The sequence below is a fragment of the Podarcis bocagei genome (assembly GCF_964188305.1).
Source record: "Podarcis bocagei genome assembly, chromosome: W".
In the NCBI taxonomy this organism is placed as follows: domain Eukaryota; kingdom Metazoa; phylum Chordata; class Lepidosauria; order Squamata; family Lacertidae; genus Podarcis; species Podarcis bocagei.
In genome coordinates, this window is record NC_138131.1 from 16,988,098 (window position 1) to 17,132,276 (window position 144,179).

Consider the following 144,179-nt stretch of genomic DNA (forward strand, 5'->3'; position numbering starts at 1 on the left):
AAGAACTAACCGGGTTGACGAGGAATGACGAGTACGCACAAACTAAAATCAGGGAGATACGAGACGCAGAAGAAAATCAGGGGGGTTTTGAGGAAAAGGAGGGGACGCTGTACTATAAGGGAGCATTGTACATACCAGAAGGGGACCTGAGGAGAAGAGTACTCAAACAACTACATGATAACCCCACGGCGGGACATTTTGGTCAACACAAAACCATGTTGCTTGTCACCGGGCAGTTCTGGTGGCCAAGAGTGAGGGAAGATGTGAGAGAATACGTAAGGGGGTGCGAGCGCTGCCAGAGGGCTAAAGGGGAGAGGGCAGCACCCGCGGGGTTACTGGAGCCCTTACCCACCCCGGAAAGGCCATGGGAGGTGGTATCCATAGATTTTATGACCGATTTACCCAAGTCCAGAGGGAAAACAGCAGTCATGGTGGTAGTGGACTTGATGACCAAAATGTGCCATTTTATTGCTTGCTCGCATGCAATGACAGCAGAGGAGACAGCTAGGCTGTTTATAGATCACGTTTTCAGGTTGCATGGCGCCCCCTTGAGGGTTTTGTCCGACAGAAGCAGACAATTTACTTCCAGATTCTGGAAGAAGCTCATGAGCCTGCTGGACATCGAAGTGAGCTTCTCGACGGCCAGACACCCGGAGACCAACGGACAAGCAGAAAGAGCTAATAGCGTACTTCAGCAGTACCTACGCTGCTACGTCAACGAAAGGGGGAACGATTGGGTGGAAAAGCTAGCGCTGGCCGAATTTGCATACAATAACGCTGAACATATGTCCACGGGGATGAGTCCCTTCATGGCCAATTACGGGTGTCACCCCAGGGCCTTCCCAGGGGAGGGGGAGGGGAGGTGGAGTGTGCCGGCGGCCAAACAATTTGTGGAAGAAATGGAAGCTTTACACCAACAACTTAAGGCTAACCTGGAGAGGGCTAAGGAAGTATACAAGAGGCAGGCAGACAAGCACCGAAGAGAAGGGGAGACTATAAGGGTTGGAGATCAGGTGTGGTTGTCAACCCAAGGGTTACCATTCAAAGGGGGGTGTAAGAAATTACAGCCGAGACGAGTGGGACCCTTTGAAGTAACCCAACAGGTAAATCCGGTGACCTTTAGACTAAAATTGCCCACCAACATGAAGCTACACCCGGTGTTCCACGGGTCCTTGCTCTCACCGTACCGGGAAGGGTGGGAATTGCAGGAGGGAGAAAGAGAAATCCCCAGGCATCCACGGGTGGAGGAAAGGGAACTCAGTGGTCACGCAGCAGAAATTCTCAATTCAAGGTGGAGAGGGAGAAGGGTGGAAAATTTGGTGGCCTGGGAAGGGGAACCAGAGTCGGAAAACACTTGGGTTACTGCGGAAGAGATCAAGGATGAGTATCTGCAGGAGGAGTTTCATAGCAGGTTCCCAAGGAAGCCCAAACCCCTGGGAAGGTTCTGGGGAGAGCAATTTGGCACCACGGATGATGAAGAAGAGTTTGAGGGGTGGCCAGCCTCAGAAGAGGAGGAAAGAGGGGAAGCCAAAGGTGAGTAATCCGACTGGGGAGATTGGGCAGCGGAAAGAGATAGCAACAGATGGGGAGCGGTGTTTGAATCTTCTGAGGAAGGGGATAGCTCCTTCCCGAGGTTTCCCGCGTCGCCGTCCGAGGAACGGAAGGGGGAGGGGCAGGGCCCTGGGAGGGAGGTGGATGTCAGGGAACTGCCATCAGAGGCAAGAGGAGAGGTAAGACGCTCCAATGATGCAGGGGAGGGAACTAGCAAGGAGAGAGAGAGAGCTTCCTCTGGGGAAGGAAATCCAGGGGACACCAGGGAGGAAGGAAAGGTGGAGAGTACTGCGGAGAGGAGGCTCCGAGACTCTTCCAGTGAAATCAGCGGAGAGAGCACTGGACCTCCGCTTGGCACGCCCACGCTGCGCAGAAGGCTTCCGCGCAGAGAATCTAGGAGGAGACTGGGCGTCAAAGAATTTCTATGTTGGAAGAAATTTAGGAGACGCCCACTCACGGATTCTGCCAGTGACTAAGACAGTCGTGTTTCAAGGGCTGTCAAACCAGGGAAAGTTTTAGCTATACGACTAGCTTGGAGCAGTTTGCAGTTTACGCACAAGCAACCCCAATTCCCATTACAATGACTATGAGTTGGGCCCAACTTATTCAGGGACAGCCCCATGGAGGCCATGCTTTCCACGAAGTCCTGAGCGGCCCCTTGTAAGGTTGTGTCGGCGTGGATGTTAAAATCCCCTAGGACAACCAAACTAGGTGTCTCCAGGAGAACATCCGCCATGACCTGAAGCAGCTCGGACAGGGAATCCTTGGTGCAGCGGGGAGGTCGGTACACCAAAAGGAATCCTGTACTGCCCCTATTGCCCAACTTCCAGAACATGCACTCAGAAAACTGGGTCTTCCCAGTAGGACGCCTGATGCAAGCTAATGACTTCCTAAAAATCACTGCAACCTCCCCTCCCCGCCCACATGACCTGGGTTGCTGTGCGTAAGAGAAACCTGGTGGGCAAGCAGCGGCAAGGACAGGCCCATCTGCTTCCTCCAACCAGGTCTCTGTCACACATGCCAGGTCAAATCCTCCATCAACAATCAGGTCGTGGATGGCAGTGGTTTTATTCATAATTGACCTGGCATTACACAGCAACACCTTCAGGTCATGTGGGTTTCCCCTGTTGATTCCAGTATCCATCCGGTCAAGGCCAGACCCGGAGGCAGGGATAGTCCTCAAACAACGACTAAACCTGCCTCCTCGGTAATGACATGGTCTGGTCTTAGCGTAACTCCTCCTCCTGCCCATGATCACCGAGATCAGATGTCCCAGTGCTTCCCCCCCTGTGGAACTTGTCCCAGCCATCGTGTTGGCTGGGGCCCCACTCCCAGGCAGCCCTGATCCTGCCCCTTAAAAACAAAACACAAACTATACAGAACCAATAAAACAACAAAAAACTAAAACAGAACAATTATACTAAAATTAATCCACAATCAAATATCCATCCCACCCACCCAGACCCAACAAAGGAAAAAAGGGAAAAAAGAAATACAAATTTAAATTGCCACCGACTGCTTGAGGACATTTTAAAACACATTAACCACTTGGAACAGGGAAGAAATCGCAGAACACTTCCCACACTTCCCCAAAAGTTTGTTCCAAATAAGGGCCTGGGCCACACCCCCTGGGCCAGTTGGAAAAGGCCCTGGAAGGGAGCAGGCCCTGCAGTCCTTCCCACAGCCGATGGTCTGTACCCATCAATGACCATTGGCTGGTCCAATCTCCTACCCCGTCTTCACTGGAGGGGGGCTTCCAATTCCTCTCGCCTCAATTATGCGGTGAGTAAAATTAACAGGGCCATGCACAACACCATGCGCCAAATTGGTGGGTTCTCTATCCCACATCCCACCATCACATCAGATAGAGCAGTGTTTCCCAACCGGTGTTCCGCAGCACACTAGTGTGCTGCCAGACGTTGCCTGCTGTGCCGTGGGAGAGAGGCGGGGCGGAGGCGGCGAGGAGAGGCTGCCCAGCGCGGGGCTCTCGCCGTCTGCCTGCCTGGCTGCCTGCGTGGCGCTGACATCACGGGGCTGTAACGTGCCCCACATAGGCACGCTTAGACCCTGGCTAGGAAGCGCCTTTGCCCTTGCCTTTTGCTCTCCTTACTTCCAGAAAGCTGGGCTGATCGCCCGCTCCTCTCGGCGGCGGGAAGTGGTGCTGCTGGGAGCTCCGGGAGGCGGCGGAGGGGGTGCCGTGGGCCGGGAAGCCCCTCTCCGTCGGGGCCGGCAGGCGGCTGCCGCTGCTGCTGCGGGTGCTGTACAGCCTGGTGCTGGCGATGCCTTCGGAGCCGCCGCCTCCGCTGCTGCGCGGGAACTCCTTGAGCGAGCGGCTCAGCTGCTTGCCTTTGCTGCGGAAAACCTCGCGCTTGTAGGTGCCGCTGGCTTGCGGCGTCGGCGCCGCGCTCTTGGGCAGCGGCTGCAGCGTGCGCTCCGGCCTGCCGGGCTCGTTGGTGAAGTGGACGGGCCTCAGGAAGCAGATGTCGATGCTGGACTCGGACGAGGCCGGCGAGCACGCTTCGAAGGCGGGCAGGTTCCGCAGCGGCTCCACCTCCTCGTAAGGGTCGCCCTGGTACTCGAAGCCCTCGTAGTCCGGCGCGAAGCCGGAGCTGTCCTGCAGGAGGTCCGCCGCCGAGGCCCGCCGACGGGGCCGCTTGGGGTTGCCGTCGGGGCTCGTCGAAGGAGGCGCGCTGCTGCCGCCGTACTCCAGGTCCGGGAGGGCGTGCAGGGAGGCGGCCAGAGCTTTCAGGTCGTGCTCGCTGAGCTGAGAGGGCGCCAGGTCGTGCTCGGGCCGCCGCCCGTCCGTTTCCCACTCGCAAGGGGAAGCGCCTTGCAGGCCGTTGAGGCCTTGCTGGGGGCTCGCTTTCATGTGGGACCTCGAGTGCCTTGGAAGGGAGACCAATCAGTGTCGGATTTAGGTATAAGCTAAACAGGCTATAGCTTACCATTACCTTCTATGCTGTTAATATTTTTTTTATTTTTTTTTTACATAGGTAAAAAGTGACCTTTCCCCATCTGGCATGGTGGTGTGCCTCGAGATTTTTTTCATGAAACAAGTGTTCCTTTGCCCAAAAAAGGTTGGGAAACACTGAGATAGAGTTGACCTATTCCGGGTGGACGGGGTGCACCTGTCCCCACTGGGCAATGACTTCTGGCTCCACGACTTGCGACGAGCCCTTGGGGGCTGGATAGATTGCGGGGTTTGATTGGTCCTCAGTTGTGGGACTTGGCGGCGAGGCCCCTTAGGGCCTCGAGTGGTGGTTCTAGGCCTTGGCAAGGTAGCCTTTAGTCTAACATCAAGTTGGGGGGATGCATTCATGCTCCCTCCCCATGCGGCGGCGCTTGCAGGGCCCGTTAAAGGGCAAAACTGGGAGTCCCTGGCCCTAGAGTGGCAGCATGTAGGTCAAACTCCCTGGACGAGGTCAGTGGCAGGGCATGCTGTGTAAGTTTGCGCTTTGCAGTCCCCTCTCACTGGGCCTCAACTGCCTGCATATTCTCAGCCAGGCGGGCTGAGAGGGTTACCTGCCAAGGCATGTGCCAAGTTTCCCACTTCTGAAGTTCAATAAAGTTGTGGCCAATTTGAACCCATACTCTGGTCTCTTGTGTTATCATTTGGGGAAAGGGGTAGGCACCACAGACAGGGTTTAGTGTGTGTGCCCGCAATACTCTGCTAAGCTTTGCATCAGGCGAAAGCACTTCAAAAGTTCACAGGCTTCAAAGTTTTAACACACTGTTGATTCATGTTAAGCTTGGGGGTCTAAAAAGACCCCTAGATGGTTCTCACATGTACTACTTGCAAGCCAGGTGTCCCTCGTGTTATATTGGTGCAATTGGTTATTCCTGCCTAAGCGCAGAACTTTACATTTGTCCCTATAGATTTTTTTGGGTTAATTTTGGCCCAGTTCTCCAATATGTTAAGGTCATATTGAATTCTGATTCTTTCTTCTGCAGCATTAGCTACCCCTCCGAGTTTTTGGTGTCATCTGCAAATAGGTGTCATCTGCAATACCTTCAGCCAAGTTGTTTATAAAGATGAATGAATGAATCTTTATTTGTGTCAGCCATTGGCCATAGCAATAAAACAACAATACAATATACAAAGAATACAAATTAAAAGTCAATTATATAAAATACATTTTAGGGTTTTGAATCAATAGCCAAATAGTGGATCTTATTCTGATTGCCCCAGCTAAAAACCTTGCAACCTTTGCTGTCACCTGCTCATCTTGATTTGCCAAGAGAAAGGACAGTGTGGCCGTGGCTGGGCGACCCAGAATGGACAATAAAAGAGGGGCAATAACCTTATTCTTCAAGTCTTTATAAAGAGTGCAAGCCAGAAGGGCATGCGCCACCGATTCGGTATTGCCATCTCCACAGGGACATAAGCTTTTTTCATGTGGAATCTGTTGGAATCGTCCCTCGAGTACAACCAAGGGCAATACATTCAATCTTGCAAGAGTAAAAGCGCGTCTATATTTTAGAATTGCTAGGTTATGCAGATAGGGTGCCAGAGAGTCGAAATGGGAAGGTGGATCCCCTCAATACCTTCATCCAAGTTGTTTATAAAGATGTTAAACGACAATGGACCCAGGACAGAAACCTGTGGCACCCTACTTGTCACTGGTCACCGTAAGGATTGCATCAAGCAATCCTCCCTGTGGAGAGCACTCTGCAGACTAGGGCTGTGAGATAAATTGCCATACCGTTGAAATGACATTGTGGTAAGTCTTTCAACTAGGCCAGGCATGTCCAACTCCCAAGAGACTGTGATCTACTCCCAGTATAAACAAACTGTCAGTGATCTTGCCACTTTTTGGGTGGAGAACCAAGCTGTTGAGCTTTTTTTAAAGGGGAAATGCCAGAAAAAAATCACTCACCAATAAAACCGCCACTAACAAACACAGGAAGAGCAAAATCTGATGTCAAATGGCCACCCACTTGACCACCTGCCTGTCGATCTCGGTCCACCAGCTGGACATGTCTGAACTAGAAATTATACTGGTGAACAAAAGGAGGAGACTGACAGCTTCCGGGGGGGGGGGGGCAGTTTAGCTAAACTGATACTTTGCAGATACTATCATCTCTCCTGCTTTGTTTGCTCTCTCACTCCTCCCCCCCTCACATCCTGATAATGATGATGATAACCCCTCACACAAACCAGCAAACTCTTTCAGCTTAACTGATATGATTCTTGCTACTTTCCTTGGCAAGAAGGCAGGCACCCTTTGTTGTCCCTCCCCTTGCTGAAAAATAAGGACATAAGTCCTAGGCTGTAACCAATAATCCCTTGCAAGCACACAAACCAACACAGGCCTAACTTCCTGTTCTCTCTCCAAAAACTCAGACAATCCAGGAGCAACCCCCCATGGCTAGGCAATCAAAAATCCAGCACAAAGCAAACAAAGAACTAAACAAAGAACTGGAAAACACTTCCATCTTTTTTCCCTTGCACCCACCCCCACTGGTGAAAAAAAAGGGAGGATGTATTTTTATTTTCTGGTGGTGTTTACATTGTTGGTTCCCACTAAATAGCTTTCCTCCATATTAAAAAGGAAGGGTTTTTTTATTTATTTAAATGAGACTATTTCTTTGCTTGCTTGCTTGCTCTCCCTCCCTCCCTTTGATAAAAAGGGAGAGTCTGCTGGGATGGGTTTTTTTTTTGGGGGGGGAGGGCTTCTGTGTCAGGGGGAAATAGAGGGGAGAAGATTTAACTGGCTGCCTTCTGCTGAAATGGGAGGTTGGGTACTGCGTGAGAATGATGAGGAGGGTGTTTATCGGTAAGCAGTGCAGGCAAATGTGTGTCTACTCACAAGCAAGCCACACTGAATTCAATGGGGCTTACTCCCAGCAAAGTCGAAGTACATTTAGTTGAACTCAGTGGGGCTTATGCATGCACAGATTCCACTTAGACCTCTGAGTGGGGAAGCAGATGCAACTTGACTAGTAAATCACTTGATCTATTCTTAAATTAGTTGAAAATATATTAAATATATTATATGGAAATTTATTTAATATTTTAATTAAATCTACTACTTCCTTACATTTTAAAGCCCTCCACCACCACGGGAAGGCACAGCAAAGACTGTCGTCACCCCTGGGAAGCACAGTGCACCCTCCACCACTGTGGTGAGGCCCTCCCCCACCGTGGGAATGCCTGGCAAGACCCTCCACTGCCAGGGATAGGCGAGGTGAGGCCCTCCACCACTGCAGGAAGGCATGGTGGGACCTTCTGTCACCACGGGGAGGCATGGTGGGGCCTTCTTCCTCTACAGAGATTCCTGGTGATGCCCTCCACTGTCGCAGATTGGTGCACAAGGCCCTCTGCCACCGCAGGGATGCTCGTGAGGCCCTCTTCTGCCATGGAGATGCCTGGCAAGACACTCTGCTGCTGCAAGGAAGTGTGATGGGGCACTCAGCTGCCGCGGATATATATTGTGATATATCAAGATATTGTGATGTTTAGCTGGTGATATATTGTGATCTTGAAAAGCAGATATCGCCCAGCCCTACTGCAGACAGGGAGCCACCACTGAAAAGGTCCCATTCTCCTGCTTGTAAAAGTAAAATAATTATAATAACTTTAATTATCCCTGAGCAGAGTGCCCCGTTCAAACAAACAGGAGCGCCTGAGCACCTCTGCTGCTTTAGTCTTTAAGAGAGGGGAGACACAAGATGTGATGGGAACACAGAGAATTATCTAGTACAATCTCCTGCAATCCAGGAACCACAGCAAAATAATCCCTGAGTTCACAGCGAAAGTGCATCACCTTCTGAGGGAGACTGTTCCACTGTCAATTGGCTCTTACCCCTACAAAATTCTTCTGAAAGTTTAGTTTGAATCACCTTTCTTGCCATTTAAATAAATTGAAACACAGACTCATAGAATTGTTAGCTTTCCATACTGCGCTCTGTAGATTTTCTTCATGAGCGGATTTTCTCTTTTTTCTGTGCATGCAGAAGAAGCACCAATACTAAGTTCATAGTTATGTCTTATGTGTCTTTGAATCGTAGAATTGTAGAGTTGAAAGGAAGCATGAAGCCCAACCCCCTGCAATGCAAAAAAATCACAGCTAAAGAACCTCTAACAGGTGGCTGTCCAACGTCTGTTTAAAAACCTCCAAGGAAGGAGAGTTCACCACCTTCCGAGGGAGAACGTTCCACTCGAAAGACGGCGACCGTAGAGAGGCGTCCAGGCAAGGCAGCAGTAGCAGCGCGCCACCTCCTTGGCCGAGAGCTGCCCGGAGCTGTCCTTTCAGCACCACTGCGGGTACCTCCGTAAGCAGAGCTCATGCACCAGTCGCCGCCCCGGCTCAATTCCGCAAGGTATTCTCAGAAGAAGGTGAGCAACGGGGACAGTGGCAGACCTTGTGACCTCAAATTTTAGCGGCGCAAATTCGGCCGCTATCCCCACCTCCAATTCTACATAATATTTGTACAATTGACTGGTGCACCAAACCGGTCGCGTTCCCCTAAATCCGCCTCTGGCGGAGTGTGGGGAGAGTAAGCGAACGAGCAATGAGCAAGCTGCGCCCCACCCTGCGCCAGGCTCCCGCGCCGCTGCGCGGCCGGCCGGGAAAGAAGCCAGCGAAGGCGGAGTGGTCGATTGGGAGCGAGTTGGCCGACCAGTCCCCGCATAGGCTTAGCGGAGATGGGGAGGTGGTGGTGGAGGAGAGCCGAGCGGTGACAGACGAAGATGAAGAAGAGGACTGCTGCCAGGTGGCTGGCTAGGGGATGCCGACGCCCCGGTGCCGGCCATGGTAAAGGGTTTCCCGGCGGTGGCAACACAGCATCATGCACTGCTCGGTGGGAGCCCATAGCAGCAGCAGCCAAGCGGCAGCAGCAGCAGGGAGAGGCTGGGGGCACCATCGGGGCGGGGACCGGCGGTGGACAGGGGGCGCCGCTGCCGCGCGTCTCCTTGTGTCCAAAGATGCTTCTGCCGCCGCCGCCGCCCGTCGTCGCCGAGCCACCATGCTGCGGAGGAGGAGGAGGCCGGTGACATTGCCGGGAGGGGGCGCGAAGAGGAGTCAGGAGGAGGAGAAGGAGCCCCTCCCTCGCCCCCCCCTCCAAAAATATGACCGGCGGCGCCGCCTTACAGAGCCGTCGCCCCCGTGCCTCCTCCAGCCCGCCCGACAAGCCTTGCGCCGACTCTGAGCGGGCCCAGAAATGGCGCCTGTTGCTGGCCTTGTTCCTTTTCTTCACCGTCCTTCTTTCTGACAGCCTCTGGCTCTGCGCCGTCGCCGCTGGGGCCCAGCTCGGAGCCCAATATAGGAGCGTCTCCTGGCCAGAAGTCGCGGTGATGGGCAGCGACGATGGTCAGGCCCCGACGGCTCGGCCCTGTCTGGACTTGAGTTCGGCCTGCAGCCCACGGCACCTCCTGCAAGGACCGCCCGGGGTCGCCTTCCCGGCAGCGCGTGTGGAGGCCTCACCGTCGCAGCTGGCCTTTCTGGAGCGGCACTTCCGGGTCCTGCGGCTCCAGTTCTGCGAGGCCTACACCGTCTGGGACCTGCTGCTGGGCATGGACGACCCGGAGAGCCTGGACTGCAGTCTCCGCAGCCTGCTGGCTGACGTGGCGGCGGGCGGAGCGCGGCGCGGGGAGGCCTGCAGCGGCTGCCTCGAGGCCTACCAGAGGCTGGACCAACACGCTCAGGAAAAATACTATGAGTTCGAAGAGCTGCTGGAGAAGTACCTGCAGGCTAAGGACTACTCTGTGTGCTCCTGCCTAAGGGACTGTAAGGTATGGTTATTATCACTATCACTATTACTACTATTAATTGCCATTATATCCCACCTTTCTTCCAAGGAGCTCAATGTGGTGTACATACTTCTCATTTAATTCTTAGTCCTTTAATTCAATGTGGTGTACATACTTCTTATTTAATTCTTAGTCCTCTTAGGTAGGCTAGGCTGAGAGGGTGTATGACTGACCATCCAAGGTTACAAGCAGTGAGCTTCATGGCCAAGTGGGGATTCAAATCCAGGTCTTCTTAGTCTGCCACTCTTAACCATTACACTACACAAGTGACTTGTTTTCCCTCCTGTTTGCTTGCTCACACCTGCACACCTTGCTCATTTAGAGTACCACGTGGTACTCATTTGGAGTAAACTGCTCTGTAACATAGCTGAAATCTAGGTATAGAATCATAGAACTGTAAAGTTGCAAGTGTCACCTAGTCCAGTCCTCTGCAATGCAGGTGGAAGGACAGCAGGAAAATTGGTTTTATAAAAGGAGGGAAAGCAGAGGACAGCCTCATATCTCCCCACCCTGAACAGTCAATGAATTGTTGGGCAGGGTGGGTGGGGAGTTGCCATGGAGCCTATGATGGAGAAAGGCTACTAGCCACGATGGCTATGCTCTGCCTCCACAGTTGGATGAAGTGATGCTTCTGCATACTAGTTGCTGGAAACTAGCTCTCAAAGTTCACTTGTCCTCTGGAGCACATTGTTACACTATGGAACTTACTCCCACAGGAGGCAATGATGGCCACCAACTTGGATGGCTTTAAAAGCGGATTAGACAAATTCATGGAAGAGAGGGCTGTGGACCATTGGCCTGATTCTGCAACCTGTTGGATGAGGTGTGTGACTCATAATCAGAAGAGCCCTGCTGGATCACTCCTCTTTTAAATTTCCTATTATAGGTTTCAAAATTCTGTTACTTACAAAAATGATGCCTGTTGCGCTCGTATCATGTAGCTTGGCGGGAATTTGTCTACTTCATGAGGTCTAGGAACCTGCTAAATTTCAAACCAACCTGATAAAAACTGAGATAAGTACAGCAAGTTGGAAAGTGCTCCCCTTTGTCTTTGTTGGAAGATTCAAACAGTGTTAGGAACTCAGATATTTATTTATTTATTTCCAATTTTTTAAAATTCATTTTATAACACAAATGAACAAAACAAACAGGAAAACAAACAATACAAACAATACAGATTCTTGTCTTATCCTTATTTTTTCTAAACATCATAATTTCTAACCATTTTTTTATCACACTTGCTTTAACCATAAAAATCTTCACATTTTATCACTTGCAAATAATACTATTTTAAAATACACTATGTTCTACTTCTAACCCTACAGCCTAAATCCACTTCCAAAGCTATTCTAAGATTTAAATATTAACATGTTTTTTTCAAATATTCCTTAAACTTCTTCCAATCTTCTTCCACTGTCTCCTCTCTCTGGTCTCGGAGTCTCCCAGTCAGTTTGGCAAGTTCCATATAGTCCATCATCTTCATCTGCCATTCTTCTATAGTTGGTAAGTCTTGTTTCTTCCAATTCTTCGCTAGCAATATTCTCGCAGCTGTTGTGGCATACAGAAAAAAAATAACATCCTTTTTTGGGATTTCACCCCCCACTATACCAAGTAAAAAGTCTTCTGGTTTTTTAATAAATGTGTTTTTCAACACTTTCTTCAGTTCATTATAAATCCTTTCCCAGAAGTCTTTTACCTTGGGGCGTGTCCACCACATGTGGTAAAAGGTTCCTTCTTTTTCTTTACATTTCCAGCATTTATTATGATGAGTATGATACATTTTGCCTAACTTCACTGGTGTTAAATACCATCTATACATCATTTTCATCAAATTTTTCTCTTAATACATTACAAGCTGTAAATTTAATTCCTCTTTTCCACAATTTCTCCCAATCCACCATCATGATATTGTGCCCCACATCCCTGGCCCATTCAATCATTACAGATTTCACTTGTTCATCTTTCATATGCCATTCCAGCAACAAATTGTACATCTTAGATAGGTTTTTTGTTTTTATATCTAATAATTCCATTTCCAGTTTGGATTTCTCTGCTTGAAAACCAATTTACTTATCCATTTTAAAGACTTCACTTATCTGGATGTACTGGAACCAATCATCTAATTTATCTTTTCAATCTTTCATAGGATTTTACTCTAAATTGGTCCCCTACTTCCATCAGAATATCATTATATTTCAACCACATATCTTTCATATTCAACCTTTTATGGGTCTTAGCTTTCAATGGTGATATCCACCTGGGTGTTTTCCTTTTTAGCAAATCCCTATATTTTATCCAAACATTGTACAAAGATTTTCTAATTATATGATTTTTAAATCCTTTGTGAGTTTTTATCTTCTCATACCATAAATATGCATGCCAACCAAATACATTATCAAAACCTGCCAAGTCCAAAACGTCTGTATCTTCCAGTAAAAACCATTCTTTCAGCCAGCAAAAGGCTGCAGCTTCAAAATAAATCCTTAAATCTGGCAGGGAGAAACGCCCTCTCTCTTTCACATCTGTTAATAATTTAAACTTGATTCTGGGTTTTCCCCTCTGCCAGATAAATTTAGATAATACCTTTTGCCATTCCTTAAAACAATTCAACTTAAAAATGATAGGAAGTACTTAGAACAAAAATAACAACTTAGGCAATACATTCATCTTTATCGCAGAAATTCGGCCCAACAAAGATAATTTCAACCTTGTCCATATATCCAAATCTCTTTTGATATCTTTCCATAACTTTTCGTAGTTGTCTTTGTACAAATTCAGTTTTTTTGCAGTCATACTTACACCCAGATATTTCACCTTTTTCACAAACTTCAGCCCTGTGGTTTCCTCTAAATTAAGTTTTTCATGTATTGTTAATTTTTTCCCTAAAACTTTGGTTTTATTCTTATTCAATTTGAAACCTGCAACTTGTCCGAACTCTTGAATCATCTTCAGTGCTTTAATTGCACTGATCTCGGGGTCCTGTAAAGTCAATACCAAATCACCAGCAAAGGCTTTTAACTTACATTGTTTAGTTCCAACTACTATACTTTAACTTCCTCATCTTTCCTTATCATATTCAGCAGCACCTCTAGGGCAGAAATAAAAAGCAGTGGGGAGAGTGGGCACCCTTGCCTGGTTCTCTTCTCAGAAACTCAGATATTTAAGCTACTCGCCAAATGACTCCTTAATCCTGAGTTATTGGTACAACAACGGAATGTCTAGTCTCTGTTTTTATTTTATTTTTTGCAAGATTTGTTGTTGTTTAGTTGTTGAGTTGTGTCCGACTCTTCGTGACCGCATGGACCAGAGCACGTCAGGCACTCCTGTCTTCCACTGCCTCCCGCAGTTTGGTCAAACTCATGTTTGTAGCCTCGAGAACACTATCCAACCATCTCGTCCTCTGTCGTCCCCTTCTCCTTGTGCCCTCCATCTTTCCCAACATCAGGGTCTTTTCCAGGGAGTCTTCTCTTCTCATGAGGTGGCCAAAGTATTGGAGCCTCAGCCTCACGATCTGTCCTTCCAGTGAGCACTCAGGGCTGATTTCCTTCAGAATGGATAGGTTTGATCTTCTTGCAGTCTATGGGACTCTCCTCCAGCACCATAATCCAAAAGCATCAATTCTTTAGCGATCAGCCTTCTTTATGGTCCAGCTCTCACTTCCATACATCACTACTGGGAAAACCATAGCTTTAAATATACGGACCTTTGTTGGCAAGGTGATGTCTCTGCTTTTTAAGATGCTGTCTAGGTTTGTCATTGCTTTTCTCCCAAGAAGCAGGCGTCTTTTAATTTGTGACTGCTGTTACCATCTGCAGTGATCACGGAGCCCAAGAAAGTAAAATCTCTCACTACCTCCATTTCTTCCCCTTCTATTTGCCAGGTGGTGATGGGCCCAGTGACCATGATCTTCGTTTTTTTGATGTTGAGCTTCAGACCATATTTTGCGCTCTCCTCTTTCACCCTCATTAAAAGGTTCTTTAATTGCTCCTCACTTTCTGCCATCAGGGTTGTGTCATCTGCATATCTGAGGTTGTTGATATTTCTTCCGGCGATCTTAATTCCGGCTTGGGATTCATCCAGCCCAGCCTTTCGTGTGATGAATTCTGCATATAAGTTAAATAAGCAGGGAGACAATATACAGCCTTGTTGTACTCCTTTCCCAATTTTGAACCAATCCGTTGTTCCATATCCAGTTCTAACTGTAGCTTCTTGTCCCAAATAGAGATTTCTCAGGAGACAGATGAGGTGATCAGGCACTCCCATTTCTTTAAGAACTTGCCATACTTTGCTGTGGTAAACAGTCAAAGGCTTTTGCATAGTCAATGAAGCAGAAGTAGATGTCTTTCTGGAACTCTCTAGCTTTCTCCATAATCCAGCGCATGTTTGCAATTTGGTCTCTGGTTCCTCTGCCCCTTCGAAATCCAGCTTGCACTTCTGGGAGTTCTCAGTCCACATACTGCTTAAGCCTTCCTTGTAGAATTTTAAGCATAACCTTGCTAGCATGTGAAATGGGTGCAATTGTGCGGTAGTTGGAGCATTCTTTGGCACTGCCCTTCTTTGGGATTGGGATGTAGACTGATCTTCTCCAATCCTCTGGCCACTGCTGAGTTTTCCAAATTTGCTGGCATATTGAGTGTAGCACCTTAACAGCATCATCTTTTAAAATTTTAAATAGTTCAGTTGGAATATCATCACTTCCACTGGCCTTGTTATTTGCAGTGCTTTCTAAGGCCCTTTTGACTTCACTCTCCAGGATGTCTGGCTCAAGGTCAGCAACCACACTACCTGGGGTGTATGAGACATCTGTATGTTTCTGGTATAATTCCTCTGTGTATTTTTGCCACCTCTTCTTGATGTCTTCTGCTTCTGTTAGGTCCTTACCACTTTTGTTCTTTATTATGGTAATCTTTGTACGAAATGTTCCTTTCATATCTCCAATTTTCTTGAACAGATCTCTGGTTTTCCCAATTCTATTGTTTTCCTCTATTTCTTTGCACTGCTTGTTTAAGAAGGCCTTCTTGTCTCTCCTTGCTATTTTTTGGAAATCTGCATTCAATTTCCCGTATCTTTCACTATCTCCCTCGTATTTGCTTGCCTTCTCTCCCCCGCTATTGTAAGGCCTCGTTGTACAGCCACTTTGCTTTCTTGCATTTCCTTTTCATTGGGATGGTTTTTGTTGCTGCCTTCTGTATAATGTTACGAGCCTCCATCCATAGTTCTTCAGGCACTCTGTCCACCAAATCTAAATCCTTAAACCTGTTCCTCACTTCCACTGTGTATTCATAAGCGATTTGATTTAGATTGTATCTTACCGGCCCAGTAGTTTTTCCTACTTTCTTCAGTTTAAGCTTGAATTTTGCTATAAGAAGCTGATGATCTGAGCCACAGTCAGCTCCGGGTCTTGTTTTTGCTGACTGTATAGAGCTTCTCTATCTTTGGCTGCAGAGAATATAATCAATCTGATTTCGAAGCTGCCCATCTGGTGATGTCCATGTGTAGAGTCGTCTTTTGTGTTGTTGGAAAAGCGTGTTTGTGATGACCAGCTTGTTCTCTTGGCAGAACTCTATTAGCCTTTGCCCTGCTTCGTTTTGAACTCCAGGGCCAAACTTGCCAGTTGTTCCTTTTATCTCTTGATTCCCTACTTTAGCATTCCAATCCCCTATAATGAGAAGAACATCCTCCTTTGGTGTCAATTCTATAAGGTGTTGTAAGTCTTCATAGAATTGGTCAATTTCGGTTTCTTCAGCACCAGTAGTTGGTGCATAAACTTGGATTACTGTGATGTTAAAAGGTCTGCCTTGGATTCGTATCAAGATCATTCTATCATTTTTGAGATTGCATCCCAGTACAGCTTTCGCCACTCTTTTGTTGACTATGAGGGCCACTCCATTTCTTTTACGGGATTCTTGCCCACAGTAGTAGATATGATGGTCATCTGAACTGAATTCGCCCATTCCCATCCATTTTAGTTCACTGATGCCCAGGATGTCAATATTTAATCTTGCCATCTCATTTTTGACCACATCCAACTTACCAAGGTTCATCGTTCTTACATTCCAGGTTCCTATGCAATATTTTTCTTTACAGCATTGGACTTTCCTTTCGCTTCCAGGCATATCCACAACTGAGTGACCTTTCAGCTTTGGCCCAGCCGCTTCATCAGCTCTGAATCTACTTGTACTTGTCCTCCGCTCTTCCTCAGTAGCATGTTGGACACCTTCCGACCTGAGGGGCTCATCTTCCAACGTCATAAGTTTTATATGCCTGTTGTCTTTGTGGAGTTTTCTTGGGAGGGATACTGGAATGGCTTGCCGGTTCCTGCTCCAGGTGGACCACGTTTGGTCAAAACTCTCCACTATGACCTGTCCATCTTGGGTGGCCCTGCACGGCATAGCTCATAGCTTCTCTGAGTTATTCAAGCCCCTTCGCCACGGCAAGGCAGTGATCCATGAAGGGGTTTGCAAGATTACAAAGCCAAAAGAAGTGTATATTGTCACAATTTACAATTCAGTCACACATTTTACCAATTACAGTAACCTTTTTTAAAAAATGAACTAATACACAATTCACATCAGTGACACATTTTTAATATCACATTTTAAATAGTAATTGTTAATTGGACACCAAAAACATAAATGGGGCTCAGCCTTAGCAATAGCGGCCATCATAAGCATTGTTATAGACTAGGGGGACCCCCTAAACCTTAGAAATTAATAAATGCTAGAATTTTGATTATTTGGGATGTGAAGGGAGAAATATAAGCTGCAGAGGAATTCCTGGGCTAGCTTATGCAAAAAGACCTGACTAAGCTAGGGCCATGAATGAACAATAAAGGGTCATTGAGGGACATTAGCAATGTAAAAGAACTATCCTTCCTCCTTGCCCTGAGGTGTGAACAGAGAATGGGTTTGGAAGGTTGCCGGGTAACTGGGTGTGAGGTGACAGGAAAACAGAGGTTTGCCTTTCTCTTTCTTTTTTTATGGCTGTTTTGCTGAATTAGGAAGCCTCTCATGACCGCTTTACTCGCGTCCCACACAGTATCCAAACTAGTTTCTTTATGTAAGTTCCAGTCAAAATATTCCTTTACTGTCTCTTTCGCTTTCTCTACTATTTTTGGGTTCTCAAACAATGTATCATTCATCCTGCATCTAAAAGAGGATTGATCTTTACCTTTTAATTCCAAATAGATTGGAATCTATTTGGAAAACAGAGGTTTGAGCAAGGGTTGCTGGGAGGAGGAAGGTCTTGTTGATATTGCAGAGTCCTGTGCACAACGGAATGACGAACAGTACGTGCCACATGCTTTATGTTGCTTTATTTTCAGTTCAATGTAGAGAAATTACAAACATGCATCTTGCTTCTGCTGGAGCAGAGAAGCAACCGTCCTTCTCATCGGAATAACGAACACCGAGAGAACGTGAAAAAACAGGAAACCAGTGTACGTCACATCCAGCTTCCCATTCCCGTGGGAAAACCCAACAGTGCTCTGACTGTGGAATGTAAACATTGTCTTGTGACAAGCACTTTGCTGCACAGTGAAGAGAGCAGAAACTAACATCCTCCCCCTTTCCGTGAACATCACTGGGCAGCGTGTTCGTACAATATCAGTACAAACCCAACTTCTGTACATAGGTACAGTGTTGATCCCTTGATACAATCTTGGACAATACATCAGCAGGAATTTCATTACCTGGCATATAGGACACCGTTACGAGTCCCTTCTGAATATGTTCCCTAGCATGTTGCAATTTCAATTGCAAGTGCTTCGTGCTTTGCTTACAACCTTCCGAATTTAGCAAAGCTAAACATGCTTTGTTGTCCTGGTAAACCTGGATTGGACATTTGACAGGAATCTTCATATCTTTGCACAATTGTACTAACCATTCACAATCCTTAAGTGAATAAGACAGTGCATTCAGTTCAGCTTCACAAGTACTTAAGCTAATTGTTGTTTGCTTCTTGCATGACCAATCAAATAGACCCTGATTGTACATGTAGCAAACTCCAGACGTACTTTTCCTGTCTGTAGTGTCACTTCCAAAACGTGCATCTGCAAAAATCTCAAGACCACCAGACTTCTGATTGTTAAATCTCAGTCTGTAATGCATAGTGCCTTTCAAGTAGCGTGCTATGCGTTTCAGAGCTTTCCAATCCTTAACAGTAGGATTGTTGACTTGTCTGCTTAGCAAATTACAGCTAACAGCAATGTCAGGTCTTGAACATCTGGCAATGAAGTTTAGCTTGCCTAGCACACTTCTGTACAGTGTAGTGTCAGAAAATGCTTCTTCAGTGTCTTCTACCTGATAACCTGTTGTCATCGGTGTGTCTACAGGGTTAGCATCCATCAGGTTCAGTTTGCTTAACACATCAGCAATTTTCCGTGACTGGTGTACTAGAATGTTACCACTTTGATCTTTCTCTATTTCCAGAGATAGGTAGTTGTTTACCTCACCAAGATCTTTCATGTCAAAGTGCTCTTTCAGTTGAGCTAGGGCGTTATTATACATTGTGACATCTTTCCAAAAGAATAAAATATCATCAACATAAAACAAACAATACAGCTTCTTTTGCCCCTCCTCTTTGACAAATACACATGGATCAGCTTTCCCTTGCTGAAAACCTAGAGAAAACAATGCTTCAGTGAGTTTTGTGTGCCAACACCGTGCACTTTGTTTGAGACCATAAAGGGACTTCTTCAGAGCACAAACAAATCCCTGTTTTACCTGTACGCCATCAGGTGGAAGCATATAAAGTGATTCACCTAGAGATCCGTACAAAAACGCTGTATTCACATCGTGGTGACTAATGTGTAGATTCTCCTCTGCAGCTAGCTTGAGCATAAGCCTAATGCTCTCATATCTCACCGTGGGTGAGTAGGTCTCGTGATAGTCTTCACCTGGTACTTGTGCAAAACCTCTGGCTACCAATCTGGCTTTGTGTCTGACTATCTTGCCATTCTGATCAGTCTTCGCTTTGAAGACCCATTTGCTTCCAAGCAGTTTCATTCCTGGAACTACTGGAACTAGCTCCCAAGTTTTGTTCTTTTCTAAGGAATCAAGCTCAGCCTTCATGGCATTTAACCATGGCTCAGCTTCCTTAGAATCCAAATCCTGGATTTCTTGGAAACTTGAAGGTTCAAATACCTTCTTGGAGCTTTTAACAGCTGCTACTGCTGTCTTAGCAAATTCATCAGCAAATCTCTTCGGAGGTCTGCCTTTTGTGGCTCTTTGTGACCTGCGAATCAGCCTTTGGTCTTCAACACTCTCCTCTTCTTTCTTAGGAGAAAAGTGACCTATTGTGAACAATGGTTCTTCCAATTCCTGATCAGAGCTTTCAGAGGGTCGCATAGAGGCTTTCACACTCTTGAAATCCTCTGAAGTCATAGAATCATAGAATCATAGAATCATAGAATCATAGAGTTGGAAGAGACCACAAGGGCCATCGAGTCCAACCCCCTGCCAAGCAGGAAACACCATCAGAGCACTCTTGACATATGGTTGTCAAGCCTCTGCTTAAAGACCTCCAAAGAAGGAGACTCCACCACACTCCTTGGCAGCAAATTCCACTGTCGAACAGCTCTTACTGTCAGGAAGTTCTTCCTAATGTTTAGGTGGAATCTTCTTTCTTGTAGTTTGGATCCATTGCTCCGTGTCCGCTTCTCCGGAGCAGCAGAAAACAACCTTTCTCCCTCCTCTATGTGACATCCTTTTATATATTTGAACATGGCTATCATATCACCCCTTAACCTCCTCTTCTCCAGGCTAAACATGCCCAGCTCCCTTAGCCGTTCCTCATAAGGCATCGTTTCCAGGCCTTTGACCATTTTGGTTGCCCTCCTCTGGACACGTTCCAGTTTGTCAGTGTCCTTCTTGAATTGTGGTGTCCAGAACTGGACACAGTACTCCAGGTGAGGTCTGACCAGAGCAGAATACAGTGGCACTATTACTTCCCTTGATCTAGATGCTATACTCCTATTGATGCAGCCCAGAATTGCATTGGCTTTTTTAGCTGCCGCGTCACACTGTTGGCTCATGTCAAGTTTGTGGTCAACCAAGACTCCTAGATCCTTTTCACATGTACTGCTCTCAAGCCAGGTGTCACCCATCTTGTATTTGTGCCTCTCATTTTTTTTGCCCAAGTGCAATACTTTACATTTCTCCCTGTTAAAATTCATCTTGTTTGTTTTGGCCCAGTTCTCTAATCTGTCAAGGTCGTTTTGAAGTGTGATCCTGTCCTCTGGGGTGTTAGCCACCCCTCCCAGTTTGGTGTCATCTGCAAATTTGATCAGGATGCCCTTGAGTCCATCATCCAAGTCGTTGATAAAGATGTTGAATAAGACCGGGCCCAAGACAGAACCCTGTGGCACCCCACTAGTCACTCTTCTCCAGGATGAAGAGGAACCATTGATGAGCACCCTTTGGGTTCGGTCAGTCAGCCAGTTACAAATCCACTGAGTGGTAGCATAGTCAAGACCGCATTTTACCAGCTTCTTTACAAGAATATCATGGGGCACCTTGTCAAATGCCTTGCTGAAATCAAGGTAGGCTACATCCACTGCGTTCCCTTCATCTACCAGGCTTGTAATTCTGTCAAAAAACGAGATCAGGTTAGTCTGACATGACTTATTTTTCAGAAATCCATGCTGACTATTGGTGATCACAGCATTCCTTTCTAGGTGCTCACAGACTGTTTGCTTAATGATCTGCTCCAGAATCTTCCCTGGTATTGATGTCAGACTGACTGGGCGGTAATTATTTGGGTCCTCTCTTTTCCCCTTTTTGAAAATAGGGACAACATTTGCCCTCCTCCAGTCTGCCGGGACTTCGCCTGTTCTCCAGGAATTCTCAAAGATGACTGCCAGTGGTTCTGAGATCACATCTGCCAGTTCTTTTAATACTCTTGGATGCAGTTCATCTGGCCCTGGAGACTTGAATACATCTAAACTAGCCAAATATTCTTGTACTATCTCCTTAGTTATTCTGGGCTGTGTTTCCTTTGCTGAATCATTTGCTCCAAATTCTTCAGGTCGGGCATTGTTTTCTTTATCGGAGAAGACTGAGGCAAAGAAGGCATTGAGTAGTTCAGCCCTTTCTGTGTCCCCTGTTTGCATTTCACCATCTTCTCCTCTGAGTGACCCCATTGTTTCTTTGTTCTTCCTTTTGCTACGAACATACCCATAAAAGCCTTTTTTGTTGCTTTTAACCTCTCTGGCAAGCCTGAGTTCATTCTGTGCTTTAGCTTTTCTGACTTTGTGTCTACACGTGCTGGCTATTTGTTTGAATTCCTCTTTGGTGGTTTCCCCCCTTTTCCATTTCAGTTTCAGACTCAGAATCAGAACCTTCATCAGTGGGTGTGGGTTGTTGTTGCTTATCCTCAGTCTCATCACTGTCATCAGGATAACATTGGAAAATTCCCACGTTCTCCCCCCACTTGGCATTGTACTCAACACTTCTTGTGAGCTTAATTGTCTTAGAGTCAGTCATCATTATTCTGTAAGAACCTTTCTGATAACCTAGAAAGATACCATGCAATCCACGTTTGCCTAATTTGGAGCTTTGTGGTGAGTGGATCCACATGTCAGAACCAAATATTCTCATGTGTTTGATGTATGGTTTCTTGCCAAACATCTTCTCATACGGGGTACAACCAATCGCTGAAGATAACCTGCGATTGTAACTGTAAAGAAAACACGAGAGAGCTTCGGCCCAATAACTCTCTGGAAGATTGGCATCATGCAGCAAGGTTTTTAACCCTTGAAGCAATGTTTGATTTGCCCTTTCGCAAAGCCCATTCTGCCATGGCGAGCGAGGACTGGACAAATCGTGTTGAATCCCTTTCTCAGTCAGAAAAGCTTCAAACTGCTGAGAAGTGAATTCTCCCCCGCGATCTGTGAAAAGAATCTTTATCTTCTTACCATGCACATTTTCCAACCAAGCACAGAATTCCTTGAACCTTGGAAAAGCCTCTGATTTCTGCTTGAGATTGTACACATAAATATACCTGGAAAATGCATCAATGAGAACCATGAAGAACCTATTGCCACCCAAAGAGGGCGATAGTGGACCAACCAAATCAGCATGAACAATCTGGTATGGTTCTGTAGCTTGCCTACTAGACACCTTACCTTTCGCAGCCATTTTCACCTTGTTTGCTGCGCATGCTTTGCACTTCATGTGGTACCTGCAGGGTTTAATAGTCATACCTTCAACCAAGGTAGGCATCTTAGATACTGCCTCAAAATGCAAATGACCAAATTTCCTGTGAAAATCATGAATACATCCTGCATGCAAACTTTTGTTAGAACCTGCAATGCAACAAGTATCATTCTGCACAACATCATCATAATACAAAACAAACAAACGATCAACACACTCAGCATGCAAAACATAATCGTCTTTCTTTGTGATGGTGCATTTCTTGTTCTTGAAGGAAACGTCAATGTTGCGTTCATTCAGTTGCATCACACTTAGAAGATTGTGTGTGGCATCTGGAACATACAGTACATCATGTATCTCTAAGTCCAAACTGTGAAGAACAACAGTTCCATAGCCTTGACTGGGAATCGTGTGATCATCCGCCTGGTGAATCGCACCTTCCTGCGGTGTAAAAGACACGAACAGTCTCTTATCGTTGCACATGTGGTGGGTAGCTGCTGAATCAACGACGAAGAAAGATCTAGACGTCTTCTGGACCTTTGCAACCTTTGGAGTGAAGCGTGAGACCATTGCCTTGTGCTGCGTTGTCCTGGACACCGGACCTTTGCCTTTGCTTTGGCCTTTTCCACGCGATGAACTTCCGCTGCGCTGCTCTGTCTTGGCCCTGGGATATTTGCATTCCCTCTTCATATGGCCTAGACGTCCACACGAGTAGCATTTCACTGCCTTCAAAGCTTTTGCGCCCTCTGGTGGTTCCACTGCACTCTGGGATGACGTCTGTGAAGACTCCCCCTTACCCATGCAGCTAGCACCCCGGCGATCTGCTTCATTCTGGATCACGGCAGTAACATAGGCTACTGTGAGCTGAGCAGTTGGTTGAACAGCAATCTGAGTGGCAACGGACTCCCAACTTGGTCCCAAAGAATGTAGTATCATGAAGGAATACACAGCCTCTGGAAAGTTGAGTCCTCTCTGTTGCAGCTCGTGTCTCAGATTCTGCATCTCCATGAGGTGTTTACGCACATCTCCACCCTCAGCAAGAGCCATACCATGCAGCTTGGCATAGTAGTACATTGAGGAACCAGCTTCTGTCCTCAAGTGAGCTTGTCTTAAAGTGTCCCAAATTTCTCTGGCTGTGGTCTTTCCACGCAACAGACAGAGCTCTTCTGGGGATACTATCAACGTAAGTGTTCCCCGTGCTTTTGAATCCTTAGCATTCCATTCAGCTGTAATTGGAGCTGGGGGGTTGTCTGTAATAACATTAAACAGACCTTCTTTCCGCAGAATTGCCTCTGCATAAAGTACCCACTCTGTGTAATTTTTCTTATTGAGCTTAGGAATCCCAAAAGCATCAACCAGCTTTGCATCAGCCATCATTGCTGCTTTATTCCAGCTGCGTCACAGTGCTGCAGCTTCTTCCAAAAGCACTTTTAAAAAGTACTTTCGCTTTCCCCAGCCATTGCCTTAAAGCCTTTATCGCGGCAAAACGGCTTTAAAAGTACAAAGTCCAGCCATAAAGCCATAAACTAGAAACTGGCAGGCTTCCAGGCTGCTCTGGGCAGCATGAGCACATACCTTCATCAATCAAACTTGACGCGCAGAGCAGATAACGCGATCCGTTCCTCTGTACCTCTGCCGGCATTCCTCAGTTTGATTTACGTCTTTCTGGGCCCGGAACCAAAATGTTGATATTGCAGAGTCCTGTGCACAACGGAATGACGAACAGTACGTGCCACATGCTTTATGTTGCTTTATTTTCAGTTCAATGTAGAGAAATTACAAACATGCATCTTGCTTCTGCTGGAGCAGAGAAGCAACCGTCCTTCTCATCGGAATAACGAACACCGAGAGAACGTGAAAAAACAGGAAACCAGTGTACGTCACATCCAGCTTCCCATTCCCGTGGGAAAACCCAACAGTGCTCTGACTGTGGAATGTAAACATTGTCTTGTGACAAGCACTTTGCTGCACAGTGAAGAGAGCAGAAACTAACAGGTCTGGGATCCATCTTTGGACAGGCTGACTACAGAGCTGACTTGGAGAGATGCTTTTGACTCTAGGGCTGCACTGCTGTGGGGAACAAGCCCTTCTTGAAATGACCATGCTGTAAAATCTCACTACTCTTCCAAACATATGATCATCATCATTTCTTCATACTGCCACATCATTTCTTATTTAGAGTCCAGTTGACATCCTTCACTTGCTGTTAAACCATTCTTCCAGCTGGCCCTTTTTTCCATCTTACAAACAGCACCTCTGTTACATCTTATAAATAAGTAATCCATTTCACGTTTGTAGTCCTTCATATACATTGTTGTTCTGGACCTGGTGTGCTGGGAGAGTTCATTACTATCTTCCATTGTTCAGTTTTTTGAAGTGTTTATTTGGATGGTACAAGGTCACATTCCATTCCTCCCGCTGTTTACCAACTAGCGTACGAGCTGCGGCCATAAACAACTCACAGAATGCATATCCAAACTCCACCATTAAAATTCTGCTTCTGAGTTCTTCCTCAGCACACAGTTAAAAACAATATATTTTCTCAAATTCAACCTCTTTGCCAGATCTGTTCGGCCGCAGTTAATTCTTTTTTCATTGCACCAACAGCAAACAGGGGACACAGAAAGGGCTGAACTCCTCAATGCCTTCTTTGCCTCAGTCTTCTCCGATAAGGAAAACAATACCCGACCTGAAGAATTTGGAGCAAATGATTCAGCAAAGGAAACACAGCCCAGAATAACTAAGGAGATAGTACAAGAATACTTGGCCAGTTTAGATGTATTCAAGTCTCCGGGGCCAGATGAACTGCATCCAAGAGTATTAAAAGAACTGGCAGATGTGATCTCAGAACCACTGGCAGTCATCTTTGAGAATTCCTGGAGAACAGGCGAAGTCCCGGCAGACTGGAGGAGGGCAAATGTTGTCCCTATTTTCAAAAAGGGGAAAAGAGAGGACCCAAATAATTACCGCCCAGTCAGTCTGACATCAATAGCAGGGAAGATTCTGGAGCAGATCATTAAGCAAACAGTCTGTGAGCACCTAGAAAGGAATGCTGTGATCACCAATAGTCAGCATGGATTTCTGAAAAATAAGTCATGTCAGACTAACCTGATCTCGTTTTTTGACAGAATTACAAGCCTGGTAGATGAAGGGAACGCAGTGGATGTAGCCTACCTTGATTTCAGCAAGGCATTTGACAAGGTGCCCCATGATATTCTTGTAAAGAAGCTGGTAAAATGCGGTCTTGACTATGCTACCACTCAGTGGATTTGTAACTGGCTGACTGACCGAACCCAAAGGGTGCTCATCAATGGTTCCTCTTCATCCTGGAGAAGAGTGACTAGTGGGGTGCCACAGGGTTCTGTCTTGGGCCCGGTCTTATTCAACATCTTTATCAACGACTTGGATGATGGACTCAAGGGCATCCTGATCAAATTTGCAGATGACACCAAACTGGGAGGGGTGGCTAACACCCCAGAGGACAGGATCACACTTCAAAACGACCTTGACAGATTAGAGAACTGGGCAAAAATAAACAAGATGAATTTTAACAGGGAGAAATGTAAAGTATTGCACTTGGGCAAAAAAAATGAGAGGCACAAATACAAGATGGGTGACACCTGGCTTGAGAGCAGTACATGTGAAAAGGATCTAGGAGTCTTGGTTGACCACAAACTTGACATGAGCCAACAGTGTGACGCGGCAGCTAAAAAAGCCAATGCAATTCTGGGCTGCATCAATAGGAGTATAGCATCTAGATCAAGGGAAGTAATAGTGCCACTGTATTCTGCTCTGGTCAGACCACACCTGGAGTACTGTGTCCAGTTCTGGGCACCACAATTCAAGAAGGACACTGACAAACTGGAACGTGTCCAGAGGAGGGCAACCAAAATGGTCAAAGGCCTGGAAACGATGCCTTATGAGGAACGGCTAAGGGAGCTGGGCATGTTTAGCCTGGAGAAGAGGAGGTTAAGGGGTGATATGATAGCCATGTTCAAATATATAAAAGGATGTCACATAGAGGAGGGAGAAAGGTTGTTTTCTGCTGCTCCAGAGAAGCGGACACGGAGCAATGGATCCAAACTACAAGAAAGAAGATTCCACCTAAACATTAGGAAGAACTTCCTGACAGTAAGAGCTGTTCGACAGTGGAATTTGCTGCCAAGGGGTGTGGTGGAGTCTCCTACTTTGGAGGTCTTTAAGCAGAGGCTTGACAACCATATGTCAGGAGTGCTCTGATGGTGTTTCCTGCTTGGCAGGGGGTTGGACTCGATGGCCCTTGTGGTCTCTTCCAACTCTATGATTCTATGATTCTATGATTCTATGATCCTAGTCCAGTCCAGGAATAATTTTCAATAAAGTCCATTCAGCCTCGGTCAAGGAGGGAGGGCATAGTAAAACTTTGTTAAATTCCTTGTTGAGCATAAATCAAAACCCTCCTCCCTCTTCTGAAGTAACAAACAGAATAACATAGCAGCGGCCACACACGTCTCTTACATTTTGCAGGGGAGGACAAGAAGAAAGGAGACCATTTGAAAACCATTTGAAAGCACAAAGCACCATGTCGTCCCCCTTCCTTTCCCAGCTGTTGTAAGGATTTTCTCTTTTTTATATAATATTTTTTAATGGTTTTTACATATATTTCCATACATATCATAGTATACGAAAGTAAATAAAACATTTGGCTCCCCAAGCCTGTGACTCCCCCCCTTCCCGATTGATAGCTTTCAAACCTATTCTCTGGATACTGCATTTTCCTATATTTCTTATTACTATTAAATCATAATCTTGTGTAAATACTAAATTAACTATAATGAATAGTAACTGATAGTTTTAACCTTACAAAACTTCTTGTAACCCTACTAGCGATGTTAATTGTTTACAATTGTCTTTCAAGTATAACAAAAAATTGTTCCAGTCTTTCAGAAAAGTCTGATCCTGCTGGTTCTGGATTTTTCCCGTCAGTTTTCCCAATTCGGCATAGTCCAATAATTTCATCTGCCACTCTTCTTTCGTTGGTAAATCTTCTTGTTTCCATCTTTGGACTAGTAACATTCTCGCTGCAGTTGTTGGATATAGAAACAAAGTTTTATCCTGTTTATGTATTTCTCTACCTACTATACCTAGCAAGAAGGCTTCTGTTTTTTTGTAAACGTATATTTCAACATTTTAAAAAGTTTATTATATATCATTTCCCTGAAGACCTTCACTTCCTTACAAACTCACCACATACTGTATGGTAAGTGGTACCTTCTTTTTCTTTACATTTCCAAAATCTATTATTTGTTCAATACATTTTTGCTAATTTCACTGGTGTTAAATACCATCTTTAAATCATTTTCATTATACAGTGATACCTCAGGTTAAGTACTTAATTCGTTCCGGAGGTCGGTACTTAACCTGAAATTGTTCTTAACCTGAAGCACCACTTTTGCTAATGGGGCCTCCTGCTGCCGCTGCGCCGGCGGAGTACGATTTCTGTTCTCATCCTGAAGCAAAGTTCTTAACCTGAAGCACTATTTCTGGGTTAGCGGAGTCTGTTACCTGAAGCGTATGTAACCTGAAGCGTATGTAACCTGAGGTACCACTGTATTTTCTTTAAGCGAACTGCATGTGGTAAAAATAAAAAAATTCCTTCCAGTAGCACCTTAAAGACCAACTAAGTTAGTTCTTGGTATGAGCTTTCGTGTGCATGCACACTTCTTCAGATACACTGAAACAGAAGTTGCCAGATCCTTCTATATAGTGAGAAGGTGGGGAGGGGTATTACTCAGAATTTTTCTTTTTATCTTATTTAAATACTTCATTTATTTGACGGTAATGTAACCAATCATTTACGAACTCTTTTATTTCCTTTCTTTTTTTGACAATAATTTTTATTAGTTTTCAATTACAATAATCCAATGGTAGCCTCATTAACAGTGTCAAATTATAATAAAATTACTAATCCCAATCATTCAAATGCCAAATTATATAATTTAGGCGGCCTCCTGTATGCTAGAATTGATGCTTTGATGCGTTACTTTGTTTCTGCGCTTCAAAATTTTATTCATCTCAAGTACATTCCAGTCAAAATAGTTACCATATTTTTCGCCCTATAGGACGCACTTTTTCCCCTCCAAAAATGAAGGGGAAATGTGTGTGCGTCTTATGGGGCGAATGCAGGCTTTTGCTGAAGCCTGGAGAGCGAGAGGGGTCGGTGCGCACCGACCCCTCTTGCTCTCCAGGCTTCAGGAGAGCCCCGTCGCCAGCCCCGCAAACTCGGGGGACAGCGGGAGACTTTCCCGCTGCCCCCCGACTTGGCTAGAAGGCTGGCGGGGGGAAAAGCCTGCTCCTCCCCGTCGCCAGCCCCGCAAACTCGGGGGACAGCGGGAGAGGCGCAGCACGCCTTTCCCGCTGCCCCCCGACTTGGCTAGAAGGCTGGCGGGGGGAGAAGCCTGCTCCTCCCCGTCGCCAGCCCCGCAAACTCAGGGGACATCGGGAGAGGCGCAGCGCGCCTTTCCCGCTGCCCCCCGACTTGTTTAGAAGGCTGGCGGGGGGAGAAGCCTGCTCCTCCCCGTCGCCAGCCCCGCAAACTCAGGGGACAGCGGGAGAGGCGCAGCGCGCCTTTCCCGCTGCCCCCCGACTTGGCTAGAAGGCTGGCGGGGGGAGAAGCCTGCTCCTCCCCGTCGCCAGCCCCGCAAACTCGGGGGACAGCGGGAGAGGCGCAGCGCGCCTTTCTCGCTGCCCCCCGACTTGGCTAGAAGGCTGGCGGGGGGAGAAGCCTGCTCCTCCCCCTCGCCAGCCCCGCAAACTCGGGGGACAGCGGGAGAGGCGCAGCGCGCCTTTCCCGCTGCCCCCCGACTTGTCTAGAAGGCTGGCGGGGGGAGAAGCCTGCTCCTCCCCGTCGCCAGCCCCGCAAACTCGGGGGACAGCGGGAGAGGCCACCCTGCTATTCCCGACCTGATCTGGAGGCTGGCGGGGGGAGAAGCAAGCCTGCTTCTCCCCCCTCCAGCCCCACAAGCTCGCGGGATAGCGGGGCAAGCTGTCCCTGAAGGCAGAAGAGGGAGACGGAGCGCTCCGTCTCCCTCTTCTAGCTTGGGGATGGCTGCGCAAACCTGGGGGGGAAATAAATGTTTTTTCCTTGATTTCCCCCCCCAAAAAACTAGGTGCGTCCTATGGGCCGGTGCGTCCTATAGGGCGAAAAATACGGTATCCCTTATACAACTGCAATATTAATGACAACCATTTATCTTGACACATTAAATGATTTATAAACCCAAAGGTGAAGCATTCCTTATTCTTCCTGTGTGTGACAATTATTCTGTCTGGGGTGTTCCTTCCTGTCCTTGTAAAATGTTATGTCTGTCTATTCCCAGCCGTTGCTGCTCTCCATCATGACTTGGGTGGAGCTAATATCCCATTATTGTTTCAGAAGTTCTTCATTGCTCCGTCCCATTCATTGTTTTACAACTTCAACAGCAGTTGCAAAAATCACACTGTTCCAATAGATATCCTGTTTGCACCATTGTTTTTTCTCAGCTTGGGAAGGAGAGTGATTAAACACACTTCAAATAGCTCAGTAATAAACCTTCCTTGGCAAGCATGCAGATTCCTTTCATCCCCCCGTTCAGCCGATATATTTCCAATTAAGTTAAATTCCAAGTCATTTTAGTATTATTCAATTCAGTCCACTAATGATAGAGAACAGAGAAGAGTCAGCTCTAAGTTTCCCTTTTGCAAAATAGAGCTTTCCTCCCTCTTTCCTCCCCCCACAATTTTTACACACACAGTTCCATTTGGTGTTATTTTCCATAGCTACTATCCAGCTTCACCTATACATATATACATAATTTAAACTAACATTTCAAGGAGAGTTACCAAATTATAACTCTAGAGAAATATATATATATATCAAAAAGCTGTAGGCTCCCCCCCCCCCATATTTAACACCGAATGAAGTCTTTCAAGTTCAAACCTTAACAGCCTTGCCTCCACCACAAAATGGCTGTCCGTGGTGGTGGCAACTCCACCTGCTGCAAACCACACACCTCACACAAAGCACACATGCAAAGCCAGTTCGTTGCCCCACTGGAGCCCCTTTCTGCTTCTCAGTCGGCAGGGCAGGCAGCAGAAGCTATTATTCTGGAGGCTTGTTCTCCCTCCAGCTCTTCACAAATACAATTGCAGCTGCTGCAGCTGCAGCTCCTCGTCTCCTTTCCCCTCTCCTTTTCTTTTTTTCCCCAGTTTGTCCTGTCCTGTTTGTGGCTGGAGCAATCAAGCAGCTGCCACTGCCTGCCCTTGGGTCATATCTTTACAGTCAGAGAAAAGGAGCAAATTGGTTAGTTTACTCTCTCCCCCTTTAAGGAAAGGTCCCCCCTTTAAAAATTTCACCTCACTTTACCCTAACCCTATACTGGTCCTTAGTATCTGCATTTCTGTAAAAAAGCCAAACCTGGCTAGGCGAGGTAACAAAAAAGGAGAAATGCTGGTGAAGTTTACTGTTTATGATTAATTCAGTGGCAGTAAAATAGCAAGACTGAGGTGACCATTCTAATACCATTTCCCTAGGAATGGGCCTTCCCGCCTTTGCCTTCTCAAAACCAGACAGGCTCCCAAAGCCACCCCTCCTTCGGAAAGCAGTGCCAGGGCTCCCTTAGCATCCAGGAGCTGTAGCACCGGCTAGCTTCCTCAAAACCAGGCAGGCTTTGGGAAGAGGTGGCAAAGGTGTTTGCACAGAAGGGGCCCAGAGCAAGGCTTGGATGGCTTAAGGTGGTTCTGGGGATTGTGCAACAACCCATATGTATCTCTTTCCTTATCTAGGCATGCTAACCCATGAAGAAGAGAGAGTGTGAGTTACCCCATTGCATCATATGTTAGACTTGGGGTAGCGCAGTAGGTGGTTATCTTTCTTTGTACAGATCAGCACTTTATTTATTAACTGTAGATTACAATTTTTTTTAAAGCTAATGATTTTGGCAGAACTGAAATACTATTTACATTTATTTTTTATTTATTTAGTTGTACTGTATTTCTATTGTAAATAACAACCCCTATTTGCATAAAATAGAAAATATACATTTAAATTATCATTAAGAAGCCAGAAGGTAAAATCAAATAGAACTAAAAGTATCAAAATATTAATAATCAGCTGTTAAAACATACATATTTAAGAAACACATATTAAATACATTGAGGCCTGCATAGCAGGGGGTTGGACTAGATGACCCTTAGGGTTTCTTCCTACCAAAATGCAAAACTGCACATGCCCCATGTATTTGAAGAGAGAGGAGAGCTTTATGGCAGAGTTCTGCCTTGCATGCAGAAGGTCCCAGGTAGGTTTGATTCATGGCACCATATTGGTCTCCTTTTTGTGCTATTTTAAAGTTTGTGACAAACACTGGAGCATTGCAACTTCCTATGCTCTTGTGTTCACATCCATTAAACCAGTGTTTCCCAACCTTTTTTGGGCAAAGGCACACTTGTTTCATGAAAAAAATATCGAGGCACACCACCATGCCAGATGGGGAAAGGTCACTTTTTACCTATGTAAAAAAAAAATAAAAAAAAAATAGTAACAGCATAGAAGGTAATGGTAAGCTATAGCCTGTTTAGCTTATACCTAAATCCGACACTGATTGGTCTCCCTTCCAAGGCACTCGAGGTCCCACATGAAAGCGAGCCCCCAGCAAGGCCTCGACGGCCTGCAAGGCGCTTCCCCTTGCGAGTGGGAAACGGACGGGCGGCGGCCCGAGCACGACCTGGCGCCCTCTCAGCTCAGCGAGCACGACCTGAAAGCTCTGGCCGCCTCCCTGCACGCCCTCCCGGACCTGGAGTACGGCGGCAGCAGCGCGCCTCCTTCGACGGGCCCCGACGGCAACCCCGAGCGGCCCCGTCGGCGGGCCTCGGCGGCGGACCTCCTGCAGGACAGCTCCGGCTTCGCGCCGGACTACGAGGGCTTCGAGTACCGGGGCGACCCTTACGAGGAGGTGGAGCCGCTGTGGAACCTGCCCGCCTTCGAAGCGTGCTCGCCGGCCTCGTCCGAGTCCAGCATCGACATCTGCTTCCTGAGGCCCGTCCACTTCACCAACGAGCCCGGCAGGACGGAGCGCACGCTGCAGCCGCTGCCCAAGAGCGCGGCGCTGACGCCGCAAGCCAGCGGCACCTACAAGCGTGAGGTTTTCCGCAGCAAAGGCAAGCAGCTGAGCCGCTCGCTCAAGGAGTTCCCGCGCAGCAGCGGAGGCGGCGGCTCTGAAGGCATCGCCAGCACCAGGCTGTACAGCACCCGCAGCAGCAGCGGCAGCCGCCTGCCGGCCCCGACGGAGAGGGGCTTCCCGGCCCACGGCACCCCCTCCGCCGCCTCCCGGAGCTCCCAGCAGCACCACTTCCCACCGCCGAGAGGAGCGGGCGATCAGCCCAGCTTTCTGGAAGTAAGGAGAGCAAAAGGCAAGGGCAAAGGCGCTTCCTAGCCAGGGTCTAAGCGTGCCTATGTGGGGCACGTTACAGCCCCGTGATGTCAGCGCCACGCAGGCAGCCAGGCAGGCAGACGGCGAGAGCCCCGCACTGGGCGGCCTCTCCTCGCCGCCGCCGCCCCGCCTCTCTCCCACGGCACAGCAGGCAACGTCTGGCGGCACACTAGTGTGCCGCGGAACACCGGTTGGGAAACACTGCATTAAACATCTATACTGGAACCAGCATCTCATTCACAAAATTGATGTTCTATATCTTGCTTGAACTCCAAAGAGCTCAGGGTGGCCTCTGTAGTTTCCCCCTGTCCTGTTATCCTTCCAACAACCCTGTGAAGTAGGTTCGTCTGAGAGTGAGTGAGTGAGTGGCCCAAGATCTCTTTGGAAGCTCTATGGTTGAGTGAGAATTTGGTTTCTGGTTTCCCTGATTGCTGCAGAACTGCAGTTCTTTGTGCATTTCAGGGGGCTGAACTAGATGACCGCTAGAGCCCCTTCCAGCTGTACAGTTCTATGATTCTACATTTTCTGGGTCTCTAAAAGACTGGCCATTGTAGGGGATGTTACAATGTGGAAAGAGGGGTGCTCTTTTTTTAAAGCAAAAATCTTAAAAGGAGGTATGCAGAGCCACCCAACCAAGACATCAGAGGGATGAAAGATATTAAGATGTGTAGTCTTCTCACTCTATTGAATAATAGAAGATAGTCATGTTTCTTTTGAAATGTATTGTACATATCATTGATGAGAAAACATTGCAGGGAATTGTTTCGATCATGTGAAAACATACAGCAGTTTCTCCACCTGTGTTTGTTTATTACAGATAGCTATCATGGTGGTTGTGTAATGGTTAGATAGTGTGTTGGACTAGGATAGTGTGTGTAATGGTTAGATAGTGTGTTGGACTTAAATTATCATTAAGAAGCCAGAAGGTAAAATCAAATAGAACTAAAAGTATCAAAATATTAATAATCAGCTGTTAAAACATACATATTTAAGAAACACATATTAAATACATTGAGGCCTGCATAGCAGGGGGTTGGACTAGATGACCCTTAGGGTTTCTTCCTACCAAAATGCAAAACTGCACATGCCCCATGTATTTGAAGAGAGAGGAGAGCTTTATGGCAGAGTTCTGCCTTGCATGCAGAAGGTCCCAGGTAGGTTTGATTCATGGCACCATATTGGTCTCCTTTTTGTGCTATTTTAAAGTTTGTGACAAACACTGGAGCATTGCAACTTCCTATGCTCTTGTGTTCACATCCATTAAACCAGTGTTTCCCAACCTTTTTTGGGCAAAGGCACACTTGTTTCATGAAAAAAATATCGAGGCACACCACCATGCCAGATGGGGAAAGGTCACTTTTTACCTATGTAAAAAAAAAATAAAAAAAAAATAGTAACAGCATAGAAGGTAATGGTAAGCTATAGCCTGTTTAGCTTATACCTAAATCCGACACTGATTGGTCTCCCTTCCAAGGCACTCGAGGTCCCACATGAAAGCGAGCCCCCAGCAAGGCCTCGACGGCCTGCAAGGCGCTTCCCCTTGCGAGTGGGAAACGGACGGGCGGCGGCCCGAGCACGACCTGGCGCCCTCTCAGCTCAGCGAGCACGACCTGAAAGCTCTGGCCGCCTCCCTGCACGCCCTCCCGGACCTGGAGTACGGCGGCAGCAGCGCGCCTCCTTCGACGGGCCCCGACGGCAACCCCGAGCGGCCCCGTCGGCGGGCCTCGGCGGCGGACCTCCTGCAGGACAGCTCCGGCTTCGCGCCGGACTACGAGGGCTTCGAGTACCGGGGCGACCCTTACGAGGAGGTGGAGCCGCTGTGGAACCTGCCCGCCTTCGAAGCGTGCTCGCCGGCCTCGTCCGAGTCCAGCATCGACATCTGCTTCCTGAGGCCCGTCCACTTCACCAACGAGCCCGGCAGGACGGAGCGCACGCTGCAGCCGCTGCCCAAGAGCGCGGCGCTGACGCCGCAAGCCAGCGGCACCTACAAGCGTGAGGTTTTCCGCAGCAAAGGCAAGCAGCTGAGCCGCTCGCTCAAGGAGTTCCCGCGCAGCAGCGGAGGCGGCGGCTCTGAAGGCATCGCCAGCACCAGGCTGTACAGCACCCGCAGCAGCAGCGGCAGCCGCCTGCCGGCCCCGACGGAGAGGGGCTTCCCGGCCCACGGCACCCCCTCCGCCGCCTCCCGGAGCTCCCAGCAGCACCACTTCCCACCGCCGAGAGGAGCGGGCGATCAGCCCAGCTTTCTGGAAGTAAGGAGAGCAAAAGGCAAGGGCAAAGGCGCTTCCTAGCCAGGGTCTAAGCGTGCCTATGTGGGGCACGTTACAGCCCCGTGATGTCAGCGCCACGCAGGCAGCCAGGCAGGCAGACGGCGAGAGCCCCGCACTGGGCGGCCTCTCCTCGCCGCCGCCGCCCCGCCTCTCTCCCACGGCACAGCAGGCAACGTCTGGCGGCACACTAGTGTGCCGCGGAACACCGGTTGGGAAACACTGCATTAAACATCTATACTGGAACCAGCATCTCATTCACAAAATTGATGTTCTATATCTTGCTTGAACTCCAAAGAGCTCAGGGTGGCCTCTGTAGTTTCCCCCTGTCCTGTTATCCTTCCAACAACCCTGTGAAGTAGGTTCGTCTGAGAGTGAGTGAGTGAGTGGCCCAAGATCTCTTTGGAAGCTCTATGGTTGAGTGAGAATTTGGTTTCTGGTTTCCCTGATTGCTGCAGAACTGCAGTTCTTTGTGCATTTCAGGGGGCTGAACTAGATGACCGCTAGAGCCCCTTCCAGCTGTACAGTTCTATGATTCTACATTTTCTGGGTCTCTAAAAGACTGGCCATTGTAGGGGATGTTACAATGTGGAAAGAGGGGTGCTCTTTTTTTAAAGCAAAAATCTTAAAAGGAGGTATGCAGAGCCACCCAACCAAGACATCAGAGGGATGAAAGATATTAAGATGTGTAGTCTTCTCACTCTATTGAATAATAGAAGATAGTCATGTTTCTTTTGAAATGTATTGTACATATCATTGATGAGAAAACATTGCAGGGAATTGTTTCGATCATGTGAAAACATACAGCAGTTTCTCCACCTGTGTTTGTTTATTACAGATAGCTATCATGGTGGTTGTGTAATGGTTAGATAGTGTGTTGGACTAGGACCTGGGAAAGCAGGGTTCAAATCCCCACTCAGACATGAAGCTCACTGGGTGACCTTGGGGCCAGTCACCATCTCTTAGCCTAACCTACCTCACAGGGTTGTTGTGAGGATGAAATGGGGAGGAGGACATGGGTGTAGCCAAGGAGGGGGGTGAGCCGGGGAGCAGCTGCCCCAAAATCAATAAAAATACTTAACTAACTGAGGTTTTGCCCTCCCCCCCACAACATACCGTATTTTTCGCTCCATAGGATGCACTTTTTCCCTCCTAAAAAGTAAGGGGAAATGTCTGTGCATCTTATGGAGCGAATGTGTGGTCCCTGGAGCCAAATCGCTGTTGCCCTGCGCTCCTGGGGTGCTCTTTGGGGGTGGGGGGAGGAGTCACGGTGCTCTACCGGCAGCCTCCGCTTTCCCCTGAAGCCCCGGCAACGTTTGCAAGCAGCGGGAAGGCTGTGCACCTTTGCCCCGCGCTGGGTGGGGGTGGGGAGCAGCAAATTGCTGCCTCTCAGTGCCTCCTAATTCAACTGCAAAGGCTTGATTGCCTAACTGGATTCTGATCTCCATTTGAAGTTTAAAAATATTAAGTTTGGGGATTTCTTCAAGTAGCAGTTTTGCGGAAATAGTCATAAATACATGCAAAGCATCTCCACAAACCAGTAACAGTGAGCTCAGCTAAAATGGAGCAGTCATCTGGCTCAAGAACAGTTTAAACTGCACAACTATAACCAGACATCCTGTGTGTTTGTGTGTGGACCATGTTCCTAGCAGCTAATCTTTATTGCTGAAAAGAGGCACTGATATTCCAATCCAAATCTATAATTCATTATACAAATTATTACAAGTTCAGTCCACCTATACCAAACCAAAAACATTGTGTTCTCTTGTTATTGAATGGAAGCTATTTATCTGCCCTCTTTTCCTCCTCTGTTCTTTGCTCAGTCACTCCATTTTGAATCTTCCTTTCAAAACAACCATGCCTGTTTTGAGAAAACTTCACAAATTTAGGAACTGGAGCGCAATCATTTGATCTCTTTGCTGTTCCTCCATACTCCAAGCACTTCTCATTTGCACAGCCCTGGTTTCTCTCCCTGACTATTAATATTCTTGATTAATAACAGTAAAATGCTCAAATTTTAGTTTTTGTGACTGCTGCCAATACTGACTTCCCAGTGATAATGAAAACAGCTACATTATAATGGAATGTCTGTCCTTTTCCCATTCTCTTCATTATATACCGTGGCTCGCTTTAAAGCAGCAAAGTGGACAGGAGCCACCCACTTTGTTGTTTTAAATAGTTTAGTACAACATTTGAGTCAGAATTCCCCCCCCCTTGTTTTTCTGCTCTAATAACCTGGTGCGTCTTTTGGTCAGGTGCGTCCTATGAAGCGAAAAATACGGTAAATCATTGCTATTCCCATTGAGGAGGAGAACCTTTAAGCATATGTTGGATGGCTAGCTGCCATGGATGCTTTAGTTGAGATTCCTGCATTGCAGAGGGTTGGAGTAGATGACCCTTGGGGGTCCTCTCCAATGCTATGATTCTATGTATGCAACCTTGAGATCCCTGGAAGATAAAAGTGATATATAAATGTAATAAATAAAAAAAAATGGTGCAACGCTCTGTCACAAGAGACTAGGGCCCTGTGGGACTTGACATCTTTCCGCAGGGCCTGCAAGACAGAGCTGTTCCGCCTGGCCTTTGGTTTGAACTCATTCTGACCCTTATGTTTCCCTCCCCATATGGTCTTGATCTATCGGCTACTTTTAAAATGAGGCTGCATTTAAAATTGCATTTTAACCTGTATTTTAAATTGCCCCCCCTCAAATTATGTTTTTACTGTAATTTTATTGGTGTTAGCCGCACTGAGCCCGGCTCTGGCCGGGGAGGGCAGAGTATAAATAATTTATTATTATTATTATTATTACAGAGGGACTAAAGTGCTTGGGGAAGGGAAATTTCATCTTTTGAACCACAAATCATTTGGAAGGATACAGTCAGACAGCCTACCTGGGTGGGGTGGGTCAGAGCCTGAAGGAGGGGAGCTGCTGAGGACCATATGGGCCTGTTTACAACAACCACATGTGACAGAGCCTGCCAGCCAGTGTGCATAGCACCCTCAGCCTCAGCCCTTCCCTAGTTGCCTCCCAAGCCTATGGTAGCCTACTTAGCAGACATTTTCATGTACTTGAACACTCTCAACACAAGCCTTCAAGGTAGTGATTTTACATTGAAGATAAGACTCAGGCAGTGATTTAAAAATTATGCTTCTGGCAAGCTGAGTAGAAGGTGGTAGCCTCACTAACATCTCAACACTGGAGAATTTTCTGGAGGCCATTGACAAAGCTTTGATACCAGAAGTAAAACATTACATCACTGAGCACCTGTGTGATTTAGCGACTAGCTTCAGAGATTACATCCCTGCAACAAATCCTGAAAACTCATGTATAAGGAATCCTTTTGAATGTGGTGATGTACAACTAACAACTATCTGCGGAAGAGCAAGATGCGCTTGTTGACGTGACTTGTGATGGTTCATTGAAATCATTTTTCAAAGAATGTAGACTGTACCAATTCTGGTTGAAGGGTTTTGCTGATTATAAGTTAGGTAAAAAGCTTTGAAACATGTAGTTCCTTTGTTTTCCACATATATTTGTGAACAAATGTTTTCAACATCTTGTTATATCAACATCTTGCCCAGAGTGGTTGGGAAAACCCAGCCAGACAGGTGGGGTGTGTATGTATATATACATGTTGTTGCTGCTGCTGCTGTTGTTAGTAGTATTACTAATGAGGTTTAGTAGCTGCTAGACATATCATAATTTGCTCATTTGTAGTATACATTAATTTACTTCAATTTGTCTCCACTGCAACTAAATCTTTATTTTTGCATGTTAATATCACAAAATTTATGGTCTGCTTTTTTAGTACATATATGTAAAATCCTTTGCTTATTAGTGTTGGCTATTTGCAGTTTAGTTGTGCTGCAGAGAGCTTGCTGGGGAGACCATGCATTAAGAAGGGACTCAAAAGTAACTTAAACAAGGTTTTAATAACAAAAACAAAAACTCCTTATACACTAAATACACCAACAACAAACCAGACCCAACCACCAACCCATCCCCCGGGGTAATGGGAGAGCTAGGTGCTGCTCCTTATATACTATACCCAATTGCTGACACAACTTGATTAACACAACTCAGCAGCACCTGCTATGTTTCACAGCTGTAAGACTGGGTCTTGTTATTTGCCCTGGCCCTGGCCCTTAAAGACATACACAACTTGTGAACCAATAATGAACCTTCACATTTTAAAGTGACCATTCAACATTTAGGGGCTACCCCACATTTTCTTCAAAAAATTGTTTTGTACAGCTAACTACCATAGAGTTATCAAAATTTTTGAAAGTAGGGGGTGGCTTGGCTTTTGAAAAATAGTGGTTGTCCTCCTAGCAAGTAGTTGTCTTGGCTAGTAGCAACCACTAGGCAAGGGGAAAGACATTGCTTATTAGGGATGCAGCACATAGTGGATCGAAGACTGACAACCTATTGAGTGAAGTGTTAAGGAAAATTCTGGGTGCGAGGATGCTCTGCAGCCCAGCTCATCAGGGTGCAAGCCCCCGTGGGTCTATGTGGTCAGCAAAGAAGGAAGTACCAGCCAAGTAATGGAGCAAATCAGCAGTCAGTAGACCTCAATCTTTATTGTTGCGCAGGTTCCCACTGAGGAGATTTCACCCCTCCCATACCCAAGAATCTCCTGACCATCTCCTGATGATCTCTGCTGACTCTCCACAGAGAAGAGGAGGCGTGTCCTGCCTATTTAATTATTCTGCCCAGCAACATATCTGTGTGTGTGAGAGAGAGTCAGTCAGTCAGTGTATCGGAGAGTGAGAGAGTGTTAGAGATCCTAGAGATTAGATTGCTGCTAAGAGCAGCTGCAGACTCTCAGTGTAGCATTGCTTTATGCTCAGAATATTTAGCTCTGTATATAGTTTTGTACCATAGTTGTAGTTATAGAATAAAAGGAAGATATTTTACAGAGCTGCTCTCCGAGTGGTTTATACTCTGCAAGACTCTGCAAAACTCTGCTGCGCAACGACTGAATTATTGAGACAGTGAATCCGGTGCTCTCAGCTCTAAGCTGTGAGTCCACAGCACTGTGACCTGTTCCTGCGGAAAGGAGGTCTCTGGCGGTGCTACCCAGCTCGCCCAGCCCAGTCGGGGTTGAGGTACATGAGTCCAGTTGGCGCACTGGCTCTAGGGCGATGCTGACATCGGTTATGGGCCCAGTCGTTGTTCCAGTCGTCTGACCTGACGTTGTTCCAGTCATCCCAGGCGTCCCAGTCGTCCCAGTCCCAGTCGCCAGAGGTTTCTGTTGCTGATTGCCGGACGGTGGAACGGACGCTGCATGCTGGACTGATTTGCGGTGCCCAGAAGCAGAGCTGTTTTGGAGCAGAGTGTTCAAGCTGCCGCTGTTGCTGTTGCTGCTGCTTGATTTATGGAGGTATGTTGCTGACTGCCAAAGGAAGAAGATAGCATCCCTGTTTGCCTGTTAATTGCGCTCTGAGTGGGAGAGAGAGTGGCTGAAGGAGTCAAGGCTTTATCTGTGTTGCACGAGGGAAGTGTCTTGCTCTAAGTAATAGCAGACATGGCCTGTGCACATTCTGGCCAGATGGCTCTGTCCTTTACCCTCCTGACGCCTGAAACTTATGGAGTTTGGCAAGTAAAGATGAAAGCGCTTTTACAGAGGGAAAAGCTATTTCACACGATAGAAGATGACCCTCCAGATAAGGATGATGATGATTGGGCTGAATGGCATGCTGCAGATATGAAAGCCCGAGGGACAATTATTTTGAGTGTTTCAGACCACTTGCTGGTGAACTTAGAGGGTCAAGAGACTGCACAAGCTGTTTGGCATAAGTTGAGAGACATGCATCTGAGGCAGAATGCTGGTTCCAGTGTGATTTTCTTTAAGAAGCTGTGCAGGCTGCAGTTGGAGAAAGGTGGTGATTTGCCTAGCCATCTATCTCAATTAAAGCGTCTCAGACAGGACCTTGTTCAGCGAGACCTGGCTATTTCAGAGGCTGTGTTTGCAATGCTGATGATCAATAGCCTAGATGAGTCTTATGATGGAGTGGCTGCCCAGATTTCTACGATGCCTTCTGACCGGCTAACAGAAGATTATGTGTCTAGTGTACTTCTGAATGAGTGGGATCGCAGACAGGCTGTTAAAGAAAGCCGGGAAAACTGTGCTGTTAAAAATCTGCTTGAAAATGTGCCTGAGTCTTCAGCAGGGGAAAGTGAAAGTGAAACTGCTGCTGTTAAAGCTTTGAAATTGAAGCGGTGCTTTTCGTGTGGAGCACAAGGCCATTTGAGTTTCCAGTGCAAGAAGTCTTCAAAGAAGAAAGGAAACTTCAGAAGCAGAGGGGGAGGAGGAAGAAATCCCCAAGCACCTGCTAGTTCAAAGGCCTTGATCTCTCGCTGTTCCAGTCAACGTGGGCGGAGTTTCTTCGTGGTCGACTCTGGCTGTTCAAACCACGTGGCCAAAGATAAGAATCTCTTTGTTCAGCTTGAGAAGCAAGAGAAAGAAATTCATCAAGCAGATGGGACAGTTCTCACGAGTGTGGCTCAAGGAACTGTGTTCTTAAAGAGCCTGAATGCAACTATTAAGAATGTCCTGTATGCACCTGATATTCAGGACAATTTGTTGAGTGTTTCCCAGCTTGATCGTCAAGGGTTTAAGGTGGTGTTTGCTAAATCTCGCTGTGAAATTCTTAGAGATGGCAAGCTCATTCTGTATGCAAAATGTGTAAATGGATTGTACCAATTGCCTTTTGTTTCAGGTACAGGCACTGCAGAAGCAACTGAGAAAGAGTGTTGCAATTTGTCTGTAGATAAGAATGAGAAGTTGCATGACCAATGTATTCATTATTATCACCGCATTTATGCTCATCTGAATTTCCAGGCTGTGGCAAAAATGCCTGATATGGTTCAGGGTATGAGGTTGAAAGAATGTCCCTACCATATGAAATGTGTTTCTTGTGCTGAGAGTAAGGCAAGGCAAGCTCCCAAAGGTACAGAGTCTGGGAGAGAGGCCAAGAAACCATATGAAGTCATTCATGCGGACTTAGTGGGGCCCCTAGCGCTCTCTAGAGGCAATTCAAGGTTTTTCATGGTTCTGATAGACTCCTATTCAAAATATGTTTGGGTCTATGTGCTGCAGAAAAAGTCTGAAGCCTTTACCAAGTTTCGTCAATTTTGTAAATGGCTCAGAAATGTACATAAGGAGAATGTACGTTTTCTTTTCACAGACAGGGGTGGAGAGTTTTGTTCAGAAGAGTTTGAGAGTTTTCTTTCTGAACAGGGCATTGAGCATAGGACCGCCATGCCCAGATCACCCTGGCAGAATGGTTTATGTGAGAGAGTGAACCAAACCCTGCAGCAAGGAATCAGAACGCTGTTACATGATTCGGGGCTACCCAATCCCTTTTGGGCCGAAGCTCTTTCGTTTTTCTGTCACGTGTATAACAGGAGGTACCAGTCTAGTGTAAATTGCACCCCATATGAGATGCTTCACGGAAGAAAGCCATGTGTAAAGCATTTTAAAATTTTTGGTTCGGAGGTTTGGGTGCAGACCTCGCAAGGTGACAAACTGAGCAAGCGTGGAGAACATGGTATTTTCCTAGGATATGAGAAAGGGTCTTATCGTGTTCTGATCACAGACACGAAAACCATAAGGCTGACCAGGAGTATTGATGACAATCCACAATGGGACAGGGTTGGTGTTTTTCAGTATCATCCCATTTGTGATGATGGTGCAAAAGGGGCAAAGAAAGTTAAGAGAGAGGCAAGTGTTGTTGGTGGTGATAACTCTGATGCCAATGTAGTTCCAGATGGTGGCACAGATTGTCAGAGCTCAAAAGCCTCAGGTGAGTCTGACGCTGACTCAGACTTAGCAGCTTCATATACTTTAGCTCCCCATTCTCCTAAAGAGGAGGAAGCACCAGAACAAGAGAATCAGAGAGTTTTGCGCAGATCCCAGAGAACAACCAAGGGTGTACCACCGAAAAGGTTTTCTGAAGAGTTGGAGTTTTTAAACCTAGCATGAAGTGTGCTGAGAGTAGTAGCACAAAACGCTTTATTTATTTCCTTACCTGATATTTGAAGGAAAGCGTGTATTTGAGTTCTGAAAATGGTTTGTTCAAATCTGCCTAATTAGAAATGTCAATTTGCATTTGAGAGGAAGAAATGTGTATGAAGATTTTTCCAGAAGCTGCTTATTCAGTGGTATTGTAAAAGTGTTTTATATGCCGGGAAAAGAGATACCTGCAAATATGTTAACCAAGGTTGTAAGCAGAGAACAACTTTCGGAGTATGTGTGTAAATTGCAGTTATGTTAAAGATTCTTGAAATGGTCGGATGAAATGGGGGAGGATGAGGAGATTTCACCCCTCCCATACCCAAGATTCTCCTGACCATCTCCTGATGATCTCTGCAGACTCTCCACAGAGAAGAGGAGGCGTGTCCTGCCTATTTAATTATTCTGCCCAGCAACATATCTGTGTGTGTGAGAGAGAGTCAGTCAGTCAGTGTATCGGAGAGTGAGAGAGTGTTAGAGATCCTAGAGATTAGATTGCTGCTAAGAGCAGCTGCAGACTCTCAGTGTAGCATTGCTTTATGCTCAGAATATTTAGCTCTGTATATAGTTTTGTACCATAGTTGTAGTTATAGAATAAAAGGAAGATATTTTACAGAGCTGCTCTCCGAGTGGTTTATACTCTGCAAGACTCTGCAAAACTCTGCTGCGCAACGACTGAATTATTGAGACAGTGAATCCGGTGCTCTCAGCTCTAAGCTGTGAGTCCACAGCACTGTGACCTGTTCCTGCGGAAAGGAGGTCTCTGGCGGTGCTACCCAGCTCGCCCAGCCCAGTCGGGGTTGAGGTACATGAGTCCAGTTGGCGCACTGGCTCTAGGGCGATGCTGACACCCACACACACAGGGTAAGAACCTACCTTCCCTTCCCATAATACCTTTCCAGAAGCATCATCAATACATCATTGATACATTACCAACATGTCACAGGGAGGGAGGGGATATTGTTGTGGGATGTGAAACACAAGAGCAGTCAAGTACAGCATCCTAGAGTGGACATAAAAGGGGGTGTCTGGACCAGCCAGCCAGAACTTCCTGTTTCTCCTAGGCTGGGACAGACTTCCTCTGCATGCGACTAGAGGTGGGCATGACCTCACCTGCCCAGGTAACAAAAGAGCAGGACTGGTCAGCCATCTCTCTCTCTCTCTGACCACATTTGTCGAAGAAGCAACATCTGCTTAGCCTAAGATGCTCTCTTGGCTTGTAGCCAAGAGAGGACAAAGAAGCTGTCTCCTTATGGGATAGTTTCCAGGTGTATATTACTTTTGTAACTTAAGTCTGCCTTCTGGGATCCATTTGTGAACAGAATGTATGAGTAAACTCTTTTTATACTTTTATAGAAGATTGTGTCGTGTCTATCTTTTTATGAGGGACTAAAGGAGAAATTACCAACGAAACTTATTGTAGAGGCTTTAGTGAGCCTGAGCAAATGCATCCGCTGTGCAAGTTTTAAAAAAAGGGAATGTTACTCTGCTAACTTGTAGAACTTGTTAACACAAGTTGGAAAGGATATAATCAAACAATATATCCTCTCCTGCATCCCTAAACATTCCCACAATTGTGAGGTTGCATGAGTTCCTCAACTTGCCTGTTACCAGATTCAGTTCCAGACACCTCTTAAGTACCCATCACCCATAGAACAATAAAGCTATCTATACATATCCTTGCCCTTTGGGGCTTCTTGAGGATGGGCCTTGTGAACACCTGGTTGTCCATTGTTACTCTCTTTGTTACTGTTCATTGTTACAATGGACAGTGGATGTCCATTGTTACTCTCTTTCCACCTCCCTGGGGAGGGTGTTGTATATGTGCCTCGGGGATTATGGTGGGAGGGGGCATCCAGGTTGTGTTTGTGACCTCGCGCTTGGAGGATTATAGAGGAAAGTGATGTCCAAGTCCGCCATTCTCGTAGGAGTAAAATGCTGTTGGAATGGGGAGAATCGGTTATGGCATTGATTTTATATAGTTTTCCAAAGGTTAGCACTCTTCCAGTCAGCGCTGTCAAGTCCAAAAGGATACATTTTTGACACTTCTTGTTACAATGTAACACTTTAAGGCAATTGAAACTAGGATGCATACATTTGATAGACTTGCCCCATTATGCACAGCAGGAGGGTGTTCAGTCAACCCTGCAAAGACTGAGCAGGCCTGTTGGTTACCTACTTTGCACAATTGAGGTCACTGTTTGATAATACCCGATTGGCTAGCTGTCAAATTTTAAAGCTCCCTATTGGTTCATTCATAAAACAGTAATATTCTCTCTTCATTTATACACATGGAGTTTGTATTTCAACGGTTGATTCTTGTAAACATACAATTTTATTGCTATGGTGTAGTGTAGTGCTTATGCGACTGTGAGCGAAGGTAGTTGGCTTATCATCCCTGGTTTTGAGGAGGAAGGGGAAAACTGTTTCCGTGTAGTGGCCCCCACCTTCATTTCCGTAACAGAAGAAAGCCTTTATTTTTCGCTCTATAGGACGTATTTTTCGCTCTATAGGACGCACCCGGCCATAGGATGCACCTTGTTTTAGAGAGGGAGAATAAGGGGGGGAAAATCCCCCCTCTCTGCTCAGCGCCCCTTCAGCGAAGCGGCAGGAGAAACGGAGAGCGCTGTCCTTTTTCCTGTGACAATTCGGACTTTATTTTTTTTTTTTTTAATAATTTTTATTGCATCTTTTTCCAAATTACAGATAAAACAGAAAAAAGAAAGAACATAGAAGGTAAAAAGAAAGAAAAAAGAGAGAATCACAACCATTTCAACAACTTATTTCAGATTTCTATCGGACTTCCCCACATCTCCCACATAATGCATTCTTGACAATAAAGTTATCAGCAAGTTATAACCTTGTTTCATGTGTTTCTTTGTACTTTCAATTGCAGTTTAAGTTTAAATCTCTTGTTTTCCAATTACTCTAAGAATATAACATATTATCATTTTTACCCATTTAAACTTTGATTCTTTCATAAATATTATCCAATTTCATATATAATCCACTTTCGTTGCTGGGGCTAACATTCCAAGTCATACGGCATCTTAAGATTCATATAACTTATAATACTTTTGCAAATAGTCCTTAAATTTTTTCCAATCCTCCTCCATTGCTTCTTCTCCCAAATCTCGGATCCTTGCAGTCATCTCAGCTAGTTCCATGTAGTTCATCAATTGCGTCTGCCAGTCCTCCAGTGTGGGCAAATCTTGAGTCTTCCAATGCTTGGCAATAAGAATTCTTGCTGCTGTAGTAGCATACATAAAAAAAGTTCTATCCTTCTTTAGCACCTTCTGGCCGACAATGCCCAGAAGAAAGGCCTCCGGTTTCTTGGGGAAGGTGTATTTAAACACCTTTTTTAACTCGTTATAGATCATTTCCCAGAAGGCCTTCAATCTTGGACAAGTCCACCAAAGGTGAAAGAATGTCCCCTCAGCTTCCTTACACTTCCAACATTTATTATCGGACAAATGGTATATCTTAGCCAGCTTGACCGGGGTCATGTACCACCTGTATACCATTTTCATAATATTTTCTTTCAGAGCATTACATGCAGTAAACTTCATACCGGTGGTCCATAACCTCTCCCAATCTTCAGACATGATATTATAACCAATGTCCTGAACCCATTTTATCATAGCTGATTTAACTGTCTCATCCTGAGTGTTCCATTTAAGCAGCAAGTTATACATTCTCGATAGTAACTTGGTCTTTGGTTCTAACAACTCTGTCTCAAGTTTCGATTTTTCCACCTGGAATCCTGTTTTTTTGTCTAGCTTAAAGACCTCATTAATTTGGGCATATTGTAACCAATCTTGCACCTTACCTTTTAGTTTTTCAAAGCTCTGCAACCTCCAATTACCTCCAATGTTTTCTATTATTTCCCAATACTTCGGCCAGCAGGCCTCCATATTGGGTTTTTTCCGAGCCTTGGCCTCTATTGGTGATATCCACCTCGGAGTTTTGCTTTCCAATAAGTCTTTGTATTTTTTCCAGACCATAAATATTGCTTTTCTGACAATATGGTTTTTAAACATTCCATATGTTTTTGCCTTGTCATACCACAAATATGCATGCCAACCTAACGAGTTATTAAAGCCTTCCAGATCTAGGACATCAGTGTTTTCTAACAGAATCCAATCTTTCATCCAGCAGAAGGCCGCAGCTTCATAATATAACCTTAAGTCCGGCAGGGCAAACCCCCCTCTCTCCTTTGCATCAGTTAGTATTTTAAACTTTATTCGGGGCTTTTTGCCCTGCCAGACAAATTTAGAGATATCCTTCTGCCACTTTCCAAAACAATCCACTCTGTCCACAATCTGCAAGGCTTGAAACAAAAACAACATTTTTGGCAAAACGTTCATTTTTATAGCTGCAATTCGGCCTAACAAGGATAGTTTCAATCTTGACCAAATTTCTAGATCTTTTTTCACTTCTGACCAACATTTCTCATAATTATCTTTAAATAAATTCAAGTTCTTGGAAGAAAGATTGACCCCCAGGTATTTCACTTTTTTAACAATATTTAGTTCTGTTTCCTTCTGAAACCCCTCTGTTTCAGTAGCTGTCAAGTTTTTCCCTAACACCTTAGTTTTTTGTTTGTTCAGCTTAAAACCCGCCACCCGACCAAATTTCTGAATCAATTCCAAAACTCTTTTTGTACTAGATTCTGGCTCCTGTAATGTTAAGACCAAGTCATCTGCAAATGCTTTCAGTTTATATTGTTTCGCTCCGATCCGTATTCCTTGTACCTGCCGATCCTTCCTTATCATGTTCAGCAAAACCTCCAGGACTGAAATAAACAGTAAAGGGGAAAGGGGGCACCCCTGACGTGTTCCTTTTTCAATATGGAGTTCTTCTGTCACCACATTGTTCACTATCAACTTAGCTTTTTGTTCTGAATAGATTGCTTCTATTCCATTCTCAAACCCCCTTCCCACTCCCATCCCTTCCAGGTTTTTCTTCATAAATTTCCAAGAAATGTTGTCAAAGGCCTTCTCCGCATCAATAAAAATTAACACTGCTTTAGTGTTAATATTTGTTTGTAAAAGTTCCAGAATATCGATAATATTCCTAGTGTTATCAAACAAATGTCTACCTGGGAGAAAGCCAGCTTGGTCCTCATGGATTACTTCGTTTAATACTTTTTTGAATCTATTAGCCAAAATATCTGCAAATATTTTGTAATCCACGTTTAGGAGTGAGATGGGACGGTAGTTCTTAAGTTGAGTCTTTTCAGTTTCCACTTTAGGTATCAGTGTGATGAATGCTTCTTTCCACGTATCTGGTGCCCTCCCTCCCCCCATAATCTGGTTGCAAACCTCCATTAACGGTTGTATCAAGTAGTCTTTTAACATCCTGTAGTACTTGGAGGTAAGTCCATCCGGGCCTGGAGATTTGCCTAGCTGCATATTCTGAATGGCATCCTCGATTTCCTGTTGTGTTATTTTACAATTCAAGATTGATCTCTTCTCCAAAGATAGTTCTGGTAGGCCATTGTCTTTCAAGAATTGTTCTATCTCGGCTACTTCCTCGGACCCTTGTGTATACAGTTTTTTAAAATATTTCTGGAAACACTTTCTAATTTCTCCCGGTTTCTGAATATTTTTCCCTTCAACTTCTAGATTGGTAACATAATTTAATTTTTGTCTCTTTTTCAACTGCCAAGCTAGCAGTTTCCCACATTTATTCGCAGATTCAAAAGATCTTTGTTTCATTTGTTTGATTTTCCATTCCACTTCTTGGTTGATCAATTTCGTATATTGTGACTGGTGGAATTTAATTTCTCTTAGAATCTCTTTTGATTTTGGATTCAGTCTTAATTTTTTCTCTCCATCTCTTATCTTCTCTAATATCTTGTCCTTTTTCCCATTCCAGAGTTTTTTCTTAATCGTATTCTGTTGTATCAGAAACCCTCTCATGACAGCTTTACTTGCGTCCCAGATTATTCTTTTTTCCACCGAGGTATTCAAGTTAATTTCGAAATAGTCCTTTAAAGCTTTTTGGGCCTTCTTTACGATCTCTTGATCTCTTAGCAGGTTGTCATTCATTTTCCATCTGAAGGAATCGGCAGTAGTAAATCTCATTTCCATTTTCAGAGCGTTGTGGTCGGAGCAAGTCTTTGGGCAGATTTCTACTCTTGTAGTCTTAGGTGCCAGCCCTCTAGTTGTCCAAATTTGGTCGATTCTTGTCCATGACAGGTGGGCCTCAGAAAAGAAGGTTCCTTCTTTGCCTAGGGGGTTTCTCATCCTCCATAAATCAATCAAATCCATATTGTCGGTTAGTTCGAAGAAAGTTTTTGGTAGTCTTCCATCCTTGGTCAGGTTCTGGTTGTGTGACTTATCCATATAGGTAGAGACGACCCCATTCATGTCTCCCATCATAATAATATTAGAATAGTCCAGATAGTCCAGTAATGTCTCATGTAGCTTCTTGTAAAATTCTGATTTCCCCTCGTTTGGTGCGTAGATTCCTAATATCAAAACTTTTTCTCCTTGGATTTGTATTTCAATTGCCAGGATTCTTCCTTGTTCATCTTTAAACAAAAATTTTGGTGATAAATTCTCCTTTGCGTAGATCACCACACCTCTCTTTTTAACTCTGTCTGATGAAATAAATTCTTGGCCTAGTCTTTTGTTTATTAACACCTTCCTATGGAGCCTGGTCACGTGGGTTTCTTGCAGACAGATTATGTCCAAATGTTCTTTCTTCAAAATATGAAAAATCCTTTTACGTTTTTCCGGGGAATTTGCGCCATTAATGTTCCAACTATACAGCTGTAGAGACATCCTGTATCAATCTGTTGTTGCTCTTTATGGGGCGTCTTCTTTTTTATCCAAATCCGAGGGTGCTGGCTCTTTTCCAGACTCTGGTGGAGGCCAAAAGGCTACTACTCCTTTCTGCAGGTCTTCTCCGTGATCGTGTAGAAACTTCTGGCTGTCCTCTTTCGTTTTGATTTTAATCTTCTTTCCTTTGTAGTTGAATGATAGGCCTTGTGGAAACTCCCACCTGTAAGGTATTCCGTTGCCTCTCAGAAGTCCAGCTAAGTCAGTGTAGTTAGATCTGAGATCCAGTAGTTGTTTAGGGATATCCTTGTAGATTTGTGCTCTTCTGTCCTGGATCTCAAGTGCTTTATTGAAATGTAGGTCAAGAAGTTTGTCTCTCTCCTGCTTGGTCCTTAAAATGATCAAGCAATCTCTAGGCCTGTCTTTCCTGGCAACTCTTCCCAGTCTGAATGCAGTTGTTATTTTAAAATCTGTATCTTCCTTTATACCCCAGAATTTAGAGAATTCTGCTGTCAAAAAACCAGTCAAATCCTCTTTCTCAATCTCTGGGATAGAGCGTAATCTTAAATTGTTTTCCCTGTTTCTCAGTTCCACCATAGACAGGTAGGCCTGCTGGTCGCTGATATGTTTATGTAGCGGCCTTACCTCTCCTTTCAGTTCATCCACTTTCTGAATTGCTTGACCTGCTTTTTCATTCGCAGCCTCGGCCAATTTCCGATTTTCAGATATAACGTCTTTTAAGTTCCCAATGTCTTGAGAATGCTTAGCCACCTGTTCAGAAAGTTTAGTAATTGAAGATGTGGCTAAGTCAATTTTTGCTGTTTGGTCATCAACCTTTTTATTCAAAATTGCAAATTGTTGTAGCATTTCCTCTAAAAGAGTGCCAGATCCCCCTGCTGCCATGTCCTCAGTTGTTGGCTGTTCAGCTTCCTTAGATGGAGCTGTTGTTAAGGGTACAGCTCCCTGTAAAACAGCAGGGACTGAAGATCTGCGAGCCTGAGAAGTCAGAGTTGTTTGTACAAATTGGCCTTTCCCTGCTTTCGACGCAGCTCTTGTTTTTGGTGGGCCACTCATTCCACACCTGTCTTTGGATTCAAGGTCAAGCTGTCAAATGTTCCATGGGAAAGACAGGCCTCAAAGTAGATAACCAAACCACAGAGAGTCAAAACAAAGTTGGTTCTCAGGAATTTGTAAATCCCAAACTCCACTAGAGGGAGTATTGTTGCAGTTCAGGAAAGAAGAAACAAAGTTTCAGTCGCCATTAAAGTTCCTGCAGTTGAATAAATTAACAATAGTCCTTAAAGAAAACTTTTTTCCAGTGGCAGAGCCCTTTCAATATTGCCACAATAGTCTATCTGAAGGTGCAAGATACAGTTATTTAATTGTATCCTCCAATGATGCCTCTATGTATCCATTTCGACTTTGTATATGTATCCGCAAAACAGCCTTTTCCCCCCTGCAAGCCCGGGACTGGGGGTTTTAAAGTTTTTAAGTCCACTAAAGGAGAAGGTCTCCGAGTAAAATCAACACAATAGTAGAGAAAAAAAAGAAGGCTTGCCTTTCCCTTCAGTTGCTAGCTCCACCAGACGCATGATACTTCCCGTTTTAAAATCCCTTTCTATTGCTTCCAGCTTGTCAGTTCCTTTGCCTTTGATCACTAAGCACTACCGGGAGACGGACTTCCTTTTTCTCGTCTCCCGCTTTCAGCCAAATTTTCAATTTACAGTCCCGAATTAATACTCTTCTTACTCACGAGTAGATGATTTAGAGTCCAATACTTAAGGAAGAAAGGTCGGCGCTCATCAGCAACAGCCGCGCGGCTTCACTCCCGCAGAAAGAGCGATGAATCCACAGCACCGCTTCCCCTCCGCGCTTCCGGAGCCCCTTACGGGGTCCCTTCTTCGTTTTGGGGGTCGCTCTGGGTGCCCGCCGGATCCCACGGCCACGAGCTCGCTCTGCTCGTGGTTTATCTTAATGGGTCGTCGCTTTGCCGCAGCGAACGACCCTTTCCTGCGGAGCCCCTCTTCGCAGCGCAAAGAGGACCGCCATTACTTGTTTCGCGCCGCCTCGACAATTCGGACTTTAAACAACAACCCGTGAGTAGGACAATTGAAACTTTGGACTAAAATTATATTTTTGAATTTGACCCGAGACGGGAAGGTGCAAACAGGAAGTCCATCTCCCGTTCTTTGTATAAAGATTAAAGCAAAGATTTTACAAGTTAAAAGCCGGATAAATTGAAAACTTGAAATTTCCTGCATCTTTACTATCAAACCCCCCTAGACAGCAGGAGGAAAGGGGGGGGGGATTTGACTTTCTAATCCTGCAGCAAGTGAGTTAAGAAAATAAGTCTCCATCGTCCCTAACATGACAGGAAAGAAACTGTCGGTGAAGTTTACAATTTGAACTTGGAAAAGGGAAAAGGGAAAAAACAAAACAATTCCAGCACTGCTTTCTGCCTGTTTGCTTTATATTGAAAGGAAACAAAATAACGGAAAATCGAAAGTAATTCTTTTCCCCCCCTTGTTGGATACATTTTAAAAATGGATGCTAAAAAGTAACTACACCCCCTAGAGGAAGTCTACCAGTGTGTGTCAACTTACAAAGAGAACATAGTAACTGGGAAAATCAGACCGTGGGACCAGCTCCCCGACCTTGACAGAAATGATTAGAGAGGAAGTTTTATCTGCCCTGGACAAAATATTTGATGGGCTGCGACAGCTGGATGAGAAAGTGTCTCTGATGAACCAAAAGTTGGACTATATAACAGCGGCAGTCAGCAAAGAGGTGCCAATGGGAGATGCAGTTACAGAAACTGCACAACAATCTATTCGGGAAATTGGTTCAACAGAGCAAGTGCAAGGGCAGAGAAAGGTGGAAGAGATTGTGAATGTACCTCAAAAGACACAGAGAATTCAAGTCCTACATGACCAAAAGCTGCAACACTGGGAGGTTGAATTTGGAGGACACTGGCTAAATTTTGGATTTAAGGAAATTACCATCTCTGGTGGGACTGTGAAACAAGTGGAAGATTTTTTCTGGAACAACTACTCTTTGGATTACAAATTAAATATTGGGGAGTGCAACACTGGGGAATGGGATAACTGGACAAAAGGAAACGAAGAATATTACTGTACGGAATTCCCTGATGATTGGCTCCCCAAAGAGAAGGAGAAGAAAATGAGAAAGAACCCAACAAGGAATAAGGATGTATGCAACCATAAGCAGAAACAAGAAAACTTGCAGAGGGGGCTTGGAAGTGACTTGAGAGCTTTAGACATTAGAACACCTGACTGATGGACTTCTGGGTTAGCGCGATCGGCTAATGGCGGATTCCCTCCGAGCTCCGGAGGGAATCGGCTCCGTGGAAGACGGGTCCTGCCGCGGCGGCAACGCGGGGACCCTCAGAAACCACAGGCGCGGGAGCCTGTGGACCTGGTGACTCGGCAGGCACCATTTGCGCCCTCCCCGACCCACGAAGAAGCCTTTTTAAAGGCTTCGGAGCGGGTGACGGAGAGTGGCGTGGTGCTGTGAGTAGACCGCTTCTTCTACGGAGTGAAGCCGCGAGCCATGGCCGGAGAGCGCTGACTTCTTCCTTTGAACATTTGGACTGCAAAAGTAACAACCCGTGAGTAGTATGGAAATTGGACTTAAAAATTCTATTTTTAAATTCGGCACGACCGGGGGATGCGTTAAAAGGAAGTCCGCCCCCCGTCTTGTAGACAACTTAAAGCAAGAATTGGATAACTAAGGTCGAAAGACCATCTTTCTCTTTGTGAGACAAAAGTTTTTAATTCCACGATTTGGCACTATAAGTATTCTGCTGGAGGATAAAATCTGATTTTAAGGAGCTGATGTGCAACCCCCCGGGATCTGGGAGCGATCCGTGAGAGAGCCTGTTGAGGAGATATAAAGACTTTGACAGCTGTCAAACGAGCTGTCAAAGTTAGAAAAATCTGCTTTTTGTTACTTCTGCTGGTTATTTTTGATACATTTGACTTTAGGTCGCTTGAAAATAAAGAAAAAATAAAAACAAAGTAACCAGACTGTTGGAGAAAGAACACTAAGTAACAAGAACCCCTCTAGAGGGGGTTCTGAGACATTACAATGGCTGCAGATGGAAAATTACAGGCTGAGCTGGATAGAATGTTCTTTCTCTTGGGAAAATTACAAGATCAGAGTGAAGCTCTGGCCACAGATGTTATGACCTTGAATTCTGAAGTAAATAATCTTGTTGATGGTGCCAAGGACTTGACGCAAGAAAATCTTGCAGATGAACAAGAAGAGATACGGGCAGATTTAGAGGAGTGGGAAGGAGGAGCTGAAACGTTGCAGGTGAAAAAAGACAACCAGAGGCCAGAAAAAATGGATTACAAAGGAAACAAGACCTTGATGATGAAAATTTGGCTTGAACTTGAGAATGAAAATTGGAGAGATCCCCCCATGGGGAGATCGGAAGACCTATGGATTACAAATTTGATCAAGGTGAAAGTTGGAGCTTTTGGGACTTTTGGGACTTTTGGACTTAAAAGGAATAAGAAATGATTTGGGCTCCACTTTTGAATACGGAGGTCTGGTTGGAAGAAACGTAGATCCCATTGGGACAGAGCTTCTCCGTGATTCGATGTTTACTATAAAGGACTACCAACAAAACCGGCAGAGAGGGACTGAAAGAGATTTAAGGGCCTCGGACGTGAGGGATCCGGGCTGAGAGCTGATGGATTGATGGACATTCTTTGGGGATCGAAACCGGGAAAGGGGGGGCGAGAGTTTTGGAATCCAAAGGGTCTATAATTATATGTTGTTTTTTGGTTATTTTGTTTTGTAAATATTATAAAAATTGGGAAATTTGTGGAAAGGAAATTGGGCCGACCTTAGAAAAGTATGCAAAGGGTGGGCATTTTGGTTTAATTGAGGTGTATAAGTTAAATTTGGTTAATTAAGAAGAAATAAGTAAAATATTAATAAGGTAAAAGTTGGAGATAAGAACTTGCTGAGTTAATCATTGGAGTTGGGATGCAGGAAGGGGAGGTGTGGGGAAGTCAGGGAACGTGGTTAACAAATTAGGGATTTGAAATTATATGTGTTTGTTTCTGTGTTTGTATGTCTGTGTTCTGTATTGTTTGTGTTTGTGTAAATTGTGAAAACCCAATAATTTATTTATTTTTTAAAAAAGAACACCTGACTGATGAGGTTTTAATGACATAAGGACTGACATCACCCGGAACCAGGAAAAAGGACGTTGGATAAACTTAGAATGAGAAATGTTCTCTGTAATTAAACTATATTCATGGAATTAGTGTAATACTAAGGAAATATTAAGAGATGTGGGAAAGGAAGTAATGGGCTTTTGCAGAAAGGTTAAATATGGTTAAAATTTTAGAATTTTTAGAGATCTGAGGATAAGATAAAATCAATGGAATTAATGTAAAAAAAAGGTCAGTCAGCAGTCGATCATGTCTTAGTTTTATACCACCTTGCCCGGAAATATTCCGCCCCAAATAGAGGCCAACTTTGTGCGGCCTTTATTGATTTAAAGGCCGCTTTTGACAGCATCCCCAGAGGACTACTTTGGGGGAAATTAGCACGATGGGGAATAGACAAAAGACTTCTGTGGCTAATAACTAAACTGCATGACGGATCGGCCGCTAGGGTAAGAATCACTCCGGCAGGCGACCTCTCAAATCCAGTAACCATCAATAGAGGTGTTCGTCAAGGATGTATCCTTGCTCCGACCCTTTTTAATCTATTTATAAGCGATATGAGGGCGCCTCTTATAGATTCTCAAGAGACGATCCACGCCCCCCGTCTTGCCCAATATCGTTGCCCCCTTCTACTCTACGCAGACGATGCAGTGATCCTATCTTTTTCAAGAGTTGGCCTTAGGAGGGCCTTAAATTTTTTTGATGCTTACTGCAAATCAAATTTTCTTACAATCAATCATGCAAAGTCCAAAGTCCTAATTTTCACCAAGAGTCGAAAAACCTATAATTGGAGAATAGACGGGAAAGCCATAGACCAAGTTTTTAAATTTCAATACTTGGGAGTCCTTCTCCAACACAACATGGGCTGGAAGGTCCATCTTGCATATGTATTAAATAGAGCTAAAGCCCTTTCATTTGGGCTACTGCGTTTTTTCTTTTCAGATGGGGCTTTCCATATTCCATCAGTGTTAAAAGTTTTCAAGGCAAAGGTGATTGCAACAATAGCATATGCAATCCCAATATGGGGGTCCTTTGTTAATCTAACCCAATTGGAGGTAATCCAAAACCAACTGCTAAGAAGGTTGCTAAAACTACCCAGGTGTGTAGGCAATACAGCTATACGACTCGAACTAAATGTGACATCTCTAGAAACCACACTATGGAAATGCATCCTCTGTTACTGGTTGGCAATATGGCATAAACTCCCAAATCTCCACCTGATACAGTGTCTCTGGAGAGATGACTTCCCTAGCCCTTGGGCAAAAATAATACATGGGAAACTTGTGTCCTTAGGACTATCCCCATCTGAACTACTAAAATTGGATTTAATTTCTGCCAAGAGAATTATAACTCACAGATTAGAGGAGATCGATTTACAATTTAATATTGCGACAGGTGGTGGCACCTGTTCGCCGATAAACCTTGGCTTAACACCACCAACAAAACTCCCATCTTATTTAACTACCTTATCTGTGGTGATGCACAGGTATGCCTTTATAAAGGCTAGATTCAATGTTTTCCCATCAAATGTGTTGGGTAACAGACTCTCCAACGGACAGATCTCACTCCTCTGTGACTGTAAAAGTGGATCTATAGAATCGTTATATCATATAATCTTCTGTTGTCCATTACATTTGGCTTCACGGTCTAAGTTTCTGGTCCCATATTTATCGAGAATTGCTGACAGACCTCAGGAAGCCCAAATAATATACTTATTAAACGACGAAGACTCAAGTAGATCCCTTGCAGTCGCTAGATACCTGATTAATGTTTTATTTCATAAGAGGAGAAATGGATCACTGTATGACTCTGACAGCTTAGCCAAACTTAAGAACCACCAATAAGTGCCTGAACTAAGACACATATCCCCGAGGGATTTGAATTACGGTTGACATAGAGGGAGCTTATTGTATATAGTGTTTACTTAATTGTAGTAAAATTGGTTTTATATGGGTGTTTTAACTTGGAACTGTTTAAATTGTTTGTTTATGGATAAATCTTGATGTATTGTTTTAGATATGGGCCAATGGCCGTAATAAATCAAATCAATCAATCAATCAATGTAAAAAAGGAGTGGCTGAGTAATAAGGTGAAATAAGAATTTGCAAGAATGGTTTGATTATAAATGAAAATATGAAGTAATATTATATGAGGATATATAACTAAGGGTAAGATAAGAGGGCACGAATTTGCTGAATAAATTTATAAAGAGGGAGGTGAGAGGAAGTCAGGAAAATAAGTAAGAGAATGGTAGAAATTAAAAGGAGGGATTTTTATCTGTATTTTTTCCCCTTCTTTTTTGGTTCCTGCTTCTATGTGGAATTTGGTTTTGGGGTTTTTTTGGTGTTTATTTTTTCACCGTTTGTTGTTATGTTATGTTTTCTTTTTTGTTGATGTTTTTTGTAACCTTTTTTCTTGTAAAACTTAATAAAATATTATTATAAAAAAAAGAAAAATTAAAAAAAGAGAGAGAAACGGAGCCCCTTCCATTTCTCCTCCCGCTTCGCTGAAGGGGCGCTGTGCAGCTCTCCCTTTCTGCTGAAGCCAGGAGAGTCTTGCTCTCCCAGCTTCAGCAAAAGGAACCCGAAGCCTCCAGAGCACAGCAGGACCTCCCGCTGCGCTCCGGAGGCTTCAGGTGGCTATCCCTTGTATAAATTGTATAGATGGTATAAATGGTTTGCTGTGTTGTGATGTTAACATAGGGAATGGTGGAAAGGTTGGAGAGACATGTGATGCTATGTCTAATAACCATTTTTTCATGCAGGGTGTATGCATGGATCTTCCAGATTGCTGATGTCTGACATGAAGATGATCAGGTGTACCAAAGATGTTCAGGACAAAGCAAAAGGGGAAGGCAATATGGGTATCTTACAGAAGCACCCTATTGGCGATGATGAATCTGAAACAGATTCAGTATCAGATGAAGGTTCTGATAGGGACAGTGCCAAGGAACCAACGGATGGGTCTGACATGTGGGTGGAGACGTCACAAGACAGGAAGCATAGATTCTTCCTGGGGTATGGAAAAGGCTTGTACAAATGCCTGATACCAAGGTGAGTTCCACTGACACAGCTGGTACAGATTTGGCTGTAGCTAGTAGCTTGATGCAGGTCTTGGAACCCGAAGTCTTGAAAGGGGTACAAGGTTTGTCCTCAAAGGACGGGAAACCATGTCCAGAGGCTGTAAGGGTAGACGCTATTTCCTCAGAGAGGAACAGAGCTAGAGCTCTAGTCCCATGGAAGGAGGGTAACCAAATGTGCTAGATGTTAAGGCCCAAGGCTAGTCCAGTTGCAGGTAGTTCCAAGGGTGGAACGGGTGATACAGGGGTATACTATGTGTATGACATCTGTATGTTTGTTGCAGTTACACTGATGACTACAACACGGTACTGTACACAAATCGGGGGAGGATGTTAGGATTCATTCCCCGTCTTGCAGTCATGGGATTGTTTTTATCACACGACAGTGTATGTTTTCATTCCACATTGTGGGAAGTGATGGAGACAGGATGTTTTTATTACTGTGTTTCCGTGATGTAGGATTTTTGTCCTTTTGTTCTTTCTCTTTGCTGTCTGATGCTGAAGAGGCAGGAGCTGAGTCAAGTGTGTATATGTAAATAAATGTAGTATAGCTAAAAGCTGCACTGCTGAGTCTGTCACACTAACTGCTAACACTTTTGAATCTCCCGAACAGCCGACCAGGAGGGAGAGAACATGCCAGTTGGGCATGTGTCTCTGTCAGACCCCTACTCATGTGTAGGACCTCCTGACAGCGGTCACCTTTTGGCTCCCCCAGCCACAGGCGAGACAATAGTGCAGTTCTCCTTGATCCACTTCAGAACAGCTGGCTCAGCATACAGGTTATAATAATAACAATAATTTATTATTTATATCCCACCCATCTGGCTGGGTTTCCCCAGCCACTCTGGGCAGCACCCAATCGAATATTAAAAACACAATACAGCATTGAACATAAAAAACTTCCCAAGACTTCCGGAGGCAGCGCGAACGGCAATGGCGGTCTCCTTCGCGCTGTGAAGGGGAAGCTCTGCAGAAACGGGTCGTCCGCTACGGCGAAGCGGAGACCCAAGTCGGAAACCCACAGGCAGCAAAAGCCTGTGGTCGTGGGACTCGGCGGGCACCAGAAGCGCCCCCCGAAACGAAGAAGGGACCTCGTAAGGGGCTCCGGAACGTGGAAGGGCTGGCGCGGTGCTGTGAGTCGATCGCTCTTTCTGTGGAGTGAAGCCGCATAGCTGCTGTCGGTGAGCGCTGACCTTTTTTCCTGGGAACATTTGACCAGAAAAGCAACAACCCGTGAGTAAGAGGGACTGAATGATTTTGGGACTAAATTAACTTAAAATGCGGCCAAAGCGGGAGACGCAACCAGGAAGTCCGTCTCCCGGCTCTGCTTTAAGATTTTAAGCAAAGACTTTGATCTGTCTGGTGCCTTTGAAGCGGTGCCTAAAGGAACTAATCCGTGCATAACTTGAACTGACTTTGCTGATATCAGTGGATTTAACTCTTCTAGTTGTGGACTTTGTTTTTACCTCTTCCTTTGGATTTACAAATTTATTAAGGAACCCAGGCAGTCGGACTGCCAGACTGTTAGAACTGTCAGATTGTGGACTTTGTTATTCTGGACTGTTACATTTGAGTGCTACCTGAACTGTTACATTGAAATACTGTTTCTGGCACTTTTTGAGACATTGTTCTACTTTAAAGGCTAACTCTGCTAACTATAAGACACCTGAAGGTCTTTTGGAATTTTGAGGCTGTTTTGACATTGTTTTAAATGTTTTGAAGCTTTGAAACAACTTGAGAAAAAAAACTTTTTATGAACAACAAATTTGCTGTTTCCCTCAAGATACGTTTGAACTCCCCCTAGAGGATTTTGGATTTACAACCGTCTGGGACTTGTTTTCTCTTCTCTCCTCCCTTTTTGTTTACTCTCTGGGCTTGTGGATTCCCATGGGAATCATATACAGTTTGACCTTGGCACGTAGACAGAAGTGGAATGAGCGGCACTGGGAAAACAAGATCAGCCAAAGCTAAAGCTAAACAAACGACTTTAACCTCACAGCTGCGCAGATCATCTGTTCCTGCTATTTTGGTGACACAAGAGGAAGAAACTGAGCAGACCAGGCCGGAAGGTATGGCTGCAGGAGGATCTCCCTCAGTATTGGACAAAATTTTTGAAAAGTTGGAAGGTTTGAGTAAACAAGTGGCTGAGCAATCATCTAAAATTGACCAAAACACAGCCAGTGTAAACAAACTGACCCAACAAGTTGCTCTGAATGCAATAGTGAAATTATTTGAAGCCACCACAGAAAATCGTAAATTGGCTGAGGAAGCTAATCAGAAAGTTGAAGTCTTAAAGGAGGAGGTAAAACCTATGCGCAAGCAGATTGGTGACCAGCAGGCCTATCTGTCTATGATAGAACTACGAAGCAGGGAAAACAACTTGAGATTGAGGTCAATCTTAGAACTTGAACAAGGGGACTTAATCGAGTACTTGACAAAAGAATTTACAAAATTTTGGCCTTTGGAAGAAGACAAGGACTTTAAAATTGTGAGTGCTTTTAGACTTGGAAAAGTAGCGAGGAAAGACAGGCCCAGAGACTGTTTGATTGCTTTGAGAACAAAGGAGGAAAGAGATAAGATACTGAGTGCACATTTCCAAAAGTCACTTGAAATTCAAGATTTGAGAGTGGAAATTTACAAAGACATCCCGAAACAATTACTGGAACTCAGATCCAGCTACACAGAGTTGGTGAAACTGCTGAGGAGCAATTCAATCGTCTTTAGGTGGGAATTTCCTCAAGGATTATCTTTTACATTCAGAGGGAAGAAAGTGAAAATCAAAACAGCTGAGGATAAAGAAAAGTTTTTGAGTGACTACGGAGAAGACCTTCAGAAAGGGATCGTGGGAGCTCCAGGGTCTGGGCCATTGCCTGTACCTTTGGATCCTGAAGAACAGAAGAAAGACACACCACCATCAAAGGGATAACAGATTTGTCCAGGATGTCTCTGCAGCTCTTAAACTGGAATATTAATGGCTGCAATTCCCCGGAAAAAAGGAGAAGGATATTCCATTTATTAAAGAAAGAACAATTGGACATTATTTGCTTACAGGAAACACATGTGACTAGGCTCCATAGAAAAGTGCTAATCAACAAGAGACTAGGCCAAGAATTTATTTCATCGGATCGAGTGAAGAGAGGAGTGGTGATATACGCAAAAGAGAGCCTGTCACCAAAATTCCTTTTTAAAGATGAGCAAGGAAGAATTTTGGCAATTGAAATACAAACACAAGGGGAAAAGTTTTTGATATTGGGAATTTATGCACCAAATGAGGGGAAATCGGAATTTTACAAGAAGCTGCATGAGACAATGCTGGACTATCTGGACTATAGCAACATCATTATGATGGGCGACATGAATGGGGTGGTGTCTACAAACATGTACAAAGCGCAAAGCCAAAGTGTGACAAAAGAGGGCAGACTACCAAAAACCTTCTTTGAATTAACTAACAATGTGGACTTGATTGACATTTGGAGGACAAAGAACCCCCTGGGAAGAGAGGGGACATTCTTTTCTGAAGCCCAACTGACATGGACAAGAATCAACCAAATATGGATAACTAGAGGACTGGCACCTAAGACTAGAAAAGTGGAAATCTGCCCAAAAACCTGCTCCGACCATAACGCAGTGAAGATGGAAATGAGACTAACTCCAACCGGCTCCTTCAGATGGAAGATGAATGACACCTTGCTAAGAGACCAGGAGATTATTAAGAAGGCCCAAAAGACCTTAAGAGACTATTTTGAAATAAATTTGAACACTACAGTGGAAAAAAGAGTAATCTGGGATGCAAGCACAGCGGTTATGAGGGGGTTTCTGATACAACAGAATACGATAAAGAAAAGAGCACAGAATGAGAAAAAAGATAAGATCTTGGAGAAAATAAAGGAAGGTGAGAAAAAGCTAAGATTGAAACCAAAGTCACAGGAGATACTGAGAGAAATCAAACTTTACCAAGCACAATATTCTAAATTGATAAATCAGGAAGTTGAGTGGAAAATTAAATTAATGAAACAAAAGACTTTCGAATCGGCAAACAAATGTGGGAAACTGCTAGCCTGGCAGTTGAAAAAGAGACAAAAATTGAACACAGTCACTAATTTAGAGATTGAAGGGAGAAATATCCAGAACCCTGTGGAGATTAGGAAATGCTTCCAGAGATATTTCAAACAACTTTACACCCAAGGGCCGCAGAAAGAGACTGAGATAGATCAATTTCTAAGAAGCAATGGACTACCAAAATTATCTCAAGAAAATAGGACAATACTGAATTACAAAATAACACAACAAGAAATTGAAGGTGCCATTCAGAATATGCAATTGGGCAAATCTCCAGGGCCAGATGGGCTTACCTCCAAGTACTATAAGATATTGAAAGATCATTTGACACAACCATTAATGGAGGCTTGCAATGAGATTATGGAGGGGAAGAAGGCACCGGAATCGTGGAAAGAAGCTTTCATCACATTGATACCTAAATCGGAAACTGAAAAGACACAACTTAAAAACTACCGTCCCATCTCTCTCCTAAATGTGGATTACAAAATTTTTGCAGACATTTTAGCAAATAGGTTAAAAAGAGTGTTAAATGAAGTGATTCACAAAGATCAGGCAGGCTTTCTCCCTGGTAGGCATTTGTTTGACAACACAAGGAATATAATTGATATTTTGGAACTTTTGCAAATGAACACTAATACAAAAGCAGTATTGATCTTTATAGATGCGGAGAAGGCCTTTGATAACATCTCATGGAAATTTATGAAGGAAAACCTTGAAGGGATGGGAGTGGGACGGGGGGTTGAAAATGGTATAGATGCAATTTATTCAGAACAAAAAGCTAAATTGATAGTTAATAATGTGGTGACAGAAGAGTTTAGGATTGAGAAAGGAACACGACAAGGTTGCCCTATTTCCCCATTGTTATTTATTTCGGTCCTGGAGGTGCTCTTGAACATGATCAGAGGGGACCGGTTGGTTGAAGGAATACAGGTCGGAGCCAAACAGTATAAACTTAAAGCTTTCACAGATGACTTGGTCTTGACATTACAGGAGCCAGAATCTAGTACGAAAAGGATGTTAGAACTGATTCAAGAGTTTGGTCGGGTGGCGGGATTTAAATTAAACAAGCAGAAAACTAAGGTTTTGGAAAAAAAACTTGACAACTTCAGAAATAGAAAGGTTTCAGAAAGAGACAGGCCTAAATGTGGTTTAAAAAAGTGAAATACCTAGGGGTAAATATGACAGCTAAAAATCTGAATTTATTTAAGGATAATTATGAAAAGTGTTGGTCAGAAATTAAAAAGGACCTAGAAAGTTGGTCAAGATTGAAGCTTTCCTTGTTGGGTCGAATTGCTGCTATAAAGATGAATGTATTGCCAAAAATGCTGTTTCTGTTTCAGACCTTACAGATTGTGGATAAGGTGGAGTGTTTCAGGAGGTGGCAGAGAGATATTTCTAAATTTGTCTGGCAGGGCAAAAAGCCCAGAATAAAATTTAAAATATTAACCGATGCTAAGGAAAGAGGGGGGTTTGCCCTGCCAGACTTAAAGTTGTATTATGAATCAGCAGCTTTCTGCTGGTTGAAAGATTGGCTACTTCTTGAGAACACTGATATCTTGGATTTGGAAGGGTTCAACAATGTATTTGGATGACATGCATATTTGTGGTACGACAAGGTAAAGGCTCACAGAGCTTTCAAGAACCATATTGTCAGGAAGGCAGTGTTTAATGTTTGGATAAAATATAAAGATTTATTAGAAAATAAGACCCCAAGGTGGCTGTCACCAATGGAAGCTAAGGCTCAGAAAAGACTCAATATGGAGGCCAAATGGCCGAAATATTGGGAAATACTAGAAAAAGATGGAGACACTTGGAGATTGCAGAGTTTTGAGAAACTAAAAGATAAAGTGCGAGATTGGCTACACTATGCTCAGATCAGGGAGGCTTTCAATTTGGACAAAAAAACAGGTTTCCAAGTGGAAAAATCGAAATTAGAAACAGAACTGTTAGAACCTAAAACTAAGGTACTTTCAAGAATGTATAACTTGCTGTTAAAATGGAACACACAGGATGAAACGGTTAAATCAGCTATGATAAAATGGGCGCAGGACATTGGCTACAACATTATGTTTGCTGACTGGGAACGATTGTGGACCACCGGTGTTAAATTTACGGCATGTAATGCCTTGAAAGAAAATATTATGAAAATGATATACAGGTGGTACATGACCCCAGTCAAGCTTGCAAAAATATACCATTTGCCAGACAATAAGTGTTGGAAATGTAAAGAAACTGAAGGAACATTCTTTCACCTTTGGTGGACGTGCCCAAGGGTCAAGGCCTTCTGGGAAATGATCTATAATGAACTAAAAAAGGTATTCAAATATACCTTCCTTAAGAAACCAGAGGCTTTCCTTTTGGGCATTGTCGGCCAAATGGTGCCAAAAAAGGACAGAACTTTCTTCATGTATGCAACAACTGCAGCAAGAATACTCATCGCAAAGCACTGGAAGACACAAGATTTCCCCACGCTGGAAGAATGGCAGACGCAACTGATAGACTACAAGGAATTGGCAGAAATGACTGGCAGAATCCGGGACCTGGGAGAAGAGACAGTGGAAGAGGACTGGAAAAAGTTTAAGGACTACTTGCAAAAGCATTGTAAATTGTATGAATATTAAGATGATGCAGGATAGAAAATAATCTGGCATTAGGAACTTAGTGGAAAGATGTTTGAAAACAAGCGAACCATGAGAACAAGATTGAAATTCTGTTAATATTATGTCAAACTTAAATATCTAAATATTTGATAATTAAGTTTAAAACCGGAGGCATAATATTTGAAAATTACAAAATAAGACTTGAAAGAAGTGAAGAATTGCTGAACATAACTCTATAAATGGGAACACAGGAAAGGGAGATGTGAGGAAGTCCGAAAGAAAGGTTATGGAATTTTGGTTTTATTGAAATTTAATTATGTTATTTGTTTTGTGTTTAATTTTCTTTTTCTATGTTGGTGATGGTGTTTTATGTGTTTGGTGATGTATTGTTTAAAACCTTTAATAAATATTATTTTAAAAAAATGAACATTAAAAACTTCCTGTCAGGGGCTCAGGGACAGAGGCACAGGGGAGAGAGGAGATGGAGAGCGAAGGGGAAGGATCTGAGGGCAGCATAGGGGAGTATGACAGTGACCCGAGAGATTCCATGAGCTTCTCCAGCGAATCAGAAGATTCCCAGAAGGAGGCGCCGATGGTCAGGGCGAGGGGGGTCCCAGGGGGGACGCACCAGAAACGGGGCCAGCGGGGACTCCCAAAGCAGCAGCTGGAAATCAGGACCAGCTTCCCCACCAGAGCAGAGTGGGGGGGAAGAGTCCCAGGTGTCAGGTCCAGCAACCCCCCCCCCGAAGGGGGAAGCAGTGACAGGAGCAGTGAAACGGTCAGGAGGAAGGTTACCGGCTGGGCGCGCGCGCCAAGTTCAATTGTACAGGCGCGCGAGACAGCAGGCAGCCCGGATCGGGAACCAGGTCCTAAAGCCCGCCGGAGGCAGGGGGAAGAATCAGGGGACTCAGCGTCAGAAGAGTCGAGGAAGGGTGAAACCCCAGCTGACAGGCGGACCCAGCGGAGGAAAGAGCAAAGGAAGAGGTGGAGCAAGGCTAGGGTCTTAAACTGGTGTATGGGGGGCGGAGACTCAGACGGAGCTTCGGCGGTCTAGGGTCTCAGACGTAGAGCTGCACGCTGCTAATGTGAAAGACAAACTGAACTTCAATAAAGACTTTTGTATATAACAACGGACTGGCGTTGGTCCTTTGTGAGCTGGGACCTAGGGCAGCTCTGACAGTAAGCTCCGTCCCACAAAAAAATTTTTTTGCGAGCTCACGAAGATAGGCGACGATGACTACGGAGGAGAAGGTGGCAGCACTGCAAGAAGCAGTCACGAGGCTTTACGCAGAGGTAGAAACCTCCAGAAAGAGAGAAGAGGAAGCAGAAGCCTGCTGCCGAGATCTGCAAACCAGGTGGGAACGTTTGGGCAAAGAGGGGCTGCCAGGACCCAAGCCGGAGGGAGTTGGCCTCGGGAAACGGGGGGGCAGCATCGTAGCCCATTTCGACGGGAACCTGGAGCAGTATCCTAACTTCAGAGCAGACGTAGTTTTCGCGCTCAAATTGCTTCAGAAAGACTTTAGACATGAGGAGGAGAAGGTGGGCTTCATAATAACTCATCTGCATGGGGAAGCTAAATCGTGGCTGCGCAATTTATGGCGCGAAGATGATCCCGCCCTCCATGATTCAAAAGCATTTATCGCGGCTATGGACTCTTGTTTTAAATCAACGGTTGATGTGGATGTGGCCAGGAGGGAAATGCACGGACTGAAGCAAGGCAAAGCCACGGTGAGACAATATCACTCCCGCTTTTTTGCGCTAGTTAATGTGCTGGGCTGGGAGAAGGACTCAGCTGCCGTGAGGGATCTGTTCTGGGAGGGGCTAAATGGAGCCATGAAAGATGAGCTGGCAAGGGGGGACAGACCCAACAGTACCACAGAAGTCGTCCAGAGAGCGCTGGCGGTGGGGGTTCGCCTGGAGGAACGCCCGTGGAGCAGGGATGACGGACGGATGGCACGCACGCCAGCCAGAACAACTCCCTTCCTGCCCAGGGAGACAGGACGCGCGCACTCCATGCCTCCACTGGGGGGGGGGAGAGCCGATGGAGAGAGGTGGTGCTAGGGCTCAGACAGCAACCAGAGCCCAACCGCCAGGAGCAGTCAAGACGAAGGCTCCTAGAGGGCACAGGAAGTGCTATATCTGCGACAGTGCACAGCACATGGCCAAAGAGTGTCCCCAGAGGATCCAGAAGCACACTGCACCCTCAGCAACAGTAAGAGGAGCAGTGAAACAGGGGGAACAGCTGCAGGGAAACGACGAAGCCTGGCTGGAGGCGGAGGCACTGGGGCCCAGCCAGGCGAGTCAGTGAAGCAGTCCCCAGAGATTTTGCAGCCCACGGACCCCCTCCCACCCAAACCAGTGGTGCAACTCACCGCATCACTCCAGCTGCCAAATGGATTCACCCTGGAAGTCCCTATTACCATTGACTCTGGTAGTAATACAGACTTTGTGGGGGTGGATTTCCTCAGGCGACATCGCGTAGAGCTCCTACCAGCCACGGTGCCCCTAAACGTCGTCACGGTCGATGGCAGAGAGCTGTTGGGAGGGCAGGTGCTACAGCAAACACCACCTATGGTGCTGCAAATTGGAAATCACCGCGAAGTCATCAGCTTCAACGTCACCCACCTGTCGGACACGCCCATAGTATTGGGTATGAGTTGGCTGGATTGGCACAGCCCGGCATTAGCGTGGTACCAGCGGCAATTGACCTGGTACCAGCGGTAATTGACCTTCTGCTCCTCCTACTGCGCAGAACACTGCATCCAGCCCGGCCAGGAAGAGGAGGGACAGGAAGATGAACAGCAGCTACACCTAGGCATGGTGCAGGTGGTACCCAACAAGTACAAGGCGTTTTTGGAGGTCTTCTGCGAGAAGGAAGCGGACAAGCTGCCTCCCCACCGGCCCTACGATTGCACGATTGACCTCCTACCGGGGGCGACACTGCCGACTGGAAAACTATATTCCATGTCTGAGGACGAACTGCAGGAACTCAGGGAGTTCATTGATCACAACCTGAAGTGGGGATTCATCCAAGAATCCAAAGCAGTGTGGGGCAGTCCCGTGTTTTTCGTGAAGAAGAAGGACACGCCCCAACGCAGACTCGTAGTTGATTACAGAATTATCAATTCCAGGACAAAGCCCACGGCGTTCCCCATGCCCAAGATTGACGACCTGCTCGCGACGGTGAGGAAGGGACGGATCTTCACCAAGTTGGATCTACGAGGGGCGTACAACCTTATACGCATGCGGGAGGGCGATGAGTGGAAGACGGCCATGTTTACGCCTTTAGGCACCTATGAATATAGAGTTATGCCGTTTGGTCTGCAAAATGGCTCCCATTGTTTCCAAGCCTTCATGCACCACGTGTTAGCGGGCCGCCTCTACAAGAAGTGCGTATGCTTCCTAGACGACATCCTGATCTTCTCGGAATCGCGGGAGGCTCACGAGGGAGACGTCAAGGAGGTCCTGCAGAGACTGCGGGAGCACAGACTTTACGCCAAACTGGAGAAGTGCCAGTTCGATGTGACAGAGGTGGATTTCCTGGGCTACAAGCTGTCCGACAAGGGACTCGCCATGGACAGCACCAAGGTCCGCTCAGTGTTGGACTGGAAGAGCCCGCGCAATCGGAAGGAGGTCCAGAAGTTCGTCGGCTTCGCCAACTTTTACCGCAAGTTCAACAAGGGGTTCGCGAAGGAGACGGCGGCCATCACGGACACCCTCAGCTCCAAGAAGAAGAAGTTCACCTGGACGGACCAGGCGGAACAGTCCTTTCGGAGACTCAAGCGTCTCTTCGCGTCCGAAGAACAGCTGCTACACGTGAACCCCGGCAAACCAATGAGGGTTGAGACTGACGCATTAGACAGAGCGGTGGGGGTGGTCCTGTTGCAGCAAGATCCGCAAGGGAACTGGAGGCCCTGCGCATTCTACTCCAGGAAACTCAGCAAGTCGGAACAGAACTACACCATCTGGGACAGGGAGTTGCTGGCCATTCATGCAGCATTCAAGGCGTGGCGGCACTTCCTCATCGGAGCCAGACACACTGTGCAGGTCCGCACGGACCATAAGAACCTGGAGTACTGGCGCACGGCGCGGTTCCTGAACCAGAGACACATCCGCTGGGCGGAGTTTTTCGCGGATTTCGACTTCAGGATAGAATACATCCCGGGAGACAACAACGTCATGGCGGATGCACTATCCAGGAAACCGCAGTATCTCGAGGAAGCAGCACCGGTGGCGGCCAAACACATTTTCGTACCGACGGCGTGGGCATGCACTTCAGCCACAGTGGACCTGGACGCAGTGCGTCGCATGCTGCAGACGGATGCCTTCGCACAATCCAAGATGGAGGAGGTGAGAAGAGGCACAGCGAAGGACGACGAGTTCCAGATACGCGATGGACTGCTCACCCGCAAAGGAGCTCTCTACGTGCCTGGAGACGACCTCCGAGCGAGGGTCCTGCAGCAGTTACACGACACGCCCACTGCTGGGCACTTCGGCAAGGACAAGACGGCGGAATTGGTGGCCAGGGACTTTTGGTGGCCCCAGATGAGGGCAGAAGTCGCGGATTGCGTCTCTAGGTGTGACACATGCCAAAGGGCCAAGCCAGTGCACAAAAAGCCGGCGGGACTGCTGGAACCGCTACCGACGCCGCTCGAACCGTGGGAGAGGGTGGCCCTGGACTTTGTCACAGATCTGCCCAGCTCGCGAGGCAAAACAGCGGTACTCGTGGTCGTAGACCTGTTCACCAAGATGGCGCACTTCATTCCCTGCGTGAAGGTGGCCACAGCGGAACAGACCGCCAAGCTGTTCATAGACCACGTGTTCAAAGTTCACGGCTTACCACAGTCCATCCTGTCCGACCGGGGTCGCCAATTCGTCTCGAGCTTCTGGTAGAAGCTGCTGGGCATCCTGAACGTCAAGATCAACTTAGCGTCGGCACGACACCCGCAGACCAACGGACAAGCGGAGAGGGTCAACGCCATCATGCAGCAGTACCTGAGATGTTACGCGAATCAACAGCCCTCGACCTGGGTGGACTACCTTCCGTTGGCCGAGTTCGCCTACAACAACACGAAGCACGGGTCTACAGGGGTGACACCGTTCTTCGCCAACAATGGGCGGCATCCCAGAACCTTCCCGGGGTTAGAGACGAAGGGGGAGGGGTAGCCACAGGGAGCAGAACACATGGCAGCAGAGTTGCAGGAGGTCCGCGAGCAACTCCGCAGGAACTTGGAACTAGCAAAACACGCCTACAAAGTGCAGGCAGACAGGCACAGGAGAGTCGGGGAAGACATCCAGGTGGGGGACTGGGTCTGGTTAGCAGCCCAGGCAGTGCCGGTCAGAACGTTAGCTAAGAAGAAGCTCAAACACAAGCAGCTAGGGCCTTACCAAGTCGAGGCACAGATCAACCCAGTGGCCTTCCGGTTAACACTCCCGGAGGGTTCCAGAATGCACCCAGTATTTCATAGGTCAGTCCTCACACCCTACAAGGAACCCCACAGGTTTCAGGCGCCAGGGACCGCACCTCACCCACTCAGGGAGTCGCAAACGGGGGAGGGGTCACCGAGGGCGGCGCCATTCAATGAGGTCACAGAGATTTTGGACTCGAGATGGGGGGAAGAGGGTGTTGAATATCTCCTTGCCAGGGAAGGCACCCCGGCCAGCACCAACAGGTGGGTGCCGGACTATGCCTTGGAGGAGCACTACCTCAAAGACGAGTTTCATGCACTCTTCCCGCACAGACCTATGCCGGCAGATTATTTCGACGACTGGCTTTTCACACCCACACTTTCAACCAGCACGTTCCAGGGGTTCTCATCCACTGAGGAAACGGCGCCAGACCCAAGCTCCCCGGAGGGATCACTCTCGGGGTCTGCCACGGATCGCTCGTACTGGTGGGACACTCAACTGGAGGTGGGGTGGGGCAGGGAATTGATAAGGGGGCCCTGGCACGCAGCATCACCCGAGGTAACGGGGAGAGACGGACATGGACGTGTTGGGGGAGGACCTTGGGTTCGAACACGAATGCAGGGAGATGGAAGCAGAGGAGATCGACGTCGACCAGCCCATTATGGACGGGCCGGATCCGACTGGGCGGTTGCACGCCAGGGGGAAGGAACTGTATACAACACTCACCCCCTCCGCACTGGAGCACCCGGAACCCACACCCGAAGAGAGGGAGGGGGGAAGGGGGGGCTTCGAGGGGGGGATGGATGTCAGGGGCTCAGGGACAGAGGCACAGGGGAAAGAGGAGATGGAGAGCGAAGGGGAAGGATCTGAGGGCAGCATAGGGGAGTATGACAGTGACCCGAGAGATTCCATGAGCTTCTCCAGCGAATCAGAAGATTCCCAGAAGGAGGCGCCGATGGTCAGGGCGAGGGGGGTCCCAGGGGGGACACACCAGAAACAGGGGGCCAGCGGGGACTCCCAAAGCAGCAGCTGGAGACCAGGACCAGCTTCCCCACCAGAGCAGAGTGGGGGGGGGAAGAGTCCCAGGTGTCAGGTCCAGCTAGCCCCCCCGAAGGGGGAAGCAGTGACAGGAGCAGTGAAACGGTCAGGAGGAAGGTTACCGGCTGGGCGCGCGCGCCAAGTTCAAATGTACAGGCGCGCGAGACAGCAGGCAGCCCGGATCGGGAACCAGGTCCTAAAGCCCGCCGGAGGCAGGGGGAAGAATCAGGGGACTCAGCGTCAGAAGAGTCGAGGAAGGGTGAAACCCCAGCTGACAGGCGGACCCAGCGGAGGAAAGAGCAAAGGAAGAGGTGGAGCAAGGCTAGGGTCTTAAACTGGTGTATGGGGGGCGGAGACTCAGACGGAGCTTCGGTGGTCTAGAGTCTCAGACGTAGAGCTGCACGCTGCTAATGTGAAAGACAAACTGAACTTCAATAAAGACTTTTGTATATAACAACGGACTGGCGTTGGTCCTTTGTGAGCTGGGACCTAGGGCAGCTCTGACACTTCCCTATACAGGGCTGCCTTCAGATGTCTTTTAAAAGTAGGATACAGTGGTGCCTCGCAAGACGAAAAGAATCCGTTCTGTGATTCTCTTCGTCTAGCGGTTTTTTCATCTTGCGAAGCAAGCCCATTGAAGGATTAGCGGATTAGCGCTATTAGAGGCATTTAGCGGCTTATCTGCTGATCGGATCGGCTGATAAGCGGCTTAGCGGCTTAGAAAAATATGGGGGAAGGAAAAAAAACCAGCAGGAACTGGCAAGACATTGTCGTCTTGTGAAGCAAGCCCATAGGAGATTTGTTTTGCGAAGCACCTCCAAAACGGAAAACTCTTTCGTCTAGCACTGTAGTTGCTTATTTCCTTTTTTTAATATAAATATTTATTACAGTTTTCACAGTATTACATAATGAAAAAGAAAAAATACAAAATACAAAATAAAAAACAGTTAAAAATAATTCCATCTTTTCGTCACTTATCTTTCATTTACTTGTTTCCCGGACCTCCTCATACCTCCCTTTTTTGTATTCTAGTTCAGCAATTCCTTTCCCTCCTTATTATCCTGATCTTTAATCTTAATATATTGTAGCATTAAATTTTTACCTATTAACAATCCAAATTTTCCATATTCTTTTATACCATTACAGCTAGAAACCACTTAACTTCAATCAAACATCATTCTAACATTCATTAATTTTTCAATATTTCTGTAAATAGTCTTTAAATTTCTTCCAATCTTCTTCCACCAACTCTTCTCCCTGGTCTCGGATTCTGCCAGTCATTTCCGCCAATTCCATGTAGTCCATCATTTTCATCTGCCATTCTTCCAGAGTGGGTAAGTCTTGTGTCTTCCAATACTTTGCAATAAGTATTCTTGCTGCTGTTGTAGCATACATAAAGAAAGTTCTGTCCTTCTTTAACACCGATTGGCTGACTATGCCCAGGAGAAAGGCCTCTGGTTTCTTCAAGAAGGTATATTTAAATGTTGTTGTTTAGTCATTTAGTCGTGTCCGACTCTTCGTGACCCCATGGACCAGAGCACGCCAGGCACTTCTGTCCTCCACTGCCTCCCGCAGTTTGATCAAACTCATGCTGGTAGCTTCAAGAACACCATCCAACCATCTCATTCTCTGTCGTCCCCTTCTCCTTGTGCCCTCCATCTTTCCCAACATCAGGGTCTTTTCCAGGGAGTCTTCTCTTCTCATGAGGTGGCCAAAGTATTGGAGCCTCAGCTTCACGATCTGTCCTTCCAGTGAGCGCTCAGGGCTGATTTCCTTCAGAATGGAGAGGTTTGATCTTCTTGCAGTCCATGGGACTCTCAAGAGTCTCCTCCAGCACCATAATTCAAAAGCATCAATTCTTCGGCGATCAGCCTTCTTTATGGTCCAGCTCTCACTTCCATACATCACTACTGGGAAAACCATGGCTTTTACTATACGGACCTTTGTTGGCAAGGTGATGTCTCTGCTTTTTAAGATGTTGTCTAGGTTTGCCATCGCCTTTCTCCCAAGGATCAGGCGTCTTTTAATTTCGTGACTGCTGTCACCATCTGTACTGATCATGGAGCCCAAGAAGGTAAAATCTCTCACTGCCTCCATTTCTTCCCCTTCTATTTGCCAGGAGGTGATGGGCCCAGTGGCCATGATCTTCGTTTTTTTGATGTTGAGCTTCAGACCATATTTTGCGCTCTCCTCTTTCACCCTCATTAAAAGGTTCTTTAATTCCTCTTCACTTTCTGCCATCAAGGTTGTGTCATCTGCATATCTGAGGTTGTTGATATTTCTTCCGGCAATCTTAATTCCGGTTTGGGAATCATCCAGCCCAGCCTTTCGCATGATGAATTCTGCATATAAGTTAAATAAGCAGGGAGACAATATACAGCCTTGCCGTACTCCTTTCCCAATTTGGAACCAATCAGTTGTTCCATATCCAGTTCTAACTGTAGCTTCTTGTCCCACATAGAGATTTCTCAGGAGACAGATGAGGTGATCAGGCACTCCCATTTCTTTAAGAACTTGCCATAGTTTGCTGTGGTCAACACAGTCAAAGGCTTTTGCATAGTCAATGAAGCAGAAGTAGATGTCTTTCTGGAACTCTCTAGCTTTCTCCATAATCCAGCGCATGTTTGCAATTTGGTCTCTGGTTCCTCTGCCTCTTCTAAATCCAGCTTGCACTTCTGGGAGTTCTCAGTCCACATACTGCTTGAGCCTTCCTTGTAGAATTTTAAGCATAACCTTGCTAGCGTGTGAAATGAGTGCAATTGTGCGGTAGTTGGAGCATTCTTTGGCACTGCCTTTCTTTGGGATTGGGATGTAGACTGATCTTCTCCAATCCTCTGGCCACTGCTGAGTCTTCCAAACTTGCTGGCATATTGAGTGTAGCACCTTAACAGCATCATCTTTTAAAATTTTAAACAGTTCAGCTGGAATACCATCACTTCCACTGGCCTTGTTATTTGCAGTGCTTTCTAAGGCCCATTTGACTTCACTCTCCAGGATGTCTGGCTCAAGGTCAGCAACCACACTACCTGGGGTGTACGAGACATCCATATCTTTCTGGTATAATTCCTGTGTATTCTTGCCACCTCTTCTTGATGTCTTCTGCTTCAGTTAGGTCTTTACCACTTTTGTCCTTTATTATGGTAATCTTTGTACGAAATGTTCCTTTCATATTTCCGATTTTCTTGAACAGATCTCTGGTTCTTCCCATTCTGTTGCTTTCCTCTATTTCTTTGCATTGCTCGTTTAAGAAGGCCTTCTTGTCTCTCCTTGCTATTCTTTGGAAATCTGCATTCAATTTCTTGTATCTTTCATTATCTCCCTCGCATTTTGCTTGCCTTCTCTCCCCCGCTATTTGTACGGCCTTGTTGGACAGCCACTTTGCTTTCTTGCATTTCTTTTTCATTGGGATGGTTTTAGTTGCTGCCTCCTGTATAATGTTGCGAGCCTCCACCCATAGTTCTTCAGGCACTCTGTCCAGCAAATCTAAATCCTTAAATCTAAATCCTTAAACCTGTTCCTCACTTCCACTGTGTATTCATAAGGGATTTGGTTTAGATTGTATCTTACCTGTCCAGTGGTTTTTCCTACTTTCTTCAGTTTAAGCTTGAATTTTGCTATAAGAAGCTGATGATCTGAGCCACAGTCAGCTCCAGGTCTTGTTTTTGCTGACTGTATAGAGCTTCTCCATCTTTGGCTGCAGAGAATATAATCAATCTGATTTCGATGTTGCCCATCTGGGGATGTCCATGTGTAGAGTCGTCTCTTGTGTTGTTGGAAAAGCGTGTTTGTGATGACCAGCTTGTTCTCTTGGCAGAACTCTATTAGCCTTTGCCCTGCTTCGTTTTGATCTCCAAGGCCAAACTTGCCAGTTGTTCCTTTTATCTCTTGATTCCCTACTTTAGCATTCCAATCCCCTATAATGAGCAGAACATCCTTCTTTGGTGTCACTTCTATAAGGTCTTGTAATTCTTCATAGAATTGGTCAATTTCAGTTTCTTCAGCACCAGTAGTTGGTGCATAAACTTGGATTACTGTGATGTTAAAAGGTCTGCCTTGGATTCGTATCGAGATCATTCTATCATTTTTGAGACTGCATCCCAGTACAGCTTTCCCCACTCTTTTGTTGACTATGAGGGCCACTCCATTTCTTTTACGGGTTTCTTGCCCACAGTAGTAGATATGATAGTCATCCGAACTGAATTCGCCCATTCCCGTCCATTTTAGCTCACTGATGCCCAGGATGTCAATATTTATTCTCGCCATCTCATTTTTGACCACATCCAACTTACCCAGGTTCATGGTTCTTACATTCCAGGTTCCTATGTGTCAGGGGTTCAGGAGCAGAGGCAAGGGCAAGGGAGGAAACAGAGAGCGAGGGGGAGGAGGCAGAAGAAAAGATGAGTGATGACGACGACCCGAGATCTCCGAGTCTTTCCAGTGAATCAGAAGATTCACAGAAAGGAGCACCAGTGGCCAGAGCAAGGGGGGAGACTAGGGGGACACCCCAGGGAGATAGAGCCAGAGGGGACTCAGAGGAGAGCAGTTGGAAATCGGGACCAGCGTCACCGCCAGAGAGCAGGGAAGAGGAAGGGAGCCAGGGATCAAACGCTGGCAGCTCACAACAGGGGGGAGGGCATGAGTCAGGAGTGGCCACACCTCCATCGGGGAGCGAAGAGACGGTTAGGTGGAAGGTTGGGCGCGCGCGCCAAGTTCAAATGCGCAGGAAGGTGGCGCAGTAGGCAGCCCGGAGAGGGAGCCAGGTCCTAAAGCCCGGCGCAAGGAGATAGGAGGGTCCGGGGGGTCCGCGTCAGAGGAATCCCGGAAGGAAGAGACCCCGGGGGGCAGAGGGACCCAGAGAAGAACAGTCAGGCGGAAAAGGTGGAGCAGGGATAGGATATTAAATTGGTGCACAAGGGGCGGAGATTCAGACGAAGCTTCGCCGATCTAAGCATAAGACGTAGAGTTGCACGCAGCAGCTTGAGAATGGAAACTGTAACTCAATAAAGACTTTTAATTAATGATCGCTGGCTAGCGTGATCCTCTGTGAGCTAGGATCTGGAAGCAACCCTGACAGTAAGCTTCGTCTCCGTAAATTGTGGGCATCCACGGCCTCGCGGAGAGGAGAGAAAGCAGGTGCCTACTAACGAGCTCACGAACAGCAGACAATATGACGGCCGAACAGCAAATAGCAGAACTCAGAGAAGCAGTATCACGACTGAATGCCGAGGCTCTGGCATCCAGGAAGAGAGAGGAGGACGCAGCTGCCGCCTACAGGGATCTCCAGGTCAGGTTGGAAGTGCTTACGAAGCAAGGGCAACAGACCCCCAAACCGGAGGGGATTGGGTTGGAGAGACGCACAGGCGGTCTGGTCTCTCACTTTGATGGGAATTTGCAACAGTACCCCAACTTTAGAGCAGATGTAATGTGTGCACTGCAACTGCTGCACAAAGACTTTAGAGATGAAGAAGAGAAGGTGGGGTTCATCATGTCACATTTGCATGGAGATGCTAAAGCATGGCTGCGCAATTTGTGGAGAGATAAGGATCCTGCGCTCCAAAATGCGGATGCCTTTATTAAAGCGATGGATGGGTGTTTTTTATCAAGCATTGATGTGGATCTTGCCCGGAAGGAGGTGCATGGACTAAGGCAAGGGAGAGCCAGCGTAAGGCAGTACCATGCCCGCTTTTTCGCTTTGGTCAGTGCCCTGGAATGGGACGGAGATTCGGCCCCTGTAAGAGACCTGTTTTGGGAGGGATTGCACAGTTCGGTTAAAGATGAAATTGCGAGGGGGGAGAGACCCCGGACCACGCAGGAGATCGTTCAGAGGGCGCTGGCGGTGGGGGTGCGGCTGGAAGAACGTCCGTGGAGCAGGGACGAAGGGCGTGGAGGGCGCGAACCAGCCAGGGGCTCCTCCTTCCTTCCCAGAGAAGCAGCGCGTGCGCAATCCACGCCTCCGCCCGGAGGAGGGGCGGAACCTATGGAGGTGGGAGGTGCAAGGGCTCAGTCAGCAGCCAGAGCCCTAGCACCGGCAGCAGTGAAAGCGAAGCCTCCTAGAGGGAACAGGAAGTGTTACATCTGTGAGGAGCCAGGGCATATGGCGAAAGAGTGTCCCCGGAGGCTCCACAAGCACACTGCAGCCTCAGCAATGGTAACTGCAGCAACGCAGCAAGGAGAACCACAGCAGGGAAACGACGCAGTCTGGCTGGAGGAAGAGGCACTGGGGCCCAGCCAGACGTCTCAGTGAAGCAGTCCCCAGAGATTTTACAGCCCATGGACCCCCTCCCGCCCAAACCAGTAGTAAGACTCACCGCATCTCTCCAGCTGCCCAATGGGATCACCCTAGACGTGCCAATCACCATCGACTCGGGAAGCAATGCGGACTTTATAGGGCAGGACTTTGTCGACAGGCACGCTATACAGTTACTGCCTGCCACGCTGCCCCTGCAGGTTGTCACGGTGGATGGCAGGGAGCTGCTGGGGGGGCAAGTGGTGAAGCAAACGCCACCAATGGTGATGCGACTTGGGAATCACAGGGAAGTCATCAGCTTCAACGTCACTCAACTGTCGGACACGCCCATTGTATTGGGCATGAGTTGGCTGGACAAGCACAGCCCGACGCTGGCTTGGTACCAGAGGCAGCTGACCTTCGGCTCTTCCTTTTGCGCTGAACACTGCATCGTGCCCCGGCAGGACGGGGAGGAGGAGGAGTCACAGCTGCAGCTCGGCACGCTGCAAGCGGTTCCCCACAAGTACGCAGAATTTTTGGAGGTGTTCTGCGAGAAGGAGGCAGACAGGCTACCCCCCCACAGACCATATGACTGCAAAATTGACCTGCTGCCGGGGGCGGCGCTGCCCAAAGGGAAGCTGTATTCCATGTCTGAGGACGAACTGCAGGACCTCAAGGAGTTCATAGATCATAATTTGGAGCGCGGTTTCATCCGAGAGTCCAAGGCAGCGGGGGGCAGTCCGGTATTCTTTGTTAAGAAGCGAGACACGCCCCAAAAAAGACTCGTAGTGGACTACCGCATTTTGAACAGTGTGACCAAGCCATCGGACTTCCCCATGCCCCGAATCGACGACCTCCTCGCAAAGGTACGCAAGGGCAGCGTGTTCACCAAGTTGGACCTGCGAGGGGCGTACAACCTCATTCGCATGCGGGAAGGAGATGAGTGGAAGACAGCCATGTTCACGCCCCTGGGCACCTACGAATATAGAGTTATGCCTTTTGGATTGCAAAATGGCTCCCACGTTTTTCAAGCTTTCATGCATCACGTGTTGGCGGAGCTCCTCTACAAGACGTGCGTCTGTTTCTTGGATGATATCCTGATCTTTTCGGAATCGCAGCAGGAGCATGACGGACACGTCAGGGAAGTGCTGAGCAGGCTACAGCAACATAGGCTTTATGCCAAGCTAGAGAAGTGCCAATTCGACGTAACGGAGGTGGATTTCCTGGGCTACAAGTTGTCTGACAAGGGACTCGCCATGGACAGCGCCAAGGTTCGAGCGGTGTTGGATTGGAAAAGCCCACGCAACCGGAAGGAGGTCCAACGGTTTGTCGGCTTCGCGAACTTCTATCGCAAGTTTATCAAAGGCTTTGCTATGCAGACAGCGGCCATCACAGACACGCTCAGCTCCAAGAAAAAGAAGTTCATCTGGACAGCGCAGGCAGAGCAGTCATTTCAGGCACTCAAGCGTCTCTTCGCGTCGGAAGAACAGCTGCTTCATGTCAACCCCAGCAGGCCAATGAGGGTTGAAACAGACGCCTCAGACAGAGCCGTCGGAGCAGTCCTGCTGCAGAAGGACCCGCAGGGGGTTTGGAGGCCGGGAGCGTTTTACTCCAGGAAGCTCAGCAAGTCCGAACAGAACTACACCATCTGGGACAGGGAGTTGCTGGCCATTCATGCAGCATTCAAAGCATGGAGGCACTTCCTGATCGGAGCCAAGCACACGGTGCAGGTCTGCACAGACCACAAGAATCTGGAGCACTGGCGCACGGCACAGTTCCTGAACCAGAGGCAAATACGTTGGGCTGAGTTCTTTGCGAACTTCGACTTCCGAATAGAGTATGTCCCGGGGGACACCAACATCATGGCGGATGCTCTCTCCCGTAAGCCACAGTATCTGGAGGAGGCAACGCCAGCGGCCGCCATGCACATCTTCGCACCGACAGTGTGGGCGTGCGCTGCGGCGACAGTTGACCTGGAGGCGGTGCGACGAGCGTTGCAGGATGACTCCTTCGCGCAAGCAAAAATGGCAGAGGTGCACAGGGGCACGGCGGCGACCGACGAGTTCCAACTGCGAGATGGATTGCTCCTCCATAAAGGGGCCATCTACGTGCTGGGAGACGAACTTCGCGCCAAGGTACTGCAGCAGCTGCACGACGCGCCCACGGCCGGGCACTTTGGCAAGGAGAAGACGGTGGAATTAGTCGCCAGAGACTTCTGGTGGCCCGGAATGAGAGGGGAAGTCGCGGACTACGTGGCGAGGTGTGACACCTGCCAGAGGGCCAAACCAGTACACAGACCGCCGGCCGGACTGCTGGAACCGCTGCAAACTCCGTGCGAACCATGGGAGAGAGTGGCCCTGGACTTTGTCACGGATCTGCCCAGCTCGAGGGGCAAGACGGCTGTGCTGGTGGTGGTCGACTTGTTCTCCAAGATGGCACATTTCATTCCGTGTGCGAAGGTGGCCACGGCGGAACAAACCGCCAAACTGTTCATAGACCACGTGTTCAAGGTTCACGGTCTGCCGCGGTCTATTCTGTCCGACCGAGGGCGACAGTTCATCTCGAACTTCTGGCAAAAGCTGATGGGCTTCCTGAACGTCAAGATCAACCTGGCGTCGGCGAGACACCCGCAGACCAACGGGCAAGCGGAGCGGGCCAATGCCGTCATGCAGCAGTACCTGAGATGTTATGCGAATCAACAGCCGGCGACATGGGTGGATTACCTGCCTCTCGCCGAGTTCGCCTACAACAACACGAAGCACGTGTCCACGGGGGTCACGCCGTTCTTCGCCAACAACGGGAGGCACCCCAGAACCTTCCCGGGACTAGAAAGAATGGTGGAGGGGGAGCCGCAGACAGCAGATGCGTTCGCGTCGGAGTTGCAGGAGGTCCACGATCAGCTGCGGCGGCACCTGGAGCTGGCCAAACACGCATACAAGGTGCAGGCGGACAAACACAGAAGGGTTGGCGAAGAGATCCATGTCGGGGACTGGGTCTGGTTAGCAGCCCACGCAGTGCCGACCAGGTCGTTGGCCAAGAAGAAACTAGGGCATAAGCAACTGGGGCCCTACCAAGTCGAAGAGCAGGTCAACCCGGTGGCTTTCAGGCTGGCGCTTCCGGAGGGTTCCAGAATGCATCCGGTGTTCCACAGATCGGTGCTCACTCCCTACAAGGCACCGCACAGGTTTCAGGAACCCGGAACGGCGCCGAGTCCGCTCAGAGAAAGAACCGGGCACGCGGGAGTGGCACAGGAGGAGCGCATCAACGAAGTCACGGAGATTTTGGACTCCAGGTGGGGGGAAGAGGGAGTAGAATACCTTCTCGCCAAGGAGGGCACCCCGGCCAGTGCGAACAGCTGGGTGCCGGGCTACGCCTTGGACGAACCTCTGCTCAAGGACGAGTTTCATGCCCTCTTCCCACATAGACCAATGCCAGCAGACCTTTTCGACGACTGGCTTTTCACTCCCACACTTTCTGCAAGCACGTTCCGGGGGTTCGACTCGGACGAGGACCCGATACGAGATGCCCGTTCCCCGGAGGGGTCACCCTCGGGATCTGCCTCGGAACCCTCGTATTGGTGGGACGATAGACCAGAGGAGCAGTGGCGCAAGAGGTGGCTGGAAGGTCCCGGACGAGCAACACCGCCAGGAGGCAGTGAGGGAGAGACGGACATGGACGTTTTCGGGGACGACCTTGGTTTCGAGCACGGCGGCACAGAGATGGACGCGGAGGTGACCGTCGTCGACGAGAGCAGGGAGGAAGAACCGGGAGACTTCAAATGGAGGCCCACCACGGGAAGCGAACGGTATCCGACGTTCGTCCCTCTGTCGCAGCAGCACCCAGCTCCCGCACCGGAAGGAGGGGGGAACGGGGGGCTTCGAGGGGGGGATGGATGTCAGGGGTTCAGGAGCAGAGGCAAGGGCAAGGGAGGAAACAGAGAGCGAGGGGGAGGAGGCAGAAGAAAAGATGAGTGATGACGACGACCCGAGATCTCCGAGTCTTTCCAGTGAATCAGAAGATTCACAGAAAGGAGCACCAGTGGCCAGGGCAAGGGGGGAGACTAGGGGGACACCCCAGGGAGATAGAGCCAGAGGGGACTCAGAGGAGAGCAGTTGGAAATCGGGACCAGCGTCACCGCCAGAGAGCAGGGAAGAGGAAGGGAGCCAGGGATCAAACGCTGGCAGCTCACAACAGGGGGGAGGGCATGAGTCAGGAGTGGCCACACCTCCATCGGGGAGCGAAGAGACGGTTAGACGGAAGGTGGAAGGTTGGGCGCGCGCGCCAAGTTCAAATGCGCAGGAAGGTGGCGCAGTAAGCAGCCCGGAGAGGGAGCCAGGTCCTAAAGCCCGGCGCAAGGAGATAGGAGGGTCCGGGGGGTCCGCGTCAGAGGAATCCCGGAAGGAAGAGACCCCGGGGGGCAGAGGGACCCAGAGAAGAACAGTCAGGCGGAAAAGGTGGAGCAGGGATAGGATATTAAATTGGTGCACAAGGGGCGGAGATTCAGACGAAGCTTCGCCGATCTAAGCATAAGACGTAGAGTTGCACGCAGCAGCTTGAGAATGGAAACTGTAACTCAATAAAGACTTTTAATTAATGATCGCTGGCTAGCGTGATCCTCTGTGAGCTAGGATCTGGAAGCAACCCTGACACTATGCAATATTTTTCTTTACAGCATTGGACTTTCCTTTCGCTTCCAGGCATATCCGCAACTGAGCGTCCTTTCGGCTTTGGCCCAGCCGCTTCATCAGCTCTGGATCTACTTGTACTTGTCCTCCGCTCTTCCCCAGTAGCATGTTGGACACCTTCCGACCTGAGGGGCTCATCTTCCAGCGTCATAACTTTTATATGCCTGTTGTCTTTGTCCATGGAGTTTTCTTGGCAGGGATACTGGAGTGGCTTGCCGGTTCCTACTCCAGGTGGATCACGTTTGGTCAAAACCCTCCACTATGACCTGTCCATCTTGGGTGGCCCTCCATGGCATAGCTCATAGCTTCTCTGAGTTATTCAAGCCCCTTCACCACGGCAAGGTAGTGATCCATGAAATACCTTTTTCAATTCTTTATATATCATCTTCCAAAAAGCCTTAATCCTTGGGCACGTCCACCAAAGGTGAAAGAATGTACCTTCAGTTTCTTTACATTTCCAACATTTGTTATCGGGCAAATGGTAGATTTTTGCAAGCTTGACTGGGGTTATGTACAACCTGTATATCATTTTCATAATATTCTCTCTTAAGGCATTGCATGCCGTAAACTTCATACCTGTGGTCCATAACTGTTCCCAGTCAGCCATCATTATGTTATGTCCAACGTCTTGTGCCCATTTAATCATCGCAGATTTCACCGTTTCATCCTGAGTATTCCATTTCAACAGCAAGTTATACATCTTTGACAAAGTCTTAGTTTTGGGTTCTAACAATTCTGTTTCTAATTTTGATTTTTCCACCTGGAAGCCGATTTTCTTATCCAAATTGTATGCCTCCATTATCTGATAATAATGAAGCCAATCACGCACTTTGTTTTTTAGTTTTTCAAAACTCTGCAATTTCAATCTATCTCCATCTTGTTCCAAAATTTCCCAATATTTCGGCCATTTGACCTCCATATTGAGCTTTTTCAGAGCTTTTGCTTCGATCGGTGACAGCCACCTTGGGGTTTTATTTTCCAATAAGTCCTTGTATCTTATCCAAACATTAAACAATGCTTTCCTGACAATATGGTTTTTAAATGCTTTATGTGCTTTGACCTTATCATACCACAAATATGCATGCCATCCAAATACGTTGTTAAAACCTTCTAAATCCAAAATGCCTGCGTTTTCAAGAAGCAGCCATTCTTTCAACCAGCAAAAAGCTGCTGATTCATAGTAAAGTTTCAAGTCTGGCAGGGCAAATCCACCTCTTTCCTTTGCATCTGTTAGTATATAAATTTTATTCTAGGCTTCTTGCCCTGCCAGACAAATCTAGAAATATCTCTCTGCCACTTCTTGAAACAGTCCATTTTGTCCACAATTTGCAATGTTTGAAACAAAAACAACATTCTAGGCAATACATTCATTTTTATCGCAGCAATACGGCCTAGCAGTGAAAGCTTCAAATTTGACCAAATTTATAAAAAAAATTTCACTTCAACCCAGCATTTTTCATAGTTGTCTTTAAATAAATTCCCATTTTTTGCTGTCATGTTAATCCCCAAGTATTTGACTTTCTTAACCACTGTTAAACCTGTCTCATTCTGAAACCTCTCTCTCTCAATTGGTGTTAAATTTTTCTCTAAAACCTTGGTTTTTGACCTATTCAGTTTAAACCCTGCAACCTGACCAAATTCTTGAATCAGTTCTAAAACTCTTTTAGTACTAGATTCTGGCTCCTGTAACGTCAAAACCAAATCATCTGCAAATGCTCTCAATTTGTACTGTTTAGTTCCGACTTGTATACCTTTAACCAATTGGTCCCTTCTTATCATATTCAGCAAAACCTCCAGGACCGATATAAAAAGCAATGGGGAGATTGGGCAACCTTGTCATGTCCCTTTTTCTATCTTAACTTCCTCCGTCACCACATTATTTACAATCAATTTAGCCTTTTGTTCAGAATATATTGCACTTATACCATTTTCAAAGCCTTGGCCTACCCCCATACCCTGTAAGTTTTTTTTCATAAAAATCCAAGAAATGTTGTCAAAGGCTTTCTCCGCGTCCACAAAGATTAAAACTGCCTTAGTGTTTATATTCACTTGTAATTGTTCTAAAATATTAATTATGTTTCTCACATTATCAGATAGATGTCTTCCTGGGAGAAAGCCTGCTTGGTCCGATAGTTGCTTATTTCCTAGACATCTGATGGGAAGGCATTCCACAGGGCAGGTGCCACTACCGAGAAGGTCCTCTGTCTGGTTCCCGTAGCTTTGCTTCTCACAGTGAGGAAACCGCCAGAAGGCCCTTGGCGCTGGATCTCAGTGTTCGGGCTGAACAGTGGGGGTGGAGACGCTCCTTCAGGTATACTGGGCCAAGGCCATTTAGGACTTTAAAGGTCAGCACCAACACTTTGAATTGTGCTTGGTTGGAAATGTACTGGGAACCAATGCAGGTCTCTCAGGACCTGTGTTAAATGGTCCTGGTGGCCACTCCCAGTCACCAGTCTAGCTGCTGCATTCTGGATTAATTGCAGTTTCCAAGTCACCTTCAAAGGTAGCCCCACGTAGAGCGCATTGCAGTAGTCCAAGCGGGAGATAACTAGAGCATGCACCACTCTGGCGAGACAGTCAGCAGGCAGGTAGGGTCTCAGCCTGCATACCAGATGGAGCTGGTAGACAGCTGCCCTGGACACAAAATTGACTTGCACCTCCATGGACAGCTGTGAGTCCAAAATCACTCCCATCCTGCACACCTGGTCCTTCAGGGGCACAGTTACCCCATTCAGGACCAGGGAGTCCTCCACAACAGCCCACCCCCCTGTCCCCCAAGAACAGTACTTCTGTCTTGTCAGGATTCAACCTCAATCCGTTACCCGCCATCCATCCTCCAACCACCTCCAGACACTCACACAGGACCTTCACTGCCCTCACTGGTTCCGATTTAAGAACAAGGTAGATCTGAGTATCATCCACATATTGATGAACACCCAGCCCAAACCCTCTGATGATATATCCCAGTGGCTTCATGTAGAAGCATGGGGAGAGGACGGAACCTTGAGGTACCCCACAAGTGAGAGCCCAGGGGTCTAAATCCTCATCCCCTAACACCACTTTCTGGACACGGCCCAGGAGAAAGGAGTGGAAGCACTGTATAACAGTGCCCCCAGCTCCCAGCCCCTCTAGGCGGTCCAGAAGGATCTTATGGTCAGTGGTATCAAAGGCCGCTGAGAGATCCAGCAGAACTAGGAAACAGGTCTCACCTTTGTCCGTAGCCCGCCGGAGATCATCGACCAGAGGGACGCATTCACCACCCCGCAGAGCCCATCGCCCAGCCCTTTCCGGCTTGCTTTTATTAGCCAGGATAATGTCAAGGAGACAGGTGGTTGGTTTCACTCGTCCAAGCAGCCTGTCCACATTCTTGGAGGTAACAGATTGGAATTAATCCCATATAACATGATTAGACAGGACTCCCGCACTCTCCCGCCCCAGCTCTGCTCCCATGGTGGAGTCTCCCTCCTTCTGAATCTGAGCGACTTTATCTGCAAAAAACTTTGCAAAAGCATTGCAGGAGAACTTGGGGTCCCTACCATGCTCGGGTGACGAAGGTGGTTCCAGTAGATTGCGAACCACCTGAAAGAGTCTCCTGCTGCTGTTTTCTGCAGATTCAATAGAGGCGGTGAAGAAGGTCCTCTTCGCCATCGCCAGTTGGTAGGCTCAACGTTGAGCCCCTACCCATGTCCAGTCCGATTCAGAATGAGTTTTCCGCCACCGGTGCTCTAGCCATCTCAACAATTGTTTCATTGCCAACAGCTCCAGGGAAAACCACAGGGCTGTCCGGGCTCCATGCAATCAGAGAGGGCACTTCGGAGCCAGACAGTCAATAGCCCTGGTTAACTCCACATTCCAACACGACACCAGAGAATCAGCTGAAAGGCCACCAACATGGGATAAAACATCCCATACCACTCTCTGGAAACCAGTTGGATCCATTAAGTGGCAGGGGCGGACCATCCAAATTGGTCCCACCTCCCTGCAGAGGAGAAGGGTCACAGAGAAGTCCAGTTGCACCAGGAAGTGATCTGACCATGGCACTTCTTTTGTTTCACTTTTACTTAGTGTCAGATCACCAGCATCCATAGAGGTGAACACCAGGTCTAAGGCATGTCCATGATTATGAGTTGGGCCAAACTTATTCAGGGACAGCCCCATGGAGGCCATGCTTTCCACGAAGTCCCGAGCGGCCCCTTGTAAGGTCGTGTCGGCATGGATGTTAAAATCCCCCAGGACAACCAAACTAGGTGTCTCCAGGAGCATATCCGCCACAACCTGAAGCAGCTCGGGCAGGGAATCCTTGGTGCAGCGGGGAGGTCGGTTGTCAGGAATCCAGCCTCCAGCTCAACCACACAGGGAGCGTAGTTCAGTAGAAAGGATGATTTATTGACCAAGTACACAGATAACGCAGGACGGCATTAACACAGCTGCTGCCCTCATGAATTATGATGACTCTTCTGCCGAGTCCCTCCCTTTCCCCCAATTTAAATGGAACTTCTGACCCTTACGTTTCTGCTTCCGCATCCTATCACACACACTCCCCCAGCGGTGACTCTGTGGGCTCATTGGATCCCCTCCAATTTCTTCCTGAGAAGACAGGCTGTCAATCTTCTCTTACTCACCTTTCTCTTCCTGCCTACTTCCCTCTCTGAAAGGTGGCTAGGCTGGCTCATTCATGACATTGGTACACCAAAAGGAATCCTGTGCTGCCCTTATTGCCTAACTTCCAGAACATTCACTCAGAAAACTGGGTCTTCCCAACGGGACACCTGGTGCAAACTAATGACTTCCTAGAAATCACTGCAACCCCCCTCCCCGCCCACATGACCTGGGTTGCTGTGCGTAAGAGAAACCTGGTGGACAAGCAGCAGGAAGGACAGGCCCATCTGCTTCATCCAACCAAGTCTCTGTTACACATGCCAGGTCAAGTCCTCCATTCACAGTCAGGTTGTGGATGGCAGTGGTCTTATGAATCATTGACCTGGCATTGCACAGCAACACTTTCAGGTCATGTGGGTTTCCCTTGCTGATTCCAGTATCCTTCCGGTCAGGACCGGACCTGGAGGCAGGGATAGTCCTCAAACAACGACTAAGCCTGCCTCCTCAGTAATGACATGGTCTGGTCTTAGCATAACTCCTCCTCCTGCCCGTGATCACTGAGATTGGGTGTCCTGGTGCTTCTGCCCCTGTGGAACCTGCCCCAGCCATTCTGTTGGCTGAGACCCACTCCCAGGCAGCCCTGACCCTTTCCCCTTAAAAAGCAAAATACAAACTATACAATAACCTAACAAAGCAAGTAAAAGTAAAAACAAAGCAAGAAACAATTATGCTAAAATTAAACTAATCCCCACCCCAACTAAACATTTGTCCCACCCCAAACAGAAAGAAAATAATAAAATAAAATAAATAATAAAAAGCCGCCATTTGAGGTGCAACAAATTAACGCTTTTAAAACACTTAAAAACATTTTCGCCACTTGCTGCAGAGAGCTGCTCAGAGTACATGTGGGCCCTGCCCCCTAGGCCCGATGGAATTGGCTTGCAGGAGGGAGACGTCTTCCTAAACATTCAAAGCAGTCGCAGCAGCAGCAGTTGTTGACGGGGATGTCAAAGAAGCCCTGGGCCAGGAATAATCATCATAATAATTTATTTATACCCCACCCATCTGGCTGGGTTTCCCCAGCCACTCTGGGCAGTTCCCTATTATTATTATTATTATTATTATTATTATTATTATTATTATTATTATTATTATTATTAGGCATCTGATAAAAGCAGTTGAAAAAGGTGAAAAAAAGCAGACCAACAGACAGCCCCATAATAACATAGTCAACGTAATAATACCATATTGGCCCAAATACAAGCCTCACTTTTTCCCCAAATTCCGACCGTTAAAAGTTAAAGCGCAGCTTATTTTCAGGCCAATACGGTAGTATATCTGAAGAAGTGTGCATGCACACGAAGGCTCATACCAATAACAAACTTAGTTGGTCTCTAAGGTGCTACTGGAAGGAATTTTTTTATAGTATTATTATTAGGCATCTGATGAAAGCAGTTGAAAACATCATAAAAAGCACACCAACAGACAGCCCTGTAATAACATAGTCCACTTAATAATACTGTATTGGCCCAAATATAAGTTGCACCTGAATATAAGCCACACCTTTAAAATTCAAGGGGGAAAAATAAAAAAAGATAATACCCGAATATAAGCCGCTCACTTAAAATTCTGCAGGCACTCACACCCGTTCCGTTTTACTGTATGTCTGTTTCAACAGAGATATCGTAAAAGCCAGTTTTTGTAAGGTCGCAAATTTAAGTCGCTCTTTAACTTTTGATGGTCAGAATTTGGGGAAAAAGTGAGGCTTATATTCAGGCCGATACGGCATTGTTGTTGTTGTTGCTATTACTACCACCATTTGTGTCACGTAATGCTCAAATATTTAACAACACCAATTATTATTATTAAAATGAAAAAGTACACCATTAACATAAGTGTTGAATAGTCAAATATTTAGAAAGTCCACACGTGGCCATGCGAGCTGGACTAAATGAGCCCTGGGGGTCTCACCTGGATCTGAGAGGCGTAGTGATGATGTGGTTGGCGCCAGCCACCAAGAGCATGTTGGCGATTAGCTTGGCAGAGATGAGCACCCGGCTCTGCAATGGAAAGTGGGCCATTGAATCAGACGCCATGCTACAACTCCCAGCGTGCCTGGCCGGAAGCAGAACTCCCATCCTGCATAGCCAGCAGGACTCCAACTCCCATCATTCTGGTAGGAAGGACTGTAACTCCCATCAGGACTCTCTGCCCACACTACACTTCCCATCATTCTGTGCTGATAGGATCTCAAATCCAAGCATGTCTATCCGGAAGGACTCCAACTTCCATCATGCCTAGGCAGCCAGACTATACCACCTCTCATACCTAGCTGATACGATCACAAACCCCATCATGCCAAACTGGCAGGACTACAACTCCTATCATGCCCAGCTGGTCGGACTCCAACTTGCCTCATGTCTAGCTGCCAGAACTCTAACTCCCATAGTCCAAAGGCTATTCATCAGGAAATAAGGATTTGTTTTAAGTTTTTCATGTGTGCTAAAACTTAGTCTGTTTTTTTTTTATTAAAAAAATATGTTTAAACACATCAGTTAACAAACATGGATACATATGGTATTGTTTTAATGAAATAAATGGTTTAAATTGTGATTAAGGAAATGATTCTTTTTCTCCTTCCAATCAAGTACAGTCATACCTCGGGTTACAGACGCTTCAGGTTGCGTTTTTTCGGGTTACGGACCCGCCAAAACCTGGAAGTACCGGAAAGGGTTACTTCCGGGTTTCAGCAGTCACGCATCTGCAGAAGCACCAAATCGCAACCCGCATGTGCGCAGATGCGCCGCTGCGGGTTGCGAACGTGCATCCTGCACAGATCACGTTTGCAACCTGAGCGTCCACTGTACAGCAGAAAAGTTGTCCAAATAGAAACAGTTAACTTATTAAACCTTACCATAATTTCATAATTATCTGTCTATGTATTTTTAAGAGTAGAACCAAATCAGTCATTTTTTATTTAACTGTAAAAATGACTCTGGAAATTTATTATTCCAAAAATGATATCTTCGTCTTGCTGTAAATATTAAGATGGTACTGGCAAGAATGAGTCTTTCTGTAAAAAAATGCCTTAAATCAAATCCACTCTGGCGTTAGGATTAATCTTTAGTACATTTGTTTGTTGATTTACCATATATGAAATAGAATAATAAGATTTAGAATTGGAAGGGACACGAAGGGTCATCTAGTCCAATCCCTTGCAATGCAGTAATCAGTGCTGTGCCTTATTACTCCAGTACGTTATAACAAGAGTCAAATTATTGATGAAGGCATTACCCGCTTCAGTAATTGGTGTTGGTGCTGACCTTTAAAGCCCTAAACGGCCTCGGTCCAGTATACCTGAAGGAGCGTCTCCACCCCCATCGTTCTACCCGGACACTGAGGTCCAGCACCGAGGGCCTTCTGGCGGTTCCCTCACTGCGAGAAGCCAAGTTACAGGGAACCAGGCAGAGGGCCTTCTCGGTAGTGGCGCCCTCCCTGTGGAACGCCCTCCCACCAGATGTCAAAGAGAACAACAACTACCAGACTTTTAGAAGACATCTGAAGGCAGCCCTGTTTAGGGAAGCTTTTAATGTTTGATGTATCACAGTATTTTAATATTCTTTTGGAAGCCGCCCAGAGTGGCTGGGGAAACCCAGCCAGATGGGCGGGGTATAAATAAGAAATTATTATTATTATTATTATTATTATTATTATTATTATTATTATTATTATTATTATTATTATTATTATTATTATTATTATTATTACCTTGCTGTCTGTCCTCTCTGGTTCTCACCATATATGCAAGCTTAATCATGTGCAGTACAGTACAGGTGAAACTCGATAAATTAGAATATCGTGGAAAAGTTCATTTATTTCAGTAATTCAACTTAAAAGGTGAAACTAATATATGAGATAGACTCATGACATGCAAAGCGAGATATGTCAGGCCTTTATTTGTTATAATTGTTATATTTGTTATAATTGTTATAATTGTGATGAAAACCCCAAATTAACAATCTCAGAAAATTAGAATATTAAATGAAATCAGCAAAACAAGGACTGCAAATAGAGCCATATTGGACCTCTGAGAAGTAGACGCATGCATATGTACTCAGTGCTTGGTTTGGGCCCCTTTTGCATCAATTACTGCCTCAATGCGGCATGGCATGGATGCTATCAGCCTGTGGCACTGCTGAGGTGTTATGGAAGACCAGGATGCTTCAATAGCAGCCTTCATTATTTTTTTTTTATAAAAATTTTTCATTGGTTTTACAGTTTTTTATGGACAATACGAACAAATAAAAAGACAAACAAACATGTATACTTTCATATCCTTTTTTTCATAACCCTCGCTTCTCAGACTCCCCCAAACCTCCCCTTTCTGCATCCCAAACCTCAAAATTATTTCAGCAAATTCCAAATTTAATCTTGTCAGATATATTCCTTCATTATTCTTTTCCTTGACTTAATCTTTTATCGCTGTAAACTCCTTATCTTTCTAAAAAACCTCAACATTTTAGCATTCATCAATTTTATAATATTTTTTAAGATAGATTTTAAATTTCTTCCAATCTTCTTCCGCCATCTCTTTCCCCTGATCACGGATTCTGCCAGTCATTTCAGCCAATGTCATATAGTCCATCACCTTCATCTGCCTTTCTTCCAGGGTGGGTAGATCTTGAGTCTTCCAATGCTTTGCGATGAGTATTCTTGCTGCTGTTGTAGCGTACATAAAAAATGTTCTATCTTTCTTTGGCACCAATTGGCCGACAATGCCCAAGAGAAAGGCCTCTGGTTTCTTAGGGAAAGTACATTTAAGCACCTTTTTCATTTCATTATATATCATTTCCCAGAAAGCCTTAATCTTCGGGCACGTCCACCAAAGGTGATAAAAAGTACCTTCAGTTTCTTTACATTTCCAACACTTGTTATCAGGCAAATGGTAAATTTTTGCTAGCTTGACTGGGGTCATGTACCACCTATAAACCATTTTCATAATATTTTCCTTTAAGGCATTACATGCCATAAATTTCAAACCGGTGTTCCACAACCATTCCCAGTCTGCAAACATAATGTTATGACCAATGTCCTGTGCCCACTTAATCATAGCTGATTTGACTATTTCATCTTGTGTATTCCATTTCAGCAACAAGTTATACATTCTAGACAAGTTCTTAGCATTGGGTTCTAACAATTCTGTTTCTAATTTTGATTTCTCCACCTGGAAGCCAATTTTCCTGTCTTGTTTATAGACCTCCATTATTTGGTAATAATGGAGCCAGTCTCGTACTTTGGGTTTCAATTTATCATGACTCTGTAACTTCAATTTGTCTCCATCTTGTTCCAAAATTTCCCAATACTTTGGCCATTCGGCTTCCATATTAAGTTTTTTCAACGCTTTAGCCTCCAAAGGTGACAACCATCTAGGGGTTTTGTTTTCCAACAGATCTTTATATCTTATCCAAACATTATATAGTGCTTTTCTAACAATATGATTTTTAAAGGCCCTATGCACCTTAACTTTGTCATACCATAGATATGCATGACAACCAAATGTATTGTTAAAACCTTCTAAATCCAAGATATCTGTATTCTCGAGGAGCATCCACTCTTTCAACCAGCAGAACGCTGCTGATTCATAATACAATTTTAAGTCCGGCAGGGCAAATCCCCCTCTTTCCTTTGCGTCTGTTAATATTTTAAATTTTATTCTGGGCTTTTTGCCCTGCCAGACAAATTTTGAAATGTCTTTCTGCCACCTCTTGAAACAGTCCATCTTGTCAAGAATTTGCAATGTTTGGAACAAAAATAACATTCTAGGCAATACATTCATCTTAATAACTGCAATTCGGCCTAACATTGACAGTTTCAAATTTGACCATATTTCTAGATCTTTTTTAACTTCTGACCAGCATTTCTCATAGTTATCTTTATACAAGTTCAAATTCTTAGGTGTCAAATAAACCCCTAGGTATTTCACCTTCTTAACCACTGTCAAACCTGTTTCATTCTGGAACTTTTCCCTCTCCATGACTGTTAATTTTTCCCCCAAAACCTTAGTTTTTTGTTTATTCAGTTTAAATCCGGCCACTTGATCAAATTCTTGAATTAATTCCAACACCCTTTTTGTACTAGTGTCTGGCTCTTGTAAAGTAAGTACTAGATCATCTGCAAAGGCCCTTAACTTATAATGTTTAGCTCCGACCTGTACCCCTTTAACCTGCTGGTCATCTCTGATCATCTTTAGCAATACCTCCAGAACAGAAATAAAAAGTAATGGGGAGATTGGGCACCCCTGTCGTGTTCCTTTTTCTATTTTAAATTCTTCAGTTATCACATTATTTACAATCAACTTAGCTTTTTGTTCAGAATATATGGCACTCATACCATTCTCAAATCCTTGGCCTACCCCCATCCCATGAAGATTCTTTTTCATAAAACTCCAAGAAATATTGTCAAAGGCTTTCTCCGCGTCCACAAAGATCAGAACTGCTTTAGTGTTTATATTCACCTCTAATAGTTCCAAAATGTCTATTATATTCCTCACATTATCTGATAAATGCCTTTTTGGGAGAAAGCCTGCTTGGTCCCTATGAATCTTCTCCATCAACACTCTTTTCAATCTTTTTGCCAAAATGTCTGCAAAAATTTTGTAATCCACATTAAGTAATGATATAGGGCGGTAGTTCTTAAGTTGAGTCTTTTCAGTCTCTGTTTTTGGTATGAGTGTAATATACGCTTCTTTCCACGATTCTGGTGCCCTTTTCCCCTCTAAAATCTCGTTACAGACTTCCTTTAACGGTTGTACCAACCACTCTTTCAAGGCCTTATAATATCTGGAAGTCAGTCCATCTGGTCCTGGAGATTTGCCCAGTTGCAAGTTTTGGATGGCACCCTCTATCTCTTGTTCTGTTATTCTCTGATTTAGATCCACCTTATTTTGATGAGAGATTTTTTGTAATCCATGTTTTTTAATGAATTCATCTATGTCCTCCTCCTTCTGCGGTCCTTGTGAGTATAATTTTTAAAAATAACTCAAAAAACAATTTCTAATCTCATTGGGTTTGTGTATATTCTTTCCATCCACTTCTAGGCTTGTAACTGTGTTTAGTTTCTGTCTTTTCTTCAATTGCCAAGCCAGAAGTTTGCCGCATTTATCTGCAGACTCAAAAGTCTTTTGTCTCATTTGCTTTATCTTCCATTCAATCTCTTGGTTCATCAATTCCATATATTGTGTCTGATATAACTTAATCTCTCTCAGAATCTCCTGGGACTTTGGTTTTGATCTCAATTTCTTCTCTCCTTCTTTTATCTTTTCCAAAATCTTATCCTTCTTCTCATTTTGCTTTCTTTTTTTTACTGAATTTTGTTGAATTAGGAATCCTCGCATCACAGCTTTACTTGCGTTCCAGATCACTCTTTTTTCTACATCTGTTTTTAGATTTATTTCAAAATAGTCCTTTAAAGTTTTTTTGGCCTTTCTGTGGATCTCCTCATCTCGAAACAGGGTGTCATTCATCCTCCATCTGAATTGACCAGTTGTTGTAAATTTCATTTCCATCTTCACGGCGTTATGGTCGGAGCAAGTCTTTGGGCAGATTTCCACTTTCTTAATCTTTGGAGCCATCCCACTAGTAATCCAGATTTGGTCGATTCTGGTCCAGGTCAACATTGCTTCAGAGAAGAAGGTTCCCTCTCTCTCGAGAGGGTTCCTTGTTCTCCAGTTGTCAATCAAGTCCATATTTTCAGTCATTTCAAAAAATGTCTTTGGTAATCTCCCATCTCTGGAGATTACCTGTCTTTGTGCTTTATCCATATTTGTAGATACTACTCCATTCATATCTCCCATCATAATTAAATTATAGTCCAAATAGTCCAATAATGTCTCATGCAACTTCTTAAAGAATTCTGACTTCCCTTCATTAGGTGCGTAAATCCCTAATATCAAAAAATTTTCACCTTGGACTTGTACTTCAATTGCCAAATATCTCCCTTGTTCATCTTTAAAGATAAATTTCGGTGAAAGTTTTTCCTTTGCATAGATTACCACTCCTCTTTTCTTGACTTTGTCCGATGAAATAAATTCTTGGCCTAATCTCTTATTGACGAGTAGTTTCCTGTGCAATCTTGTTATATGAGTTTCCTGTAAACAAATTAAGTCCAACTGTTCTTTTTTCAATAGGTGAAACACATTTTTTCTCTTTCGTGGAAGGTTAAGTCCATTACAATTCCAGCTTAGAAGTTGCAGGGCCATCTTGAAACTATTTGCCTCCTGTCGCTCCGAGTAGTTGTTCTTCTTCTGTCGGTGATTTCAGTCCAAACGTCAAATTTAAAATGTCTGTTACTTCTTTCGTTTCTGATGTTAGTTCCTCTCCAACTGTTCCTTTCAGAAGGTCTTCCCTGTAGTGATTCAGAAATTGGTCTCGATCTTCTGCTGATCTTATCCTTATTTTCCTACCTTTAAATTTGAAAGATAGGCCTTGCGGGAATTCCCACCTGAATGGTACGTCGTTCTTCTTCAACAATCCAACCAGTTCTTTATAGAGTATTCTTGCATCCAAGATTTCCTTTGGGATATCTTTGAAAATCTCCACAAAAGAATTTTCAATCTCAAGTGTTCTTTGATAATGCAGGCTCAATATTTTATCTCTCTCCTCTCTTGATCCTAAGGTTATCAGGCAATCCCTTGGCTTCTTCCTGCCTTGCGCTCTACCCAGTCTGAAAGCAGTGACTATCTTGATTTCTTCCTTCTCCAGCTCCTGTTGCCAAAAATCTGAAAATTCTTTAGAAAGGAAGTCCGCCAAGTTATCTCCCTCACTTTCGGGCACTGCTCTCAATCTTAAATTCCTATCTCTCCTCTGCAATTCAAGCATAGACAGGGCCAATGTATGGTCTTCTAACTTTTTGCAAACTGGTGCTATTTTTTCCTGTGTAGCATCTGCCGAGACTTTGGCCTCCTCAGCAGAGACTTTGGCTTCTTCTGCAATTTTACGTATGTTGGCAGAGTCCTCTAAAATTTTATTAATAGATTCTGTGTTGGACGTCACTCTTTTCCCTAATTCATTCACACTTTGTGTGTTCTGATCAAGTTTTATTGAGAGTTCTGTCAATTTTTTACTATTTTCAGCTCCCTGCTTTGTCAGAGATTCCAAAGACTCATTTATCTTGACTAGAGCTTGTGTTACAGGGTCTGATGTCATTATTGTTTTTGTCTGGCCAGTTGCAGCTGGTGCCACTGGGATGCCTGAGGCTGAAACTCTACGCTGTTGTGAAGATTTTGTCTTGTATTGTCTCCCAGATCTGGTTGTTGTCTCTTCTGGTGCACCACTCATGCCTAGCCAAGGTCACTCTCCCACCTGCTAGTTGTTTTTCAGAGGAAATTTCCACTGCCTTGGTAGTTACAATCCAAACTGCAACAATTACCAAAATGTCCTCTAGGGGAAAAAAGTTTCCAAAGCTTCTAAAGTAAAATGTCTTACAGTCAATTCCCCTAGAGTTCCCCAACAGTCATTTGTAACAGTTTCCTACGTTTTCAGAATTTAGCAGATCAGTAATTTTTGTAGCTCTCCTGAGCCAAATAACTTAAGACAATGTAACATTCCAAGTAAACTATTAACTCACTGACAGTTCTCTCTCTCCGGCTTTCTCGCTTAGGCAGTCCGTTTCAGGGGTATTTGACACAGCGGTAAAAGTTTTTTTAAGTCTTTTCCCGGCAGGTTCCAGTCACAAATTCCACCCCCCTTTTGCTCCTGCCCGCAGAAGGGGGGACGTTTCACAGTTAATGTCTAGTTCCCTTGGTTCTTTACTATTTCTCAAAGTTGCAGCTTTTTAACCTTCTTTGCTGTGTACTTTTGCAGTCCGGGAAAGGCTGACTTCCTTACTTTAAGCCAGTCCCGTTTTCAGCCAAAATTCTAGATATTTGTAAATCCAAATTGTTTTTCAGTCCTACTCACAGGTTTTAGTTGTAATCCAAATTATCAGGAAGGAATCGGCGCTCTCCAGCTATGGCGATGCGGCTTCGCTTCACGAGCTGGGTGACGACTCTCAGCACCGCACTTTACCCCCGCTGCCTCTCCGGAGCCTTTAAAAAGGCTCTTTCGCGATTTCGGGGGGGCGCAATGGTGCCCACCGAGTCTCCTTGTTTACAGGCTTCCGCGCCTGTAATTTAAAAGGGTCCCCGCTTCGCCGTAGCGGCAGGACCCGAACTCGCAAAGCAGACCCCCTCCGGAGCTCGGAGGGAAATACGCCATTAACCGATGGCGCCGACCGGAAGTCCTCAATAGCAGCCTTCAGCTCTTCTGCATTGCCCGGCCTCATGTCTCTCATCTTTCTCTTGGCAATGCTCCATAGATTCTCTATGGGGTTCATGTCAGGTGAGTTTGCTGGCCAATCAAGCACAGTAATCCCATGGGCATTCCAAATTTTAGTTATCCATTCCTGGATGGTGTTCTCATTCCACCCCAGTCTGATTTTGACAAATAATAATTTTGGTAGCAGTTAAGAGGTGTTGCATTAATTCGCTGTCCTCTATTAGTACAGTTTCTTTAACGTATTCTAATAGTAAAATTAGAGGATCCTTGGATAAACTATAGTCAGTTATTCCTTCAATTTCCATTGCTATACCTTCCCAGAATTTTCTAATTTGGGGACACATCCAGAATATATGCCACATCCCAGCACCACTGGCTGTTCTGTATCTCCAGCAAAGATGTTAACAGTGTTAAAATCATAGAATTGTAGAGTTGGAAGGGACCCCAAAGGTCATCTAGACCAATCCAAGGTACCAACAGAACAGAAACTTAGAGATTATTTTTTTTATTGGGACCCTGTTTGTTGAGGAATTGTTTGTTGAGGCTGCTAGCCATGGTGGCTGTGCTCTGCCTCCATGGTTGCAGGCAGAAATGCTTCTGAATACCAGTTGCTGGAAACAGCAGAAAGGGAGAGTGCTCTTGTGATCAGGTCCTGCTTGTGAGCTTCTCCTAATGGGTATCTGGTTGACCACTGTGAGAACAGGATGCTGGACTAGATGGGCAATCGGCCTGATTCAGCAGGCTCTTCTTAGGTTTATGCCAAATCAAATTCCAGGGGTGTTGGTTTTTTATTTATTCCATACAACAGAGGTTTTTAACCTTTCTGAGTCCATGACTCCCTTGACCAACGGCATTCTTTCTGTGGCTCGCCTTCAGCCTGTTTGTGGGCAGTGCTGTTCCCTCTGAGGCAGAGGCTGGACTCAGGAACTACATTTCCTGTCAGGCATGCTTTGGAGGTGATGCAGCCCTCTCTTCCACCACATGTAGCCTCTTCTATTAATCTAATCTACACAGTCTAATCTATTAGGAGGAGGGAGAGGCGAAGGAGGGTCAGAGGCCAGTGCTGCCCATGGCTTCCCCCAAAATCATTCAAAGTGTCCCAGGGTGCTGTAGCACATTGGTTGAAAACCACCGTACTATGAGGATGGGAAATGAAATGGATCCTGAGATGTGGAAAAAGAAAAGTGGAGGTGGGTAGGCGTGGGTGTGGATGTAAAGCCTAAAGTGCTTACAACAAAAAACAACAGTGGGAATACAGTCTCAGGAATGCTGAAAAAACAAAATTATAGCTGCATCCCCCAATTTAGTCTTTGCAAAGCTGTAGGGAACTAAGGAGGGGAGCCCAGGTGGTTCAACAGGCAAGGAAAAGCAGCCCCAGAGTTGACCACTGGTTCCCAGGCACCCTAGTGCCAGAGAGACCCTGAGGAAAACAGGGAAGGGCCCCTGTTAGTGTGGATGGCCAGGGAGAGCTAAGTGAGGAAACAAGTGCAAAAAAGAAATAGCAGGGGCGGTGGAGGAGGGTGTCTGCAATGTGGCAGAGGAAAGGGGGCATTGGTTCAATAGGCAGATGCAACAGGACTGGTGCTTCCAGGGCGCCATTGAAAAAGACAAAAAGCTTGATGTTGCATAATGGCTCTTCAGGGGGGAGTCATGTGGGTTAGTGGCGGGTTCATGGCTGCTGTGGCTTCTACTGCCTGCTGGTAGAAGGGAGGGAGGAGAAGGAAGTGAAGGGAAAGGAGAGGGAGCAGGCAGTGGCACACTTATTGTTGAGAAACAGGCAGTACTTGGCCCAGGGAAGTGGCACCACTCACACCACCTGCCTGCCAGCTTGCTTACTCTTCTGAGCTGCTTGCTGGGCAAGCAGGAGAGAGGAGGGGAGGCCAGGGCTGCCCACGGCTCTCCTGACAATCCTTCAAGACTCTCCAAGGAGCCACTGCTCACCAGTTGAAAATCACTGTTGTACAGCATTTCTCTCTATTCCTACCTTGACAGCATGCAAGTCTGTTCCCTGTTGAGTTCACATGGATCCCTGTTACCTGACACCCTCTCCTTCCTCCTCCCTTCTTGCAGGCTGTCTACAAGGCTTGGTTGTGCTCTGAGTACTTCAATGTGACCCAGCTGCAGTGCCAGCACCGGATCCCATGCAAGCAATACTGCCTGGAGGTACAAACAAGGTGTCCCTTCATCTTGCCTGACAACGACGAACTGATCTATGGAGGACTGCCTGGCTTCATCTGCACAGGTAAGGCTTAGAATTGTAGAGTTGGAAGAGACACCCAAGGGTCATCTAGTCCAACCCACTGCAATGCAGGAATCTCAACTAAAGCATCCATCCAAAGTCTGTTTAAAAACCTCCAATGATGGAGAGTCTACCACCTTCTGAGGTGGTATGTTTTATTGTCGAACAGCTCTTACTACTTACAAAGATAGGGGATGTACCCCAAAAGCAGAGGCGTAGGAAGGTCAGGTGGTACCCAGTGCGGAAAATTTCTTGTCACCCCCCCATTGATTTATTATTATTTTTTGCCTGCAAAAATGCTTTTACATTATTTCATATTTTCTTACAAAGGAATGTGGATTTTGGGCCTCAGATAACAAGTAGGCAACTATGGGCAGATACTTAAATCTACAGGATGGATTGTGTCTTGGCTTGTGTTTTATTTATATTTATTGTTTATTTATTTAATAAAATCTATTTTTAAAAACCTGCAAAGTGGTTTACCAAAACAAAAAACAAAAAAAAGACCACAGCAGTAAAATCAAGAAAAATTGGCTGCATGCAGGGAGCGAGGCAAAGGTAAGGCAAGGCCTAATCTACTGGGCCTAGTCTCATTTTCTTCACATAGGCTGACTTTCCATGACCCGGGAAGCCCCGCGGAGGGTAGGGCAGTAGGGTGGTTCATAAAAAACTTTTTTTAAAAAAAATCTGCTCCAAAGGTCTTATTTTACTAAACTAGGGATTATATAGCTATATCTGAAATTTCATGCATATCAGTTAATATCTTGACCCTGCTCCACTGAATTGAAATTTCAGGCTTCACGACATAGGAAAACGGCCAAGTAAACAGCTATTTTCATGGAGGAGGGTCAAGATATTAACTGATATGCATGAAATTTTATAAATTAGCTATATAATCCCTAGTGTAGTAAGATAAGACCTTCGGAGCAGGCATTTTCCAAAAAAAGTTATTTTATGAACTGCCCTAGTAGGGCAGTAATTGTTCCTTGATCATTTGTCACCCCCCTCCATGATGGCACCTGGTGCGCCCCCCCCCCTCCTACGCCCCTGCCCAAGAGACAACCCAAAATGTTTTATTAACATAATTAACAACCCAAAAGTGCTATAGCAGGGTATTAAATTGTCTCATATCCAGAGGAATCAAACAATAAATACTGTAAATTGTAAGAGGAAGAAATGGTGAGACACAGCAATATAAATCAAGACATCCGGGAAAGGTCATAGAACAAATACTTCAGCAGTTGGTCTGTGAGCACTTAGGAAAGGAAGCTCTGATTTCTAAGACCCGGCTGTTTGACAGTGGAACAGTCTCCCTCGAGAGGTTGTGGACTCTCCTTCCTTGGAGGTTTTTAAGCAGAGGTTGGATGGCCATCTGTCATGAATGCTTTAGCTGAGTTTCCTGCATTGCAGGGGGTTGGACTAGATGACCCTTGGATCCCTTCCAACTCTATGATTCTATGATACAGCCAAATGCAGATTTTTTTAAGGTTTCCATTGCTGGGCTCTTGAAATCCTAGCAGTGTAAGGAGTCGGACTAGATGACCCTTGGGGTCCCTTAGAACTTTACAGTTCTCTGTTTCTATTATTCTAGCTGCAGCTAACAACAGTGTCAAAAGCTCTGGAGTGACAGGTTTTCGTGTTGTTCGTCCACATATTCAATAATTATAGTTGTGGGAAAGCCTGAACAGGTGATTTACTTATTTTAGGTATTCCTTGATATACTTGGGATCAGAATTAATGAAATGCGAGGACATTTCCACCAAAGATGGAGGAATGTCCCTTGAAACCCACAGTCCCACCAGCAGTCATGTGCTGACTGATGTAATATGGGGCATCTTCATAGGTGTGTTATGCCATCTATGCAGATCTTTGAGGGAATGTTCTCTCACATATGATGGAATCAATTTATATGGCTTATATGACCACAGTGATTTCCTTTCAGATTTCTCTATTTGAACATTTATCTCCTTCTCCCAATAACATTTAAGGCCCACAAATAGACCAGTGACAAACTCCAAAAACTGTGTAAATAATGGAGACCAGTTATTTGCCTCGGTGTCCATGATTCAGTTCAGTAGGTTCAACTAGGCCTGCCTAGTTGAAGGTCCTCTGCCCCATAACAGCATGCCCTTAGAAGGGATGGGGAAGCTATTTGTGTGTATCCAGCACCTCCTAGTGTTCTGGTACATGCCAACCCTTTTCTGGTCTGTCTCTTGATTTTCAGAATATGAGGAAACCACGTCAGCCAACCCTGGGCTCTGCTGCTGCTGCTGCTGCTGGTAGCTAGTGCCAGGTTGGTCCAAAATAAGTCATCTGCTCTCTGTGATTTGATCACAGAGGTGGACTCTCATTCCTTGGAGGTTTTTCAACAGAAGTTGAATGACCACCTTTCAGGGATTTCTTAGCTGTGATTTGTGCATTGTAGGGGGTTTGACTAAATGATCCAGAGGACCTTCCAACTCTACAATTTTGATTAAGAGTGCAAGTTCATCTTGTTGATTTCCCATGCTCTGTGCATTAGTATAGAAACAACAGAAGCCACCAATCATTCCCTCTGGTTGCTTCCTTCTTCCTTTTTCCTGCCCATTAGCGGATTCCTCTAATTCTACCCTGGTTTCATGTATATCAGTGAACTCTCCTGAAGGTAGCACTTAGCAGATCTGACACCACTTCTCTCCCCCCCCCCCCACTTTCTTGTTGTCCTTTTGCCAGGGTTGCTGGAGAGCAATCTGCCTGAACAGGAAGCCAAGTGCTGCGATATGCTGTGGGACTCATGCAACCACCACCCAGACGACAGCTGCAATACATCAGCCAAATCCATCGAGTCAGAGTCATTCCATGACCAACTCCGTGACATCCCCCATCACCACCACCACGTTCACCAGCAGCGGCAGCAGCACTACAACCTTTACTACCACCACACCCAGTACCAGCACCAGCACCATCCATCCCTGCTGCCTGTATCTGCGGGCTCCCACCTCAGCAGCGGCAAGATCCGGTTCTGCGTCCTGGTTATAATGCTCCTCCACACCATGGTGTCCTTCTCAAGCGTGCCCAGCAGCACGGGGCTGAGCCTGGGGGCCCTCCCTGCCATGGACAAGACCCTCACAAGGGACGGGGGACCCTCATTTGCAATGCAGGGAAAAGGCAACTGCCAGCTCTTTTTCACCAGTGGGGGGAAAGGGGCTGGGTGCATAAATGTTCTTCCTCCAGTGGCAGGAGGTGACACAGGATTGGGGGTGATGCACACAGACCCACCCCCATGCAGACCCCCCTCCCACCCCCCAGAGCACCTCATCACAGGGACTGCTTTGCGATGAGAGAGTCTCTGAAGCATGTGAGGCTGTGGGAACAGCTTCTGGGGAAGGAATCATTCAACAGCATGCTTCAGGCTGGGTCTCTGAAGAAAAAGTTTAAATCAGCATCAGGCTTCAGTTAAAAATGGTTCAGTCACCAACAGGCCTCAGGCTCTAAGGCTCTGGTGAAGGCTTCAGTTGGCAGCAGACCTCAAGCTGGGCCTCTTGAGAAAATGGTTCGGTTAGCAGCAGGCCTCAGCTCAGAGGCAGAGGGAAAGCCCACAGGAGTAGCTCTAAGAGAACTGTCTTCTGAGGAAAGGCAAACACAAACACCCCAGCTCCATTGAGGACTGCTTCTTCTCCCCCCCCCCATGTGCCTCGTTTATAGGGCCACAGGGGTCTCTTCCCCATACCAAGTTACTTGCACTAGAGGCAACAGAAATGGCTTGACAGAGATCTGTTACGGATTCCCCGCCCCCCTATCATCTTCTCAGCCCAGCCCAAAACTATAATCATGATGGTGTGATGACCTCCTTCCGCCGCCCACCCACCCAAGTTCAAGGCTCCTCCATCAGTCACTAACTCCTGAGCAGCCTTTGTGTGCTCTTGGTTGAACATCTGTCATTGGTTGGTCCTTCAGCATTGCAGAGTGTTGGGCTACATGACCCTTTGGGTCCTTTCCAACTCTACAATTTATGATTTTGCAAGTTGTATTCTCTTGCTCCTTGAAGGGCTTAAGCTGAGGACACACCTGCATCATCCTTGTCCTCTGGGACATGCCACGAACAGCAGGTCCACTCCTGCTCCTCCCTCTTCCCTGCCCCACCCCGAGGTCCTGTCCCTGGTTAACACTCCAGTATTTTGAATTGCTTTGGCCATAATTGGGAATTTCCTCATAATTCAGCTTCAAAAGAAGAGTTTCATTGGCAGAGCTGCAGCTGGGGGGGGGGACCTTTAGTGTCTGGTCTTGTTCAGTCCAGAAAGAGACGTATTTACCTTTCTGAACCTGGAGTTTCTCCTTGTTATTTGAATTTCCCCATTTTTAAAATATATTTTTATTAGCACTGGTCCCCTAAACCAGAGGTTTTCAACCTCTCTGAGTTCACGACTCCCTTGACCAACTGCATACTTTCTGTGGCACCCCTGTGGGGCTCAGGAGCCCATCTATGTCACCCCTTGCCTGCAGAACTGGCAGCCTCTCACTCTTTTTGAAACACCCTCCCCTGGGGGATGTTCCGTCAGCCTCCTCTCCTCCCCCGTCTCCTTGGGAGTCCTCCGGGCTGCTGCTGCCACTGCCCTGGTCTCTGAGCTGCCCCCTCTGCCCCAAAGAGAGATTCCTACTCACACTGCCCCACAGGGGCCTGGGAAGAGGATGCCCCCAGTCTTAGTGGCCTAGTGGAGACTGGCAAAAGTGAATGTGAGACAAGCACCTTACCTTGGGAGGCAGCAGTGACAGCAGTGGGCACTGCCAGGCCTGCATGGTGAAAAGGCTCCCCTTCAGCACTGGACACTAAGCTACCAGGCAGATCTTGCACACATCAAGCACAAGGAAGGCCAGTTCAGCACCTGCCTGACTGGCCTCCCACTTGTCTGTTCATTCCCAACAAGTGCTGGCAAACTAGCTGGCTGGGCTTCCTCACCTGCTTGCTTGCTTACTCTGAGGCCACCTCAGCTCCTGGCACCCAGCATCCCCTGGCCAGCCCCAGAGGCACCATTTGCCTGCGGAGCTTGTAGCCAGAGCTGTTGCAGCAAATAGCTGCGAAAGACTTTGGGAGGCAGAGATGCGAGAGGGCATCAGAGAAGGGAAGGAAGGAAAGAGAGATGGAGGCCAGTGTTGCCCACAGCACCCCTGACCATCATTCAAGGCACCCCATAGTGCCATGGCACACTGGTTGAAAACCACTGCCCTAAACAGTTTCCTTTCCTTGCCCATGTCAGTTTATAAGATTGCATAGCCGTCCTAATTTTCTCCCTAGCCCACTGGGGATATTCCAAAGGCCCTCTTTTATGTATATCACCTGAGTGTTGCTGGGAGACACAGATGAATCTTAGAAATCATAGAACTGTAGAGTTGGAAGTGACTCCCAAGGTCTGACCCCCTGCAATGCAGGAATCACAGCTCAATAATCATTGACAGACAACTGGTCTCTGTTTAAAAACCTGCAATAAATGAGAGTCCAACACCTTCCAAGGGAGTCCATTCCACTGCTGAACAGCTCTTACTATGAGAAACCTTTTCCTAATATCTCCTTTCTTGCAATTTGAATCCATTGAGTCGGGTCCTCTCCTCTGGAGCAGCAGAAGACAAGCTTGCACCAACTTCCATAGGACACCCCTTCAGATATTTGAAGATGGCTACCATATCACCTCTCAGCCTCCTCTTCTCCATTCTAAACATCCCAAACTCCCTCAACTGTTCCTCATAAGGCTTGGTTTCCAGACCCCTCATCATCTTGGTCTCTCTCCTCGGCACACGTTCCAGCTTGTCAATAGCCTTAAATTATGACACCCAGAACTGGACACAGTACTCTAAGTGTGGTCTCACCAAGACAGAATAGTGCAGGACTATTACTTTCCTTGATCTGAACACTAGACATCTGTTGATGCAGCCTAGGATTGCATTAGGCTTTTTTGCTGCTGCATCACACTGTTGCCTCACGTTAACTTTGCAGTCTACTAAGACACCTGGATACTTTCCACATGTACACAGTTCATGTTTCTTTTAAGGAACTCGTCTGACTCACAGATAATCCCTCAGCCCCAGGAGGAGGAAGGTGATCATTGTGGTCTTGTAGAGACACGATGAGCCTCTCTGTCCATCCAGCCCAGAATTGACCATGCTGATGGGCAGAAACTTTCCAGGGACCCAAGAGAAATAAAGCTTTCCCCAGCCCTGATTATTATTTGTTTGTTGGTTTATTTATCTATACCTCACCTTTTTCTCATGTTGGGACTCAAGGTGTCTTACACAGATCAAAATCACACAGATAAAATTAAGCTAAAAACATATAAAAGATAATTGTTAAAAAGTAGTTCAACTTGAATAAAATTAAAACAATATTTAAAACACCACAAATCTATTAAAATGCAGATAAAAACAGCACAGTAGTATTGAAAGCCCTTTCCTTAAAAAACCCTAAAAAACCAGTCCGTCCCCAAATGCCTGTTGGAATATATCAGTCTTTACCTGCTGATAGAAGGACAGTAAAGAGGGGAGCCAATCTGGTTTCTTTGGGAAGGGAGTTCTAATGTTGTCTGGGAGCAGCCACCACCCTGTCCCACATCCCCACCAAGCAAGCCTTTGAGGATGCTGGAGTAGAGGGAACAGCCTCCCCAGAAGATCTCAGATAGGGTTGTCATATGTCCGGAATTTCCTGGACATATCCGGAATACCACAGTCAGAAGCACTTTCCAGGCAGAAATCGGCCATCCCCAGTGGTTCACCTCTCGCAGGGCGTCCTGTCAACAGCCCGGCCCTTCATGCTTAGCAGCCAAGAAGGCCCAAAAGGCAGAGGTTTGGTTCCAGGCTGAATGGTGAACGTGTCCAGATTTTCACCTTCTGAAATATGGCAACCTAATCTCAGAGCCTGGGCAGGCTCATATGGGAGGATAGAGTCCTTCAGATAGCTTGGTCCTATGTCTGATCTGAGATGCTGAGGTTAGACCCCTGGGGCTCTCTGGATGCAAAAGTATGTTTTTCATTACCGCTCCCCTAAAGGGGCATCAGTAAGCAATAGAAGGAAGAGTGTGGACTTTAAGAACTGCTGGTGCCTACAGGATGTCCCACTACACTTTAGGCCAGTTTGCCACAGGCTTCCCCAAAAGAAGATCCAAGAACTGAAGTTCTGTGAGATGAGAGGAAATCCTCTGTGGTAGCTCCCAGAGTTTGAGGTCCTCCTGGGGAGGATATCAAGCACCTCCACCCACCTGAGCCTGCCTCATAGTCTCATGAAGATGGCAGGGATATCATATCCCAAGGCTCAGGCACAGTGCAAAAAAGATTTCTCCCCATAAATATTTTGGAGATATTTTTTGTCTTTTACACCAAGCTGTGAGGTTAGGGGTGCAATTGGCCATCTTTGGGCTGCTTTAACTATGATTCCTGCATTGCATTTGTGGAATGCTCTCCCCAGGGAGGTTCTCCTGGTGCCTTCATTACATATCTTTAGGTGCCAAGTGAAAACATTCCTTCCAGGCCTTTGGTTAATTAAAACAATCCATGGCCTTTTAACTGGAGTGATTTATTGTTTTGTTTGTTATGACTTATGTCTTTTTCTGTTTTTATACTGTAAACTGCCCTGTGATTTTCCGATGGAGGACAGTATATAATTTTTTTTAAAAATCCACAGGTTTAGACTAGATGGCCCTTGGAGTCCCTTTCAACTCTATAATTCTATGAAACCCAACTTTCTATTAAACCTGCTTATTCAATACCAAAACACCTTTAAACCCCCATCTGTTTTGGCCTCCAGAAGTTGTGCCTGTTCATTTGATGGTTGGAAGCGCAAAGCCAGAATGATTTTGCCTTCCAAGAAGGATGAGGCCATGCCCCCAAGTCCAGGCTGGCTTTACTCCAGTACCCTTCAATCCAAAAACACCGCACTACCACCCCAACAGCGCTGGCAGTACTCTAATTTAGTCTTTAAAATGTTGAATGGATTCATGTTAAATGTTGTTTTACAGTGCTGATTTTTTTATGATTAATTTGAACACACTTTGAGGACCTTTGTGGTAGACAGGTGCCCCCAGCATATTGAAAAACTGCCTGCCTCTTTTTGTGGCTCCACCAAGTGAGATCCAGTGAGGTCAGGGAGCTTGTGGAGGTGGGCAGGGCTTTTTCCAGTCGGAACTCAATGGAATTGAGTTCCGGCACCTCTCGGATGGGCACCATTGCCATTAGAAGAGAACAAGGGAGGCGTTCATGGTGAGTTCTGGCATTTCTTTTTCTAAAAAAATAGCACTGGCAGTGGGGATGCTGTCATTTGGAGACCCAGGCCTGGTTGCTGAACCCTTCCCAAGTGCTTGTGGACACCAAGACCAGACCTGCTGTGAAAAAAGTCAATAATAATAATAATAACTATTACTATTACTATTACTATTATTATTATTACTACTACTACTACTACTACTACTACTACTACAATACATGGTGTTGAGGTTTAAAAGCTAAAAGTCTTGTTGCTGAAGTCAACTTTTAAAAACCTTTCTGCCCTCACTGCCTCATTTCTGTTTCAGTTCCTTCTCTCTCTGAGCTTCTTCACACTTTTGCTCACCCCATGTTTTGATTATATTGTGTGCCAGTTTTGATCGTACCATGTGCCAATTGGATTTTCACAAAGTACAGCCACAGAACAATGAGAAAAGTTCTTGGACCCAAGGGAATTTATCAGGATGCAATACAATCAAAATACTGGTTGAGGAAAAGTGTGGATGAGCCCTTAAGCAAAATTGCACTCCAGGTTTTCTGCATGGATGATAAGATTCAGTATGGCATTTTGGATCGGATTTCCACAAGGTGCAGCCATGGAAGAACAAGAAAAGTCAGACCCAAGAAGAATCCACCGATACACGATACAATCCAAATATGGGTTGAAGGAGATTGCAGATGAGCTCACTGTCATAATAAAGTGGCTTGTGTCTTTGGAAGCAGGCGTTGGTTTTCTTATGCCACTTGACACACTGTGCTTCACCTTTAGAACTTTTTTGCACTAGTTCTTATTACATTTATTTTCCAAAAATGGTTTGGGAGTTGGCAGGGTGGGGTGGGGTGGGGTGGGGAGGTGAGGAAAGGAGAGATTGGGAGGGGGGGGACCAAACAACAAAACGATGCTATAATTCAGTTGTATTGAAACTATTATATTACTCTGTGTTTTCAATAGTCTCTGTACCTGTAATGCTTTCAGTTCCATTGTATTTGGATCAGGGATTTTCTCTGGTCCTTGTTTAACACAGTACATAAATAAAATGTTAAGAATTGATTATAACTTTTCCTTCCAGTGCAATATTTTAGCATCACAGATGCCATTTCCGCTACCATAGATCCATCAGAGGACAAAGGCAATTAATTTCCAATTTCCTATAAGGCTGATCTTCAACTGGTGGGTTGGGACGCAATAGTGAATGACCCTCAAGGTCCCTTCCAACCCTACAATTCTGTGATTCTAAAGACAACCTAGGCAGGGAAACTATCCAAGCCACTCCTCAACCCAGCGGGCTGAGCCAGGTGTACCGCACTACATTTCTCCAAAAGCTGGGCACTTGGCAATCAGTTGCTCTACTGGAGCAGAGGTGGGGCTGAGTTTGCACAGTAAGGCCCCAGCATGCCTCATGGTGGGGTCTTGGCTGACTTTGTATACAGACATGCGCCCACCCTCACCTGATCTTTATCATTTCTGTCATCTGATGTTCTGTAGCTGATGTTTAGTTGGTCTGTTCTACTCAACTAATTAGAGTTATCGAGTTGCTGATACTATAAGCAGAACAACTAGGCTGGGAAAGAATAACATCAATTGCCATCAATGGAGTCTAGTATGAGGCTTGGGATTGCTACCGTGGAGGGGCGAGGGAGGTATGGCACTGGGGGCAGATGTTATAGGCGGAGGGGATCGAGATATGGATATGCTCGTACCCCTTCCAATCTGCGCTCCATCCCAAGGGACAAGGGTAGGGTGAGCAAGGATTACTCACCTCCGTCATTGGTGCTGTGCAATGCCAGGTCTATAGGCAACAAAACCGCCACCCTGCGAGATTTCTTTACCTTGCAGGGGGTCGACCTGGCTTGTGTGACGGAGACCTGGGTACGCGAAGGGGCAACAGTTACCTTACAAGAGATGGCGCCCCCAGGTTTCTCCGTCCTCCACCAGTCGTGGACTGTGGGCCGGGGGGGAGGGGTGGCATTATTAATCCGGGAAGATTGTTCTTTCAGGGCTCTACCATTGCCATCGATCCCCGGCATTGAATGTGTTGGCCTAGTGTGGGGCTCCGAGGAGAGCTTGGCTGTCTGGCTGGTGTACCAGCCACCTAGCGCACCAGCAGCCACCCTGTCAGGCCTACTGGAGGCGGTGTGGGCCTTGGAGTTCCCTAATCTACTGGTATTGGGGGACTTCAACTTCCACGCTGATGCCACTCCCTCCTCACAGGCTCTGGACCTGGTGTCTTCCATGGCGACACTAGGGCTCTCCCAGTTTGTTTCGGGCCCCACACATCAAGCAGGCCACACGCTGGATTTGATCCTTGGCGTAGGTATAGATGTGGTCATGTCTCCTTCGATGAAGGTGCCATGGTCTGATCACTACGCTCTGAAAGCCAGGATTGACTTTCCACCCCCACCCTGCTTAGGTGGCGAGCCAATTTGGGCTCGCCCGCAGAGGCTGATGGACCCTGATAGATTCCGTCAAGCCTTGTGGGACCTTGCTCCCCCTGGCGACCTATTGACTGAGCTTGTTGAGGGCTGGAATACCCAGCTCCTGGCAGCCATCAATGAGATCGCACCTAAGCGCCCTCTGCGACCCCTGGTTTACTGAGGAGCTCCGGAAAATGAAGCGGGACCTCAGACGGCTAGAGTGAGTATGGCGGGGTGCCCGTGACGGAGCCTCCAGAACATCTTATAGGGTTTTTATGAAAACCTACGAGATGGCAGTGAAGGCCTCTAAGAAGCCTCACTTTTCGGCCTCCATTGCATCCGCTAGCTCTCGCCTGGCGCAATTATTTAGTATACTTAGGTCTTTAATGTCCCTTGAGGGACAGCCAAATTTAAATAATTTGACACACAGCTGTGAGGCATTTGCGAGCTTTTTTGCGGAGAAGGTCCTGTTGCTCCGCCATGACCTCCCTGCCAATTTGGATACAATAACGGAACTGGAGGCCCCTCAACTGTCCTCAGGTCCAGTATTGGACCACTTTGACCGAGTATCCCCAGCCGATGTGGACAGACTCCTCCGAGCTGGAAAGCCCACCACCTGTCCTCTTTACCCGTGCCCGTCTTGGCTGATTAGAGCGTGTCCAGACGAGGTGCGGGCCCCCCTAGGGGATATCATCAATTTGTCCCTTGGCACCGGGCCATTCCCAGGGGAACTGAAATCAAATCTTCCATTCTTGGGCAAGGTGATTGAGCGAGTGGTTGCTGAACAACTCCAGGCATGCCTGGAAGAAGCGGACCATTTGGATCCCTTCCAGTCGGGATTCAGGCCTCATCATGGGACTGAAACTGCCTTTCTGTTAGGAAAAGCAGCAATGCGAGAGCGAGCTGCAGGTGGCTGCAAAGCAAAACAGGATGTGAATGTTTGGGACTGTACTGGGGAAACAAAGGGGCAGTCTATTCACTGTACTGAGCACCGGATGTTAGCTCAGAGTGTCATCTGACCTGTACTGTAAGTACAGGGGTGGAGTTTATCTCTCTGCTGTTGGAGTCTGGAGAGTGCAGACGCGTTTCTCTGTACTGCTGCAAAGACAGAAATAAAGCGATGTAAATACATTTCTGTCTGACTCTCCCCTCTCTGGGGGAGGCAGGGAGGGCAGGGAAGAGAGGTGTGTTCTTCTCACGCTTGAGGAGGATCGCCGATAGTGACCTAGCCTGTATCCTGCTGGGAGACGCAGATGGGGAGGTCAACAAGGAGCTTAAGCTGAGTGCCTGGAGAGTGGCCAGTTTTCCTCTGATAAGGCTTAAGTATCCGACATCTGGTAGCAGAGGATGGTTCTGATCCATTGAAATCTGCATGAGAGGTTGATGGATTGTTCTTCATCCTCTGCACCAAGGGAAGGAAGATAAGTCTGCGTGCAGCTGGAAGCTACACAGACGGCTGGGCATCGAGACGAAATGAATGCCAAGCAACGGAGCCCCCAAGGTATGGAGAATTTATGGCTGTAAAGTGAACGCGTAAAAAAGCAATCTTCGGTTCACTAAAGTGTCTGCGTTTGGCTGAAACCAGCACTGGCAAAGAAACAGCAGAATAGTTTGCATACCTAGATAATGCTGGTATGCACAGTTGCTAAGCAATGGGAAGTCAGTGGAGTGGAAACTTACTGGCTGGGGCTGGAACACGGAGAGTGTTTTGACTATCTCGCTGTTCTGTGCAAGGACTTTTAAGCAGCTTGCGGTTTGTCTGCCAAGTGAAGAAGGCAGAAAAACAACCAAGAGTCACTCTTGGAATTTTACAGGCTCGAGAGTGAGAGCTGAGGCTTGGATTCAAAATGGATGCCAAGAAGGGGGGAGACTTACCTTACCCACCTCCCCTGACAAATGACAATTATTCATCTTGGTCTATAAAGATGAAAGCCCTGCTACAGAATCAGAGGATTTTTGGGGTGATTGAGAACCCCATTCCAGCAGCACCAACGCCAGGTTGGAATTCACAGAATGTGAAAGCCAGGACGGCTATAATTCTGTGTGTCTCGGATGAACAACTTGTGCATATCCGGAATTTAGATAACGCGCGAGAGATTTGGGAGACGCTGCGTAGAACACATCAGAGAGATGCTGGTTCTTCAGCGTTGCTGCATTTTGAAAAGCTGACCAATCTGAGGCTTGCGCCTGATGGAGATGTACAAGTGCATTTGACAGAGATGAAGTTCCTGCGCCAGCAGATGGCGGAACGCAATTTCCCTCTACAAGAGGAGGTATTTTGCTTCATGATTATAAACAGCCTTAATCGGACTTATAAAACGGTTGCCAGTCAGCTTGGTTCCCTACCGGCCGCGGACCTGACCGCGGAGAGAGTGTGTGCCGTTGTTCTGAATGAACACGACAGACTTGCTGCACTGGATGTGAAGGACAGGGGGAGAGTAGCAGAGGGTTCTGACTCCCCCACTGCTGTTGCTACTGAAGAGCAGGCTGTAGCTTTGAGCGCTGTCCGATGTTACAATTGTGGACAGACTGGGCATCTTCAGCGGAACTGTAAGAAGCCACGTCAGCAGAAAGGAGCCAAGGGGAGCTCTGCGAAGCCTGAGGCGTCAGGCAAAAGTCATACCAAGTCCCAGGTGAAACCTGCAAAGGCTTTGATGTCGAAAGGAACCACGCCAGAGGTAGAGAACACGTTTGTCATTGACACTGGAGCGACTAAACACATGACCCCACACAGAAGTCTGTTTTTGACGTTTAAGAAGCAAAGCTTCACTGTGAAGCAGGCCAACGGTCAGGAGCTGGAAGCGACCGGGTTTGGAACTGTGTATCTTGAGAGTCTGAACTTGACTATTGACAATGTGTACTTGGTTCCTGAGTTGAAGTTCAATCTGCTGAGTGTTTCGCAGATTGCAAAGAAAGGACTGAAACTGTCCTATAATGATGAAAGCTGCAAGATCTTCAAAGATGGAGAGTTGTATCTTTCTGCCAGAGAGAAAGATGGACTGTATTTGTTGACTTTTGATCAAAGTGATTACGTGAAATGTAATGCATTTGATTCTAACAAAATTTCTCTCGCAGGTGTGACCAAGGACGCCCGGAAGGTGACCAGGGCCGACAGAGCATTTCAGCGGGTGTATGCTGATGTGATTGGTCCTCTAGCACCATCTAGAGGCAATGCAAGATATTATCTTGTGTGTGTGGATTGTTTCTCTCATTATGTGTGGGTATATACGTTAGAGAAACCAAAAGAAGCCTTAGAAAGGTTTAAGGAGTTTTGTGACAAGGTTAAGAATGTGCATGATGCAAACATTGATTGTCTTTTCACAGATGAGAAGCCAATTTTTCTTTTACAGGATTTTCAGGAGTTCCCGCAGAAGAAAGAGATAAGGCACAAGGTTGCTGTTTCAGTGGAAGCGTAGAACAGGGGTGTCTGTGTACGGGTGAACAAAGAATTGCAAAAGGGGGTGAATGCGCAATTGCTTAGTTCACATTTGCCACGTGAGTTCTGGGCTGAGTCGTTAATGTCTTATTGTCACACGTGGTTGAGAAAGGTTTCCAAAGATTTGGGAAGTTCTCCTTTTGAGAAGCTGTTCCATAGAAAACCTTCTGTTGCCTATTTTAAGGTTTTTGGGTCTCAAGTGAGAACAGAAGCTCCAGGTGGAGTAAAGAATGCCAGAGGCATTTTTGTGGGATATGAAAAGGGTCTCTATAGAGTAATTTTGTCTGAATCTGGTCAGGTGATTCTCACAAAATTTCTAGAGAGTGCTCCTGAACAGGAGAGAGTAATTGTTCACACATTTCCCACTGAGGACAATTCAGATGATGATGACGATTTTACTGATTACAGTGGTACTGAGAGTAACAGTGATAGCTCGGAGAGCTCAGTTGACACAGTCATTGAGAGGAAATCTCACACAATGGATAGACCTTCCCAGGTGAAGGATGAACCACTATTTACTATTGGAACTGGTTCTCCAAAGAGTCCTGAGACTGAACCAGTGAGCAGAGAGGATCAGCACCTCATACGCAGGTCCGAGAGAGTTACAAAGGGTGTACCACCCAAGAGGTATTCAAAAGAGTTTGCTAACTCAGCTGTAGCATGTGTTACTATTGTTGACAACTCAAGACAGGTTGAAGCTGTGTCTAAGTCAGAGACAAAGACACAACAGAGAGTTGCTAAGCGTAACACTACATTCCCTAGCCAAGGTAATGTAGATGCACTCATTCCTTGGAAGTCAGACAAGCAGAGAGGTACACTGGGGAAACCAGTGGCGGGTAGTTCCAAGGGTGGAACTGAAACAACAGGGGAGTGTTATATGTATAACAACTGTTTGTTTTCTTCTCTGGATCACGCTTTGCTCGCAGCGCACATTGATTCATATGGGGGGGAGTATGTTACGATAGTGAAGCAATGCAGCCGCGAGCTGCTGGTAGCTTGAAAACAAAACATAATGGGAATGTTGGGACTGTTCCGTGGGAAACAGAGGGACAGTCAATTCACAGTGCAGAGGGCACCGGAATTAGCTCAGAGTGTAATATGAGCTGGACAGGAAGTGTTTGTTCTCTCTCGACTGCAGGAGTATGAAGAGAGCAGTCATGTTTTTGTAACGCTGCAAAGACAGAAATAAAGGCATGTAAATATGTTTCTGTCTATCTCTTTCCCCTGCCCGGGGGGGGGGGCAGGAAAGAGGGGTGTGTTCTTCTCACGCTGACCTCTGCCTGGATCTTGCCGGGAAAGCAGACAGGGAGGTCAACAGGAGATCAAGCCGGGTGCCTGGAGAGTGGCCAGTTTCTCCTGATAAAGGCTTGATTCCCCACAATAACACCGGTATTGAAAGACCTACATTGGCTCCCAGTATGTTTCCGAGCACAATTCAAAGTGTTGGTGCTGCCCTTTAAAGCCCTAAACGGCCTTGGTCCAGTATATCTGAAGGAGCGTCTCCACCCCCATCGTTCTACCCGGACACTGAGGTCCAGCACCGAGGGCCTTCTGGCGGTTCCCTCACTGCGAGAAGCCAAGTTACAGGGAACCAGGCAGAGGGCCTTCTCGGTAGTGGCGCCTTCCCTGTGGAACACCCTCTCACCAGATGTCAAAGAGAACAACAACTACCAGACTTTTAGAAGACATCTGAAGGCAGCCCTGTTTAGGGAAGCTTTTAATGTTTGATGTATCACAGTATTTTAATATTCTTTTGGAAGCCGCCCAGAGTGGCTGGGGAAACCCAGCCAGATGGGCGGGGTATAAATAATAAATTATTATTATTATTATTATTATTATTATTATTATTATTATTATTATTATTATTATTATTGCATGGCTTTGTGGAAGCATCAGATGAGAACCCCAAAACTCTTCGTGAGAATATTATTAGGTTGCTGAAAGAGATAGTTCCTGAAGCTCAATGGGAAGAAATGGACATAGAGCGGATTCACAGTCACTTATAGAAGTACCTTGAGATATAGTCATGAGATTTGCAAGTTATTATAAGAAAGTAATTTTTATGAAAGCAACAAGACAGATCTCTGACCAGCTGATGTAAAAATCAGTACCAATTCAAGTGTTCAATGACTTATGCCTGGAAATTATAAGGTGGAGAAGGAGCGTGAAGTCCTGCACTGCAATATTGAAAAATGCTGGAATTACTTATAGCTGGGGCTACCCAGTAACTCTGAATTTTCAGTGGGCAAGAAAATGGTACAAAATAACAACTTTGTAGCAGGGGATGGACCTACTGCAGGAAATGAAGCTGGAACCACAAAGAGACGAGAAGCAAGGAGAGGAACCGGGGGTGGCAGGAGACAAAAAAATGAATACCAAAGACTGAAAGCAAAGGGTGAACTAAATTATATCAGAGTGAAGACATAAGAAATATAATGGGAGAAGTTCTGCTGTGGCTCCATGATCGGAGGAGCCTCTCCCCCCCCCCCACCTCCTTGAGAGCATTTTTAAATTGTAGATTTCATGTGCCTAATGAATGGAATATCATTCCTTAATACCTATAGGTATTTTATGGTCTTTTTTGCCATTTGAATTCCGTCCTTTTCCTAGAGAACACCATAATCTTCGTTTTATCATAATTAATTTGTAATGTTTCCTTTTTGCAATAACTCTCCAAAGTTCTCAACAAATGCCTCAAGCCCACGCTTGTCAAAGACAAAAGTACTACATTGTCTGCATATAAGAAAATTTGCAGGGGTTTATTTGACAAACTCCCCTTGGAGATAACAAGATGCATGTTAAAGGATGCATCCCTGCTACAGAAGCTGTAGGGAGATGCAGCAAACACAGCAGTGTATCTCCAGAATAGACTGCCAACCAAGGGAGCTAAACGCACACCTTTTGAACTTTGGCATGGGAGAGTTCCCAACCTGTCACACATAGTGTGTATGGAAGTCTATGTTACTACCACATCCCCAAAGAACATAGACACAAGCTTGAATTCAGTATTGTTATGTTCTTATCATTTTAACATCATCTTTGTAAATTCTGTATTCGTGTTGTTAATTTTAAGTGTTTACTCAAATCCTGCTAGTGAGTCCATTTCTTTACATTGTTTCTGTAGATACAACATAAATGGCTCCCAGTCTTTACACCCAGAGTTTGACACTTGTGAGACAGTGTGGTGTAGTGGTTAGGGTGTTAGACTAGGGGCTCAGCTATACAGCTGCAAATAAAACATTTTAAATGTGTTGTAGACTGCAATATACAAATGTGACACTAGATGACGATGATGAGCTATGGCAAATTCAATATATTTTTCAAAATGTCTTTTTTAAAACAAAACAAAAGCATTTTCACAGCATTTCTTATATGTGTGTAGATTCCACACAGGACCTGAGAGACTAGGATTCATATCGCTACTCAGCTATGGGCACCCACCCACCAGTGATTGTCCTTTCCTCCTAAGGCAGGTATAGGCAAACACCAGCCCTCCAGATCTTTGGGACTACAATTCCCATCATCCCTAGCTAACAGGACCAGTGGTCAGGGATGATGGGAATTGTAGTACCAAACATCTGGAGGGCCAGAGTTTGCCTATGCCTGTCCTAAGGTTTTGTGAGCAATTTACTGTGTTCTCCATGTGTTGTTGCACACACAAGCATACACACACAGTGTTAGAGTACTGTTGATGCAAATCAGAAAGCCCTTTCTGCTTTGCAAAGCCCTGAGAGCAACAACAGGCACTCTTAGGCAGAGACGATGTATTTGCGGTCTTCTCAGTCATAACCATACCTGTCAACATTCCCTTTTTTTGTGGGAAATTCTCCTATTTCAGTGCCGTTTCCCGCTGCTATCCCGGATTGTTAGATATCCCGTAGACTGTCCCTGGAATAGGTGAGGCTGCCGATCCCTTATTTTCAAATCTGAAAGTTAATAGCTATGCTGCTGATCCCTTATTTTCAAATCTGAAAGTTGACAGCTATGGTCATAACACTAGAACTCAGGGACATTCAATGAAGCCGAATGTTGGAAGATTCAGGACAGACAAAAGAATGTACCTTTTCACTGTAGCTTTCCATTAAGAACAAGAGTGCACTGTCCACCAAGCACTAATATTTATCCTCCATGTTTGTGAAGGCCTAAGATCATTCCTCCATTCTTTCAGACAGAGGAAGTCTTCCTTTTTGAGTCTAAAAGCCTAGCTCCTTACTGTGGCTTTACAATGTTTATATTAAGCAATATAAGAGAAAATTTTACTTGCAGTGGGCTGCATGAGAGACTGTAGACATATGAAATATGCAAAAAATAAAATAAAAAATGCAGTAGTTTGCAGAATTCACAGAGAACCAAATAATGTACTTCTCTGTCAGTTCTGCAAACTATTGCATATTTCCCCCCCTCCCACTATATCAGGGTATCTTTGCCAATTTGAATACAACATCTCATGAATATTGCTAAATAGTTTTATGATAGTGGTGAGCCCTCTGGCAGTGATTGGTGAACTGCTGTGATACTATAGAGTGTTCATATATGTTTCAGTTGAAGCTCTCAACAATAGGTTTCCAAAGTTTTCAGGGAGGGAAGTGAATCAGCAATTTGGTGGAGGAGAGGGGGCCCTCACCCAGTCCCACAGCCAGATCCAAGGTATGATTATTTTCCACCTAGTCATTTTCACACTTTGGCAACCTATCTGCAAAAATTAACAATTCCAATATACAGATATACTGCCTTCAGTTGTACATGAGGGTTGGTTTCAAAAAATTCCACTGGAAAAACGGTTATGTCCCTGTGGAGATGGCAGTATTGAGTCAGTGGCTCATGTGCTTCTGGCTTGCGCTCTTTATAAAGATTTGAGGAGTGGGGGACTTCCGGGTTGGCGCCATCGCCGAATGGCGGACTCCCTCCGAGCTCCGGAGGGAGTCTGCTCGGCAGGGGCTGGGTCCTACCGCGCCGGCGATGCGGGGACCCTTAAAAACCACGGGCACAGAGCCCGTGACTCGGCTGGCACCGTTAGCGCCCTCCCGACTCATGAAGGAGCCTTTTTAAAGGCTTCGGATCAGGTGCCGGGGAGTGGCGTGGTGCTGTGAGTCCTCTGCTTTCCCTGCTGAGCGAAGCCGCATGCCATTCGACGGAGAGCGCTGACTTCTTCCATTGAAAATTTGGACTATCAACAACAACCCATGAGTAATTGGGAAACCGGGTTTAAAAGGAGAAAAAAAGATATTTTTTTCGGATTTGGCACGAGCGGGGAGTGATCCAAAAAGGAAGTCAGTCCCCCCCCCCTACTGTAAACATTCTAAAACAAGGACTGGGTAACCAAGGTCGAAAAGAGAAGCATATTTTTGATAAAAATTATTAATTCCACGATGGGAAATTATAAGAACTGTGCTGGAGGAGAAGAGTGGAGGGTGAGAAGGAAAAGGTAACCCCCCCCCCTGGGAACCGGGGCGATTTGCAGAGCCTGGTGAAGAGAGACGGAGACTTTGACAGCTGTCAAAGTAGCTGTCAAAGTTGGAGAATATAAAGAGGACTTTGTTATGAGGACTTTGCTGGTTAATTTTGTTACAATTTGCTACAATTTGGATATAAACTGTCGAAAATAAGGAACAACAACTTGACTTTTGGATTAGACGAAACAAAGTTACTACAATCCCCCTAGAGGGGTTTCGGGACATTACAAGAACGGTCGTAAGTGGAAAAATACTCTTGGATTCGCACAGGACTTGTTATCTTCTGGGAAAGCTGCAAAACTGAAACAGTATTTTGTCTACAGAGGTGTTTATATTAAAGGAGACAATAGAATTTTCTATTGAAGAAAGGAAGGGACTGGACGTAAGTTTTTGTTCCTGAACAACAATAACCTCTGTAGAGGTACCAGATTTCTGAATTAGAACGTTTTAGCAGCTGAACAGGACAAGAAACCTGAGAAAGTGAGGAATAAAAAGAACAAAGGACTGAATACGACATGGAAAGAACAATGGGAGGAGCGGTAAAGATCAAGGAAATTAAAGGCCTTTTTTAGATTGGACGTTTGAAGTTAAATACCATTAAAATAAATAAATTAAAAGAAAACCGGCAAGGGGGAATTGGGGAGAAATCTGGCCATGGATTTGAGACCTCCAGGCTGACAACATACAGACTGATGGACATGGGGAATTCAAACCGGGGAAGGGGGGGGGGAGATTTGGAATCCAAAGGCTGTGTAACTATTTCTTGAATTTTTTTTATATCTTTTATGTTCTATATCTATATATAACTCTTGTATATCATTTTATTTTGATTGGACGTGTTTAAAAAAGGGAATTCGTGGAAGGAAACTGGGGTGGATCTTGGGGGAAAATCTTTTTTTCTTTTTCTGTTAATGATGTGGGATGGTGGTAAGATTGTATAATTCAAATTGGATAGTGGGTTAAACAAATTAAGTTTTAAACTGGGAGTGAGAGCTTGTAGAACCAATTAATGAAAGGGGAATACAGTTGGGAGGGGGAGGGGGGAGTCCCAGAAAGTTGGCAATGAAAGTAAGGTTTTAAGTGTATTTTATCTTTTCTTTTTCTTTGTATTTCTATATCTTTTGTGCTCTGGAAAATTTAATAAATATGATTTTTTAAAAAAAAAGATTTGAGGAGTGGGGTCATTACCCCTCTATTACTGTCCATGCTGGGTCACTCAACCATTGATACTGTGTCCTTTCTTTTAGTAGAACAAGATGATCAGGTGACAGCAAAAACTGCAAAGTTTTTAGTGGGGGCAATTAGAATAAGATCTGTTATTTGATTATTGATGTAAACCCCCAAAATGTATTTTCTATAGTTAGGTTTTTACCTCTCTCTTCAGTACATTCTATTTTATTTTATTGCTATGGCTAGTTGGTGACGCAAATAAAGATTCTATCATCTATCTCTATCTATCTATCTATCTATCTATCTATCTATCTATCTATCTATCATCTATCTATCTCACAGCCAGAAGGGTTTGTGTGGGCTAAATACAAAATGCTGAGCAGGAAAAGGTAGCAGGATTTTAAGGAAAATAAGGAGTGCAGAAGTCTGACACAAGGCTGTTGCAGGAAGAGAGAAGGGCAAGCCATGAGCTGAAAAACAGTTTAGCAGGTGCAAATAAAGGAATATAGAGGAGCAGAGACAGCAGAGACCCAAAAATACAGTTAAAATGACACCTAGGGCAATTGAAGTTACACAACAACTCTTTCCACCACATTGGTTCACAACTGATTTTATCCAGAAACTTGCACATTAAGAGAGAGCCTGTATGGTAGAAGTAGTTAATGTGTCACACTAGAATTGGGGAGTCTTTGGTTCAAATTCTCACTTAGTCATAAAGCTTGCTGGGTGATCCTCAACCAAACACTATCTCTCCTCAGTGGTTTCAAATTTCAGCAGCACTTTCTGTGACGCCAAAATTCAGCATACTCCCCCACTCTGGCTCTCGTCTTCCATTCTAAGTCATTGTCGCTGCACCCCCTGCAGCGCCCAGTGTGGGTGACTCAGTTGCACTCCACTGAATCTGCCTCTGCTCCCAGACTTACATATAAGGTTCTTGTGTGAGGATAAAAAGCAGGAGAGCATCTTAGAAGAACAATGGGATAAAATGACAGCTTGAGACGGCTTTCCCAAAACATTTTAATTGAAAGGACTTCTCAGCTTTGGCCACTAGAAACCGGTCAGCATTTACATCAGACATGGGGAATTGTTGGCCCTCCAGATGTTGAGGAGCTACAAAGATGGCCAATGGCCAGGGATGATGGGAGAGGTAGATCAGCAACATCTGTAGGGGACAGAGTTTCCCCACAAATGATTTACATATACGGAGCAGGCTTATGGGTGTAATTGCAATCATTTTTCATGAAATGAATGATTTAGTGGGTGGGAAAATGAATTTTAGGAGCAGTGTGTATTAAGAGAAAAGACCCTTTTCAACCAAGCTGAGCAAGATCATATTAGCATGTGTGTTAGACCTATTTTATTTCACACTTGGAAAGAAATGAGACAATAGTAGTTTAACACTTTCTAAAGTAAAATCATTGTAGTATAGTATGTTTTGCAGGTTAGAAGATTCAGCCTTAACTCAGCCTTAATGATATGTAAAACTCACCGTTAAAAGGTTTCTGCATGGGAGAAGTAACTAAAGGTCTTTGAAAAAGAAATGCATCTAATGCCCTGATTAAAATGAACTGTATTTTTATATGAGCAGTACTCTTTTCACTAGGAATTCAGGGCCTGTCTTCTTTAGGGTGTGTATGGGTGCAGAGAGGGGAGAAAACAGGAACTTGGTTCCTGACGGGGAGCAATTCAACATCACGCTAAGACAAAATGTCAAGGCATTTTGGCTTGCCAGGGGGAATGACACATCCGTTACCACCCCACATCCTGTTCCAGGGGTTCTCCCACTTACCTCAGAAGCCAATTTTGGGGGTGTGCTGGGGGAGGAGAAAGAGAAAAGCACCATTGCACAAGCATTGCTCAGGGCTTCCGCTGACAGGACACATTAGCTGAATCCCACCCTCAGTCTTCACGTTCAGGAACCGAGCCAATTTTAGCACCTGCTCGTTAATTGTTTCAAGCACTATCAGATCAATGAGTGCAACATTTGTCTCAGGTCAAAGACCAGCAGAAATGGTCAATATAGACAACTCAGTCCCATCTCTGCAGAAAGATGTTAAGTTGGCCTGCATTGGAAGTTCCCCCATGGCCCAGACGGTGGGATTGTGGGCCCAATTCTCTGGAAATCCATCCCAGCTGAGTTCTGAAATGTACTATCCCTGTTGAACTTCTAGCACTGCTAAAGATTTTTTAAAAAAACGATTATTCCTTTATTTCAGCAGGCATTTTGAGTAAGTTTTCTGATTTCACAGTTTTAGTTTCAGTTTATTCTAACTTTCTAGCCTTACTCCTTTGAGACTACTGCACGAAGTGGTGTATACATTGCTGAAATAAAGTAAGAAAGATCTGTGGCTCTATTAACAGTTCTGAGGCAATAAATGAAAGAAGGATAATACAGCAATTTGCACTGCAAGCAAATTTTCTTTATACACTGGGATCTCAGGATGGAACAACAGTAACCTGTTCCTAACTGCATCCTGTATTATGAACGGAATCTGTATAATGAACGAAACATGCACTACAAGTACTGAACATGCATTAGAAGAGATAATGTGATGGCCTGGGAATCCGATTCAGAGGGTGAACCGGAGGAATCCCAGCCTGCACAGGAGTCCCTGCCTCCAGGGCCGGCTGAACTGGGGCAGGGCCTTGATTCTGAGGCGCTTGCACCTGTGCCGGATCCTCAGGAGCAGGCACCAGGTGAATCCACTCTGGCTCCAGAGGTGGTTGAGGACTCAGTGCCTACAGGTGAGTCTCCCCCTGGGCCCAGTAACCCTTCAGCCTCTCCTGAACTGCAGAGGCTCAGGGCAGAGAGGCGAAGGGAACTGGTTTCTCCCAAGAGGAGTGCTAGCCTTAAGGCCAGGAGAGGCGGGTCTCCTGGGGGCCGGGACCGTCCCTGGCCTCAGAGAAGATAAAGGCCAGTCAGCCCGGTCCCAGGTTGTGGGAGCAACGTCGTTGTTGAGTACCTGTTCCTGCCCGGACCCAGACCTGACCCTCCAGTGTTCCTGTCCCCGCCCGGCTTCCTGCTTCAGACCTTGCCCCGCTCCTTGTGAACTGTTTCCAGGCTAGTGACCCAGGACCGGACTTTGACTACGCCAACGGTAACCTTCCCCCCGGGACCAGCACAGATAACAGGGAGAACAGCAAAGAAAGAAAAAAAGAAAATAACAGAACACCTCTAGTCATCACATACAGCTCCCAAGTTAAAACAGTACAACGCATCATCAGAGATCTACAACCTCTCCTGGACAATGACAGTTCTCTTTCTCAAGCTCTGGGAGGAAGACCTTTCATTGCCTACAGACAGCCACCCAATCTTAAACAACTCCTAACCCACAATAATACTACAACCAGACTTAACACGGACACTGGCACCAGAGCCTGCAATAAACCCAGATGCCAACTTTGCTGCCACATACACCCGGACAACACCATTACTGGCCCCAACAACATCACACATACCATCTCGGGACTATTTAATTGCTCATCGTCTAACATTGTGTATGCCATCAAATGCCAACAGTGTCCTTCAGCTCTCTATATTGGACAAACAGGCCAAACCTTACGCCAAAGAATAAACGGACATAAATCTGACATCAAGAATCACAAAACAGAGAAACCAGTAGGAGAACACTTCAATCTCCCAGGACATTCTATACAAGATCTCAAAGTAGCTGTTTTACTACAAAGGAATTTCAGAAATAGACTGGAAAGAGAAGCTGCTGAATTGCAACTCATTACCAAACTTAAAACCATGGAGAGACCTGGTCTGAACAAAGACATTGGATTCTTATCTCATTATACATGACTAAGCCATTTCTCACCTTCTCACCCCTTGCCTTTTCCTGTAAGACCTATTACAGTCGTTTAGAGTTGTCAGCAGGCTCATCTCAGCTATCTGCCAATCTCCCATTCTCACCACCCTTCTGAGTAATACCCCCCACCTTCTCACTATATAGAAGGGTCTGACAACTTCTGTTTCAGTGTATCTGAAGAAGTGTGCATGCACACGAAAGCTCATACCAAGAACTAACTTAGTTGGTCTTTAAGGTGCTACTGGAAGGAATTTTTTTATTTTGACTATGGCAGACCAACACGGCTACCTATCTGTAGCAAAGAAAGGGAAAGGGAAAGGGAAAGGGAAAGGGAAAGGGAAAGGGAAAGGGAAAGGGAAAATTTTCGCACTAACCTGATTGACAGGCTGTTTCCCCTTGTTTGGAATTTATTTTATGAAGGCACAGCTTTTCTTTATCTTACTAGCAATTTTCAGGTCATTGTTGAATGTGGGCCAAAACCTGAGTTGCTTGGTAATTTTTGTTGTTGTTAAATTTCTAAGTCACAGTTTAATGTGCATTTATTTCCAACGCAATCAATATGGATGCCATACCAAGTTGGACTCCTTTAGATTTATTTCCTTAGCCTTCCATTGACTCATGCAGATGTGATTTACAGTCCTCAATAAGTTCCTTTCTTTAGTTGGTTCTGAGTGTGCCTCTTTCACTCTCTTTTACCAGCTGAGAGCAGGGTAAAAACAAAGCAAACAAGCCTGACACTCTGAAAGCAAACTGATGTAACACAGGCTGTAATCCTAAACAAAATTAAGAACACAGGAAGCTGCCCTATACTGAGTCAAACCATTGACAATTTTGTAGTCACTTAATGGTTATGAATTTCCAGAATTTCAGACAGGTGACATCCCCAGTCCTACTTAGAGATGCCAAGGATTTAACCTGGGATCTTCTGGATAAAAAGCTGATGCTCTGCCACTGAGCTCCAGCCATTTCCCATGGTTCTTTCTGGTTCAGATGATCTTTCATGGTCACAGAAGACAATGGGACTTTCCGTCAGGTAAACATGCATAGGATGGTGCTAGCATGTGCTAACAGTTCAATCCTAACCAATCCCATGACTATTCCGAAGTCCTAATGAATTTGATAAGGCTAGCTCTTAGTAGGTGGGGTTATGACTGTAGATGAAGATGCTAAAAGAGATGGGGAGATGTGTGTGTAGAGACCTCTGACTTCTGGATGGCTGAAATGCAACCCACTGTACAAGGTTGTCCACTTCTGCCTGGCAGAAGCTCTCCAGGGTTTCAGACAGAGATCTTTTCCAGCCCTGCCTGGAATGAAAACCATGTTGTCTGCCATGGAGCTGTGGCATTTCCTGAATATATTTCAAGCAAAGCTAGCCAGAAGAGCAACTAAAGGCTCACCAAAGCAGGATGGATTTTGCAAGGTGCATAATGTATAGTAATGAAGGGACCTGATGAACATTCCATGTTTTGACATCCAACTGGAAAAAAACCTCTCTCTGATAATCACCTGCTTGTCTTCAGAAGACAAAGAAGAACAGAAAAGGCCCTCTGATAAACATCTGAGTTGACAGGCAGTTGTATAGATATCTCAGCCTGAGGCCATGTAGGGCTTTAAAAAGGTCAAGTCAGCACTATGAACAGAGCTCAGAAACAAACCAGGAGCCAACGAAGACCTTTTAATGCTGGAGTCATGTTCACAGCATTCAGCCGCTTTTTGATGCCTTTGTCCATGTATATGACTGTGCCTCTCTCTAACAAAAAGGATTGCTTCCCCTTGTCTCTCTTAGCTGACCCAACACAGTAAAGCCCAGGAACATGAGCATCCAGGAACATCTATTGGAGGGGATTTTCTGGGAAATTGTTATCCAGCAGTCTGCATACCTCTGAGATTACCTCTGCTGCCTTACAACTATACTTATTTGTGAGAAAGGGCTTCAAGAGTAAACCCCAAGGAAAAATCTGTACCCAGTGCCTTAAGGGGCAACTTTGGGAGAAGAAAAGGCTAAGGAGTAAACCCTACACAAATCCAGAGTGGAGTCCTTAAGACGGTTCGGTGGCATCCTGTTCGCCTCCTTCTGGCAACTGCTGCAACCAAGCTGGTCCCAGATGTATTGCTCTGCTTTCCTTTGAGCCACATCAGTGAGTCTGAAAGTATTATCATCTGGGTAGCCCACGACCTCCATACACACTTCTCAGACCTGCGCCCCAGAAAGGTCACTTTGGTGCTGCTAGTGTAGCAAGGACAGTGTGGGTGGCAGCAGTTATGAGTTACTGGTTTCTGCAGCCACAGCCGGTGCTGTGATTCTCCAGCGGTTTGACTTCACCTTTGGAGATGCACTCCCTTGTCTCTTGAGAGATGCCAACGACGACTGCCTGCATGGATCCTTGTGACCCTCCCAGCCAGCCACTGAAATATCACAATGAACTTCACATCTACAGAGTTCTGCCTCTGTTCCAAATTGACCCAACTCTTAGGCAAGCTTCCAAGTACAGACAAAGTGCAAAGCAAAAACATGCCAACACAATAAGGAAGGCAACAACAACATCCCAAGATAAAACTGTGGAGTAAAAGGCATTTTATCGCAAGGTGCACAGTAAAGTTGGCATTGTGTACTAGAAATGCCTTTAGCAAAACACATCATCACATTTTTACCAACTCCTGTTCAAAGCTGTAGATTGACCTAAAACAACAACAACACACACACGGAATATTAATGCTCTGTTATTAAGCATTTCTAATGGTCTTAACTATGGTTCAATTGCCTTGCTGTGAGTGGGTCACCATCAAAGTATCACCATCCAAAGGGTGGCACCAAAGGAGTTTGTCCTTTAGGGTTGGCACTTTGGAGGGCATGGAAGGTATGGCTGATGCTCCATTTTTGTTTCCGTTCTACTAACTAGCAGTGGTTATGGTATGTTAGCTAACAGGTTAAAACACTGTTCCTTTTTTCCAGGTATGCTGGGGTATATGGTTAATTCTGCAGCACCTGTTCTTATTGGTATGTTGATTCTTAAATTTTGTGACACTTTATCAAACGATTGTTTGAATATTATGAATTATAACCTGTTTTGGGAACCTTATAATCCAGGGGAAAATACTTTAAATATCTAAATATTCAGCAACACTCACCTTCTGATTACTATTTCCTCCCCATATATCTTCTTTGGTAAAGGTGATACGAAAGCAATTTCTTCAACAGAACTCTTCTGTACTTTGTCTATAGCCATATATGAACAAAGATGTTTACGAACTAAAACAGAATGATAGCTCACTAGGGTTAAATCATTAGATCAAAGAGATACGAATAGTTTCCCAAGAATTTCATCCAAATACTTTTAAATATCAACTGCAAGGACAATCTTATTACATTTCTATGCCCAAAATTCGTCTATCTATCTATATGTATAAATCCCTGTCTGCTATTCATAATTCAACTGTATTTGCATATGGAAAAGAAGGTTTGTTTAATCTTTTGCCAAATACTTAATCTTTGAAAAATATTTGCTGAGTCTATTTGAATACTGAGAGCAGCTGTCTACCATGGTAAAGCTGATGAGCCCCAAGCAAAATATCTACATGTTAAAAAATGTGTGCACGAACTCCACTATGCTAGTGGAAGTTGAGATAAACAGCTGGCATGAAAAAATATACCAGCAGAACTGCCCAGATATGCTGGCAGAATACTCTGCCAGTTCAGCTGTTTTGCCAGCCAAGATGTATCTTGTCAGAATTATATTGCACAAACACCCTTTTCCTCTACCCCAGCAGTGAGGAAAAGCATCTCCCATACAGGTGATATGCTCAATCCTTTCTGCAGATAAGTCCCACTTTACCCCCATAGAGCAACTTCCGAACTAGAGAGGAGGTGGGGTTGCGGGCTTCACACCCTCTCCACGTGCACGGGGGCTGGACCTCAGCCTCCATGTGATGATGATGATGATGATGATGATGATGATGATGATGATGATAATAATAATAATAATAATAATAATAATTTATTATTTATACACCGACCATCTGGCTGGGTTTCCCCAGGCACTCTGGGCGGCTTCCAACTGAATATTAAAAACAGTACAGCATCAAACATTAAAAACTTCCCTAAAGAGGGCTGCCTTCAGATGACTTTTAAAAGTAAAATAGTTGTTTATTGCTTTGACATATGCTGGGAGGGCGTTCCACAGGGCAGGCGCCACTACCGAGAAGGCCCTCTGCCTGGTTCCCTGTAACCTTACTTCTCGCAATGAGGGAACCGCCAGAAGGCCCTCAGCGCTGTATCTCAGTGTCTGGGCTGAACGATGGGGGTGGAGATGCTCCTTCAGGTATACTGGACCGAGGCCGTTTAGGGCTTTAAAGGTCAGCACCAACACTTTGAATTGTGCTTGGAAAAGTACTGGGAGCCAATGCAGATCTCTCAGAACTGGTGTTATGTGGTCCCGGCGGCCACTCCCAGTCACCAGTCTAGCTGCCGCATTCTGGATTAATTGCAGTTTCCGGGTCACCTTCAAAGGTAGCCCCACGTAGAGCGCGTTGCAGCAGATCTACAGGGCTTTGCTCAAAGGCAGCGAGGGCAATACTGAACTAGGTATCATGCCCAGATATATCGTGGTTTTCAAGCAGAGGGCTGTGTGTGGTATGGCTTTCAGGGGAAGTCAACAGGCACCCTCTCACAACGGAGGTGGGTCTGGCACACAAGGCGGGTCTCAAATGCCTGCGATGCCATGCAACCCTCAGGCCTTTGCTCAGTTTTTCTCTGCTTTCGAAACATTCAGGCCAATGGTCACTGGGTCCCCTGCAGCATTAGCAGGTTCTCAGGATTGCATCCCATACACCCTCCCCAGCAACCAGGAGTGCCCCGGCACTTCAGCTTCTTACTCTGGTGCTGCACAGCCCGGAAGCAGCACATCTAACTGCCCCCACACACGTTCACAGTCTTCGCATGCCCAAAAGTCCAAATCTGGTTCCGCAGGTGGCAAGGCTCCTTCTGGTAGGCCTAACAGTTCTAATTCACAGCAGGTCGTAGATGTTCCTAGTATATTCCAGGAGCCACTACTTCAGCTTACACCCACAGAAGGTGGATCAGGAACCTCTTCAGAGGAGGAGGTGCAGGTACAACAAGGAACTCCCACAGCCGCCGACCAGATCCCGGCCACCAGTGATGGACAGGGGGAAAGAGAAAGGCAAAGAAGAAGCACACATTAAAGAAGAATAAGAAAAGTAAGCCTTCCGACACCGAGGATGAATCAGGTACTTCTTCATCAGATTCGGATAGCGACACCCCTTTGGATGGGTACTGGGGCTTTGGGAAGAAAAGTTCCAGGCTTCCATTATGGGTACATGAGAGGAGGGCTAATTCCCATCGTAAGACTTTTAATGGGTCTCTGGAATGGAAAGGGTGTGTGTTAGTTGAAGACGTGAAAACGTCCACTAATGTATCCACTGATTTCATCTTGGGAAATCACCTTTCCCAAAGAAAAAAGAGCAAAGATTCTTAATGGGGATTATGGGGATATTTTCACCTTCCTGCCACCGGCAAAGATCTCATGGAAGGGAGAAAAGAATCGTTCCTATGGAATCGGAGGTATAGGACACCGCGGGCTGAGCGCACTTTTGAAAATTGGCTGGATGGGTTCCAGGTCTTCATGGTAGTGGTTTGCGCTGCTTACTCCAAATGCGCCATGCACTTAATAGCTCATGTCTCATGTGAGAAGGGCATTTGTGCTGGCCGGGGAGTCTGCCACATTAATGTATGATGAAGATTTTCGTAGAAATGCTTCCTTGCTGCCCACCACCTGCTGGGACCTGAGGGACCAGAATTATTGGATGGAGCATGTGGGTCCCTACGTGGAAAAGAAGCCGCAGGACCCCTATAAGTTTGGCAAGGTCGAGTCAAAAAGTCGGAGGCAGTGCTGGGAATACAACAGGGGGGCTTGTATAAGGCCAAACTGTAAGTACTTACACGAATGTGAGAAGTGCCTAGGCAACCACCCGACAACATCATGCTTCAAAGGTAAACAGCCCTTTCGGGGTGGCAGGGGGCACTTCCACCAGCGAACACAGGGTGCCCCCGGACCCTCCCAGGGTGCTGCCGGAAACCACTATTAATATGACCCTCGGCATGGCCGTCTCACCTGTTAAGTTGCAGCCTCTAAAAACCCTTCTTGACTTATACCCAAACAGAAAAGCCGCAAAGTACCTTTGAGAAGGGTTTTCCCTCGGTTTTAGGATCCCACCTAACTCAGGTTTCTTTCCCACCTAACTCAGGGGACTCCCCTAACCAAAAATCTGTTAAGGAAAGGCCAGATCTTGCTAAAAAGAAAATACAGAAAGAAATCATGGCCGGAAGGGTGGCGGGCCCATTCAAAGAACCCCTATTGTGGATCTACATATTTCACCATTAGGTATCATCCCTAAGAAGGCCCCTGGCGAGTATCATGTGATACACAACCTTTCCTACCCGAGAGGGAGTTCTGTCAATGACGCGATACCTCAGGAGCTTTCTTCTGTGAAATATGCCTCCTTCGACCAAGCGGTGAAGGCGGTGGAAGACAGGAGTGCCTGGCGTGCTCTGGTCCATGGGGTCACGAAGAGTTGGACACGACTAAACAACTAAACAACAATTAAAAGCATTCACCCCCCTGGCTGAGGAGCTCGGTGTACCTTTGGCCGCGGACAAAACTGAGGGCCCTGTCACAACCATGTCTTATCTGGGCATAGAATTGGACATTATCACACAGACATCCCGCTTACCAAAGGAAAAGTTAACTGCACTTAAGGAACTAATCATACAGCTTCTCCCTCTCAAAAAGGTCACCCTGAGTCAGATTCAGTCGCTTCTGGGTCACCTCAACTTTGCCTGCCGAGTAGTATCCCCTGGCTGTCCATTTTGTGGGCGCTTGGCAAAGTTGTCAGCAGGACTACGAGCGCTCCAACACAGAGTGCGCCTTTCTAAGGCGGTCAAGTCGAATCTAGAGGTGTGGTTAAAATTCCTGGACAAGTACAATGGCATTTCATTGTGGCAGGATCATCTGTTGCTTCATGCAGACTTTCAGGTGCAGTTGGACACGGCCGGTTCCTTGGGGTTTGGCGTTTACTTTAAAGGGCAGTGGTGTGCTCAGCCTTGGCCCCTGGCCTGGCAGGGAAAGCCTATCATGCACGATCTCACCTTCCTAGAATTTCCCCCTATCATAGTTGCGGTGCACGTGTGGGCGGAGGAGTTTAGGAACCACCGGGTATGTTTTTGGACAGACAAACAAGCAGTTGTCACCGTCCTGTCAAAGCAGTCATCGCGCTCCCCCAGGGTGGCTAACCTGCTCTGGTCCTTTGTCCTTTTGTGCCTGGAGAACGAGATGTCATGGGAACGAGATGTCATGAAGGGAGTATTGGTATCGGTGGCCCCGTCCACGCTCAGATCATATAAAAAGGCCTGGTTGGACTTTATGGAGTTTAGAAATAAGATAAAGAATGTTAGCTTTGACATAGCCACTCCCGACATAAGGAGGAGGGGGGGTTGCAGGCTCAAGCCCCCACCTACATTCTCGCGGGGCTGGCTGCAGCCCCGCAGGACTCAGGAATTTCCCAGGGTCATTATTATTCATCACCCACAGTGGCCAGCGAATCGGCTGGCAGTAGGGGCGGGCTTACTAGGGGGAACTTAAGGTCGGGGCAGCCCTGGCTCGCCCCTTTCTTTCTTCTCAACAGCTGCGGTTTGCTTCACTGCCTTCCATCGCTGCGAGTTTGTTTTTTCTTCCATTGTTTGCCGGTTGGCACGTGTTTTCTCCCTTGGAGCTGTATTTCACAGTTGCGTCGGATTTTATCCCTTCCCTTTGCTGGAGCGCCAAAAGCCGCCTTTAGAGTGGTGCCGTAGCGTGTCCAGCCGTCTCCCCCCCCCCCCCGTTTGCTTTTCTCTTGCGTCATTTCGTGGACTTTGAACGCAGCGCAGGGACCCTGTTCATCCGGCTACCGTTGTTAGCCGCGTCACCCTTTTGGCTGCATCGACACCCTTCGGGACGGCAAGAAGCGGATGACCTCCACGGATCTTGCGCCCCATCCCTGTGCTGGTCGCCCCGCTGTCGTAACGTCTTCGGTTCATCTGCTGGGGCCGCGAAGTTGGATTCCAGTCGTGAGCTGCCTCAGCACTCACGAAGGTTTTTAGAACCCATTTTGTGGATCTGTCTGGGAGGAGGGGATAAAATCGCTCGGGTTCTCTGCATGCTAAGCGGATCCCAAGGGGGTAGGGAAGGACGTGCCCTTGTTTTGCTTTGCTTTAGCATCTTGGAAACCCTTTCGGCACTAGTTTGTTTGCCTGTAGCTTAGCCTTAATTTAGCATGGAATTATTCTGGTGAGCACAGGGGTTTGCCACTTCGGGGGGGGGGGGTTCTCTGCGCGCATACTGTGCTTGGTACTGAAGGGTTTTGTGAGCTGGGGGAGCCGCTCCACACGCACGGGGAGCTTTGATTCACCACAATTGCTTCTGGTGGGCCGTACCTTTACTTTGGGGGACTTTTGAACAGCTGGAAGCTGCATTAGCCGAACCCCCCCCCCCCCCCGCGTGTGCGCTTCAAGCTAACAGGGCGTCCGCGGTTGCCCTGACTATGCTCGGGACGCGGTCGCCATTTTGTGCGGACCACGTGGTCAAGGGGCAGTGGCCATTTTCGGTGAGGCATCTGCCTGGCTGCAGGCGACCTGCTGCTACTTTCAGCCTTAAGAGTTACTGTATCTTCGCGTAAAGTCTACATTCTAGCTTACTAAGTTACCTTTGCAGAGCAGATTACAGTTGCTTTGGGTAGCTAAAGGGCTGCTACATTTAATTCACCGCGCTACCCATTTTATCAATAAGTCACTGGTGGTTATTCTTGAAGCCTTGTGGCTGCCAGCTCTTCAATTGAAGCCTCGAGGCTGCCGGCGCTTTACGCTTTATCTGCAATTCATAGCGCTGCTGGATTTATTTAAAATCATTCCCCGGCTGAAATTAATAATTCATTCAGGGTTCTTAGGAAGAACTTGTCCTTGCGTTTTAATTTAAAATAATTCATTGTACCTTGGTATAATTCATTGGAAGTTTTTGGCGTAATTCAGGCTGGTGCATTCATTGCTGGATTTATTGGAAGCCTGCGCTTTTTAATCCTCCTATTGCCCCGGTTTTAACAGTAGTTATTTACAGCAACAAATAAACAGATACGATCTATTTAGATATTGAAATATTCCGTTACATTATTAACAATTGATAATTATTAATAATAAGGTTAGGATAAATATTAGTAATATAAATAAATAAATAAATTCAAAAATAATAATAACAGTTTTAATAACACTTTTTTTAAAAAAGCAGAAATCTACAGAAGTGAATAGACAACTACATACATACATACACATTCTTACATTCATACATCCCTGCGCAATAAGGTGCGATACCATGGCAAACAGGGAATCCCCAGTCATCCCATGCGGGTACAGCGCTGGTGCCCGTCGCGCCATGTAACCCTCAAGCTTTGCCTCAACTCTTCTCTGCAATTCAAACCTTTTATGCTCAATGCAGTGCTCCGGCGACGGGGTCTGCTTCAATAGTGGAGCTTTCTCAGGATTGCATCCCAGACACCCCTCCCAATGACCAGGAACGGGCAGGCCCTTCTGCAGCTTCATCTATGAGGGTGGGGCATCAAGGCCTAGGGTCGTCCGATCGGCGGCTGACCCGCTCGCAATCTGCTGCCGCGCAGAAGGCTAAGGCTGGAGCACAAAAAAAACAAGCCCAGCGCACAGAAGGACAGGGCAGGTGCACAGAAGTCTAAGTCCAATCCACCGCGGTCCACCCGGGCTAATTCAAGTCAGGAGGTAATCGGTATTCCTAGTGTCTTTCAGGATCCTCCGGCTCAGCACAGCCCGTCTGAGGGGTCATCCTCTGATGAGGTGTTACCCCCCCCAGCAGGCGGCTACAACATCCAATAACCCAGCCCCGCAGGACAGCAGTACCCGCGGAGGGAAGCGTAAAGCGAAGAGGAAGCACGTGTCCAAGAAGAGCAGGAGGAGCGACCCATCTGATTCCGAGGATGAGACAGGTACCTCTTCTTCAGAGGGTGATAGTGATGCTCCCATGGAAACGTACTGGGGGGAGGGCCAACAGACTGGTGCTCCCTTGTGGATGCATGAGAGGAGGGCCAATTCTCACTGGAAAACCTTTAACGGTACCCTTGAATGGAAGGATGGGGCCCTAGTGGAAGATGTTAAAGTTTCAACTCACTTGTCTACTGACTTTATCTTGGGTAATCACCTCTCTAAGAGAAAAAGGGATAAGATTCTGAAAGGGATTTCATAGATATGTTCACGTTGCTACCGCAGGCACAAATAAAAGGAAAAGGGGAGAAAAAGAGGTATTATGGTAAGAAAAGATATAGGTCCCCGCGGGCGGAGCGTACATTCGAGAACTGGCTCAACGGCTACCAGGTATTCATGGGGATAGTGTTAGGATGTTATCCAAAACGTGGGTTGCACCTTGCATCTTATCTGGCGCACGTGAGAAGGGCTCGTGAATTAGCGGGAGATGGGGCTGCCATCTTGTACAACGAGGATTTTCGTAGGAATGCCTCGCTGTTGTCCTCCACGCGCTGGGATCAGAGGGACAATAACTACTGGATGGAGCACGTGGGGCCTTACATCGAAAAGAAAACACACGACCAAGCTAAGTCTGGTAAGGTGGACACAAAACGTCGTAAGCAATGCTGGGGTTTCAATAAAGGGGTCTGCCAGCGTACCGCTTATAAGTACTTGCACGAATGTGATAAGTGTTTAGGCAGCCACCAGGCTATTAACTGCTACAAGGGTAAACAACAGCCCTTTCGAGGCGGTAGGGGTCACCTCCACCAGGGAAACCGGGGTGCCCCCTCTGGTGCTTCAGGAACCGCCCAAGGGACAGCAGCGAATCGCTACTAATTTGTCCTTTGTTCTAGCTCACTCTCCGATTAAGCTCCAACCCCTAAGAACCCTGTTAAACCTATATCCTAATAGACAAGCCGCCCTTCTTTTAGGGGAAGGGTTTTCCCAAGGGTTCAGAATTCCAGTTGCTTTCACTCCCAATTCCGGTTGCCCCCCCCCCAATCAGAAATCAGTTTTAGAGAGACCTGACATTGCTATGAAAAAGATTCAGAAAGAAATTTTGGCCGGGAGGGTGGCTGGCCCTTTTGCGGAACCTCCCATTGATCAGCTGCATATTTCACCGCTCGGCATTGTCCCAAAAAAGGCCCCTGGGGAATTCCAGATGATACACAACCTTTCTTACCCCAAGGGGGCCTCAGTTAATGATGCTATCCCACAAGAACTGTGCACGGTGAAGTATGCATCTTTTGATCAAGCAGTGAAGTTGGTCCGGGGATTCGGTAGGGGCGCTTTTCTGGCCAAATGCGACATCGAATCTGCATTTCGCCTTCTTCCAGTTCACCCAGAGGACTATCGTTGGTTAGGTTTTAAATTTCAGGGTGCTTATTTCATTGATAAAGCAATGCCTATGGGCTGCTCAATCGCCTGTGCCACTTTCAAGACTTTTAGCACCTTCCTGGAAGGGTCGCTGAAATTTAAAACTGGTTCCGAAGGGGTGGGGCATTACTTGGATGACTTTATTTTGGTCGCAAGTAATGCAAATGACTGCATGGCCTTGCTACAGGCCTTCAAGTCCATGGCTGAGGAGCTGGGTGTCCCTTTAGCAAACGAGAAGACGGAGGGCCTGGTCACCACGATGACTTACTTGGGCATTGAACTCGACACAGTGGCCCAAACTTCTCGCCTACCTACCAAGAAGTTGGTTGCCCTAAAAGAGCTTATTTCACAGATATTGCCCCTAAGGAAGGTTACCCTGAAGCAAATTCAATCACTTTTGGGTCACCTCAACTTTGTGTGCCGTGTAGTGTCCCCAGGTCGCCCCTTTTGTGGTCGGTTGGCAAAGCTGTCAGCAGGTTTATGGTTGCCGCATCATAGGGTGCACCTCTCAAAGGCAGTAAAATCGGATCTCCAGGTTTGGCTGCAATTCTTAGATGGCTTTAATGGTATTTCACTTTTGCAAGATAGCATGGCCCTGCAAGCTGATTTCCAGGTGCATTCAGACGCAGCTGGTTCCTTGGGATTCGGCGTCTACTTCAGAGGTCAGTGGTGTGCACAACGATGGTCCTCTTCATGGCAGGGAAAACCCATACTACGCGATTTAACATTCTTAGAATTCTTCCCTATTGTAGTTGCAATTCATCTATGGGCTGAGCAATTCAAAGACCACAGGGTCTGCTTCTGGACAGACAACCAAGCGGTGGTGTCGGTCTTAAATAAGCAATCTTCCCATTCCCCCAGAGTAGCATCGCTTTTACGATATTTTGTCCTTTCCGCACCTTCGTGGTGCGGAAGATGCTGGAGGGCTGGCGTAGGTCTCGGCCTCCTAGCTCTGACAGCAGAAAACCTATAACTTATGACATACTCATACAAATACGCAAGAAACTCAAGGCCATCTGCTGGTCTAGGTATGAGGCCAGGTTATTTTCCACAGCCTTTTCATTCACCTTCTTTGGCGCCTTGCGCATAGGCGAGGTGGTCTGTGAGGAACAACCAGAGAGTAACAACAGGGGCCTCCTCTTAGAGGATGTGACCTGGTCATCATCAGAGGTAATCCTAAAAATTCGCAGCTCAAAGACCGATCAGCTTGGCAGAGGGGCACTAATCCGCCTGCAAGCTACTCAGAAGGCGCGCCCCTGCCCAGTAAAAGACTCAAGAAAGTTTTTGTGTTTAAGGCCTAAAACAAGTGGCCCCTTTTTCATACATGCAGATGGCTCTCGCCTGCCTAAGCACCAGTTCACGAGGGTTATGCGCAAGGCGATCGCGGCCATGGGGCTGCCACCTGAGGAGTATGCTGCGCGCTCTTTCCGCATTGGGGCTGCGACCACCGCAGTGCATATGGGTTTACCGGCTGAGAGGATAATGGACATGGGACGTTGGAAGTCGAATGCGTACAGGGGTTATATCCGGAAACTGTGCTAACACCCCCCCTTCCTCATCAGCCCCCCCCTGATCCGGCTCTCTTGCTCTTTCATTTTCAGGTGTCGGTGCGGTGCGTCTGTGGTTCATTGGCCACAGCATTGTTCACTGGGCGAGGTTGCGAGCAGATACCAGGGAGTGGTACGGCGATCTGCAGCTCCCAAACAATGTTGAAGTTTCCTGGATTACACGTCGTGGAATGCGTTGGGAGGAATTCCTCCCAGCAGTATCAAAAAGAATTGCAGTTGATGGCCCACCCGATGCGCTGGTCATCCAACTGGGCGAGAATGATCTGGCTTATAGAAAAGGATTGGACTTGAGGTGGAATATTTTCTCTGAGCTGGAGGACTTGCTGGCCTCCTGTCCGAATCTAACAATTATATGGTCATCTTTGCTTGAGAGGCGCTGTTGGAGGGACGCCGCAAATCCCGTGGCTGTCAACAGAGCCAGGAGGATCCTGGAGCGCTCGGTGGCGCGTAGAGTGGTTGCGTTGGGCGGATGGGTCATCGGGCACCCACGCATCCAGTTTAGCATGGAAGCACTCTACCGCGGGGATGGCGTGCATCTATCTGATTCTGGGAATGATATTTGGCTTTCGGACATTTTTCAGGGGATCAGGGATTGGTTACAGGTCTGAGGGTATTGGCGGCGAGCCTGGCTCGCGTGGCGGTTAGGCATTGGCAGGGGTATTGTTATGCAAATGAGTTGGGGGAGGAGCGCCATCACCTCCCCCAAGATCTTGAAGGGTAGTTTGCTAAAGAACTCCGGGGGGCGTCGCCTCGTCCGAAACCTATGGAGGCTAGGGCCTAAAGCGCGCTCCCGAGCGGTAACCCCTCGGGGAGCGCCTAGGGATGTGCATCTCGGGGGCTCCCCCTGTTGGTGCTTAACCCTTCCCGGTTTTACCGGATACTCTGATAGGGCCAATGCCTGAAGCCAATACCGCTCTTACCTGTAATGTTGGGCTTGGAACTTAACAGGTTAAGTTGTTCCCATGATGCCACACCATTCTGACGTCAGTTTTCGAAGCTGGGAGGAGATTGGGAGGAGTTTTGCCATTCTCACTCTATGCTGTGAGGGGAAAAGAGCAGTCCTATAATGGCTGCAAGCAGTCCTGGTTTTTCCGGAGATTTGTTGGAATAAACAGCTGTAAATAGACAAACCGGTGCTGTGTGTGTTTGTCTGGATGCTAAGCCAAACTACGTGACAGTTTACACCGCTGTGTGAAACTCTGCTGAGACGCGACTGAGAGCTGCGCAAGAGGAAGTGTGCCGGGCGGCCATAAATCGCTAATTGGAGTCGCAAATCAATTAGCGGGGACCGCGGCTGACCAACAAAGTTCAATAAAGTTGTGGCCATTTACGCCCATTAACCTAAATTCTGGTGTCCAGTGTCTTTATTTCATCTGGAGGAGGGGGCGGGAATCGCCACGCAACCCCCCCACAAAGGCCGAAGTGCTGCAATATCTTGTACATTTGAGGGGGTTGGGCCGTGCAGCAAAGACACTTAACATACAATCTGCTGCAATCTCCTTCTTCTGTAAGGCCATTTACTCCATAGACCCTTGTGCGGACTTCCTGGTGAGAAAGGCACAGGCTACATCCTCCCTGCAGTGATGGTAGAAGACCCATAACTTACGATATTCTATGTCAAATTCATAAAAAATTAAGAAGCATTTGCTGGTCGAAGTATGAGGCGCATCTATTTTCAGCTGCTTATTCCATTGCCTTTTTTGGCGCTTTGTGCATTGGCGAGGTGGTTTGTGAGGGTCAGCCAGATTCTGCATTCCAAGGAATCCTATTAAATCCTGCTCAGATTTAATTCTGCATGTACGAAGCTCAAAAACTGATCAGTGGGGGAAAGGGGCCCTTATTTGGCTTCAAGCAACACAAAAAAGGGGGCCACGCCCAGTAAAAGACACCAGGCGCTTTTTGTATTGACCAAACATTGCGGGCCCATTCTTCATACATGCAGATGGCTCCCGACTAACAAGGCATCAGTTCACACAAGTTATGCGTAAGGAAATTGCTGCTTGTGGTCTTCCCCCGGTGGAGTACGCAGCTCACTCCTTTCGGATAGGGGCTGCCGCTACTGCAGTGCATTTGGGTCTCTCGGCAGAAAGGACAAGGACTTGGGTCGATGGAAGTCAGATGCATTTAAGGGGTACATTCGTAAGAATTTATGACTGGTCACAACATACCTGACCTGGGCTTGTTGCGTTCTTTTCCTTTCAGGAGACGCGGTCATGTGCATTTGGATCATAGGCCACAGTATTGTCCACTGGGCCAGAAACCGTGCCATCAGCTGTGGCTTCGGGTGCAGGCTGGATCTACCACCAAACGTTGACATTTCTTGGATTGCACAGAGGGGAATGCGCTGGGCTGAGTTCATGCCAGCAGTGAAAGCCAGAGTCGCTTTGGAAGGCCCCCCGAATCCCCTGGTCATTCAGCTGGGTGAAAATGATTTGGCCTATCGGAAAAGAGTGGACTTGATGCGGAGTATTTACAGTGACTTTGATGATTTGATTGCCTCATTCCCAAACGTTGCCCTAATTTGGTCATCGCTGCTGGAGAGGCAGGTTTGGAGGGACTGCCGGTGCCCTATTGCAATAAACAAAGCCAGAAAGATTCTGGAGCGTGCGGTGGTGTGTAGAGTGGCAGCACTGGGGGGGGGGGTCATTGACCACCCCAATATCCAGTTCAACAAGGTGGCCCTCTACAGAGAGGATGGCGTGCATCTTTCCGATGCGGGAAATGATGTCTGGCTGGCTGACATATCATCTGGGATTAGGGATTGGTTGCAGGTCTGAGGGTATTGGTGGCGAGCTTTTGCTCAAGTGGCGGTTAGGCATTGGTATGGGTATTGTTATGTAGATGAAGGGGGGAGGAAGCGCCATCACCTCCCCGCATACTGAAGGGTAGTCTGATAAAGGATTCCGGGAGGCGTGGCCCTGTCCGAAGACTATAGAGGTGAGGGCCTAAGGCACGCCCCCAAGCAGTGGCCCCGGGAGAGTTCCTAGTTGATGTGCATCAGCAGGACTCCCTCTACTGGTGGTTAACCCTTCCCAGACTTCAAGCAATCAGGCTGAAATTGGGTAGTCGGTTAGGACCAATGCCTAAGCCAATACTGCTCATCGCCTGTAACCAATAAAGTAGTGGCCATTTTTGCCCATTTTACTATGTTTTTATCACTGAACTTTTGTAATGTGTTTCTAATGTTGTACGCCGCCATGAGATCTTTTGATAAAGGGCAGCATATAAATTGAATAAATAACAATAATAACAATAACAATAACCAAGGGAAGGGGAAACGCTTGCTGTAAAGTAGAACTAACTGATGATTCTGTACTGTGAGAGGGATTGCACTAGCAGGACAACGTGCAATAAGTCCTGCTAGTGCAAAAAAGTGTTCCCACTTCTTCTTACCCTGTGCCTCACCCTCAAAAAAAAAAAAAAAGGCTCTAGGGAATTGGGAGAACCTGAGAACCCTCAGAACAGTGCAGAGAACATGGAGGTGGGGAGAGATGGGAAATCATTCCATCTGGCAAGCAGAAATGCTTGCATGGGCAGAAAGATCATAATAGCATGAGGTTGAATTCTGCTCAGTGTCTCTTTCCCACCCTCCCATGGACAAGCAAGCTCTGGGGAAACAGCTAGATGAAAACAAATTGCAGGTAGCCCCTGGTATGTCTGTCTCTCTCTCCTCCAGCTCTCTCTCACATGCACTTCTATATGTGGACAAGAGAAACGGGGTCTGGACCGCTGCTGGCATCCCCTCCTGCTACAAGGAGGCAGGCAGCCACCTGGCAGGGTGGGGGCAGAGGTGGAGTCTACTCAGGAAGGAGCACTGCAGCCATGAACTCCTGAGGAGACAACATTTGTGAGGAGATTTCTGTTAGGATATTTCCGTTCCTTGGGTTCTCCTGAGTGCATCTTTCACTGTGCGAACTCTGCTGAAAGGGCGTGAACTAGTCTTGGAATGTGGGACAGCTGTTTCTGAGGCTTGTGTCGCTAATTGACTGATACTGCGTATCTACAGGAGGTTGATGGATCGTCCGGAATCAACGTGGAGGCATGATGGCCTTTGTCTCCCTGGCAGTATCCCAACAACAGGTTTCAGGCCCAGATTCACAACACTTACAGGAGAGTAAGACTGTGACAGACTGCTGTGAGAGGTATGTGGAGAAAAGTAAGGCTTTTCGTTGCCGCGGCAGAGCCTTTGATGTCCGGCTGGCTATTTATTTATTTTTTAAATCATCTTTATTAAAGTTTCAAAAGGTTACATATAACAAAACAAGACAAACAAAGAAAAACACAAAAAACAACAAAAAAGATTCCACCTTTTAAATCTCATTTTCAGTAACTTCTTTTCAAGACTTCCCCACACCTCCCCTTATTGTATTCCAACTCCAGTTGTTTGTTCAAACAAGTTGTTATCCTTAATATCTTAACCATAAAGTGTTAATTTGCTTAGCCATAATTTGTTAATATGATTCTATAGTAAATTTAGGTCTTATCATCATTATCCTTATCCTTAATTTAATTTATTCAACAAATTTTAAAATATATACCTTAATCATATATGAAGGAAGAAATAAAAAATATAAAGACAAAAAAGAGACACCTTTCCTAAAGTTGTCCTTAATTCCCATCCACGGATTCCCCATTTTTATAATAATAAAAAACATATAGTTTTTACACTGCACTGTGAAAATCAGGCCGCTTTTGGACTTCTAAACCCCCACCCTTCTCTCCCCGGTTTCAGTCCCAAACCAAAGTCCAGTTAGTCCATCTTTTTAGCCTGGCAATCTTATGTCCGAGGCTCTCAAGTCTCTCTCAGTCCCTTCCAACCGGCTTCTTCGGAAGTCTCTCGTGCTGAACATCCAGGGTTGAAAAGGTACCTTCTCAATGTTGGTCATGCTTCTTCCAGCTATGCCTGCTTGTTTGAGGATGGAGCTCCAGCTCTGCTTCTTAAGTCTATATGTCCCAAATGGTCCTGCTTTCGCTTTGGTCGAATTAGAGTTCATCTTAGCAGATCTCCGGCTCTCTTTTATCTTCTGTGGCCTTTCAGCCACCCCTTCTTTCTGCTCCTCTTGTTTTGAACATCAAGTCCCTTTCCAACTCAATGGGTGTATTTTCTGTTAACTTCGGTTTTGTGGGGCTTGTAGACAAAACAAGGCCTTTCTTTCTCGTCTCTCGCAGCTTTCCCACGAGAAAAATAAGTTCTTGCAAATCAGCTCGTATTTCCCGACCTAGTTCCTCTCGCAACCTTAGATGACAGATCCTTGCTTTAAACTGTTTACAATAGGGGGGAGGCGGACTTCCTTTTTTTTCACCTCCCCCGCTCGCACCAAATCCAAAACCGAATTATTTGTAATCCAATTTCCAAATTACTCACGGGTTGTTGCTCTTGATTTTAAGTCCAAATTTTGATAGGAAGAAGTCAGCGCTCTCCGACAAACGGCATGCGGCTTCGCTTGGCAGGGGAAGCGGAAGACTCACAGCACCACGCCGCTCCCCGGCACCCGTTCCGTAGCCTTTAAAAAGGCTCCTTCGCGAGTCGGGAGGGCGCTAGCGGTGCCTGCCGAGTCACCATGTCCACGGGCTCCGTGCCCGTGGTTTTTAAGGGTCCCCGTGTTGCCGGCACGGCAAGACCCAGCCCCTTGTCAAGCCGATTCCCTCCGGAGCTCGGAGGGAGTCCGCCATTAGTCGATCGCGCTAACCCGGAAGTACCCGATGTCCGGCTGGCTAATTGGCCTGGAAGTCGCACCAGAGGCTTCGTGATTTATGAGCTGCCGAGATAAGGAGTTTTTGAAGGCATAAATGCTCAAGGCTCAAGTAAAACCCTGGAATGGAATTTTTACAAGCCTCAGATGATGGCCCTCAGTGCCCACAATTATGAGAACTGGGCAAGTTGCTGTGAGAGCTTGCTGCGACAGTTTGGAGTGTGGCATACTGTGTGTGAAGCCCCTCCAGTTCCTCTGACAGATAGATGGAGGGCCCAAGATTCAAGGGCCATAGACGTAATAGTCTTATCCGTCTCTCTGGAGAAAATATCAACACTGGCTGGCAACACGACAGCAAGTCAGATGTGGAATGCTTTAAAAGTAGCCCATCTGCCGGTCATCCCAGCCCAGAGTTTGACTGCGTCGGAGGTCCTGGCTGTTTCCCAGATCGAGAGTGATTGCAGGGATGCCGAGGGCACCGGTTGCAAGCTGCAGGGGGAGCTGACTGTGATGTCATCCCAGGCAGCATTCCAGCCTCCAGGGGGAGCCAAGGAGTCGGCAGCTGAGAGCTCTGATTCCCATGAGAGCCAAGGTCATCTTTGCAGAGGCCGGAAGGCCAGAAGTAAACAGAGACAGAACCCTGCAGATGGCCCGAAGCAGGGGAGGGTGGAAAGCCCACGCTGGTGGAAAAGAAGGTTTTGTTTGCTGGCACAGCTTCACCAAAGGCTAAAGGAAAGTTTGATGGCCAGGAGCAGGGGGGCAAGAAGCAGGACCCCAAGCCAGTGGAAAACAAGTTTCTGTTAGCTGGCACTGCTGCTCCAAAGGCCAAAGCCAGATTTATTGTTGACTCTGGAGCTACTCGCCATTTATCAAAGGATCGAAACCTATTTATCTCCTTCACACCTCAAGATGGAGAGATCCACCAGGCTGATGGAAAGACGTCGCAGGAGTCGGGAATGTGAGACTGGCAAGTCTGCACACAACCATCAGAGATGTACTTTATGTTCCACATTCTGCAGACAATTTGCTCAGTGTCCCACAGCTGACTGGGTGTGGCTTTGAGATTTCCTTCAAGAAGAGGGTCTGTGTCCTCAGGAAAGGCAAAGAGGACATTTTGCATGCAAAGTTTATGGATGGCTTATTTTGTATAACTTATGATGACAATGCTGTTGCTATGTCTAATGTTGATTCTTGTTGTGTTGCACAAACTAACAAAGTTCTTCATGCAGGATGTATTCACGAGGCACACTGAAGATTTGGTCCCATGTCTTGGCAGGCACTGGCCAAGATGCCTGAGTTGGTTCAGGGTTTGAACATCAAACCCTGTAAGTTTCACATGAAATGTGTATCTTGTGCAGAGAACAAGGTGAAGGTTGCTCCGAATGGCAAGGTGTCTAGCAGACAGGCTTCCAAACCCTATCAGCAAGTCCATGCAGACCTGGTTGGCCCACTTGCGCCCTCTTTGGGTGGAGCAAGGTACTTCATGGTTCTAATTGATTCTTTTTCCAGGTACATTCATG

The 144,179-nt window shown here is 46.3% G+C and overlaps 1 pseudogene across 1 annotated transcript; it reads left to right on the plus strand.

Moving 5' to 3' along the window:
- Positions 1-9,573: 9,573 nt before the first annotated feature.
- Positions 9,574-102,745, plus strand: LOC308578048 (NALCN channel auxiliary factor 2 pseudogene; annotated as a pseudogene). Its single transcript, XR_014013527.1, has 3 exons — positions 9,574-10,285; positions 99,257-99,428; positions 102,138-102,745. The product of XR_014013527.1 is annotated as an NALCN channel auxiliary factor 2 pseudogene (transcript).
- The last annotated feature ends 41,434 nt before the right edge of the window (positions 102,746-144,179 follow it).